The 144,179-nt window shown below is 43.1% G+C and overlaps 4 protein-coding genes across 14 annotated transcripts in view; all 4 read right to left on the bottom strand.

The window, feature by feature from the left end:
- LOC106584972 (ras-like protein family member 10B) overlaps positions 1-7,398 on the bottom strand; it is a 25,496-nt gene extending 18,098 nt beyond the window's left edge. The window contains exon 1 of the mRNA XM_014170654.2: positions 6,646-7,398. Coding sequence (XP_014026129.1) covers positions 6,646-6,861 — 216 coding nt within the window. The 5' untranslated portion in view covers positions 6,862-7,398. The remainder of the gene's footprint in view (positions 1-6,645) is intronic.
- A 10,705-nt stretch (positions 7,399-18,103) lies between these two features.
- On the bottom strand, positions 18,104-70,059 carry LOC106584973 (AP-1 complex subunit beta-1). Of its 3 annotated transcripts, none has more exons than XM_045707192.1 (23): positions 69,836-70,059; positions 67,903-67,963; positions 67,424-67,529; positions 67,074-67,209; positions 66,671-66,916; positions 65,497-65,687; positions 65,106-65,327; positions 64,509-64,629; positions 64,244-64,339; positions 62,273-62,388; positions 60,479-60,644; positions 57,816-57,914; positions 55,308-55,567; positions 54,560-54,770; positions 54,390-54,407; positions 52,372-52,401; positions 52,133-52,270; positions 49,889-50,034; positions 49,654-49,783; positions 30,276-30,360; positions 29,682-29,768; positions 26,960-27,114; positions 18,104-20,005 (listed from the first exon to the last, which is right to left on the bottom strand). In XM_045707192.1, exons 2-23 carry the CDS (start codon positions 67,937-67,939, stop codon positions 19,931-19,933), a joined length of 2,871 nt encoding a protein of 956 aa, XP_045563148.1. In that variant the 5' UTR covers positions 67,940-67,963; positions 69,836-70,059; the 3' UTR covers positions 18,104-19,930. The 3 variants fall into 3 exon arrangements, with proteins under 3 accessions (XP_045563148.1, XP_014026134.1, XP_014026135.1); XM_014170659.2 differs by lacking the exon at positions 69,836-70,059 and adding an exon at positions 69,566-69,820; XM_014170660.2 differs by lacking the exons at positions 54,390-54,407; positions 69,836-70,059 and adding an exon at positions 69,566-69,819.
- A 2,260-nt stretch (positions 70,060-72,319) lies between these two features.
- On the bottom strand, positions 72,320-121,388 carry LOC106584974 (GAS2-like protein 2A). Of its 2 annotated transcripts, XM_014170661.2 has the most exons (6): positions 120,489-121,388; positions 118,787-119,760; positions 108,848-108,955; positions 91,443-91,539; positions 81,235-81,544; positions 72,320-79,224 (listed from the first exon to the last, which is right to left on the bottom strand). In XM_014170661.2, exons 2-6 carry the CDS (start codon positions 119,468-119,470, stop codon positions 77,088-77,090), a joined length of 3,336 nt encoding a protein of 1,111 aa, XP_014026136.2. In that variant the 5' UTR covers positions 119,471-119,760; positions 120,489-121,388; the 3' UTR covers positions 72,320-77,087. The 2 variants fall into 2 exon arrangements, with proteins under 2 accessions (XP_014026136.2, XP_014026137.2); XM_014170662.2 differs by lacking the exon at positions 120,489-121,388 and having other exon boundaries at positions 118,787-120,415.
- A 6,137-nt stretch (positions 121,389-127,525) lies between these two features.
- LOC106584976 (RNA-binding protein EWS) lies at positions 127,526-143,873 on the bottom strand. Of its 8 annotated transcripts, none has more exons than XM_014170664.2 (17): positions 143,858-143,873; positions 138,721-138,757; positions 138,529-138,580; positions 138,197-138,329; positions 137,967-137,981; positions 137,282-137,477; positions 136,803-137,065; positions 136,494-136,659; positions 133,359-133,396; positions 132,709-132,741; positions 132,347-132,462; positions 131,591-131,720; positions 131,272-131,391; positions 129,575-129,707; positions 129,378-129,463; positions 127,989-128,232; positions 127,526-127,897 (listed from the first exon to the last, which is right to left on the bottom strand). In XM_014170664.2, exons 1-17 carry the CDS (start codon positions 143,871-143,873, stop codon positions 127,861-127,863), a joined length of 1,815 nt encoding a protein of 604 aa, XP_014026139.1. In that variant the 3' UTR covers positions 127,526-127,860. The 8 variants fall into 8 exon arrangements, with proteins under 8 accessions (XP_014026139.1, XP_014026140.1, XP_014026141.1 ...); XM_014170665.2 differs by having other exon boundaries at positions 136,803-137,062; XM_014170666.2 differs by having other exon boundaries at positions 138,197-138,326.
- Positions 143,874-144,179: the final 306 nt, after the last annotated feature.

Raw genomic sequence — 144,179 nt, 5'->3', positions numbered from 1 at the left:
ATTAACCCCTCATTTCATGTGTCTCTCCTCAGGCCGGTGGTAGCTGGTCCACTGCAGGACGCTGAGGTACAGGAGGTCCCTCCGCACCCCCTGGACATCGGGGGGGCCCCGGCGTACACAGTCCGGTCCATCTTGGACTCCAGGCGCCTCGTAGGGGGCTTGCAGTACCTCGTGGACTGGGAGGGGTACGGTCCGGAGGAGAGGTGCTGGGTACCGGTGGAGGACATCTTGGACCTATCACTGATGCGGGAGTTCCACAGCCTCCATCCGGATCGCCCTGCGCCTCGCCCTCCGGGTCATCCTCGAGGCTGGCGTCTGCACGCTGCGGGAGCCGCGCGTCAGGTGGGGGGGGTACTGTCACAATGTCAACTGAAGGTGTCGCCTCTCCTCGTTCAGGCGGCGCTCGGCGGTCGTCGTCACCGGCCTACTAGCTGCCACCGATCCTCTGTTCATTTTCTTTTGGTTAGGTCTTGTTTAGGTTTACACCTGTATTGTGTTAGTTCATTAGTGGGAGGGTTATTTAGTCTTTCTGTTTAGGTTTGGGTTTGTGCGTGATTGTTTTCGTCATGTTTGTTAGGCTAGGGTTAGGTGTTTTTTCCTCTGCCTTTGTGTTTGTAAGGCTCCGAGTTTTGGGCTGCGCCCCTACTCTGTTTTCAGGCTTGTTCCGTTATTTGTATTGTTGCCCTGCCTTACCTGTTTTTGGCAGTTGTGGATTGTTGTCACGTTCTGACCAGTAAAGGGGTTATTTGTTATTGTAGTTTGGTCAGGACATGGCAGGGGGTGTTTGTTTAGAGTGTTTCGGGGTTTGTTGGGCTATGTTCTATGTTAGTATATTTCTATGTTTATCTAGTATGTCTAGTTCTATGTTTAGTTAATGGGGTTGACCTTCAATTGGAAGCAGCTGCTCGTAGTTGCTTCTAATTGAAGGTCTTATTTAAGAGGGGTGTTTTTTCTATGGGATTGGTGGGTAATTGTTTAGTGTCTGAGCACCTGACAGGACTGTTAGTGTCGTTTATTGTTTTTTTGTATATGTGATTTGTTTGTTTTCCTTCTTCAACATTAAAAAGAAGATGAGTATACACGTTCCCGCTGCGTTTTGGTCTGATCATTACGACACCTGTTACAATTGTGCCTATTAAATGTGTGTTCAGGGACATTAGTCTCCTGTGCCTGACTTCACCCCTCCTGCTTCCTTGAGTACCCTTGACAGGAGGCTTGCAAGCCGAAGAACATCATCCCAACCGTGAAGCACGGGAGTGGCAGCATCATGTTGTGGGGGTACTTTGCTGCAGGAGGGACTGGTGCACTTCACCGAATAGACGACATCATGAGGAAGGAATATTATGTGGATATATTGAAACAACATCTCAAGACATCAGTCAGGAAGTTAAAGCTTGGTCGTAAATGGGTCTTGGACAATGCCCCCAAGCATACTTCCAAAATTGTGGCAAAATGGCTTAAGGACAAAAAAGTTAAGGTATTGGAGTGGCCATCACAAAGCCCTGACCTCAATCCTATAGAAACTTTGTGGGCAGAACTGAAAAAGCTTGTACGAGCAAGGAGGCCTCCAAACCTGACTCAGTTACACCAGCTCTGTCAGGAGGAATGGACCAAAATTCACCCAACTTATTGTGGGAAGCTTGTGGAAGGCTACCCGAAACGTTTGACCCAAGTTGAACAATTTATAGGCAATGCTACCAAATACTAATTGAGTGTATGTAAACTTCTGACCCACTGGGAATGTGAAGAAATAAATAAAAGCTGAAATAAATAATTCTCTCGACTATTATTCTGGCTGTTCACATTCTTAAAATAAAGTGGTAATCCAAACTGACCTAAGAAAGGACATTTCTACCAGGATTAAATGTCAGGAATTGTGAAAAACTGAGTTTAAATGTATTTGGCTAAGGTGTATGTAAACTTCTGACTTCAACTGTATATGTTACGAATTCCAATTCGTACAATATGTTACGAATTTGTAAGTGCTCTAGATCCCGTTCAATCTCTTTAATAGATAATAAATATGCTTCATTATACTTTATCATACATTCAGTCACACATATTATACTGTATATACCTATGTTTATCTACTGCTAATTATGTATTAGTTTAAAGCCCATGCTGATATCTGTGTTCCTCTCCTGCTTCTTCTTACATAATTCTTAACTGAACGACTTAGTCATCCTAAACGCAAGATTTGACCATAGTAGTAGTAGAAGTACCACATAGACAATATGCAGTATAATGCTACATGATCACATCCCTCCCTATCTAGGTGCTTTAAATGCACCCCCATATTCACTAGGCTAAAAATAGTAGGATAACACTAGAGAGAGCGACAGAAAAGAGGCAGTGGAAAGGAGCTTCAAGACTGGAGTGATATAAAGTAAATACACGAAAACTGTGTGTGTGTGTGTGTGTGTGTGTGTGTGTGTGTGTGTGTGTGTGTGTGTGTGTGTGTGTGTGTGTGTGTGTGTGTGTGTGTGTGTGTGTGTGTGTAGTGCAACACGCCTGATTGTAATAATTAGCTGGTTGAAAAGCTGAATCAGGTTAGTTACAACTGGGGTTGTAGCGAAAACCTACAGGAGGGTAGCTCTCCAGGAACGGGGTTGGAGAGCTCTGGTATACTGCTTTCTCCAGTTGGTCCTTTAAAACCTCTGCAAAAAGACAGCAGCTCAGCCCGTTCCCTTCAAGTGCCTGACAACCCAAGTCCTTGGTCACTTTTTACCAGGCCCCGATAGAGCTGACATCCCACTGCTCCCAATGATAGCAGGGTAATGGTGTCAGATGAATACTTTTACACCAGAGAGTAGAGAACATGGTCATGAATGCGAATGGATGATAACTGGAGACATACCTCAGACACTGTTGAAATGTTAATAAAACATCCTCTGTCCCTTTGGGATTGAGCTTCTCGTTACTTATTGATGTGCTGTACAGAAGGGAGAGCCACATTACACCTGTGAGTGTTTACAGGGTTTATTATTAACATTGGGGTTCCACTGGGCATTGATCTGTCGTTTCCTCCAGCTGCCTGATGATAGCGCCCGGCCTTTTTAACACACACACACACACACACATCTCTGACAGCTCTGCCAGTGTGTGTGACAGAGCCTTTCTGCAGAGGCTGACAAAGGGCCAAGAGAGCGTATGCAGAAAAAAGACTAAATGTTTGATTCATCTGATGCAATGAACAGTAAAAGTGATCCATTTTATTCCATATATGTAGGGGAGAGATAAACAAATGGAAACAGAGAGCAGACAAAGACAAAGACAGAGACACAGAGACACACAGAAAGAGAGAGAGAGAGAACATGTGTGGGAGGAAGTCATGGTGATATGATACACTATGAGAAGATGGAAAAAAAGAACGGGGAAAAATAGGTATTGGAACCACTGTCACTATCAGGCTTACGTTAAGTCCATCTTGTCATCAAATCCTATCGACAAACTGTGACAGATGCTCTGAGAATGCAAACAGCAACACATTAAGACAGACACCAGCCCCGCCTGCACATATTATTTTTTTTACCACCAGAGTCCCCCAAGGTAAATAATGTAGTGGCGTCTGCCCTTGCTGCCTAAAGAGACCTAAATAAGCACATCCTCAGTCTAAATGATGGACCAGAGCCAAAGTACAAGTACAGTAGTACATTCTTTACAACACGCAATTACCTAACAGAAACCTGGCCACGTTGCATAAGCATGGAGGAGTACTGACTTTATCATCTTCCTCCCCACCCAGGTACCATGTAGGGGAAGAGGAAACTCATTTAGTGAATCTGGCTTTCTATGGTGGCCATTAGACTCTACTGCAGCAGCTCCGCTCTTGTCTCTATTAGTCTCTTTACTCCCTCTAGTCCTTCAGCAGGGCACTGTGCTTTAATCCAATCAGCTCCAAATACAATAAGAGTACATCTCAATCAGGTCCTTGTGTCTGTTCTGTTCTGGCCCTGTTCCAGAGCACTCTGTCCTGTGACCCTGACCCAGCCAGCCTCCCCTCTGAAGCCCACCATGGGCCAGCTGCTGGCTCATTAAATATGGAAGGAAAAAAGGAGAGGAGAGCGGGAATGCCTCACCACCCCGTCACAGTCAGTAAAGAATGACTAGCCAGTGAGGGGCGGAGGCTGGAATATAGAACAGAACACAGAGGACAGAAGGGGAGATGGTAAGACTGCTGCTCTCAGAGCCATTCCTGAGGAAATTGACCATCAATCTGCTTGATAGCAGTGCTCTTGTTGCACTCAACGAATGATTTTCCCTGGCTATACCTAAGACAAAGTACTGGTAGAGCTGTCTCTGTCTGTGTTGGTTAAAAACTGTATACAGATGTCTTAAACTAGACTCTCTGAAGAAGTTGAAGCTGTAATGTAAGTATCTCAATTCCTACCATTTCAACTGAGATATTCTATATGTAAGTATAAAACTGTTGACTGATATGACTAATCTATAGGCAGACGTAATGAATCCTGTTGCTGTAATGTGTGAAATGGAGCAACAATGCTCATGCAGCATTACGTACACCATAGGAGTCAGAGAACAGATGTGGACGTTTCATGTTTTTATGTGACGAGGGCCTGGGGGGATTCATTATCTAACACGGGCACACACACACACACACACACACACACACACACACACACACACACACACACACACACACACACACACACACACGCAACCTCCCAGCCTCTATAATGTGATCCATCCTGTCTTCTCCCTGCTGTTTGCACTTGCCAGAATGTGTGCTCTAATAGGGGTTAAGCGCCATTTAGCTAAAGAAAGAGCAAACTAAATCAGATTGCTTGTGTTGCTGCGCTCCGTGGATTGGAGAAAATAAAGTGCACTGCAGACCTCTTAACACATACTAAGAGATCGTTGTCATAATCTCCTCTTTGCTTTCTCTCTCCTAGACACTGCAAGAATCCTGAATTCTCGCCTGCTCTCCTGCTGGCTCTGCCTGGCTGTGCCTGGCTGGGTTGAGGCTGTTTGCTCCTCAGTGTGTAGGATCTTAGACTATGTTTACAGGAAACACAGTGCATGCCCACTTCAGGGGGCTTTCTGGTCGGCTGCACCAGCTCCTCCATGGCCTGATCTCATTTTCTCAGTGGCAGCTCCCCTGTGTAGAAAAATACAGTTCTTGCTGTGGAGGCGATGGCCGCGATGCGTTCCCTCAGTAAATAACAAATAGCAACTATCAGTAAGATCAGTGCTTCACGCCACTCTCAGCCAGCTCCGTAGTAACCTTGGAGATCCCATTTAGAGCCCCAGCAGGCAGCACCAGGGAGGGAAAAACAGACAGGCTTCCTGAGGACCAGTGAGGAGGTCAAGAGAGCTATTTCATTAGACATTCAGCAACACCCTTAAGCATGCATACAATCATGTACATACACACACTCTTTTTTAGTATATGCATGTGTATGTCACTCATCTAGCGCTCTGGAACAGGGCCAGAACAGAACGGACACAAGGATCTGATTGAGATGTACTCTTATTGTATTTGGAGCTGATGTCACTCATCTAAGGTGAGGAGAGGACAAGGAGATACAGAGAGCAGGAAACTGGTGCATGTCATGTCTGAAAGCAGAACAGCTTTGAGAAAATATGTTGATCAAACCACTGGCAGTCAATGAAAAAAGTGCTTAATTTAAACTATGGTGTTTCATCTGACATTCCCTGCTATTGCCAGGAGCATATTTATGGAGGTATATAGCTTATAAGGTCACTAAGTGAAGCTCCAAGTCTGCTTTTTCTCACTTAATACATTGGTGATTATGTTGAAGCATGCTGTTTTTAGCAGCAGTAAGTTAAACCATTTGCCATCTATTCAGAGTTGATGATTCAATGTGGAATTGTAGCACTTATGGGCTGTGATGGGCTGTGAATCTGTCTGCCAGATCTAACAAAGTCAAAGCACTTGTGCTTCCAGTTCCATCCTCTGATAAGAGCACACATCACTCCCCTCAGGCCTGCCAGGAGCCAGGCAGACAGTCTCCATCATCCTGGCCAGGCTCACGTGCCCTGAGGCTGGGCAGCTGGGTGCACTCTGGTCAGGGGTCTAGGAGCAAATAGCCAATAAGGACGTACTTATGAAGTCATAGAAGCAGAACATATGGATACATGCAATATTACATAAATGTCCTTCCTTATGCCTGAGGGTGGTAAAGGCAATGTCATGTAGTGGAGAGTCTAGAGAGAGAGAGAGAGAGAGAGAGAGTGTGTGTGTGTGGTGTGTGTGTGTGTGTGTGTGTGTGTGTGTGTGTGTTTGTTTTAAAACACCAAATACATAATGTAGCCTATAGCCTAGGCTTGCCACTGAAGTCATAAATCAAGTTTCCATAGCAACTACTGCTCTAAGTGGCATCGGATTATGAAAAAAAATCAAAAGGATGTGTTTACTTTGAAGAACCGCGCGAGCTGTCAGTGCATTTATGGATGGTAACCTAATGTCTCTGCGCTCTAACTATTTTCGAGGGACTTGACGCCCACATTTAGTTTTAGTTTTGAGAACTGTTTGTGAAAACCTATAGGAATCGTTCTGACCAAGGGTAAATCAAAGACAATGACGCTAACCCTTAGAGAATGCTATTCCCTTTACTAAATAAAAAAATTGAAACCCAAATGGAAGGTTACTTTCTATCTTACCTGGCTCGAGCTGGAGGGGAACGATGAAATTGGCGGGACATCCAAAATCTTCAGGTCGTACATGTTACCGTTCAAAATGACAGAGGGTCTGTACACATACCTGTCTCTGGTTGGAGTGTAAACCTCTGAGAAGTCATTATAAATAAATTGACGGATTATGGAAGTTTTCCCGACTCCGGGAGCTCCGATAACGGCGATACTTAGCGTCTCCACCATTCCTGGAACATCAGCACCATGGACAGCGACAACAAACCAATTTGCAACTCCACAAAGATTGTCCTCGCAGCTGTTTTGTTTCCTGTGAATGTTGCTGCTGCTGTTCTGACACGGGTCAAAGTCCACAGTTCTTTTAACTCTAAGTAAACACTATTTTTTTTAAAGTATTTTTGAAGTATTAGTTAAACATTATTTGGGAAAAGAAAGGTCGAAACAGTCCTCCGTCTTCAATAGACAGCAGTACATTTGTTTTATTCAGAGTTTGCTCGTCAATAGCTCTCCGACAGGTCCTAGGATGATGAGAGTGATATATCTAGAATCAGATTATGGTAGCGAGCAAGGTACATCTTTTGTTTTTACCGGTAGTCGAAATCTTCCCTTACAGAGCCAAAAAGGAGGCAATATACTGTTTTCTTGCGCTCCGTGGTTTAGGGACCGTCACAAAAGTGCAATAATTGTGATTGTGTTTAAGCAACAACAAAAAAAGGGTTTGCGTTCCCATTCAGGAGGGTTAGACCTATATAAAGATTACACACACTGCATAGGGCCTCCAGTCGCTGAAGGCACCATTTAATTAGTTACCTCTCTTACTAAGGATTCTATATTTGAAGCTTCCTATCCATGTGAAGTCACTGACCCCCTCATCCATACTATATTAATAATATTTCCAGATCACCACTTCTCTCATTTTATAGGCATATTTCTTGTTACAGGTCTAAATTTCAATACCTTCCTATCCATATGAACTTACAGGTCTAAATTTCAAAACCTTCCTATCCATATGATCTACAGAACTACAGACAAGGGCATTGGGTTCCTTTGCCTCTTTTATGAAAGGTACACCTTTGATTTTTTTCTACATTCCTCCCCTTTGATTTTCTACAAATATTTATCCTATTACAGCTGTGGTTATTTGTTCAAGTACAGATCTAATTTTCAGTAGTTTATTATCCAGATTACATATATCTGTAAAACCACTTGATGTTTGGTCACAGACCTCCCTCATCCATAGTCCACCCATTAGAATTTCCATTTTCCATTGCACTGATTATATATATGTGTATTTCCAGTTATGGGTTTTATTTTCAATAACTCACTATCCATATGAGCTAAAGCTCTACAAAAAAGTGTGGTGGGTTCATTTAGCGCTCTTATGAAAAGGTACACCTTTCATTTTTTCCAACTTCCTACCGTTGTTTTTTTTCAAATATTTATGCTATTACAGTTGGGGTTATTTGTTCACATACAGATAATTTTTCTGTAGCTCTATATCCAGATGGTTTAAATTATTTTCAATATTGCGCATATTTAACATATATTCCACTAGGTGGAGCCATTGACCACCTCTTACCCTGTGGACCTACTTGTATTGACAGCCACACCTCTCATTGGCACTGCTGGTTGAATAGTTTCCTTGCTCATTGTCTTCCCTTATCCCAATGACCTATGTTTTTATGGCTCGAAATTAATGTTCATTGGTAGCACTGGTGCTCCTAACATAAACATTTTAGGAGCACCAGACAAATATATATTTTGAATTGATTGAGATATAGCCTACATTGGGCCTATATGAATCCTACTTGCTTTTGAAGCACATCTGAAGAATATATCATTTTTCCTTTCTTTCTGTGCCACCAAATGTTTGCATAATGGTAAAGTAACCAGGTTGTTAGGCAATATGGGCAAAAAAATGTAATTACGATTTTTCAACAATATATTGCAATTTGACTTGCGATATAGATCAAAACACTTGGGTGAACTGCTGGAATCATAGAAATATAATTATTATTCTAATTCTAAGGTTGGTTTTGTGTGGCATGACAACAAATGAACAGGTAGGAGTAATGACAGGGGAGGAATCAAAGTGCTGATCATTGTTTCTCAGGGGACCCTAATAGCATTTGAATAGATGCATAGATGTTACATTTAGACAAAGATTTTAGAATAAGCTATCTGATTCAGAACATGTCGTTGCACAAACAACATGCTGATATAGACCACCACTGGTAGCAACCTGTACAAGAGCTAACGTTTGCTTTGCCTTAGCTAGTGCATTTAGCTAAAGTGTATTTAGCTAGCCAGATAGATAGTTAGCGATTAGCATTAGCTTTAGGCACTTACCAGCTTCCTTAGACTAACTAACTTTCATTTTGCAAAGATCAAGATAAATAAACTAATATTATCATAGAGAAAACATGTGGATTCATATTTAGATGCAACATGGAAAGCAGTATCGTTGCTGTTTTGGAAGAATCTGTTGAGTGCATGCTGAGAGAAACAGGCACAGTGTGTAGAAACTGTCCTTGTGCTGCCGGCCTGTTGAGTGACGGGTGAGGTTTCAGCCTATCTTGTTTGAGCCGTTTAGAGAAGAGTGTTGCAGCAAAATATTGTTGTTACGCATGTCATTTTTTATTGGATTTTTTTTCGCACAGCACTCCCAAAATAAAACCCAAATTGGTCACACTTTGTACTTGTATGTACATGCCCATTCCATCTGTGTCATTGTTTTGATGAAAGCTATTGATGAAGCCCGAAATACATTTTTTTTTTGTGAGCAAGCGTTGCGCCTTTAGTTTTCTATGCTGATCTAAAAATTGTTTTGCACCTTTACTCACATTGGTTGAGCGCCTTTCACTTCTTTCCACATTTGAAAACTAACACTTCTAAATTCAAGATAACTTGATTACCACTCTGCAATATTAAATCCCTTCACCCCAAATGCTGGCTTGCCTCTGCATGAAATGAACTGTGTCGCCTATCCTATATGGTTAGAAATGTGGTATTACACACCAAATGTTCCTGTAAGTGGTATACAGCCCAATCCTAAATCCCATACACCCTATGCACTTGTGGAGATCTGAGTGGATTTGACAGGTGTAAGCAATATGGAAATAGCTCCAACTTGCCCTCTTATAGGCTAAGTGGATGTTTAAACATACTGCTTACAGATGTAGATCTTAATTTGATCACTCTTTTGTGGCTAACAATTTTCCTGCACTGCAGGAAATGCAAACGTGTAGTGTATTCAAAGTTTAAAAAGGCTTCTAAAATGTGTAATTTCCACTTTAAAATGTCAGGCTTGATTTGCCCTAATGAAAAATGTATCAACCCCTACAAAAAACATCTAGTAATTATAATACACATAATAATTCACATTACCTGTTGCTGCAAGATTATTTTCCTGCTGTAGTAAACTGGCTCAAATTCAGATCCTACATCTGTATATCAATCTTCACAAGCTTTAATCTCTACAAGTGCATAGGGCATGGGTTCTAGGGGTTGATTGGGTATTGTGCCTACGACATTGCCCTGTGGAGGATGCCGTCTTTCGGAAGGGGCATTAAAATGTGTCTTGACTCTCTGGTTATTGAATAGCTTAACATGGTAGGCCTACTTCTCGTAAGAGAATAGGTTCTTACCCCGGTGTCCTGGCTAAATTCCCAATTTAGGCACTCTACCATACTGTTCCAGAGTGCACCCAGTTGCCCAGCAGCATGAGCCTGGCCAGGGTGATGGAGACTGTCTGCCTGGCTCCTGGCAGTAATTATAGCTCATTAATCCACTCTCCGCCCTATGTAACTAACACTTTCCTTATGTGTTGGCGATTTTTATTTGAACAGCTAATAAATGATTGACGTCTTGTCCTTCATCAGTGGCCTTCATCACAACACTAACCAGGTTTCCATTCAACCTTTTTATGCAAAGTACATGTCAAATAAATAAAAGTCATGACAGGCCTGATGGAAACAGCTATTGTAATTTCTCGGTAAACTTTCCAAATGTTGACAAAACAAACTATGCTAGACAAAGTTGGACCTTTTTGTGTCTGAAAAATGAATTATGTGAGAAATGGCAGTGGAAATGCTTTTACCTGCAAATATTTCTATAATAACCATCATATCGAAATAAACTTGGAGTCATATGATGATATGTTGCGTGGTCCTCCCACTACGACTTGGGAAAGCATGCCATTTATTATGCTACAGATGAAATACAGTAAGTTATGATGAACTTCACAGGGTGGTGAAATTGCACGGTGATGAGCTTGATGCTCCTTTCTAATAACTATCAAGGGTCTTGTTCTGGTGACATGATGATTGATGCTTGGCTGCCGTTTGACAAATAAATATAATGTTGCTATTTTGTCCATAATAATCTCATCATGTAGCCTATACCCACACTGTGCCTGCGAGCTGTTGACTAAAGCGCCAGAGTGGACACATTCGCTATATAATGCAACATTTTGTAACAAAACCATCAGTAGAGTTGAAAATGCGATGGAAACCCATTTAACTTTTATTTTTTATTCGGTACACAGGAATTTAGCCGCAAAAGTTCTTATTATGTGCACTACGTCATCACACACAGCATTTTATCTGCAACAAGCCTTTCATACGAGAGGTATAGGAAACCACCACACTTGTTGGTAGGTCTGTAGCTCATATGGATAGGAACGTATTGAAAGTTAGACTTAACTTAATAAAACAATGACAAGTTACAACATATATATTTGTAACAGAGCGAGCAGTGGTTTGAATGAGAGCCATGAGCGTACAGCCACAGCTTGCTTCTCATCATCTCCCTACAGTGCAGTGGCTCACATCAGTTATATTTCAGATGGTGTCAACATAATTGAATATTGAAGTAGAATGTATTTTTGTAAGTCACCAGAAGTGACATTGTCATAGTCATTCTATTAAACCCCCACCCAAACTCCCCCAGTCAAGAACTCCCCCACCCCTACCCTTGCCACCACTGCAGAAAAAAAATCCTAGGGGAAACACTGAAGATCATAGGCCTATTCATGCTTTATAACTTTTTCAAAATGTAATTGTTTTGGGAAAAAACTGATCATTTAATTGAGACAAACATGAGGTTTTCCTGTAAACACTAGGTTCTGCTGATTGCACTTTTAAGACGGTCCCTTAGCCGTGAGTGTATAATATTTCCCCGTTGAAACCAATTTAGAGTAAAAACATAACAGTCACCTGAAACTAGTTATATTACGCATCTACTTATTCCATAGGGAGAGGAAAAAAACTGTTCGCAACTTTGGGGAACAACCTCCCGCAGCCTCTTCCACTACGAGGGGGCGCAAAATCCGTCCTCGTAATTTCCACAGGTACAAAACCCCACTCACTGTATGACTCGTCTCAATATTAACTAGGCCATTAATGCTTTTCTTGCGGTTCTTCAGTCTGTACAATCATTCTCTTCGCATCTCTCACTCTTCTCCAGCAGATGCACCAATACAACTGAATCCTTGCGCTCACCAAAGCCAATTGGAGAGGCACGCTATAATTCACCAGCCCCGTAGCTACGGATATATTCCCACGTGCTCTGGAATGAATGAGCATAATCTGTTCTTCACGATGACAGAAGACAGAGTTAATAATTTAGGGGAAAAACAATCCAAAAACAGAGACAGACGACCCGCTGCTGTATGGGCATGAAATAAATGCATTTCCCCTGCGCACTGGTGTGTCTGCTAGGTGGGCGCGTGCCTTGTGTGTATATGTGTGTGCGTGCGTAGGTGCGTGATTTAATGTGTACACTTTTTGTAATCTTTAACATGTATTTATGAGCGTGTTACCAATAACCATGACAGTCGCGCTTAGATCTTGTGTAACGAGCAAATCATTTAGAGGGCTAGTACTTCCAATTGAAGCACGAATGATGGACGGTGACGTGTCGACCAAATGTATATTTCAATGTTTTTCCTCAAAGGAGGTTCCAATGAAGAGGCAGCATGTTGCATTTACACTTCCATTGAGCGTAAGGCTGACGCACAATTGATTGATGGGGGGCCTAAAGCTAAGGGATGGATGAAACATGGGTACCTATCAATAGCAATACCTTGGGTGGCAATTAAAGTGTCACACATGATTTATTATACTACACCACTAATATGAGGTACATCCCGTATGCTTGCTCCTAAAGCAACAGTGGTCATAAAATGTATGATTCCCTTGCATTAATATTTAGCCTCAAATTAAACACTGCGTCATCACCATTTGTCTGTATGAATTCACAGAAACAAGCGGGGAGGGAGGTTGACAATAACGTGCTGCCATGTCAGTGATGGATGCAGAGAGAGACACTCAATAAACTGATCCAGGTGAGCACAGTGTGTTCTTGTCGCATCGACCAATTTTAAGTCACCTCATTCTTAAAAACGAAAAAATTCCATATTTTGGGCTGTTTAGGGGATTAAAATAGACTATATTTTACAATATAGATTCAGTGAGGTTAATGTAAAGCTCAATGATGTCAAAGTCAATTAAATCAGTAAAAGTATATCGACCAACCTACACAGAAAATGGTCATGCCAAAACAGTTCTTCACAATTATCAGTAGGAAATGTGTCCAACAGAATCAGCGAATCACTTGAAATACATGCTGCAAACACTTATTTCAAAGTTCATGGCATCAATGTCTTTATTTTTCTGTAAAATCATTAGATTTGCCAAAGTCCTAAAATAGTGACAGTTAACTGAATGTATTAATTTCATTTATTTCCATTAAAGCGTTCTAGGTACAGGCCTTTATGCAGCTAGCCTGGATGACGCGACTCATGTGGTACACAGTGAAGGAGTTTGGTGCCAGCCAGACAATTAAAGGCGCTGCATGGTCAATCTGCCATCTGCATTAGCCTTGCAGTATTTACGGTAATATGCAATTCATACTTCTTTGCATTGCAGAGCAGCACAGAGCTGTTGAGGGAGAAGTTGTTGTCCTGGCACCACACTGCCAGGTCTCTGACCTCCTCTATGTAGGTTGTCTCATCGTCATTGGTGATCAGGCCCACCACCTTCATGTCCCCTGCAAACTTAATGACGGTGTTGGAGTTGTGTGTGGCTACACAGTCTGGGTGAACAGGGAGTACAAGAGGGGAATAAGCATGCACCCCTGAGGGGCCCCATGTTGAAGGTTAACATGGCAGATGTGTTGTTGCCTACCCTCATCACCTGGGGGCGGCCCGACAGGAAGTCCAGGATCCAGATGCAGAGGGATGTGCTTAATCCCAGGGTCCTTAGTGATGAGCTTGGATGGCAAGATGGTGTTGAACGCTGAGCTGTAGTCAATGAACAGCATTCTCACGTACTGTAGGTGTTCCTTTTGTCCAGGTGGGAAAGGGCAGTGTGGAGTGCAATAGAGATTGCGTCATCTGTGGATCTGTTGGGGCGGTATGCGAATTGGAGTAGGTCCAGGGTGTCTGTGATAATGGTGTTGATGTGAACCATGACCAGCCTTTCAAAGCATTTCATGGCTACAGATGTGAGTGCTACAAGGCAGTAGTCATTTAGACAGGTTACCTTGGCATTCTTGGGCACAGGGTCTATGGTGCCCAGCTAGCACAGTGGATCTGGGCCGTTTCCGTCAGAGAGTCGGGGCACTCGGCTGAGAGTTAGACTCGGCCGACGTCATGTGGCCCGAGTCTGGGCCGCTTTCAGCAGTATTACTTATGGCTAGGATGTGGGGATTGAGCTCGGGCCGATTCCAGTGTCAGTTATCTGGCCCAAATTTATTATTTGGGGCTCGGGCCGATTGGGTCTACTCTCTGGCAGATGATTACACGGGCTGCTTTATATAATTAACATTTCATTATTCATTTTTCCATATTTTCTCATTGTTTGTGATAAAAAAATACAATTAACTTTTAAATAAAAAAATTTAAGAATCCTGCGTAGTATTTTAGTATTTTCATACTTGATAAGCATTAAAAACTTTTTGGCTGGAGCCTCCCCAGTGGTGCAGTGGTCTAAGACACCGTGTTGCAATGCAAACTGCGTTGCTACAAATGCTGGTTCGAGACCCATGAGGCGACGCACAATTGGCCCAGCGTCGTCCAAGTTAGGGGAGGGTTTGGCCGGCTGGGATGTCATTGTCCCATTGCGCTGTAGCGACTCCTGTGGCAGGCCAGGTGCATGCATGCTGACACGGTCACCAGGTGTATGTGGTTTCCTCCGACACAAAATGTTTTTTTTTTGTGGATGGGTATAATTTGTATGTATAATATAGTCATACTTAAAATGACTAATTCAGGTAATTCTTTATACATTTATTTAAATTTGGGATTCTGGTAAGATGCTGGCAAAGTCGGCTGAATTCCGGTATACGTTAACGGCCCGATGTACTTGGGCCGATTCTGGGAAGTCATTCATTTTAATTCCGGGCCGAGTCCGACATCCAATTCCGGGCCGATTCAATCAGTTCCGGCCCTCCAAAAGAGGGCCACTTCTGGGCCGATTCCTCATTGCTAGCTGGGTGGCCTGCTTGAAACATGTAGGTATTACATACTGGGTCAGGGAGAGGTTGAAAATGTCAGTGAAGATACTTGCCAGCTGATCAGTGCATGCTCTGGGTACTCATCCTGGTAATCCGTCTGGCCCTGCGGCCTTGTGAAGGTTAACCTGTTTAAAGGTATTACTCACATCGGTTACCGTGAACACACGGTCATCTGGAACAGCTGGTGCTCTTATGCATCATTCAGTGTTGCTAGCCTCAAAGTGAGCATAGAAAATATTTAGCTTGTCTGGTAGTCTCGCGTCACTGAACATCTTGCGGCTGGGTTTCCCTTTGTAGTCCGTAATAGTTTGCAAGCCCTGCCACATCCGACGTGCGTCAGAGCCGATGTAGTGGATTCGATCTTGGTCCTGTATTGACGGGATTTCTTATAAGTGTCTGGATTAGTGTCCCGCTCCTTAAAAGCGGCAGCGCTAGCCTTTATCTCAGTGCGGATGTTGCCTGTAGTCCATGGCTTCTGGTTGGGATATGTATGTACATACAGTCACTGTGGGGAGGACGTCGACGATGCACTTATTAATTAAGCCAGTGACTGATGTGGTAAATTCCTCAATGACAACGGATGAATTCCGGAACATATTCCAGTCTGTGCTAGAGAAACAGTCCTGTAGCTTAGTTCAGGCACTGAACAGCAACAGAATGTGTTTTATAAACCTTACTTCATACAACACCCCCACTCTCACTCTCACAGGTAAGAGACACCACAGTGAGGATGAAGTCAATATCAGTGATAATGTCCACAGCCAGCTGCAGTGTGGAGAGAAAGAATGAAACACTGATCAGCACTGACTCCGGATCCGCTGGTAATTATCACTCCAGCCCCAGCTGCACTGCTCTGATAACACAGCATCGCTGGCCAGCTCCTTGTGTGAGACATTCATTATTACAGCCTGATCAATATCATACACACTGGTAGTGGCAAAGTAAGTTTGCAAGGGTCCAATAATTATAATTATGGTAATAACATTTCAGTGTCAACAATATGAAGATAGTTCTTTATCACTCACAGAAATGAAACCTCAATACCAAATAACAAATCCTGAAGATTCTCAGAGAAGACATTATCATGCCTTCCTTCACCGGCTGCTCAATGTATTCGCCTATACTGTGTGCGTGGTATGAGGAATATGAATGTATCTACGTTTTTCAACCCAATGCTGGTAAGACTGAGCACAGCACTGCAAACAAGATTTGGGTTCCAGTCGACAAACCAACCATAGAATTAAGTGGTTTAGCTTATCCACCCTCCCCAGTCACTCTAGGCAGCTTATAGATTTAGTTGGTTCAGCTCAGAGATAATGTGTTGGTCCCACATTTCATGAGCTGAAATAAAAGATCCAAGAAATGTTCCATACGCACCAAAAGCTTTTTTCACTCAAATGTTGTGCACAAATTTGTTTACGTCCTTGTTAGTGAGTACTTTTACTTTGACAATATAATCCATCTACCAGACAGGTGTGGCATATCAAGAAGCATGACAGCATGATCATTACACAGGTGCACCTTGTGCTGGGGACAATAAAAGGCCACTCTAAAATGTGCAGTTGTGTCACACAACACAATGCCACAGATGCCTCAAGTTGAGGGAGCATGCGATTGGCATATTGACTGCAGAAATGTCCACCAGAGCATATAATGTTAATTTCCCTACCATAAGCCACCATCGTTTTAGAGATATAGGCAGTAGCTCCTACTGGCCTCACTACCGCAGACCACGTGAATGGCGTCATGTGGGCGAGCGATTTACTGATGTCAACATTGTGAACAGAGTGCCCCATGGTGGCTTTGGGGTTATGGAATGGGCACAGACAACAAACACAATTGAATTTTAAGCGATGGCAATTTGAATGCACAGAGATACAATGACGAGATCCTGCGGCTCATTGTCCTGCCATTCATCTGCCACCATCACCTCATGTTTCAGCATGATAATGCACGGCCCCACGTCGCAAGGATCTGTACACAATTCCTGGAAGCTGAAAATGTCCCAGTTCTTCCATGGCCTGCATACTGCCCAGACATGTCACCCATAGAGAATGTTTGGGATGCTCTTGATCGACGTGTACAACAGCGTGTTCCAGTTCCCGCCAATATCCAGCAACTTTGCACAGCCACTGAAGAGGAGTGGGACAACATTCCACAATCAACAGCCTGATCAACTTTATGCGAAGGAGATGTCACGCTGCATGAAGCAAGTGGTGGTCACAGACACTGGCTTTCTGATCCACGCTCCTACTTAAGGTATTTGTGACCAACAGATGCATATCTGTATTCCCAGACATGTGAAATCTATAGATTAGGGACTAATGAATTGACTTAAATTGACTGATTTCATTATATGACCTGTAACTCAGTAAAATCGTTGAAATTGTTGCATTTCACTTCAAAACCTCACCATCTTCTAGCTCCCAGTCCGTCATGGGGATAAATAATGCACTGAGCTCCAGATAAAGCGTCACTCTGGACTCATGGCCGCATGGATGAGAGTAGAAGGAGCATCGGATTAGTATGCAAAGCTGTTCCTTTGAAGGGTGACCAACGATGCTGTAAAAATAGAGAGAGCTTACTCAACCAAGTGTGGACAGTCCTGTACCTTTCGAAGGTCATGGTAAAATGCCTAGAATGCACATGAACCCAGTTATGCTGGAATCATGTACATAAAATACAATTTATAAACAACTTCTGTTTGTCTTCCCCTTTAAGACTTAAATCTGTCCTGTACTGCCAGTCCAAGCACTGTCTGCATAGGTGACAAAATGTGGAGAGTTGCTCATCATAGTGTAAATTCCACTAGTACAATACTAACCACTGTTGTGATCAGCTTAGTCCTTACTCTTACAATATAATACATCCTACATAACGGTTATTTAACAATGTGGTATACCACTCTTGATAGATGACTCAAGTGAATTCAGAAAAGATCGCAATTGAAGCATTTGTGAATATATCTGATTTTTAATAGTTCTGTTTCAAATGATGTACAGTCAATCAAAAAAACATTGATTTCTCAGCTATTTTACAGCTTATCACACACACGTCAGCTTTTTGCCACACACACACACACACACACACACACACACACACACACACACACACACACACACACACACGACAGACAGACAGACAGACACAGAGACAGACAGACACAGAGACAGAGAGACACAGAGACAGACACAGGACAGACAGACACAGACAGATGTAACTCCATGCAGTAAAATAGTGAGTTCCCTCTTTGGAGCTGGTCCAGAGGGTTCTGATTGAATTACTCAAAAGTTTAAATATCCAATTATTTCCCCAAAGAGATACTAGGTAAAAACAAGAAATGGTGAAGTTGAGTTGTTCTGATTTTCTTCATTCAAAAAAGACTTCATGATGTGTGCTACCTATACAGTTAGTTTCCTATACAGGTAAAGTACAGAACATACAGGTGGTTTGAAGCCACTTTATGACAGGTGGCAGAGGTACATGACCAGCTAAGAAGGGAGAAGGCAACAAAGTGGCAGAGCCCATAGAACACTGATTGACAGAGCACAACGCAGGAACATCCCCAAACCTCTGTGGCCCTCGCTAGCCTACCCAGAGTTAAACATCTAATTACACTACAAACAAAGCCAGGAATAGATCATGGAATAAGGAGAGACAGGTATTGTATATAGTAGTGATGATTATACATTGCTCCAACCCTCGGAAATAACAAATAGCACACAGGCACCCCAACACACAAATACATGCACACACACATGATAGTGAGAGAGCGAGAAACAGCAGAGGTTCTGTACAACAACAAAAAAAGCCAACCCCAGTGGGCACACCAACGGCATGAGCCAACAACAAACTAAACACACGTGGACCATTTAGTGTCTTTTACTAGCTGGGACATGAAATTCCCTTTAAAACAAAAAGGAGGAACGTGTCTGAGAGAGCATGTGTGTGGAGACATTGAGAGGAAGTTGTGAGGTGACAGAAAAGCAACCCAGCAGGTGTTTCACAGCGCCGAGATGTGGAAAAACAGTCTGTACTGTCACATTTTAATGTGAAGCACTGAGGTATGCTGACAGTGGAGATTGAACTGCTAATTACACACACACTAAATATAGGTACTAATTTGCAGAGATGCGAGGCGAGATAATCATGAGAAGAGGCATCGGGGGGAGATACGGAGAAACAGTCACAACGAGCAAGAATCGCATCACAGCCTCCTCCTCTAACAGCACGGTCTGAACACATCTCCCAGGTGTCCCTCAGACTAGAGGCTCATTGGAGGAGGGTGGACTGGATCAGAGCAGCAGGGGTTGAACTGGGGTTAAGCCATCATATAAGGGGAGATCTGACTGGGTGGTGATGTCTCATTGAAAACAGACTAGACTGGGTGGGATATGGGAAACACCCACCCATATACAACTACAGGTGAAGGTGAAGTCAAAGGCCAGTGCAAACTATTGACCTGAGTGAAAAAAAATGGGTCTATAGAAAGCTTTGGGATCATGTGGGCCAGAGACCTCAGCAGTTTTAAAAATGGACATAGTTTGAATCAGATAAGGACTTGTAGAGTGGAGGAGGGTAAATGCTTGGGTGACAGAGAGAACAAACAGAAACCAGGGTCCCCAGGGAGGGCACACAGCCAGCAGGGTTGGAGATTCTACAAAGAAAAGGGCCTTCTGACGGTCAGGAGGAGAGGGTCGGGGGGGGTCCAGGAGCTCCCTCCAGTCAGGGCCAGTCCCCATGCCTCAGGATTCCCCCCTACTTCAGCCCTGTCAGGGGTTCAGTTCTTCAGCACTGCCTCGTAGCACTGGAACACACACTGGGAAACCTCTGGGGCTCTGCACTTCAGAGAGATCTGAGGAGAGAAGAGACAGTTACCACATGGTCTGGCTGGACAAGGAAATGCCAGTCTGTTTCTGTTAGCCAGGGGTTGAGAGGACCTCTAGTCAATAAGACTAGTTCAGATATTCATCCAAAGCAAACACTTTGACATGCCAGAGAACAAACGATTCATTTTCTTTTAGAAAGACAGAAAAGCTAGGCACACAGTAAACAATATACATTTTCTATCTAATAACAAAACCAACAAAACCAGCTAATCATCATCATCATCATCATCCTCCTCCTCCTCCTGGTGGAGCAACTGCTGCCCTCGTCTTGCTCAGGAGTCAAGTGCTTTGAGAGACAAACTATAGTCGAGTGAAATAAAACAGAATCACACTTTTCCTGGTGATTACGCGACCAAACATCCTTTTAACAGCGAGAGCCGTTTCAGGGATGATGAAAGCTGTATAGACGGGATAAAGGCTAATGCGCCTGGCCACTCTTTCATACCTTCAAGAAAAGCTCCTTTTGATATGCTCGTCTAGTCAGCTAGTCCCTTGCAACTGTAATGGCTGGAGTTTAAGCACTGCCTGTTTAACAAGCGCTGTAATTATTTCAGCAGCTTCACCTACTCATGTGTGAAGGGGAGAAAAAAAGGGTGAATAACTTACTCCCCCGATTTTAGCAGAGGCATTTCATTTTATTTGCAGGGGAGAATTCATTAGCATTATAAATGCTGCCTTTTATTACATCTTATCAGCTTGGAGCGGAAAAAGAGAAGAAAAATAAATAACTCCCTCATTCCCTCTCAACCCCCCCCCCCCCCCCCCTTCCCCTCTTTTCTCTCACCCCTTCGGCTTGTGATGTTTAGTGAGTCTGTTGCTGCAGGATCTGATACGGCTGTAGGAGGCGGTTTCCTTTTCATCAGAGCTCACACAGGAAAACTAATATTCCCAGCGCAGTGTTTTGAAAGGGAGCACATGCTGGCAGTACTGTAGTCATGTGTTTGATGCAGTACTACTGCAGCTGTGTGTTTGAGGTGCCAGGGATTGTGTGGTGATCTAGAGAGTTCCGGTTGGCTCGTACTTACCAGTTCTATTAACAGTCATCATTAAAAAACTGGCCAGAGGCATTTGAAGTCCCATCGGACAGGGGCTCGGACCTGGTCCTTCTCTGACCAATATGACAGGTGATCACACTGATGCGCCATAGGCAATGGCAGTTCCCCCAGCACTGTGTTGGTACATTCCACAGCTCTGCTCTAGACCCCCCCCTCCGGGACTGGCTCTGCACTAATGCATAGCGCTGCTGGTGTGATTAGTCAGAATCTCTCTCTAAACAAGGCTATGCTGGCAGGTGTTTGGATCAGCATATTAAGACAGTTTGTAGAAAAGCTCTGATCAGCAAGGTTACATGGTGGGCATTCTGCTTAAGGCTTTGTAAATGCTGCTGAGTCAATATGAGAATCAGCGTTGGAGAATAGGGATTGGTAGAAACATGACAAGTGGGTAGTGGATGGGGAACAGTTGGAGGTGTGCAGGAGACATAGGAAAACGTAAAGATGCTCAGATTGCTGCACCATAAGGGGACCAGAGAGAAGAGGGAGAAGAAAGGAGCGATGAAAGATGGCACGGTCATGATGGTGGCTGTGCCAGAGAAGCATTCAGCATTCTCCCACACCACTGCAATTGGTCATGCCATTGCCACGGGGACAGGAGGCGAGGGTCTTCCGCTCCACTTCAAAAGGTAGAGCTAAGTACCTGGGTATCAGGGGACAACTGGGACCAATTAGGTAGGGTGCTGGAGGAACCTTGGGCTGAGCAACATTAGGTTAGAGTAGACCAAGTTAGTATAGAGTTAGGGTCATCATCACCATAATGATCCCTGGCATAGCTCTTAGCTTTACTGCCTTTCTAAAGGAAGCTGTGGAATCTTCCCACAGGCTGAGTAAAATCCAAAAAGTGTTATTTTCACAGGCTAAAAATAGCCGCTCAACACAAGGGTGCGTCAGGTTGATATTCACACGTCGTACGGAGAGTGCATCAGATCCATGCAGCAGCACAGGGAGGAGAGAGAGCATGCATGCTGCACACAGGCAGATGTAGCATCTTTGGTGTTGGATACAGAGCTTCTGATGGTGACCATCTGTAGGGAGGAAGAGAGTCTTATGGGCCCCAGGCCAGCGGACCGACAGACCAGAGGAAAGACAGACAGATGGAAGAAGGCAACTGACAGAAAGAGGGTGAATCCAGATAGTTCAGGCTGAGTGTGACACGAAAGAAACTAAACCAATCACCATCAGAGACAGAAAAACAAAAACAGACTAAATCAAAAACGTACAACAAAAATGACAACAGACCAAGACAAACAGTCAGGGATTGATCAAACACCTCACTCGAGTCATTTCATGTCTGACTGAAAAGCCTTGTATCTCCTGAATGAAAATAAAATACCAAAATAGCCAAATCCAGAGGCTTAAACCACTGACGGATGAGTCAAGCCGAATCCCCAATAACGAACGGTGGAGGATTTCAATTTAAAACAGAGAGACTAAGACAGATTGAATGACATAAATGGAGTCATCTGGACTGGGGGAAACAAAAAGGACAGTAAACGCTTTCTCCTCATGAATAAAAACATGAGACTGAGGGGTCACATCAAGGTCACTGTTATGGACTAGTCAGGCACAATAATCTGGGCTACAGCTATTAAAACCAGTGAGCAGACAACGTTATACTGACACACACACACACACGCATCACCACAGAAACATACACACACAGAAAGAGACTCCTCAGGAGAAACAGACCTAGCATAGAGACGTAATGAAGAACAGAGATGGTAATGATGATGAATCACCAACCAGAAACACACTCATACGTGCCCCTGTCACTCTGCTGTCAATCATTATCTCCTCATCACACTTCACCCTTCTCATTAGTTCATGTCTTAACCCCCTTAACTCAAGTTCAACTCACATGTTCCCGTATCTTTCATTCTACTCTACCTTTTTCCCATTCATTGAAGTTATTCTTATTCACTCCCAGTGTTCAGGAGTAGTGAGCTACATATATGCCCCATGGGAGACCAGTATGGAAAAGTAGGAAAATGTATGCTCTGGATAGAAGCCTCTGCTAAATTACTCAAATGTAAATGTAACTATGTCCATTTTGCAGCAGCTTGGTAGTAGTTGAACTAAATTCTAATCTAGGTCGTGTTTTCAGTAGTTCATTACTTTTCTGCCATGTAGCGGTGTAGCTAACTACTAGAACTACACACTACTTTATTTGCACAGACAAAAAGAAAATATGAGTGATGTATGAAATAATTCCTTTCTTGTTTGGCATCAGACCTGCCTGATTCTCACTTGAAACATAACAGAATGTGTAATTTACACAGAAACTAACATCTGACACCTGAGTGATCTGTTCTTGCAATTTGTAGTCTGACATTTCAGATTAAGATATGATAAATTATCATGTACACTACCGTTCAAAAGTTTGGGGGTCACTTAGAATTTTCTTTGAAAGAAAAGCACATTTTTGTCCATTAAAATAACATCAAATTGATCAGAAATATAGGGTAGACATTGTTAATGTTGTAAATGACCAACCGTAGCTGGAAACGGCTACAAAGATGATTTTTAATGGAATATCTACATAGGCATACAGAGGCCCATTATCAGCAACCATCACTCCTGTGTTCCAATGGCACGTTGTGTTAGCTAATCCAGGTTTATCATTATCAATGGCTAATTGATCATTAGAAAAATCCTTTATCAATTATGTTAGCACAGCTGAAAACTGTTGTCCTGGTTAAAGAAGCAATAAAACTGGCCTTTAGACTAGTTAAGTATCTGGAGCATCAGCTTTTGTGGGTTCGATTATAGACTCAAAATGGCCAGAAACAAAGACCTTCCTTCTGAAACCAATCAGTCTATTCTTGTTCTGGGAAATGAAGGCTATTCCATGAGAGAAATTGCCAAGAAACTGAAGATATCGTACAACGCTGTGAACTACTCCCTTCACAGAACAGCGCAAACTGTCTCTAACCAGAATAGAAAGAGGAGTGGTGCACAACTGAGCAAGAGGACAAGTACATTAGAGTGTCTAGTTTGAGAAACCGACGCCTCACAAGTCCTCAACTGGCAGCTTCATTAAATAGTACCCGCAAAACACCAGTCTCAACGTCAACAGTGAAGAGGCGACTCGGGGATGCTGGCCTTCTAGGAAGAGTTGCAAAGAAAAAGCCATAACCCAGACTGGCCAATAAAAATTAAATATTAAGATGGGCAAAATAACACATTCTAAGCAATGTTGTGCTGCTATTTTTATTGACTTAGGCAAAGATTTTGATACGGTAGACCATTTCGGCCAGTCCACCTGGCCGTGCTGCTGCTCCAGTTTCAACTGTTCTGCCTGCGGCTATGGAACCCTGACCTGTTCACCGGACGTGCTTGTTGCACCCTCGACAACTACTATGATTATTATTATTTGACCATGCTGGTCATTTATGAACATTTTAACATTTTAACATTTTGACCATGTTCTGTTATAATATCCACCCTGCACAGCCAGAAGAGGACTGGCCACCCCTCATAGCCTGGTTCCTCTCTAGGTTTCTTCCTAGGTTTTTGGCCTTTCTAGGGAGTTTTTCCTAGGGAGTTTTTCCTAGCCACCGTGCTTCTTTCACATGCTTTGCTTGCTGTTTGGGGTTTTAGGCTGGGTTTCTGTACAGCACTTTGAGAATATCAGCTGATGTACGAAGGGCTATATAAAAATAAATTTGATTTGATTTGATTTCATTCTTGCGGGCCGACTAAGGAGTATTGGTGTCTCTGAGGGGTCTTTGGCCTGGTTTGCTAACTACCTCTCTCAAAGAGTGCAGTGTATAAAGTCAGAAAATCTGCTGTCTCAGCCACTGCCTGTCACCAAGGGAGTACCCTAAAGATCAATCCTAGGCCCCACACTCTTCTCAATTTACATCAACAACATAGCTCAGGCTGTAAGAAGCTCTCTCATCCATTTATATGCAGATAATAGTCTTATACTCAGCTGCCCCCTCCCCGGAGTTTGTGTTAAACACTCTACAACAAAACTTTCTTAGTGTCCAACAAGCTTTCCCTGCCCTTAACCTTGTTCTGAACACCTCCAAAACAAAGGTCATGTGGTTTGGTAAGAAGAATGCACCTCTCCCAAACAGTGTGATTACTACCTATCAGGGTTTAGAGCTTGAGGTAGTCACCTCATACAAGTACTTGGGAGTATGGCTAGATGGTACACTGCCCTTCGAGAAAACATATCAAAGCTGCAGGCTAAAGTTAAATCTAGACTTGGTTTCCTCTATCGTAGTAGCGCTTCTTTCACTGTATACCCGTCGCAAGACCCACTGGTTGATGCTTATTTATAAAACCTTCTTAGGCCTCACTCCCCCCTATCTGAGATATCTACTGCAGCCCTCATCCTCCACATACAACACCCGTTCCGCCAGACACATTCTGTTAAAGGTCCCGAAAGCACACAGAGATGGGATGGCGTATCGCTGCAGAATGCTGTGGTAACCATTCTGGTTAAGTGTGCCTTGAATTCTAAATAAATCACAGACAGTGTCACCAGCAAAGCACCCCGCACCATAACACCTCCCCCTCCATGCTTTACGGTGGGAAATACATATGTGGAGATTGTCCGTTCACCCACACCGTGTCTCACAAAGACACGGCGGTTGGAACCAAAAATGTCCAATTTGGACTCCAGACCAAAGGACAAATTTCCACCAGTCTAATGTCCATTGCACGTGTTTCTTGGCCCAAGCAATTCTCTTCTTCTTATTGGGTGTCCTTTAGTAGTGGTTTCTTTGCAGCAACTCGACCATGAAGGCCTAATTCCCACAGTCTCCTCTGAACAGTTGATGTTGAGATGTGTCTGTTACTTGAACTCTGAAGCAATTATTTAGGCTGCAATTTCTGAGGCTGGTAACTCTACTGAACTTGTCCTCTGCAGCAGAGGTAACTCTGGCTCTTCCATTCCTGTGGCGGTCCTCATGAGAGCCAGTTTCATCATAGCGCTTGATGGTTTTCCGGATTGACTGACCTTCATGTCTTAAAGTAATGATGGACTGTCATTTCTCTTTGCTTATTTGAGCTGTTCGTACCATAATGTGGACTTGGTCTTCTACCAAATAGGGCTATCTTCTGTATACCCACCCCTACTACCTTGTCACAACACAACTGATTGGCTCAAACGCATTAAGGAAAGAAATTCCACAAATTAACAAGACACACCTGTTAATTGAAATGCATTCCAGGTGACTACGAAGCTGGTTGAGAGAATGTCAAGAGTGTGCAAAGTTGTGATCAAGGCAAAGGGTGGCTATTGGAAGAATCTCAAATATGAAATATATTTTGATTTGTTTAACACTTTTTTGGTTACTACATGATTCCATGCGTGTTATTTCATAGTTTTGATGTCTTCACTATTATTCTACAATGTAGAAATAGTAAAAAATAAAGAAAAACCCTTGAATGAGTAGGTGCTCTAAAACCTTTGACCGGTAGTGTATGTTTTCATGGAAAACATGGAGATTTCTAAGCAACCACAAACTTTTGAATGGTGGTGTAGTTAACATCAATCAATCAAATTTATTTATAAAGCCCTTCTTACATCAGCTGATATCTCAAAGTGCTGTACAGAAACCCAGCCTAAAACACCAAACAGCAAGCAATGTAGGTATAGAAGCACAGTGGCTAGGAACAACTCTAGAAAGGCCAGAACCTAGGAAGAAACCCAGAGAGGAACCAGGCTATGAGGGGTGGCCAGTCCTCTTCTGGCTGTGCCGTTACTTTGAGAAAGTAGTTAAGTAAACTATACTATTCTTAAGGGTAGCTTTAGTAGCTTGGGAAACTACAACACTGCCCACTCCTCTCTTTCGTAGATTTCTCTTTCCATTAGTAATGTTGTTATCCGTCCCTCCTTGTCCCTGAACTCACCGTGTAGTTGGGGTTTCCAGCCTGCACCTTCAGCTCAGCCAGCACCCAGATGCCGTTGGACAGTTTGATGGACATGTAAAGCATATCCTGGCCCTCCACCGTGCGCTTGGCTATGGTGAAGATGTTACTGCCCTGCAGCTTGTTGCTGGCCGCATCTGTTTAGGGGGACAAGAGAATAGCCCTTAAATCACAATGGTCACTTCTTCTCAAACTTGAAATACCCCGTTAACATTTTAAAACTCCCAGGCAAACAACGGTTCATCTCCATCTGCAGATGATGTGGAAACAGTGTTCTACAAGTGATGATAATTAGCCTCGGAGTGTTCGGTAGGCTTGTGTTACAAGCTGTCAACTGTACCTGAGGGGATCAGACCGGTGCAATATGATGGCACCATGTAGAGAGCTGAACCTGGACCTTCAGCCATACTACTGTTCAGCTTTAATGGGAAGGGGCTTGGGGACTGCATTGCAATCAGGACCATAATGAAAACCAGGCTGCGGTCATTAATCATCGGCTCTGGGAAGGCAGGTAGTAGACTAAAGTCTGGGTCCTTTCGCAGTTCATACTCTAGAAACTGTCCTAGCTCTATTTCTCTCAGAATTCACTCTGTCTTTCTGAAACACAATTCTCTTTTCATGGGCTGTGACTTTACTCATCTGCAGAGAGCACTGATGAAACACTGCCATAGCCTAAGCCCTTGAATTCAAAATGGTAACTATATTTTCAGTAACGGTGACTGTTTCAAACTACCTGCATGGCAAAGATATACTCCTTAATTAACTTGCCCACGGTGCGTCTCACTGTCACGCTACGGTAACGTCTCAATCATACATTTTCACCTTAAAAAGGAAATTCTATCTATTCGGGGTAATATACTATGAGCCGTCATTAGTCATTTAGCTTAGACATAGCGGTTTTCATGGTTGTGTAAAACCAGATTATCACATGTAAATAAGGCCAGCAGGCTAAAAGTTAACTAAATATATGCATTAGATACAGTGCTGTCAGAAAGTATTCACATCCCTAGACCTTTACACATTTTGTGGTTACAGCCTCAATTTAAAGTGTATTAAAATTGAGATGTTTGTCAGTGGCCAACACACACACACACACACACACACACAATACCCCAAGATGTCAAAGTGGAATTATGTTTAGAACTTCTTACAAATTCATTAAAAATGAAAATCGAAAATGTCTTGAGTCATTAAATATCCAACCCCTTTGTTATGGCAAGCCTAAATAAATTCAGGAGTAAAACTGTGCTAAACAAGTCACATAATAAGCTGCATGGACTCACTCTGTGTACAATAATGGTGTTTAACATATTTTTGAATGACTACCTCATCTCTGCACCCCACACATACAGATAATTGTAAGGTCCCTCAGTCGAGCAGTGAATTTCAAACACAGATTCAACCACAAGGACCAGGGAGGTTTTCTAATGCCTCGCAATGAAGGGCACCTATTGATAGATGGGTAAAAAATAAATCCGCATACATTGAATATTCCTTTGAGCATGGTTAAGTTATTAATTACACTTTGGATGGTGTATCAATACACCCAGTCACTACGAAAATACAGGTGTCATTCAACACAGGGACTCAGGGATTTCACCATGAGGCAATGGTGACTTTAAAACAGTTATGGAGTTTAATGGCTGTGATAGGAGAAAACTGAAGCTAGATCAACAACATTGTCATTTAGGTTAGTATTGTGGAGTAACTATAGTGAAAAGTAGGAAGCCTGTATAGAATAAGAAAATATTCCAAAACATGCATCCTGTTTGCAATAAGGCACTAAAGTAAAACTGCAAGAAATGTGGCAAATAAATTAACTTCATGTCCTGAACACAAAGCATTTGGGGAAAATCCAACACATCACATCAGAGTACCACTTAATATTTTCAAGTATGGTGGAGGCTGCATCATGTTATGGGTATGCTGGTCATCAGCAAGTACTAGGGAGTTTTTATTTTAGGATAAAAGAAACGGAATAGAGCTAAGCACAGGCAACATCCTAGAGGAAAACCTGGTTCAGTCTGCTTTCCAACAGACACGAAGACAAATCCACCTTTTAGCAAAACAAGAACCTAAAATACAAAACCAAATACACTGGAATTGCTTATCTAGACAACGTTGAAATGTTCCTGAGTGGCCTAGTTAGTGTGGACTTAAATTGGCTTGAAAATCTAGGTCAAGACTTGAAAATGGCTGTCAAGAAATGATCAGCAACCAACATGACATTTCTTGAATGTATTCTTTTTTCTTAAACGGGCAAATATTGTACAATCCAGGTGTGCACAGCTCTTAAGAGACTTACAGCTGTAATCATTGCCAAAGATGATTCGAACATGTATTGACTCAGGGGTGTGAATTCTTATGTACATTGCTATTTTTGTAGTTCATTTTCAATACATTTGCAAAAATATCTAAAACATGTCTTCCCTTTGTCATTATGGGGTATTGTGAATAGATGGGGGAGAAAGTTTTGAAGTCAGGCTGTAACGTAACACAATGTGGAATAAGTCAAGGGGTATGAATACTTTCTGAAGGCACTGTAGATAGAAACAAGCACTGTCAGAGCTCCAGTCTGTTTCCACAGTGCAACATTTTAGGTTACATGCCAAGCTGTCTCAACACAAAGCAGGTGGTGCACATTCTCCTCCTCTCTCCTCTCCTTTTATCCCTCCAATCCCTTCTTTGTCTCGGTCTGTCTCACCTGAGTTGAGATGACAGTCTTGGATCTGGAACTGAGACTCGTTGTCGTTAGGAATGTCTTTCCATGTGGCCAGGAACACCTGTCGCTCTGGGGAGAGATACAAAGAAGAATTAAGACGGTGGGAAGGAATGAGAAACAGAGGAAAAAAGAAAGAAAGAAAGGAGGGAGAGCGCAGAATGAGAACGGAAATAAGAAACTAATGAACGGTAAACAGTTTGTTGTTGTGCTGAACAATGCCGGTCCTGCTGTGCTTTTAGGATCCGGAGCATTAGCTCCCAGCCTCCAGCAGCGTTCCTACTGCTCGCCCCATCTGGAGCCTCCACAGGGGGACAAACACCACCACATTCCCCCAGACTGAATCAACCAGAGTAGGAACACAACAGGGGAAATTGGAACCAATGTCACAGATGTGTGATCTGAGAGCAAATGCATGACTAGATAGTTCCATGTGCAGAAAACACACATACACACACAAAAAAAGGCTTTCCTGAGATTGACGTAATAGTCACGGGCTGGCGTCGGCCTGGTTTGAAGCTATGGAAAAGGAGACCGCAAAACCATGATTCACTGAGTAGTCTATTCAGGTACACTCACCCATCTTTCCATCTTCCACAAACAGCATGCTGATGGGGTATTGGCAGCTGAAGTAGAAGACATCAATGTTGTTCTTCACAGCCACCTGTTAGAGTGATTACATAGAGGGGAGGGGGGGATGGAGAGATGAAGGGGCAATCAATGACTCATTGTTTTCAAGTAGTCTGAAAGGATAGACACTGCAGGGCATGTGTGGGGTTATTGAACAAGAGATGTTATTGTCCTGTGGATATGACACACACGATAGCATACGCTGCACTCCACATTCTACTACACAAGGAGATGCTCTCTCCCTCCCTTTCTCGATCTGTCAGGCCTGTTTAAGGCAACATCTCTTATTCTTCCCTCAGTTCCATCCCTTCTGTTTTCTCTGGTAACTAGAGAATAAAGATACCATGCTACAAATGATTTTATTTGTCCTTAGACCAGATGATGCCTAAAAAGGCAATTTGACTACATCGTCATTGAAACCTAACATAGAATGCATCCCAAATGGCACCCTATTCCCTTTATAGTGCAATACCTTTGACCAGGGCCCATAGGGGCACTATATAGGGAATAGGGTGCGATTTGGGACGCAGACACAGTATACTCTAAGAACTTTGTGGAGCGGTCACCGTACCGATCTGACTGCTCTATAGAAGAGTGATGAGGACAATGAGGTTGAGTTAAGCCTGTGGGGTGGAGGGGATGACAAGAGAAATTCTCTGAATAATTTATGAGGGAATATTGGTGCTCTGTTGACGCAGCGCCTGCCTGCCTGCCAGGCTGTCTGTACTGCAGTGGGGGTACACTGTATAGCTGGGCCTCCCTACGTCTCTCTCTAACCTTCACACAACTTCTGGATCATAAAAGTACATTGCCTAATAGAAACACATCACTGCTGCTAAACTATGTGTTTGTAGCCTACAGTACCATCATACAGGTCTTGGGCCTGTATGGAACAAATAGTTAAGCAGTGATGAGTACAACATTTCCATCAGGTAAAGTGAGAAAGTGACTGTTGGCTAAATAACAGTCAGCAGTGGTGTAAAGTACTACTTTAGTAGTTTTTAAAGGGTATCTGTACTTTACGATTGATATTTTTGACAACTTTTACTTTACATTTCCCCTGACCCCCAAAGTACTCATTACCTTTTGAATGCTTAGCAGGACAGGAAAATGGTCCAATTCACACACTTATCAAGAGAACATCCCTGGTCATCCCTACTGCCTCTGATCTGGCGAACTCACTAAACACGAATGCTTTGTCTGTAAATTATGAGTGAGTGTTCTGGCTATCCGCAAATAAAATAAAAACAAGACAATTGTGCCGTCTGGTTTGCTAAATATAAGGAATTTGAAATATATTATTTTACTTGAGTATACATTGTTTCATTTCACCTTATTTAACAAGGTAGGCCAGTTGAGAACAAGTTCTCATTTACCACTACGACCTGGCCAAGATAAAGCAAAGCAGTGCGACAAAAACAAGAGTTAAACAAATGTACAGTCAATAACACAATAGAAAAAAATCTATGTACAGTGTGTGCAAATGTAGAAGAGTAGGAAGGTAGGCAAAATATAGGCCAGAGGCGAAATAATTACAATTTAGCATTAACACTGGAGTGATATGGATGTGCAAGTAGAGATACTGGGTGCAAAAGAGCAAGAGGGTAAGCAATAATATGGGGATGAGGTAGTTGGTGTGCTATTTACAGATTGACTATACCTGTACACAGCCATCGGTAAGCTGCTCTGACAACTGATGCTTAAAGTTAGAGGGAGATATAAGACTCCAGCTTCAGTGATTTTTGCAATTCGTTCCAGTCATCGGCAGCAGAAAACTGGAAGGAAAGGCGGTCAAAGGAAGTGTTGGCTTTGGAGATGACCAGTGAAATACACCTGCTGGAGTGCGTGCTATGGGTGGGTGTTGCTATGGTGACCAGTGAACTGAGACGAATATGTAGTGAGGGCCAGCCAACGAGAGCATACAGGTCGCAGTGGTGGGTAGTATATGGGGCTTTGGTGACAGACAACATCCAGTTTGCTGAGTAGAGTGTTGGAGGCTATTTTGTAAATGACATCACCGAAGTAAAGGATCGTCAGTTTTACGAGAGTATGTTTGGCAGCATGATTGAAGGAGGTGGTGTCGTCTGCGTAGAGGTGGATCAGAGGGTCACCAACAGCAAGAGCGACATCATTGATATATACAGAGAAAAGAGTCAGCCCAAGAATTGAACCCTGTGGCACACCCATAGAGACTGCCAGAGGCCCGGACAACAGGCCCTCCAATTTGACACATTGAACTCTATCAGAGAAGTAGTTGGTGAACCAGGCGAGGCAGTCATTTGAGATGCCAAGGTTATGGAGTCTGCCGATAAGAATGCGGTGATTGACAGAGTCGAAAGCCTTGGCCAGGTCGATGAAGATGGCTGCACAGTACTGTCTTTTATCGATGGCGGTTATGATATCGTTTAGGACCTTGAGCGTGGCTGAGGTGCACCCATGACCAGCTCGGAAACCAGATTGTATAGTGGAGAAGGTACGGTGGGATTCAAAATAGTCGGTGATCTGTTAACTTGGCTTTCGAAGATTTTAGAAAAGGCAGGGCAGGATGGATATAGATCTATAACGGTTAGGGTCTAGAGTGTCACCCTCTTTGAAGAGGGGGATGACCGCGGCAGCGTTCCAATCTTTGGGGATTTCAGACGATACGAGAGAGAGGTTGGATAGGCTAGTAATAGAGGTTGCAACAATTTCGGCAGATAATTTTAGAAAGAGGGTCCAGATTGTCTAGCCCAGCTGATTTGTAGGGATCCAGATTTTGCAGCTCTTTCAGAATGTCAGCTGTCTGGATTTGGGTGAAGGAGAGGCGAGGGGGGGGGGCCTTAGGTAAGTTGCTGCAGGGGGTGCTGAGATGTTGGCCGGGGTATGGGGTAGCCAGGTGGTAAGCATGGCCAGCCGTAGAAAAATGCTTATTGAAATGATCGATTATCGTAGAATTATCGGTGGCGAGTGTTTCCTATCCTCAGTGCAGTGGGCAGCTGCTCTTATTCTCCATGAACTTTACAGTGTCCCAAAACTTTTTGTAATTAGTGCTACAGGAAGCACATTTCTGTTTGAAAAAGCTAGCCTTACTGAGTATATTGGTTCCTGACTTCCCTGAAAAGTTGCATATTGCGGGGCTATTCGATGCTAATGCAGAACGCCATTGGATGTTTTTGTGCTGGTCAAGGGCAGTCAAGTCTGGGGTGAATCAAGGGCTGTATCTGTTCTTAGTTCTACATTTTTTGAACGGGGCATGCTTATTTAAGAGGAAAGCACTTTTGAAGAGCAACCAGGCATCCTCTACTGATGGGATGAGGTCAACATCCTTCCAGGATACCCGGGCCAGGTCGATTAGAAAGGCCTGCTTGCTGAAGTGTTTTAGGGAGTGTTTGACAGTGATGAGGGGTAGTCGTTTGACCGCGGACGCACGCAGGCAATGAGGCAGTGATCGCTGAGATCCTGGTTGAAGACAGCAGAGGTATTTAGAGGGCAAGTTGGTCAGGATGATATCTAAGAGGGTGCCCATGGTTACAGATTTATGGTTGTATCTGGTAGGTTCCCTTGATAATTTGTGTGATATTGAGGGCATCTAGCTTAGATTGTAGGACGGCTGGGGTGGTAAGCATGTCCCAGTTAGGTCACCTAACAGTACGAACTCTGAAGATAAATGGGGGGCAATCATTTCACATATGGTGTCCAGGGCACAGCTGGGGGCTGAAGGTGGTCTATAACAAGCGGCAACGGTGACAGACTTGTTTCTGGAAAGGTGGATTTTTAAATGTAGAAGCTAGAATTGTTTGGGCACAGACCTGGATAGTATGACAGAACTCTGCAGGCTTACTCCGCTCCCTTTGGCAGTTCTTTCTTGTCGGAAAATGTTATAGTTAGGGATGGAAATGTATGGATTTTTGGTGGCCTTCCTAAGCCAGGATTCAGACACGGCTAGGACATCCGGGTTGGCGAAGTGTGCTAAAGCAGTGAATAAAACAAGCTTAGGGAGGAGGCTTCTAATGTTAACATGCATGAAACCAAGGCTTTTACAGAAGTCAACAAATGAGAGCGCCTGGGGAATGGGAGTGATGCTGGGGGCTGCAGGGCCTGGGTTAACCTCTACATCACCAGAGGAGGAGTAGGATAAGGGTATGGCTAAAGGCTATAAGAACTGGTCTAGTGCGTTCGGAACAGAGAGTAAAAGGAGCAGATTTCTGGGCGCGGAAGAATAGATTCAAGGCATAATGTATAGACAAGGGTATGGTAGGATGCGAGTACAGTGGAGGTAAACCTAGGCATTGAGTGACGATGAGAGGTTTTGTCTCTAGAGGCACCATTTAAGCCAGGGGAGGTCACCGCATGTGTGGGGGGTGGAACAAAAGGGCTAGCTAAGGCATATTTTGCAGGGCTGGAGGCTCCACAGTAAAATAAGACAATAATCACTAACCAAAACAGCAATAGACAAGGCATATTGACATTAGGGAGAGGCATGTGTAGCCGAGTGATCATAGGGTCCAGTGAGTAGCTAGGCGAGCTGGAGACATGGCGATTCAGACCGCTAGCAGGCCGGGGCTAGCAGGCTAGCAAATGGGCCTCAGGGGGACGTCGTGACGGAAGAGCCTGTTGAAACCCCCTCGGACGGTTACGTCGGCAGACCAGTCATGATGGATCGGCGGGGCTCCGTGTCGGCAGCAAAGGGTCCAGGCCAATTGGCAAAAGAGGTATTGAAGCCCAGGAATTGTCTGATGGATCTCTTCGTCTAGCTGGGAGATGGGCCTAGCTCGAGGCTAGCTCCAGGCTAACTGGAGACGTTAGCCAGGAGTAGCCACTCGGATAGCAGCTAGCTAGCTGCGATGATCCAGTGTAAAGGTCCAGAGCTTGCGGTAGGAATCTGGAGATGTGGTAGAGAAAAAGCAGTCTGCTATGCTCTGGGTTGATATCGCGCTGTGCAGACTGGCAGGAATTGACCGGGCTGAGGCTGGCTGATGTCCGAGTTAACGGTGATGACCGCTTACAGTGGCTAACTGACTACTAGCTAGTTAGCTGGCTAGCTTCTGATGGGGGTTCCGTTACTGTTGTTTGTTATTTGAGCAATAACAATAAAGCAATAAAGGTTACTTAAAACCAAATACTTTTACTCAAGTAGTATTTTGCTGGGTGACTCACTTTTACTAGAGTCATTTTCTTTGAACGTATCTTTACTTTTACTCAAGTATGAAAATTGGGTACTTTTTCCACCACTGACTCCTCCTCCTGTAGGAATACAGCTGGCTGGGAGGAGGAGTGCTGGGGTCAGGGGAAACAGAACAGAGCTGTGGCGTAGACTAGAGCAGCACAGTGTGAGGTGACCGCTAATAACCATCCCCACCTCTCATCTCTCCTGGAACCCCTTATTTTCTCTTACCAGCTGCACAATGTTCCATCCCCCCAAGTCATCAGAGGGCTGCTCTGATCTAGAGGCCCCGTCTCTCTCAGTTCTGTTTCTCAACTAATAACTAAAGTTCCAGAGGCTCTGTCATGTCATATTTCATCCTGTTTCTATAGCTCAGGAATTTAAATAATAACCTGGCAGTACTTGAACATGATTTGAGGTGAAGCCAAGACATGGCTAAGACAATGAGGCTGAACAAATTCAACTGGGGGCTGTGTTTTATAATTAACAAAGCATATGTAAAGGCCAAAGCTGCCATCCCATGTGGTAACAATTGTCAACCTGACAGTTAAAACAAGCATGTGTCTGCAGTAGGGTTGAATATTTTCCCTGTATTTTACAAATGTTCCATCCCGAGAATAAAATCACCTTTCTCCTGGGTAAACAGGTATTTCCCACCAAAACCGGAAGTGTCATTCTAAAGCATATAAATGTCTGGATTTGATTACAGCTTCGATCAGCATGAAAATTCAAGTCTGATTCTAACTGAGCCTGATGAGACATACATTAAAGATATTTTATAAGCCCAAGCCCAAAAAAGCCCAAATGATTGTGCCGTTATCCAATACGTAGCCTATCACACAGCCTAAGCAGGACAGAAAAACATAAAAGCCCATAGATGTAGCCGCTCGCTCTTGGATAAATAAGTTAAACAAGTTCCAGTAGTCTAATCTTTGACTGTGGACTGCATTACTGTACTGTATGATATGGACTGGAATTACTCACCTCGTTCAAATCATGAAGCTGGGGGAGAACATGTGATGCTGGTGCAGGACATGCGGCCTACAAAGTTACAATTATAGGCTAGTGAATGTGATTTTAAATTTGACATTTTATCATTCGTAGGCTGACGCATATATAGGCCTACCTTTCATAAATATTTCCTCTACTGTTGTGCGACGTGCGTATTATAGCCAACCTCCTCTTTCTCTCTTGCTTCCTTCATCTCTTTCAACAATTAAATGTATATAAGTTCCATTGTCCTTATAGTCATCATTGTAATGACATGCTTGAATAATATAGGAGTAGAATAAGATGCAGCGGGGGCATCACTTCTCTTCATGAACATTGAATGGTTATATGAGTCTGAATTAGGGCTGACCCCATTTAGTCGACTGGTTGATAGGCTGTTGGTCGACAGATTCCAGTCGAGCAGTAGCAAAAATGTTTTCAATAAAGGTGTAGAAGACACCTGTATGATTCGCGTCTGTCCGAGTGGACTGATCCATTGTGGAGGTGGAGGAGACGGCACAGTCCATCAGAGTGACAATTGCTACTGAAATGATATATGGTTATATTATGTAAGAACAATGGTGCAACACAAATAAAAATCATTATTTTGCATTGGATAGTGGTCACTGTGCGCGGTTCTGTAACAGCAGTGCGCTGCTGAATTGATGCATTTTCCTAGACCAGTGGTTCCCAAAGTTTTTAGGAGTCCCGTACTCCTTCAAAACATTCAACCTCCAGCTGCGTACCCCCTCTAGCACCAGGGTCAGTGCACTCTCAAATGTAGTTTTTTTGCCATCCTTGTAAGCCTGCGCCCCCCCCCACACAATACATTTATTAAACATAAGAGTGTGAGTTGTCACAACCCAGCCCGTGGGAAGTGACAAAGAGCTCTTATAGGACCAGGGCACAAATAAGAATTAATAATTTTGCTCTTTATTTAGCCATCTTACATATAAAACCTTATTTGTTCATCAGAAATTGTGAATAACTCACCACAGGTTAATGAGAAGGGTGTGCTTGAAAGGATGCACATACGCCGCAATGTTGGGTTGTATTGGAGAGAGTCTCAGTCTTTAATCATTTTTCCACACACAGAAAATACATAAATTCAACAGTGCACTGATGTTCCTCTATTTAGTTTTCATGCCATCGAGGGCTGAGAATCCACTCTCACATAGGTACGTGGTTGCAAAGGTCATCAGTGTCTTAACAGCGCGATTTGCCAAGGGAAGAAACTGAGCGCAGCCCTATCCAGAAATCTGGCAGTGGCTTCTGATGAAATGTTATTTTCCCAGAACCGCTTGTTGCAATTTCAATGAGGCTCTCTTGTTCAGATATTGGTAAGAGGACTGGAGGCAGGGCATGAAAGGGATAACAAATCCAGTTTGTGTCGTCCGTTTCCGGAAAGTACCTGTGTACCCAGCTACTTCAGGTGCTTTGCTATATCACATTTGACATTGTCCGTAAGCTTGAGTTCTTTGCACACACAAAATCATACAACGATGGAAAGACATGTGTTGTCCTTGTTAGTGCAGACAGAAAAGAGCTCCAACTTCTTAATCATAGCCTCAATTTTGTCCCTGTAATCCTAGATTCAGATCATTCAGGAGAAAAAAACATCACCCAAATAGGCCAGTCATGTGAGAAATTCGTCAGACCGCTTGCATGATGACAAGTTAAAATTATGGTCAGTAAAGAAAGCTAAGCTCGTCTCACAATTTTAAAGAAACGTGTCAATACTTCACCCCTTGATAACCAGCGCACTTCTGTGTTGTAAAAGCGTTAAATGGCGCTGCCCATATCATTGCATAGTGCAGAAAATACACGAGAGTTCAGGGGCATTGCTTTAACAAAGTTAACCATTTTCACTGTAGTGTCCAAAACGTCTTTCAAGCTGACAGGCATTCCCTTGGCAACAAGAGCCTCTCGGTGGATGCTGCAGCGTACCCAAGTGGCGTCAGAAGCAACTGCTTCCATCAGTACAGATACCAACACATCTTGACCACCAGGCTACCCGAAACGTTTGACCCAAGTTAAATAATTTAAAGGCAATGCTACCAAATACTAGTTTAGTGTATGTAAACTTATGACCCATTGGGAATGTGAAGAAATAAATAAAAGCTGAAACAAATCTCTACTACTATTCTGACATTTCACATTCTTAAAATAAAGTGGTGATCCTAACTGACCTAAGACAGGGAATTTTTACTAGGATTAAATGTCAGAAATTGTGAAAAACTGAGTTGAAATGTATTTGGCTAAGGTGTATGTAAACTTCCAACTTCAACTGTTTAGCCCCGTTGGAAAATATAAATGTACTGTTGAAAATTAGAAGAGAAAATAAAGTAATTACAATTTTTTTTAAATGCGAATTACATTTTTAATTGGTGTACCCCCAAAGGCATTGTCCTAGACCATGTTGCTATGTGCATAATTGCAAAGTTAACCAGCATATAGGTGTTTAGAACAATGCGGCGGATGCAGTGGCGGAGTTAGGAGACAAGAAAACAGCTCTTGCCTTAATTGTCTAAGAAAAGTGAGGAGAGTGGAAACCCCAACATAAAATCTGTCTATAACCAACAGCCTAACTGTTAAATGTGCCTGGCTTTAGAAATCACAATATCTACAGAAATAAGACAGATCTTGCTTCTGTTGCCTGTTTGAATGTTTGTTTAATAGCCTACTGATTCTGTGAGCACGAAGCCTCAGGCAACCACATGTCAAATAAACAATCAAAAATGTGTATTTTTAATCTTTGCTATGCTGTAATAAAGGCTTTACACTTTATTTTCATTACACCTCTGGTATTATTTATAATTTAGTGCTGTTTACACTGTTCCAAATTGTCATTTTTTTTTCATTTATTATAATCATCCTACTTTTTCCTTGATCTTCTTATTGTTATTATGACCATCATTATAATACACTGAACAAAAATATAAACTCAACATGTAAAGTGCTGTTCCCATGTTTAATGAGCTGAAAAAAACATCCCAGAAAAAAAGGTACCATACGCACAAAAATATTATCGCTCTCAAATTGAGCACAAATTTGTTTACATCCATGTTAGTGAGCATTTTATCCTTTGTCAAGATAATTCATCCACCTGACGTGTGTGGCATATCAAGAAGCATGATCATTACACAGGTGCAGCTTGTGCTGGGGAAAATAAAAGGCCACTAAAACGTGCAGTTGTCACAAAACACAATGCCACAGATGTCTCAAGTTGAGGGAGCGTGCAATTGGCATGCGGACTGCAGGAATGTTCACCAGAGCTGTTGCCAGATAATTTAATATTAATTTCTCTACCATAAGCCACCTCCAACGTCCTTTTAGAGAATTTGGCAGTACATACAACTGGCCTCACAACCTAAGACCACATTTAACCACACCAGCCCAGGACCTCCACATACAGCTTCTTCACCTGTGGAATAATCTGAGACCAGCCACCCGGACAGTTGATGAAACTGAGGAGTATTTTGGTCTGTAATAAAGCCCTTTTGTGAGGAAAAACTCATTCTGATTGGCTGGGCCTGGCTCCCCAGTGGGTCAGCCAGTATCCACCCATGGCTGTACCCCTGCCCAGTCATATGAAATCCATAGATTAGGACCTAATGAATTTGTTTCAATTGACTGATTTACTTACATGAACTGTAACTCAACAAAACCTTTGAAATTGTTGCATTTATATTTTTGTTCAGTATAATAAGTAACGTCATTATCATTAGTAGGCATAGTATAGCAGCCTTGTATAACCACCATCGAGCTGTAGGTCTAAGAGATCATACTGTTTAGACTTAATACAGTAACTTACTTAGGTCTATATTTCAATAGTTATGTAGGCTACTGTATCAATCATTTATTTGTTAATGTCATCACACAGCATAGGAGTCATTCATGATTTCAAATGCAATCAAGCATTTTAGTTTTAAAATGTAATAAAGCAACCACTGCATAATTAGCGAAAACAATAAATAGGCCTATATAAACAGTTCCATTTCTGAAATTGCAATCACAAATGAAGGCGACTGGTTTTTAGTCTTTGCTGTAATAAAGGCTTTAGGAAAAAAAAACATTACAACAGACTCTGGTACGCTTATAATTGTTGTTTACATTGTTCCAAATGGTCAGAAAACCAGAAGTTTAGGGTCACTTAGAAATGTCCTTGTTTTTGAAAGAAAAGCTAATTTTTCATCCATTAAAATAACATCAAATTGATCAGAAATACAGCGTAGACATTGTTAATGTTGTAAATTACTATTGTAGCTGGAAACGGCTGAATTTGTATGGAATATCTACATAGGCCCATTATCAGCACCCATCACTCCTGTTTTCCAATGGCACGTTGTGTTAGCTAATTCAAGTTTATCATTTTAAAAAAGGCTAATTGATCATTAGAAAACCCTTTTGCAATTATGTTAGCACAGCTGAAAACTGTTGTTCTGATTAAAGAAGCAATAAAACTGGCCTTCTTTAGACTAGTTGAGTATCTGGAGTATCAGCATTTGTGGGTTCGATTACAGGCTCAAAATGGCCAGAAACAAAGCACTTTCTTCTGAAACCCATCAGTCTATTCTTGTTCTGAGAAATGAAGGCTATTCCATGTGAGAAATTGGCTAGAAACTGAAGATCTCGTACAACACTGTGTCCTACTCCCTTCATAGAACAGCGCAAACTGGCGCTAACCAGAATAGAAAGAGTGGGATGCCCCGGTGCACAACTGAGCAAGAGGACAAGTACATTAGTGTCTAGTTTGAGAAACAGACGCCTCGCAAGTCCTCAACTGGCAGGTTCATTAAATAGTACCCGCAAAACACCAGTCTCAATGTCAACAGTGAAGAGGCGACTCCAGGATGCAGGCCTTCTAGGCAGAGTTGCAAAGAAAAAGCCATATCATTAGTAGAGTGTTGACGTTGAGACTGGTGTTTTGCGGGTACTATTTAATGAAGATGGCAGTTGAGGACTTGCGAGGTGTCCTTCTCTTTCCCTCGGAGGACCTGAGCCCTAGGACCATGCCTCAGGATTACCTGGCCTGATGACTCCTTGCGGTCCCCAGTCCACCTGGTCATGCTGCTGCTCCAGTTTCAACTGTTCTGCCTGCAGCTATGAACACTGACCTGTTCACCGGATGTGCTACCTTGTCCCGGACCTGCTGTGTACTCACTCACTAACTCTCACTCTAACTCACTCAATGATCGGCTATGAAAAGCCAACTGACATTTACTCCTGAGGTGCTGACCTGTTGCACCCTCTACAACCACTGATTATTATTATTTGACCCTGCTGGTCATCTATGAACATCTTGGCCATGTGCTGTTATAATCTCCACCCGGCACAGCCAGAAGAGGACTGGCCACCCCTCAGAACCTGGTTCCTCTCTAGGTTCCTGCCTTTCTAAGGAGTTTTTCCTAGCCACCGTGCTTCTACATCTGCATTGCTTGCCGTTTGTGGATTTAGGCTGGGTTTCTATATAGCACTTTGTGACATCGGCTGATGTAAAAATGGCTTTATAAATACAGTTGATTGATATTTCAGACTGGCCAATGAAAATAAAAAATTAAGAAGGGCAAAAGAACAGACACTGGACAGAAGATCGGAAAAATGTGTTATGGACAGACAAATCTAAGTTTGAGGTGTTTGGATCACAAACAACATTCGTGAGACGCAGAAAAAAATGAAGATGCTGGAGGAGTGCTTGATGCCATCTGACAAGCATGGTGGAGGCAATGTGATGGTCTAGGGGTGCATTGGTGGTGGTAAAGTGGGAGACTTGTACAGGGTAAAAGGGATCTTGAAGGAGGAAGGCTATCACTCCATTTTGCAACGCCATACCCTGTGGACGGCGCTTAATTGGAGCCAATTTCCTCCTACAACAGGACAATGACCCAAAGCACAGCTCCAAACTATGCAATAACTATTTAGGGAAGAAGCAGTCAGCTGGTATTCTGTCTATAATGGAGTGGCCAGCACAGTCTCCGGATCTCAACTCTATTGAGCTGTTGTGGGAGCAGCTTGACCGTACGGTACGTAAGAAGTGCCCATCAAGTCAATCCAACTTGTGGGAGGTGCTTCAGGAAGCATGGGGTGAAATCTCTTCGGACTACCTCAACAAATTGACAACTAGAATGCCAAAGGTCAGCAAGGCTGTAATTGCTGCAAATGGAGGATTCTTTGACAAAAGCAAAAGTTTGAAGTCTACAATTATTTAAATTTAAAAAATATATATCTTTATTTATAACCTTGTCAACATCTTGACTATATTTCCTATTCATTTGGCATCTCATTTCATGTATGTTTTCATGGAAAACAAGGACATTTCTAAGTTGCCCCAAACTTTTGAACGGTAGTGTATATTGTAATGTAACAGCACCTGTTTGGCACACATATGCACGTAGCGCTTGCTCCTTACATTCTTTTTCTTGATCTCCAGTATTTTCCACTAGTCAAATTTATTCCACACATCCAACTTCCCCTTTACCTCCTGAGGAACCAGTAAACATTCCCCTGTTTCGAGTTTGTCACATCCTCTGCATACATTTTGCTGTCACGTGTTCAGAGTTTGTTATAACCTATTTAATAGATGCAATTATGATATACTACAGGTCAGGCCCTATTGGTCACATGCATGCGATGCATATGTGTCACGTAAAAACAGTAAGGGTTGAGGTAATTCCTAAACAAATGAGGGATTTCAGTAACATTACTTTTCAGTCAGAAATGGCTGTTATTATGTTGCAGCTTCAGAAACACAGACAGGATAATACTGGCTGTTAGAACTGTTAAGGCTCCATGGATTGATGAGGAATTGAAAAACTGTATGGTTGAAAGAGATGAGGCAAAAGGAGTGGCTAATAAGTCTGGCTGCACATCTGACTGGCTTACTTACTGCAAATTGAGAAATTATGTGACTAAACTACAAAAAGAAGAAGAAACTTTATTATGAAGCCAAGATCAATGATATAAAGAATGATGGAAGAAAAAAAACTTTGGAGTACTTTAAATGAAATTATGGGCAGAAAGACAAATTGAACTCCATCTTCCATCGAATCAGATGGCTTATTCATCACAAAACCATTTGATGTTGCAAATTATTTTAATGGCTGCCAATTAAATAAAGTGGACAAACTTAGGCAGGATATGCCAACAATGAACAGTGAGCAATTGTATTCATGCATAAAAATACAAATAATGAAAGAAAAGCATTGCAAGTTTGAATTTTGTAAAGTCAGTGTAGGAGAGATGGAAAATTATTGTTATCGATCAATAACGACAAACCTCCTGGCATTGAAAGCTACTGATGATGGTAGCTGACTAACAATATGACGGATAGGAGTGGCTATAATCTGAGCCTAGAGGAAAGTCTTTGTCAACAGGCCTGGAGGGAAGTCAAAGTAATTCCGCCAGTGGTAAAGCAGCATTTTCTGGTTCTAACAGCAGACCTTTAAGCTTCCTGCCAGTTCTTAGCAAACTGTTGGAAAAAATTGTGTTTCACCAAATAGCATTGTATTTCCCTGTCAACAAATTAACCTGTTAGGGCTAGGGGGCAGTATTGACACAGCCGGATAAAAAACGTACCCGATTTAATCTGGTTACTACTCCTGCCCAGTAACTAGAATATGCATATAATTATTGGCTTTGGATAGAAAACACCCTAAAGTTTCTAAAACTGTTTGAATGGTGTCTGTGAGTATAACAGAACTCATATGGCAGGCCAAAACCTGAGAAGATTCCATGCAGGAAGTGGCCTGTCTGACAAGATGTGTTTAATCTAGGCTGTTTTTATTGAAGATTTAGGATCTTTGCTCTAACGTGACACTTCTTACGGCTCCCATAGGCTCTCAGAGCCCGGGAAAAAGCTGAACGATATCGAGGCAGGCTCTGGCTGAAACACTTTATCGCGTTTGGCAAGTGGCCGCTCAGAGTACTGTGGGCTTACGCGTGTGCCCGAGTCGACCGAATGCTTTATTTTTTTTCGTCTGTTTACCTAAATGCAGATTCCCGGTCGGAATATTATCGCTTTTTTACGAGAAAAATGGCATGAAAATGGATTTTAAACAGCGGTTGACATGCTTCGAAGTACGGTAATGGAATATTTAGAATTTTTTTGTCACGAATTGCGCCATGCTCGTAACCCTTATTTACCCTTTCGGATGGTGTCTTGAACGCACGAACAAAACGCCGCTGTTTGGATATAACGATGGATTATTTTGGACCAAACCAACATTTGTTATTGAAGTAGAAGTCCTGGGAGTGCATTCTGACGAAGACAGCAAAGGTAATAACATTATTCTTATAGTAAATCTGACTTTGATGAGTGCTAAACTTGCTGGGTGTCTAAATAGCTAGCCCTGTGATGCCAGGCTATCTACTGAGAATATTGCAAAATGTGCTTTCACCGAAAAGCTATTTTAAAATCGGACATATCGAGTGCATAGAGGAGTTCTGTATCTATAATTCTTAAAATAATTGTTATGCTTTTTGTGAACGTTTATCGTGAGTAATTTAGTAAATTCACCGGCAGTGTTCGGTTGGAATGCTAGTCACATGCTAATGTAAAAAGCTGGTTTTTGATATAAATATGAACTTGATTGAACAAAACATGCATGTATTGTATAACATAATGTCCTAGGGTTGTCATCTGATGACGATCATCAAAGGTTAGTGCTACATTTAGCTGTGGTTTGGGTTTATGTGACATTATATGCTAGCTTGAAAAATGGGTGTCTGATTATTTCTGGCTGGGTACTCTGCTGACATAATCTAATGTTTTGCTTTCGTTGTAAAGCCTTTTTGAAATCGGACAGTGTGGTTAGATTAACGAGAGTCTTATCTTTAAAATGGTGTAAAATAGTCATATGTTTGAAAAATTGAAGGTTTTGCATTTCTAAGGTTTTTGAATAACGCGCCACGGGATTGCACTGGCTGTTACGTAGGTGGGACGATTTGGTGCCACCTAGCCCAGAGAGGTTAACAACAGACTTTCAGCATGCTTATAGAGAAGGGCTCTCAACATGTACTGCACTGACACAAATGACTGATGATGCCTTTGATATTATTGACCATTACCTGTTGAAAAAAAATAATTATGTGCTATGGCTTTTCAACCTCTGCCATAATGTGGATTCAGAGCCATCTATCTAATAGAACTCAAAGGGTTTTCTTTAATGGAATCTTCTCTGATGTCAAACACGTAAAGTGTGGTGTACCGCAGGGTAGCTCTCTAGGCCCTCTACTCTTTTCTATTTTTACCAATAACCTGCCACTGGCATTAAACAAAGCATGTGTGTCCATGTATGCTGATGATTCAAACATATACGCATCAGCAACCACAGCTAATGAAGTCACTGAAACCCTTAAAGAGCTGCAGTCTGTTTTGGAATGGGTGGCCAGTAATAAACTGGTCCTGAACATCTCTAAAACTAACAGCATTGTATTTGGTACAAATCATTCCTTAAGTGCTAGACCTCAGCTAAATCTTGTAATGAATGGTGTGGCTGTAGAGGAGACTAAATTACTTGGCATTACCTTAGATTGTAAACGGTCATGGTCAAAACATATAGATTCAATGGTTGTAAAGATGGGGAGAGGTCTAGCCGTAATTAAGAGTTGCTCTGCTTTTTTGACACCACACTCCAAAAAGCAAGTTCTACAGGCTCTAGTTTGGTCCAATCTTGATTATCGTCCAGCCGTAGGGCTGGGCGATATGACGATATATATCGTGTGACGATAGACGTTTTTCTATCGTTTCATATTACGTTCTATCGTTTATTTCGTTGTGTCGCAAATCACACTCGTTACAGCAATATTTTTTGTCAATTGGACGACGCTTTGCGTTCTTCCACACGGCTGCAACACAAACAAATATGGAGGAGAGTGAACGTGACACAGAGCACGGAGACATGGAGGTCGTACCTAAGAGAGAGGGGCTACTTCGGTCGCATGGACGTGGTTTGGGTATGAAAAGTCTGACACGGACCAGAAAACCGTCCTCTGCAAAATATGCCACAGGCCGGTCCCGACAACAGGCTCAAACACCACTAACCTCTTTTACCACCTACGCAAGAATCATGTGAAACAGTACGGAGAGAGTCTACGGATGAGACCCAAAAAAGTACAGTCAAGTGCTCAAAACAAACCCTGACTCAGACGTTGCAAGAGGCTTTTGCCCGCGGCACACCATATGGCAAAGAATCACGAAGATGGAAGGAGATAACAGCTGCCGTTACAACTTATATCTGCAAAGACGTGGCCCCAATTTACACAGTCGAGAAACAGGGGTTTCGTGAGTTGGTGCCAACACTCGACCCAAGGTACCAAATGCAAACTGATATGTGACACGTATTAATGCCAAAATAACATGCAAAACAGGCAAGCCCCCAAAAATATATTTTAGGCCTATATTTATTTTGTTTTCAACTATAGTTGAAGTGTTTTCTATTATCCTTTTTAGAGATATTAATATGTTGTTACATGCTTAATTGAACATTTTCACAAAGGTTCTAAATAAAAGGAGAAATAATCAAATATGAGGAAGTACCTTTTATTTGTTGAGTAGAATTCAAAATGTAATAAGAAATAGGCCTTTTCATGGTCATTTTATATAAACTATTTATTCATTGAATTTACAGAAAATGTGCCATTTCGTGATGCATTGTTATCGGCATATGAGATTTTGACTTTTGCAACAGCTAATGGGGATCCTAATAAAATACCAAAAATCACACTGTTGATGTTCTGTGGTGGTCGCTGCAGTAGGGAGGAGAGACAACGTGTGCTAATCACACAGTTGTTAGCTGTTTTTTTTAACACAGCAAGTCTGAGCCAGGACAAGCACAATCAAATCAATTGTGGCTGGACTCCCTCTAGTCATTTGTGCGTCTTAATTATTTCAACAAACAGTTCACTTAAAGCATCAGACAAGCTCAGTGCATATAGTTGATTTGATTAAAACACATAGGATGTGTCTATATGGAAAAATACATGTTTAAAAACGTCGACCAATCGAAAGAACAGATGACTCTTGGTCGACCAAGATTTTGTTTTGTCGGGGACAGCTCTATTCTGAGTAAATAACTGCCATTGCGTGTTCTCTTTAAAGTTCTAATGGCTGCTGTATTTAACATTCAGCAAACAAGAGCTTGAATTTCTCTTCGAACAGTCCATTAGTATAGAAATGCTAAAAGAAAAAATATCCAGCAAGCTATTCTAGTCTAGCTTTTCCTGGGACTCTAAGAGCTAAGTAGCATTTTTTTAAGTAGACACGGCAACAGAGCAGAGGTGCGTATTGTGCAAGAGACAGAGGCTATCATTTAGAAGCTTATGCATAACCCATCATTCATTAGCTAAATATAAGGCTAATACTGCATTGAATGTATTACCTGAAAGAGGTAGGCTAGGACAACACATACATACATACATACATACATACATAGTACAAAACATTAGTAACACCTTCCTAATATTAAGTTGTACCCCCTTTTTCCCTCAGAACAGCCTCAATTCATCAGGGCATGGCCTCTACAAGTGTTCCACAGGGATGATGGCCCATGTTGACTCCAATGCTTCCCACAGTTATGTCAAGTTGGCTGGATGCCCTTTGGGTGGTAGACCATTCTTGATACACAAGGGTAACTGTTGAGTGTGGAAAAACCCAGCAGCGTTGCAGTTCTTTACACACTCACACTGGTTCATCTGGCACCTACTGCCATACCCCGTTCAAAGGCACTTAAATATTTTGTCTTGCCCATTCACCCTCTGAATGTCACACATACACAACCCATGTCTCAAGGCTTAAAAATCCTTCTTTAACCGATCTACACTGATTTGAAGTGGATTTAACAAGTGACATCAATAAGAGATCATAGCTTTCATCTGGATTCACCTGGTCAGTCTATTCGGACGGGATAGGTTTTACTGGGGGAGCTCAGGTAATGTAATTATGTGCACGAGCACAAATCACCACATCCATAATTTTAGTCCCGTCCGAATCTGCCATGTAAGTCATTTTTACTTGGCAGGAAGGTTATTATCCCATCCTTAAAAACCTACAGTTTTTCGGGCAAACTCTCACGTCCTCTGATAACACTTATCCCATGCGAATCTTCATCCCTGTATATTGAAGGATATTACTGAGTTTAACAGGTGCTGCACCCAGTTTGGGTAAGAACATGGGAACAAATGAATGCCTAAAACCAAAGTGCTATGCATGTAGTCTACAAATGGATCGGTTTTGTCACATATCAACTTTTCAAGTGCCTATTCCTCTTTCACCAAATATGTCAGTTAATTCAATTTGTGCATAGGTTACAGTTCATGGTTGTTATTGATATGTCTTACCATTTTGACTTTCTTCGAACTGAAGGCCAATATTTGGCCATCCCTAGATATTTAAAACATCTTCCCAACTAGAAAAGCCGCCAGGCTTCCGTCATAATTATCCATTTTGAATGAGGAAAACAATTATTACGGGGCAGTTGGGTAAAGCTAATCCCATCCGAATCGTCCACCGGAAAAACAGACATGCTGGGGTAGTAATTACATCACCTACATTCTACAGTAATACTAGTCCCGTGTGAATAGGGCTTTAGTCATGGAAAGAGCAGGATGTTTTGTACACTCAGTGCATCTCAATCTTGACCAGGATTAGGCCGATCTATTTTGGATGCAATTTGAATGGAATTGATCGAGAGAGAGAGAGACTGCGGAAACGATATTTGAGTGACAGGCTGTTTTAAAACTCTACAATGAAAGAATAAGGTGAAAGCAAGATGGAGAAGCGTAAATTAGACATGTATTGTCATTATATTACTGTAGCTGCAGCAAATGTAGTCTTTCCTTTCACAAGACAAAAAGTTACCATGATGAGATGATAAACACATTGTGAACTACACTCCGTAGTGAGAAGCAGTGTCCCCACCATGAGCGTCGATGATTGGTCATGCAGATAGCAGAGAGTAGGCCGTTGAGAAGCCAGATTTAGACATCACATATAATTTAACAGTGCCATTTCACATCATGCTGTTCAAATAAATTATTTATTATAAATATACCAGTTTCTTGCAGTTATTTATCCTGGGAAAAGGGAGTAGGTTTGGGCTGGATATCTCGATAACCCGGTTCCCACTATTCAACCCTAGTCTGAAGCAGCCTAGTCTCCTGAAACATCCTGTACAACTAACGTTGTGGGAAAGTTACCTGCAGGTTGTTGAGAGGGTCCATCTTCATGACTGGCCCAACAGTGCTGAGGGGGAGGCTGACTTCAATGGTCTGGTTTGGGCCGAGAGGGGTGAGGACCTGGAGTGGGCCGGCAGGGGCCAGTCCAAAACTAGAGAGAAAAGAGTCCCAAGTCAGAAAAAAATTAAAATCACATTCACAGCAGAGATGGTTTCCTTATGACAGTCATATAGACTGTGACGGATGTTCCTCTCACCTGTTCCTGTTGAATTGGATGGCGAAGTCAGTCATGACGCTCATGGCCTTGTTGGTGAGGACCAGCTCCATCTGGATGACTCCAGCACGCCGGGCGAAGGTCCCAGAGATCTCCAGACCTTTAGCCTTCATGGCTGGGAGCCACACCTGAGGATAGAAGATACCATAAGAGAAACGTCTCCACAGCTTGTAATAAAAAATAATTCAATTTATTTGGCGGACACCTTTCAGGGCATTCAAAGAAATCTCACATTAACAGTAGAATCCATACATCAGAAAATCAAGAGCATCAAAGTGCAATTTAAAATCAAAAGGACAACACGAAACAGGACAGGTAAAAAGAGGGAAGGGTTGGGTAGAGGATCAAAACATGGTTTAGGGTAAGGTTTATGTTGGGGGGGGGGGACACACATAGGGATACTGGGAGAGCACCTAAGGGGGGTAGGACAGAGTCAATCATAGACCATAGGCATCCTTAGAGAGGTGTGTTTTCAGAAGGTTTTTTAATGAGATGGCTATCTGCATGTTGTATGTATGGGGGGGGGGAGAGCATTCCAGAGCCTGGGTGCCGAGCAACTGAATGCTCGGGCATCCATGTTGGAGATGCGGAATGGGGGGCCGGTGACAAGGAGACCACCAGAGGAGGAGCGGAAGGGGGCATAGACTGGGAGAACATCAGAGAGGTAGGTGGGTACCAGGTTGTGGAGAGCGAGGAGGAGTGTCTTCAGCATGATCATCTAGGAACATATAGGCCTAGTAGTTACAGTGCATTTGGAAAGTATTCAGACCCCTTGACTTTTTCCACATTGTTATGTTACAGCTTTATTCTAAAATGCATTCAATTGTTTTTTCTGCTCAATCTACACACAATAACAAAGCAAAAACTGTTTAGGCATTTTTGTAAATGTATATATAAAAAAAAAAATGAAATATTACATTTACATAAGTATTCAGACTCTTTACTGAGTACTTTGTTGAAGCATCTTAGACAACGATTACAGCCTTGAGTCTTCTTGGATATGACACTACAAGCTTGGCACACCTGTATTTGGGGAGTTTCGCCCCATTCCTCTCTGCAGATCCTCTCAAGCTCTGTCAGGTTGGATGGGGAGCGTCGCTGCACAGCTATTTTCAGGTCTCTCCAGAGATGTTCAATCGGTTTCATGTCCAGGCTCTGGCTGGGACACTCAAGGACATTCAGAGACTTGTCCCGAAGCCACTCCTGCGTTGTCTTAGCTGTGTGCTTAGGGTTGTTGTCCTGTTGGAAAGTGAACCTTCACCCCAGTCTGAGGTCCTGAGCAGGTTTTCATCAAGGATCTCGCTGTACTTTACTCTGTTCATCTTTCCCTCGATCCTGACTCGTCTCCCAGTCCCCGCTGCTGAAAAACATCCCCACAGCATGATGCTGCCACCACCATGCTTCATCGCAGGGATGGAGCCAGGTTTCCTCCAGATGCGACACTTGGCATTCAGGCCAAATAGTTCAATCTTGGTTTCATCAGACCAGAGAATCTTGTTTCTCATGGTCAGAGTCCTTTAGGTGCCTTTTGGCAAACTTCAAGCAGGCTGTCGCATACCTTTTACTGAAGAGTGGCTTCCGTCTGGCCACTCTACCATAAAAGGCCTAATTGGTGGAGTGCTGCAGATCTGTCAGAGTGACCATTGGGTTCTTGGTCACCTTCCTTACCAAGTCCCTTCTCCCCCGATTGCTCTGTTTGCCCAGGCAGCCAGCTCTAGGTAGAATCTTGGTGGTTCCAAACTTCTTCCATTTAAGAATGAAGGAGGCCACTGTCTTCTTGGGGACCTTCAATACTGACATTTTTGGTACCCTTTCCCAGATCTGTGCCTCGACACAATCCTGTCTCTGAGCTCTACGGACAATTATTCTGACATGCATTATCAACTGTGAGCCCTTATACAGACAGGTGTGTGCCTTTCCAAATCATGTCCAATAAATTGAATTTACCACAGGTGGATTCCAATCAAGTTGTAGAAACATCAAGGATGATCAATGGAAACAGGATGCCCCTGAGCTCAATTTCAAGTATCATAGCAAAAGGGTCTGAATACTTACATTTTTAATACAATTTATAAAACCTGTTTTCACTTTGCCATTATGGAGTACTGTGGGTAGATTGATGAGGACATTTCTTTATTTAATCCATTTTAGAATAAGGCTGTAACGTAACAAAATAGTATCAATACTATCATATTAAGAGTACTACCATCATCTATAGACACTCACTGTCTTGGGCGGAATGTATGCTCCCATCGGCATGCCAACCCCCCCTCCAAAGTCAAAGAGGTCTCCAAGGCCGCCTCCCACAGGAGCGTTTAGAGAGGCTGGCATCACAGCGGGAGCCGCGCCAAAACCAGACCCCATCTTTGGATGAAAGACCATGTTAAAGAGCTGAACATCAAAAAACTGCACCTAAATATACTTTTTTTAAATTAATGTTTAAACAACCAGGCAAGCAGGCTTACCGCAGGACTCCCACCAATATCTCCTCCAAGCTGAGGGAAGAGAGAGAGAGGAGTTCAGTTTATACATTATTAGAATGTTACACCTTATTTCCAGCAGGTTGCGGGAGATGCTAGAGGAAGACTGAGGGAGGGAGGTGGGTGTGTGATGAGGGGATGCTAAGATAAACATGACACATGAAAAGCATGGTTTAGACTGGGGAAGGTGAGATGAGAGCATACAGAACAGTGTTCTATATCTATGATGAGAGCTACTGGAGGGTCATACGGAGGTCGAAGAGCGCAGGACGAACATAATGTGTTCAGGTTTTCATTCAGATACTTCTGAAACTGTAAATGCCAACTGTTTGCCAGCACAGTGGTCAGTCAGTTGGTTACAAAGAGAATTCAGTAATGAAATACATCACACTCAAAAAATTTTAAAATGATGAAGAGATCAGTGTGAATGGAAACCAGAAATGAATAGGGCCTAAACATCTAGAGTAGCGTGTTAAAATCATAACAAATACAGCTAGCTACAGTAGGTAAGGGCTTTTGGAACAACAAACACAACAACAAGACCTACAAAAGGTCTCAGAGGCCTAAAATAAACTTAAAAAGCAATTAAAGAAACATATTGAGACGATAGGAAACATCTCTGATCTACAACAGACAGTGACACTGCAGCTAGAGGTGGTGAGAGGTCACAGTACAGCACAGGGTACCATAGGGGGACTCCAGTCTAGTCTGTTCAGGAGCCTCTACTGATGCCCCTCAACCAACCTCAGCAGGGGGGCTGTGCTCAGTAGAGCTGTGGTCAGGGGGGCTGTCAGTGTGACTGTAGTCAGTGTAGGTGTAGTCAGTGTGGGTGTACACTGGCGACGGGGGCTGAGGTGACGGAGACTGTGGAGGGTCCGTCCGCGGGGGAACGTGTGGCTGATGGCAGGATGAATACAGTAGGGTTGTCAAGTTAGATGAATTCATTGACATGGAACAATCAGGATGCATCAAGCACAGAGAAAGAATATTGAAGAGGTGAATACAGCACACAGTGTATATATACACACACACACTTGTAGATACAGCAATGATAATGCCCTACTACTAGGCTTGGGCAGTATAGCAGGGTATTTGGAAAAACCACAGGATGGTTTTTCCAATAAATAAATACAAAAATAATGTATTTGTCGTTTTTCCAATAAATGTATATATTTGCAGCTACGTTTTATGCGATTACCTGCAGTCAACTTGTGCAATACCATAAGAAATTGCATTCTTCATTTCTCCCGTCACATTATTTTAAATGATGAAACTTACCGTAGTTCCCCAGAACATTTGAGCCAGTCATGTGTTTGTAAACAGCACAACGGGAGAAAGCGAGCTGGGGAGTACATAGCATTTTATAGCTATCAGCGAGTCTCTGTTGTGCAGCGCACATGAAGTGATGACGTTACACTTGTATGCAATTCACTACTAAATGTTTGCCATCAGATATCTTATGAGGGCTTTCTGCCAGAAGTCAAAGTACTCTGGATGAGTTCTGTACAGCTGCCATTTATTCCCAGTGCTTCCTACGATCGTTCCCCCCCCCCTGCCATTCTTCTCCCATCTGCTCCGTGTATACATGCTGCTCTTCCTTCAGAAAAACATTCATCACAATTTTGCAAATGTAAATGTCCACTCACCGAAAATGACGTTCTGTAGCTACTAGCTATGCGTGTATCATTTTGTGCTGAATTTGCAATTAGTTTGTTTGTTTTCGCTCAGTAGCATTTAGCTAACAACGTCTATGTGATTTCACTATTAGTTTGTGCAAATTTTGTTAGCATTCTGTAATAGAGACCCAATGGTCTTTCCTTGCGTTTTTAGCGCTCCCTTGTGTGCTATGCCGGTATTACCGTAAATCCAGGTATGAGAGAAGGACAGTATGACAATATAAAAGTCTGGATACCGCCCAAGCCTAGCTACTACATCTAACTAATGATGATGTAATGTGAGGTGTGACTATAGCTATGTCCTCTCCCTCCATGTACTTTAGTTACCGGTTCAGACTCATCCATCTGCAGGTGTGGCATAAAAATAAAAAAAGAAGAAAAAAAAAGAAGAGGAAAACACTCAGTCAAAAAGAAAGAGAAGCAAAAAAAATGTTAAATGACTATGTTCACTGGCTGCCCAGGGGTAGCAGCACAGCGGTCTACAGTGAGGTACCTACCAGGCTGTCCAGACCTCCACCAAGGAGATCCATGCCCCCCATCTGCATGCCGGAGGTGGGGGGTGGGGGGCCAGTGGTGGTGGGGGGTGCCAGGTCCAGGTTGAGAAGGTCCCCCAGGAGGTCTCCCTGGGAGGGGATGATAGAGGGGGCAGCTTCAGCGGCAGAGCCCCCAGCAGCATTGCCCACGTCTGGGCTCTCCGTACCCTCTCCTCTGGGGGATGGAGAGACCAGGACAGAGGGAGTTAGAGACAACTGCAAACATTCGCCACAATAAAAGGGGGTATTTAAGAACTTCACTTGTTTAAGCTGGTTTGAATTCCTAAACGCAATGTTTTGAGCTAAAAATGTAAAAGCCTAGTCTCAGCCAAGCTAAATTATCTGGAACTCTTATTTCAATAAACCAACCCTGCTTAAAATTGGTCCTAAGGTTATTTAAGGGAACACCATTGGCTCATCTTAAATGCAATGAAAATAACAATTAAACGGCATTAAGATTGAATTTAAGATCAGCCCTGTGCTGTACTTCATGTCTGCTGGGAACACAACCTCATGTGAGATCTTTTGGACTTCTCTGACTCATCGAACGTGGCTTAAGCCAGTATAAAGTAAGGTATGCTTTACACAAAGTAAAGACTGGGTTTACTTTAGGGGTAAATAACACTATTTAGAGGAATTACTCGGGTGCAAATAAGGTGTTTAGTCAGGGAAACTCAAGCGGGCCCTAAAAGAGTGTGTGAGAGAGACTCACGATCCAGTGCGGGCGGGGAGCCTTTTGTGCATCACACCGCGGCTGCCCTCCACGAAGGCGCTGGGAGGCTTGTGGTAGACGGACGCCAGCGTGCCGATGTGGCAGATGAGCTCCTCCAGCAGGGTGGGCTCAATCAGGTCCGTCTCCTCCGAGATCAGAGGCTTCTCGGCCAGCACCACCTCCTTGGCAGCCACAGGGTCAGTGGAGAGCAGACGCCAGTAGATGTAGCCACGGTCTCGCAGGTCCGGGTTGTCAGAGTCCTGCAGACAACAGATAGACAGGATGACTGATGTGGTGCATAATAAATAGTAACAGCTTCACAGACTCCGCTCTCTGGCTGTTCTTCTCACTTATGTCATGTCAGGTACTAAGCAAATAATCTAAGAGTATGTTAGGTTCGATTCCCTGCGGGGTATAGCTAGAATAATCTACTCAGTCAATAATAAGAAAATCCAAGGGAAGATTTGAACAGCATCAGCAAGGCTTAGAAGTAAGACACGCGGTACAAGGACATAAAAACTAGAACGTCGGGAATATATTTTTGGTCCTGGCAGCTTCCTGGCAGTGTTGAAACTCCCCTGGCACTAACCTCCAAAGTTAATGACAACTCCCACAGTCTGAGGAGTGAGATTAACTACTCATAAAAACACACTAATAACACCCAACACAAAAAAAGATTTTCATCTAATGCAACACTCAAACTCAAGGACACACTGTCTCATCAGAAATAGTAGGGTAGCGTTTATGGTGACGTCTTCACACTGGCTGTCAACTTGACACATTTCAATGAGTATCCCACTTTTCATGTTGCTTCAGCAGTGCTGGAATATCTAGGCCCCATCGTCAGGCAGACGCCACACGTGAATGCGTCATTCCATTTGTGGGAGGGGGAGAATCACGAATAAAAGCAGCCATTTCAATAGCTTCCCAGCAAGCTAGTTATTTATGGAGTGAAGGACGTTAGTGACAGCCTCAGGAAGAACAGTAAATAAAATTGTGCCCTTGTTGTCAGGTTAGTCAAGGACATCCCATAGTAATTAGACCAATAAAAGAGCTACAAGCATTTAGACTACCCCACCAAGATCACAGCCCAGTTTTAAACTGGGTTGTTCCCATCTTTTAACCTCACTAGGGTAGGGGGCAGCATTTGGAATTTTGGATGAAAAGCGTGCCCAAAGTAAACTGCCTGCTACTCAGGCCCAGAAGCTAGGATATGCATATAATTGGTAGATTTGGATAGAAAACACTCTAAAGTTTCCAAAACTGTTAAAATAATATCTGTGAGTATAACAAAACTGATATGGCAGGTGAAAACCTGAGGAAAATCCATCCAGGAAGTGCTATTATTTTGAAATAGCTGTTTTTCCATTGAAAGCCTATCCGACATACAAAAGACTTAAGACCCAGTTCACGATCCCTATGGCTTCCACTACATGTGGCCAGTCTTTAGGCATTGTTTCAGGCTTTTACTCTGAAAAATTAGGGAGAAACACCACTTTCAATGAGAGGACAGTGGAAATTTCCAGACATGAGTCCTGCGCGTGACCGGAAGCGTGCCTCTCTTGTTTTTCCTTTTCTATTGACGAAGCTATTGTCCGGTTGAAATATGATCGATTATTTATGACAAAAACAACCTGAGGATTGATTATAAACATCGTTTGACATGTTTCTACGAACTTTTATGGTACTTTTTTGATCTTTGGTCTGCCTGCTGTGACCGCGCTTTGTTCCAATAGATTACTGAACAAAACGCACCAACAAATGAATCTTGGGTCTTGGGAGTGAAACCATATGAAGATCAAAGGTAAGTGATACATTTTATCGCTATTTCTGACTTTTGTTACTCCTCTACTTGGCTGGTTACTGTTTGTAATGATTTGTCTGCTGGGCGCTGTTCTCAGATAATCGAATGGTTTGCTTTCGCCGTAAAGTCTTTTTGAAATCTGACACAGCGGATGGATTAACAAGAAGTTAATCTTTAAACCGATGTATAACACTTGTATGTTTAATTAATTTTTATAATGAGTATTTCTGTTTTTAAATTTGGCGATCTGCAATTTCACTGGATGTTGGCCAGGTGGGATGGTAGCGTCCCACACCCCCTAGAGAGGTTAAACTGGGTTGTTCCCATCTTTTAAACTGGGTTGTTCCCATCAGCATTTGAGCAGAACACAATCAATCATTATGTCCTTATGTTTGACCTTCCCTTTTTCCTGGTGTGTTGCTTGACTGATTGGCATATTTAGGATAACACTTGAAGGTGTTCCAGACTTTCTGGAGAAAAGGGATGCCTAGTTGTTGAAAGACAGGACTATACATCTCCCATCTTTCCAATTTACTTTTGGGAATTCAAAGTCAAGACATTCTGGTTTCTGTTCTTCTATTGGGCAATTTGAGTAACAACTGACACGGCCTGAAGGCCCTGGCATAAGAAGTGTTGGTGTGAGACTGTGGCTGATTAGATCCCTGCTGTTGACCGTGTGTGTGTACACACCCCGGGACACTCACCTGTGTGGCCAGGCTCAGCACCTGCTGCACCAGCTCCTGGGTCTCAGTGGGTTTCTTCAGGAACAGCTTCACTATGGCTGTCAGCAGCTGCAGTTGCACCTGGGAAGCCAGAGCAGACGAGACCAGCTATAACTCACTCATACATACTACTCACACCAACTCAGCTTATAGCTACAGTTGAAGTCAGAAGTTTACATACACCTTAGCCAAATACATTTAAAAACGCAGTTCCACAATTCCTGACATTTAATCCTAGTAAAAATTCCCTGTCTTAGGTCAGTTAGGATCACCACTTCATTTTAAGAATGTGAAATGTCAGAATTATAGTAGAGAGAAAGATTTATTTCAGGATTTATTTCTTTCAACACATTCCCAGGTCGGTCAGAAGTTTACATACACTCAATTAGTATTTGGTAGCATTGCCTTTACATTGTTTAACTTGGGTCAAACGTTTTGGGTAGCCTTCCACACACTTCCCACAATAAGTTGGGTGAATTTTGGCCCATTCCTCCTGACAGAGCAGGTGTAACTGAGTCAGGTTTGTAGGCCTCCTTGCTCGCACACGCTTTTACAGTTCTGCCAACAAATTTTCTATAGGACTGAGGTCAGGGCTTTGTGATGGCCATTCCAATACCTTTAAATTTTTAGTCCTTAAGCGATTCTGCCACAATTTTGGAAGTATGTTTGGGGTCATTGTCCATTTGGAAGACCCATTTGCGACCAAGCTTTAACTTCCTGACTGATGTCTTGAGATGTTGCTTCAATATATCCACAGAATTTTCCTTCCTCATGACACCATTTATTTTGTGAAGTGCACCAGTCCCTCCTGCAGCAAAGCACCCCACATAACATGATGCTGCCACACCCGTTCTTCACGGTTGGGATGGTGTTCTTTGGCTTGCAAGCCTCTCCCTTTTCCTCCAAAACATAACGATGGTCATTATGGCCAAACACTTCTATTTTATCAGACCAGAGGACATTTCTCCAAAACGTACAATATTTGTCCCATGTACAGTTGCAAACCGTAGTCTGGCTTTTTTATGGTGGTTTTGGAGCAGTGGCTTCTTCCTTGGTGAGCGGCCATTCAGGTTATGTCGATATAGGACTCGTTTTACTGTGGATAGAGATACTTTTGTACCCGTTTCCTCCAGCATCTTCACAAGGTCCTTTGCTGTTGTTCTGGGATTGATTTGCATTTCTCGCACCAAAGTACATTGATCTCTAGGAGACAGAGCTTCCTGAGCGGTGTGACGGCTGCGTGGTCCCATGGTGTTTATACCTGCGTACTATTGTTTGTACAGATGAACGTGGTACGTTCAGGCGTTTGGAAATTTCTCCCAAGGATGAACCAGACTTGTGGAGGTCTACATTTTATTTTCTGAGGTCTTGGCTGATTTCTTTTGATTTAACCATGATGTCAAGCAAAGAGGCACCGAGTTTGAAGGTAGGCCTTAAAATACATCCACAAGTACACCTCCAATTGACTAAAATTATGGAGGAGGAGGAGGAGGAGAGGAGATGCACAGCAGTACTTAATGCAGCTGGTAGCCACACCAGATACTGACTGTTACTTTTGATTTGTTAAGGGACACATTATTCAATTTCTGTTAGTCACATGTCTGTGGAACTTGTTCAGTTTATGTCTCAGTTGTTGAATCTTATTTTTATTCAAATATTTACGCATGTTAAGTTTGCTGAAAATAAACGCAGTTGACAGTGAGAGGACGTTTCTTTTTTTTGCTGAGTATACATACATACATACATACATACATACATACATACATACATACATACAGTACAAAAAAGCAGTATGTGCTAAACAACATTTGCACAACACTTCCAACTAAACACGTACTCTACAAAGAGTTCGGCATGTAGTGTTTTATACTGAAAAAATTACAACTCAATAGCCTTAACAAAAATCTCTCTCCAATGCAGCAATACTATGTCTAAATCTTTACTACTGAAATGGAGCAGAATTAATTAATCTATGGCTTAGCCTGTGGTTTCCAAACAAGCAGAGCTAATCCCGAAACAAAACATCCGCAGAATACTCTAGACTACTCTGTATACATGGATCCACAGAGGATATAATACCAACCGCTTCAAGGATGAAACACTACAGACTTCAATTTCTACTGAAGTGTTCCCATTAAAATGTCATGTTTTTCCATTATTATCATCGAGAGACTGGTTAGAAGATGACGTTTATAGGAAACAAAGACTAGGTACTTAAAATGTCTCTCCACGAGTCTACAGTTTTTCCTATTTATTCTTAAAGTAAATCAATGCTCTTTCACAAGCAGTGCCTTTAAGCGTGCCATAACCAACCAGTCAGCATCTTCATAGAGCTGCTGTTGTTGCCTCTTGAGAGCTAAAACAGCAGTTATCCTGTGAGTCTACAGCAGCCAGTCAAGTATAGGCCTACTCTCTCTTGCTATAGGCTACTAAATGCAGTCCCCCCCCACCCCCAATATCTCCCAGTATGCACAGAATGGTTCCATTGAAGCCTGTTTAGAGTGAGCAGTAAACGGCATATTGTCAGCGTCCCAAATGACACCCTATTTCCTATGTAGTGCACTACTTTGGACCAGGGCTAATAGTGCACTATATAGGGAATAAGGTGCCATTTGGGACGGGACCCATGTGTGAGTGAGTCAGACCTGGGTGCTCTCGTCGTGGAAGCCCTCCAGGAAGCTCTCCAGCAGTTCGTCAGCGTTGTCGATCCTCTCAGCATACTCTCCTACGATCCAGATCATGGCTGCCCGCGCCTCCGGCTCATCCAGGGAGTCCAGGTTCTCACACAGCGTGGCGATCACACTCTCATACCTGGGAACAGACCATGGTTAGGAACTAATGACTCAATACAAAGTCATTGTCCACACACAGAAAAATCGGTTTGCAGTCATTTTGTATATTTTTTCTCGTTTTAATATATTTATCAACTGTTATCGACTCTGCAGCATTCCTTGAGAATGGTATTAGCATAAATGCCAACAGAGCATCTGAACAGGATGTGCTGGAGCAGTAATGCGAGCCAAGGGCAAGGCAATAGAATCTGTTCATGCTGTTGCATAGACAAAGAAACATTTCACAGCCTCTGAACCTTCACTTCACTAAATTATAGGACTTTTTGGGGGTTTTACTCTGTGCCCCTGTATTTACATGACTGCACATAATAAAATATTTTGTGGGCTTTCTTGCGAGCACAATTACTAAACTTCATGCTGGATAAACTGTTACTTTCTGCATCACTTTTTGCTGAAAACTAAGAAAGATGGAACAACATGTCTTTACAATAATTCACCACCCAACACCTAAAAAGACCAAGAAAAGAGTTAAACAGTACACAATCATCAATTTCCTGGCATAAATAAAATGTAGGAATATACAGCAACAGCTAACAGACTTAATTACAGAGTAATGCAGGTTCAATGAGTGACTCGTGGTTGTGAGGTCATGTTCAGTAAACAGCAGTCCAGTAAGTTAAGTAGGTGCAGGGCGACATGGACTGCGTTTCAAGTGGGTAGGAGGTTTCTGTCTGTCTATGTGGCATATGGATCCAGCCTACTGAGCCTTGATAGAGTAGAGGTCAGGCTCTCGCCGCCTCTGACTGGGGCCTGGGCGTTGTCAGGGGCAGGGATTCAGCGCCACGCACTGCGGACTGACACCTTGCAGATCTATGAGTGAGAGAGGTTAGAGGAGTCTTCACTCGGCACAAAAGCTCATTTTCATGCCTTTCACGTCGAAAGCCGAGCAGAAAACCCACTGTCAGAGTAATGAGCTTCTCCCTACCTCTCAGGCCAAGATGTAATCTGGGCGGCAGTGAGCCGGAACAGACAGGGCTCCAGTGTGTGTGGGTGCGGATATGTGCGAGTATAAATGCATTTGCTAGCACTAGTACGCTATGCTTGTCTTAAGTGACAACAGGAGAGACCATAGAGCATTTTAAGAAGCATGGCAATCTCTGCTGAGGTGTAACACAACCTCTGTATGACTCATTGAATATCAATCTCCCTCAAAATTGTCCATGGCTGGTTTAGTCCATCGCTATACTTCTGGTTGCCTTAAACACTAATGAGATTGCCTGTCAGATCTCAACAGCCTATCTATCTTGATGATTGGAATGGTTTCCCAGTAAACATCTTGCACACAGAAAAATAACACTACCCTACTTACATCTGTAAGTGCTTCCTGGTTAGGCTCCTTCACTGATTAACTCAGTTGTGATTTACGCAGTGCCTCTTCCATCAAAGTCATTCATTTCGCCTTATAATTGTGAAACGATTTGAGGATCCATTCGTAGGAAAACCAAACACTAACTGGGTTATAAGGATTGCGAGCCCTATGGGCCCGGGTCAAAAGTAGCATACTATATAGTGAATTAGGTGCCATTTGGGATGCAACACTGTAATAACCAGGCCTGGACCTGACAGAACCATCAACAGGTGACCTACTTGTTGGGGTACTTGCGGAAGATGTCCTTGATGACCACGATGGCCTCCTGCACCACATAGTTGACCTTGGTCTGGATGAGGTCCAGCAGGGTGCTCACACAGCGCTCCGCTGATTGCTGACAGACAGACAGATGCTGTCAGCCAAACACAGAGCAGGCCAGAGAGACCCTACCAAATCAGCATTATTCAGGCTTTCAATATTTATGGTGACAGTCACCTGGCTTGGTCATCACAAGCATGAAAAAGCCCCAACATTTCACAGACATATATACTGCACATGCTGCACAGTAGACTCACGACACACATTCATTAGGCTAGCAGTAAAACAGTACAGTTAACGTGAGGGTTTGCTGTATAGGACTTTAAAACACTATGTATATGACCTGGGTACAGTCGTGGCCAAAAGATTTGAGAATGACACAAATATTCATTTCCACAAAGATGGCTGCTTCAGTGTCTTTAGATATTTTTGTCAGATGTTACTATGGAATACTGAAGTATAATTACAAGCATTTCATAAGTGTCAAAGGCTTTTATTGACAATTACATGAAGTTGATGCAGAGTCAATATTTGCAGTGTTGACCCTTTTTCAATACCTCTGCAATCCGCCCTGGCATGCTGTCAATTAACTTCTGGGCCACATCCTGACTGATGGCAGCCCATTATTACATAATCTATGCTTGGAGTTTGTCAGAATTTGTGGGTTTTTGTTTGTCCACCCGCCTCTTGAGGATTGACCACAAGTTCTCAATGGGATTAAGGTCTGGGGAGTTTCCTGGCCATGGACCCAAAATATCAATGTTTTGTTCCTAGCCACTTAGTTATCACTTTTGCCTTATGGCAAGGTGCTCCATCATGCTGGAAAAGGCATTGTTTGTCACCAAACTGTTCCTGGATGGTTGGGAGAAGTTGCTCTCGGAGGATGTGTTGGTACCATTCTTAATTCATGGCTGTGTTCTTAGGCAAAATTGTGAGTGAGCCCACTCCCTTGGCTGAGAAGCAACCCCACACATGAATGGTCTCAGGATGCTTTACTGTTGGCATGACACAGGACTGATGGTAGCGCTCACCTTGTCTTCTCCGGACAAGCTTTTTTCCGGATGCTCCAAACAATCGGAAAGGGGATTCATCAGAGAAAATGACTTTACCCCAGTCCTCAGCAGTCCAATCCCTGTACCTTTTGCAGAATATCAGTCTGTCCCTGATGTTTTTCCTGGAGAGAAGTGGCTTCTCAGCTGCCCTTGTTGACACCAGGCCATCCTCCAAAAGTCTTCGCCTCACTGTGCGTGCAGATGCACTCACACCTGCCTGCTGCCATTCCTGAGCAAGCGCTGTACTGGTGGTGCCCCGATCCCGCAGCTGAATCAACTTTAGGAGACGGTCCTGGCGCTTGCTGGACTTTCTTGGGCGCCCTTAAGCCTTCTTCACAACAATTGAACCGCTCTCCTTGAAGTTCTTGATGACCCAATAAATGGTTGATTTAGGTGCAATCTTGCTGGCAGCAATATCCTTGCCTGTGAAGCCTTTTTTGTGCAAAGCAATAATGACGGCATGTGTTTCCTTGCAGGTAACCATGTTTGACAGAGGAAGAACAATGATTTCAAGCACCACGCTTCTTTTGAAGCTTATTCGAACTCAATCAGCATGACAGAGTGATCTCCAGCCTTGTCCTCGTCAACACTCACACCTGTGTTAACGAGAGAATCACTGACATGCTGTCAGCTGGTCCTTTTGTGGCAAGGCTGAAAAGCAGTGGAAATGTTTTTGGGGGGGATTCAGTTCATTTGCATGGCAAAGAGGGACTTTGCAATTAATTGCAATTCATCTGATCACTCTTCATAACATTCTGGAGTATATGCAAATTGCCATCATACAAACTGAGGCAGCAGACTTTGTCAAAATTAATATTTGTGAAATTCTCAAAACTTTTGGCCATGACTGTACAGCTACATCTCCTTTCCCTCTCTCACCTCCACTTTGATGGCACAGCGGCCGATGGCTCGGACTGCCTTCCGCACAAAGTCCACATCCACCTCAGTGGCATACTCCTTCAGCTCCGCCAGCACCTAAAATAAACACCAGCATGGGGACACTGATACTGGCTTTCATCTTGTCTAGGAATCACATTACTGCTTGTCCATGTTACTTCCCAAATTATTACTTATTTTACAAAAAAAAATCATGGCTTCTAAAGGTTCTAACTGTAACAGTAGTGTGTGTGTGTGTGTGTGTCACCTGGGCGATGTTAGCTTGAGATGCCAGGCGGATCATTATGTCCAGTTTCTCCAGCTTGACGTAGATGGGGTCGTTGTACTTCACAAAGAACACCTTCATCTCATGCTTCAGAATCTCTGGGCTGCACAGAGAAAAAAGGTATGATTGCCATCAATAGAACATTTATTTGTCATTTCAATAACGGTGGAATTCGCAGAATACAGCCAACACATCCAAACCATTTAATGTGCAGAGGAATCACTGGTAGCGTCCCAAATGGCACCCTATTCCATATATAGTGCACTACTTTGGACCAGGGCCCAGGTCAAAATATGTGCACTATATAGGGCAGGGTTCTCTAACCCTGTTCCTGGAGAGCTACCGTCCTGTAGGTTCACTCCAACCCTTATTTAGCACACCTGATTCTAATAGCTGGTTGATAAGCAGAATCAGGTTAGTTACAACTGAGGTTGGAGTGAAAACCTACAGGAGGGTAGCTCTCCAGGAACAGGGTTGGAGAGCCCTGATATAGGGACGAAAGCGCTATTAGGACAGCACACACACTGAATATTAAGCTGCGACACTCATTTCTGTTGGTAGTCCCGCTGTCCCTCCTACCGTTTCTGTACGATGAGGTTGATATTCCTCAGGGCCACGTACTGCAGCTCAGGCTCTGCAGACAGCAGGGTGACCAGGGGCGGGGCCAGCTTCTTCAGCAGGGTGCCATAGTAGTCCAGGTCCTTAGGAAGCATCTCCATGAACTTCATCAGCACCTTGACCGCCGACAGCACCACCGCAGAGTTGGCATGGGACAGACGGGGGGTCACCCGCTCACAGATACTACAGAATGAGAGAGGGAGGGGAGGACAGAGATGAGACGAGGACAGATAGAGGGGAGGAGAGAGTGGGGAAATGTACTTCATATACAGCAGATGGACATGGACACAGACAGGGAGAATCAGTGTGTCAGATAAAGCAATAAACTAGGAGGCATCCTGTGCTTTCTGACCTCTGGGACTCGCGGTCGTCGCGAGGGGTGTAGTTGGCCAGGCAGTCCAGAATGAAGATCTGACCCCACTCGGTGCACTCGTTGAGGGCCGTCAGCAGCTTGTTGATGGACTGGGGGTTCAGGTCCAGCAGGTTGCTGTTGGGGTGGGACTCTGCAATCTCAGACAGGGCTGCCACAGCATTCGCAACCACCTGAAAGAGAAGGAGAGGGCCAGAAAGTGGGCAAGTTAGACTGCAAGAGCACATACCCTAGTGGGCTGCAATGAGATAACAGAAGTCATTCATTGCCAAACAGCGAATGGCGGCCATGACACTTTCCCCACATCTGACCATTGTTTACGTCACAGAGAGCATTACAGAATCCTTCCAGCGCAGTCTCTGGTGATCTACCCCAGGCCCCTGTGATCCACACTAGGCCCCTCTTGTATGCACCCCAGGCTTCTGTCCTTGCACCAGTGAGGACAAAGATCAGCAGAAGAGGGCAATGTCCTTCCTGCCCCCAAGACCGGCCTCAAAGTTCTGAGCTGCTGATTCCAGAGAACTGGCGTGCAACTCAGGAAGCAGCTGCGGATTGACCAGACGCTGTTTACGGAGCTCATAATTCATTACAATCCTTGCCCTGGTGGGGCGAAGACCAGAAGAGGGTGAGGTCCTTCTTGCCTGTGAGGCCTGCCACAGAAAGTGCTGAGAGAGCTTGCGGGCAACTCTCAACAAGGAACAGCAGCGGTGGATTGGGGAGATCAAAGACTTGCTTGAGAGACACCAGACTAACGTCGGTCCAGTTTGAGCTGGCGGACAGCAGATTGGCCGAACGCTGTGTACTATCGCTCGACCCCTTTTTTGCATGTCCACCGTGTTACATTTGTAACCAATCTGTATTTCACTCGAATATGTGGCATGAATATATGCAATGCTTACAATTTTCTACTACAAAGGGGCAGTTATACAGACACTCCTTTAATTTTTATGGTCCCCTCTAACTTCACAATGTTAATTGTGAACCGAAATGAACCGTGTTTTAAGTGCTACTGAAAGTCGTTCTGAATAAGAGCGTATGCTGAATGACTTAATGTAACCTCTCATTCTTGAAAAGTAGGACTTTAGCCCTAGAGCCAGTAGTGTAACCCCAGGTCAGGTAGTCTAGCAGGCTGGTCACCCTGCCATGGGAGCCTCACCATAGGGTTGGAGTCAGAGATAAGGTCCTTGAGGGTGTCCAGGAAGCCCTGGTCCTCCACCAGCTGGGCGTTGATGTCATGGAGTTTGGCCACACACACAGCTGCAGTCTTCCTCACGTAGGGGTCCTCGTCCTTCAGACACTTCCTCAGAGGCTCACACAGGTACTCAGTGATCTTGTCCACACGGATGCAGCCCATAGTGCGCACAGCCAGGGCCCGGATCAGGGGGTTAGGGTCCTCACAGTCCTGAAGGGGGAGGAGAGCCTCTATGTTAGTTTACACACACTGAGGAGTATTGAGATGTCGCTACCAGTCCTCTAACTTAACAGACAGACCTTTAACAGACCTTTTAGAGCAATAGGTCAGTAATGTTTGTCAGACCTGCCCTGGTTTTGTGCTTTACCTTGACGAAGGTATTGACAGCCATGATGGCCATGTCGGGCTGGCTCTTGGCATAGTTCATCAGGTACAGGTAGACTAGCTTCTTCAGCTCCAGGTTGTCAGTCTGCATGCAGTTCACCACATCTGGAAACAGGGCACTGGGGGAGGGGGAGCCATAGATCATGAGGGTCTATGAAATCAGCTACTAGTGAATTATAGGATCTCTATGTGGGAGCAGAGTCAGAATGGGCCATAACTATTGACCGCATTCTCACATGTTCAGAGATGACACGGTGCCATCTGAGGGTGACAATGGACAATGTTATAGTGCATCTTTTCACCATGAGTTTCTGACAGTTTAACAGGATTCACCTGACATCTTTCCCAACGGTCATGGAGGCAATGACCTTCTTCACAGCCTCCTTCTTCTTCTCCTTCTTATCGCTGTTCAGCTCTGCTTTCAGCTCAAAGATCTCTCCTGCGCACACATGAAAACAGAACAAAACAGATAGCAGAAGTGTGTGTACGTGGAGTAGTCATGCATAATGCGGCAGATCAAGACTGGTGTATATAACCAGTCACTGTAGGGTGCCCTGCATATAACCAGTCACGACATGAACACATTTATTATTATAGAGATCCGGTTGACATAAAACTGTTTAAACAGTTTGTGGTTGGGAGCCATTTTTTTCAATAATATTTTCTAGGTCTCCCTGACTGATTACACAACATTTGGATTAGTGCCTAAAAACAAGTCATGATTCATGACAAGAGTAGCCTAAAGCTGAGCTCTGAATAAAGGTTAACAATAAATAGTCCAAATTGAAATTCACTTTGGAAAGTAATAAGACCTTTCTTTGTAGTGGTGAAATACTTGGAGTCCGTCATCTTGGATCCAAATTGTCGGTTCTCCTGCAAGGGAACGAGAGAGAAAGAAAATGAACAAGAGAAAAACAAGCACTGAAGTATTTTTTTTTCTAAAAAGGAGAGGGATCCACAAAGGAGACAGGAAACTGTAAAAGTGCAAGTGTAGGCAAAATAGGAGGACGTTCTTTCTTCCATCACTTGGACACTTGGCTGTGATGTTTTTCTATGAGATAACTCAATGGACAAGGTGTAAAAACACATTGGTTGACTAAAAAAACAGCACATACTCAATCAGCCAGCCTGACTGGTAGTGTCCTCTGGGGTCTACAGAATCTCAGTCTGCTGTCCTGCAGCGCACAGCACTATCCATTTCCTGTTGTTGAATTCCACTTGATCCTTTATGCGAAAGGTCTTCCCACAAAAACACTACTCTATACTAAAAAGCAACACTGAAAGTAGCAAGCTTTGAAAGTAACAACGCTGTGAAAACAAAAGCATTTGTCTCTTATTTCACTGAACCCCCCCAACTTTAGAACAATATGATGAGTATTGGCAATGTGTCTCACATGTTGATGCAATATGAATAATGCTGTAGCAGTCAGTGTGTTGACTCCATTGACCATTTCATCCATCATCATTAACGCCCAGTATTAATACTTTTTTTTCTGCACAAGGTAGCTCTATAGACGTCAATGTAAAGTTTGACTGCATGAACAATAAAAATGTTAAAAATGCCACTACTACCACCATGTTATCACACCCTGCTCCCACAGTGATAATGCAGAGAGCACAATGCCTGTTGAGCGGCCGTCTGGATGGGCCTCTCAACAGGCATTGTTAGCTAAAATGTTATAGTTTGAGGTGCATGAATAAAATGTGTTACCTACATTCAAATGTGTAGGAACTGTATTAGTACTGTATCATGACCACCAGATCTGTGGCCCTTCGGAAACAAATATATGAACTGAGTATGCTCACAGTTAGGCCTAATTGCTGTGTTATGGCAATAACTGGCAGTCAACAGCCAGCTGTCATAATGCAAATGTTGCCTCAACACAGACTGTCTTTGCATCTAACGTTAGCATTAAGTCAATTATTCACCAAAGATACAAGTTGCTGTAAATTAATCACTATTTCTTAACAACTAGTTTTCAAAGGTTTAGTAAAGGAGCTGAAACTGACAAACAATGCGTGGCATCTGACAGCGAACAGGAGCCATTCGACAGCTGTCAAAATCAAGCGTTTGACCGATTGTTATTACCTAACTGTTAACTAGCTAGGTTGCTAATAGTGTTAGCTAGATGGCACGCTAGCTGCTTAGCTACAACAGATGCTAGTTTAATTAACCTGGGGCCATAACAACATATTGAAATACCCTGTAAATTAGCTACTTATGTGGATAAGGCAATGTTAAAATCCCTGGCAACATTTGATCATCATCATAACTAACTAGTTACACATTTTCACACTTCCTCATTGTGATTACTAACTAACATTAGCCAACATTTAGCTAGCTAGCCAGAATGGTTAGCATTACCTCGGCTCTGCTCTCATTCACCTCGAAAGCTAACTTGTATCAAGACAAATGGAATGGCACAAATTAGATTTTAAACATAGTTATCTTTCTAACTTGGATTGATCACTCACGCATAATTGATTAGCCCACTCCATGTTTGTTTGCTGAATGAACCTGCTGCTCAACGACTGTACAATTTGCTAGCTAGCTGATGCTCTGCAGTCTGGCTAAAGAAATGACCTTCTAATGTAGGGGCTTAAGGAAGCATTTGCCGGGATAGTTAAGCTCTTAATCTATCGACCTATTTTCAAATCCAACTCCACAGAATTAACGTACCTACTGAAGTTAAAATTAGACACGACACAGAGTAAAACGGAACATAAAATCGACAGACAGCTTACCGTGGCGAAGTGTTTTTAATTTGTCCTGGCTTCGTTCGTTCCCTCCCACTTGAAAATCGCCATCATATGTTGTTTTTCTACTTCCGACTTCCGTAATAAGGTTATTACGCTTCAATGGGGCAAAAGTCCGTGTGTTTTGGGGATTCTGGATGACCAGACAGCTAGCAACAATTACAATAAGCTATCATGTGGGGAATCGTAGGTGGCTTGTTTCATCTTGTTCTTTTTTAACTAGGCAAGTCAATGCTTATTTAGAATGACACCTAGGAACAGTGGGTTAACTGCCTTGTTCAGGGGAAGAACAGATTTTTATCTTGTCAGCTCAGGGATTCAATCTAGCAACCTTCTGGTTACTGGGCCAACGCTCTAACCACTAGGCTACCTGCCACTCCAACACGATACCATGTCTTGTTTTGATTGATGTCATGTCTATTCTAATATGGCTAAAATTCACTAGCTAGCTAACCATGAGCTGTAACAATGTATTTGAGAGACAAGTGCTCATTGTGCACATGTATTCATGTTTTCAATAAACATTGGAGATAAATCGTTGACAACATGTAAACTATATTTTAAGCCAACGTGCCATCTTACACCCATAACAACCCCATAGTTGGGCATGCATTGGTTTTGTAGCCGAACTACCAACCCATCTATATGAACATTACTCATTTGGTGAGAATAATATATTTATTCAATTAACTAGGATATCAGATCACTATTTTCACATGATATACACTGAACAAATGGTCAATGGAAATTGGATGCACCTGAGCTCAATTTCGAAGGCCCATAGCAAAGCCTCTGAATACATATGTAAATAAGGTATTTCTGTTTTTTATTTGTAATACATTTGCAAAAATTTCTAAACAGTTTTTGCTCTGTCATTATGGGTGGGGTATTGTGTATAGATTGATTAAATGAAATGTTTTCTTAATCAATTTTAAAATAAGGCTGTAACGTAATAAAATGTGGAACATGTCAAGGGGTCTGAATACTTTCCGAATGCACTGTATAAACAACATATCACAGTCATAACAAGAACAAAAAACATTTCTGTAACCGTTACTGAGAATGTTATTGAAGTTGAAGTGGTGTTGGTTTATTTTATAGGCTGGACTACTTTGAACATCTTCGCTGCCAGTTTAAAAGCTTTGGGAAAAGCTTACATAAGTGCACTTGACAGATGGGAGCGATTGTACATTTTCTGTAGCAATCTTCAATTGGTACCATTACCATATTGCGTTCCTATATTAAATGGATAAAAAAAACATGATTTTGATATAATGCTTACTTCATTGACAATGCATGTGCAGTTGAATTTTGGCCATAGAATCAATGACAATAAAATATGTATTTTCATCTTCTGGAAGAAAAAATATATATTTTCAACGTCCAGGAAATAAGCATTTTCAACGTCCAAAATAATTTGACACGTCAGCAAGCCAAGCGCCACCACTACTATCAACAGCACCTTCAAAGATGTACAAAAAAGTCTGCAAACAAGCAGACACCGGCCATGAACGATGTATTTACATTACCGCGTTGGTAATAAAGCATTATTTGTTCGACGGCAACTTCTGTGTTAAGTTAGCTAGCACCAATACAACCAGACTGAAAACAATGACCAGTAGAAACTGCAGTCATTTTCATTATTCTTAGCAATGATTTAGGAATCATTGTGAGTAAGTATTAGATAGGTAGCCAATTGAACTTCAATTCATGAAAATAAATAGCTAGCCAGCTACTTAACCCTGTTACCCAAAGCTAACGTTATAATCAGCCAGCTAGCTTCATCTAGCTAGTGACGCTCGACAGGACCGGGTTATGTGAAGTGAAGCTAGCCACAATAAGGATTAGGCACAATCGTGGAATTTGCGGTTTGCCTTCAAAATAAAAGTAGCTATTTGAAAGTGATGCGTTAGGTTACAATTGGTGGAATCATGCCATATTTAGACTAGATAGTGTTTAAACAAGGTTGTGACATATGAAATACGAGTGATAGTGTAATCAATGTGTAATAACTACGTAAAAAATGTATGAACGCGTTAAATTATTGTGTGACGTGCAGTCATATTCAGGTCCTGATTGGTCAACAAGCTTATTTGACACGTCAAATAGTGTTATTTGATGTGTATATTTTTTTGACACGCAAAGACCCAAACGGCGTTCCATAATTTTCTGGCTAAATCGGAACCTAAAATGAACCTAACTTCAACGTCTGGAAAAAATGTATTTTAAACATAATTTTGCTTACTGGGGACACACATGCAGCACATGTATAAAACTAAAGACGTATGAAAACGTTTTACGGTGGTTTGCACGTAGGCTATATAGACTTTCTAGTTTCAAAAAATATGATTCTAACCTCAATCACTACTGGAATAATTAGAGGTCTTTTCACCACAATTTCACTACCCAGAAAGTTGTAATCAATCAACAACAAAACATGCAGTTAATAAAATACAAAATGTATAAACAAAATCAAAGGAACATATTTTATTACAAGAACAACTTGATAGCAATTCATTTTCAAGGAACAAATGAAGTCTTGGTATTGCAGTATTGCTATTTAATACAGACAAATTCCACAATGTCAAGCACTCTTCAGTACATTTATTAAGTCATTGTTTGATAGAAGATAACATCAGCAAATAATGCTTAAACACTGAAATAAATTCAAATGAACATTCAAAATGTATGTTATGATCAGTTTCATTTCATTACTTTGTGTTATGCCATTTAGACATAGATTTCAGAGAGATAAAAAGGTAGCTCAAAAGAGAGAGAGAGAAAGTTCTGGAATTTACAAAGCAGCATTTGACAAACAAAAACCAAGCACACCATGTAGAGTTGACATGCAACTTTGCACACTAAGATAATTTTTTTACAAAATAATAATTTTGCAATCATAGTTGAATCGACAAATTCAATCATTGGCCTATGGTTTTCTTAATGTCACAAACATGTAAAACTACTGGTAAAACCTGTTACCTGCTAACCCATCATGCATGTTTTAATATTTTAAACATATTACATAATTGAACAATTTAATTGAAAATAAAACACATATAGACATCTTTTTTTGAGACAGCTACACGTGAAAGCAATGAAATGAAAAGGTTGATCAACTTCTCATTGGTCAGAGAAGAGAGAAAATGTACATTGGCTAATAATGCAAACAGAGCCTTTATGGCAGTGGAGGTTTAAATATGTTTGAACTGTATCTTTGAGCAGTTAAAAGCCTAGGCTGTGTGTAGGTTGGCTCATTCCTGTGTAGTCATCAACAAAACCTTTGACCCTCTTGGATTGGCTATATTCTTTGCTGGAGTGTTCCCTTTATATGGCAAATAAATTCAGATTCTGGATCTTTTAAAAGCATAACAGCTTCTGCTGTATTGTCTATTTGGTTGATGTGTGGACATAAATTGGCAAGATAAAACATGTTAAAAGCAAATCTTTTAACAATCAAAATCCCCAAGTCAAAGACAAAAATACATGAAAACTTCCTCAGAAATGTCCCTGGAACCTTGTGCATTACTAAACTATGGGCTCTGGCAAAAACCATTAGGATAATCGAGAGCCACAATTCTAACACCATTTTTTCATGTATTTTTAATAACTTATTTGGGGCTCTCACTGGCTTTAGATTCTACATACAGTGTTGTTTTTCACTTAGAGCCCCACCCGTCACTCGAGACCAATTCATAAATAAACAAGACCAACAACATCCCTCCCTGCTTTTCTTCAACTCTACCTACATTCCCATTGACACCTGGTACATAATCCTATACAGAATGTACACTTCGATTCAGTTTACTGAAAGACGTATACACACAAACAAACTCTTTCCACTCGGCTTGTGCCATCCATTTACTGAAAACCCACTGCAGCACAGTCCCTGTCATTCCACTGTAAAACCCTTCATAGCAGTCTTACACGCTCTACAACCCTGTTAAAGTGCCAACACCACAGTCATATCCCTGCCCTGCTCTGTAATTGATAATACCAATAAGGCAAGAGTCTATAGCGGGACAGACATATCCATTACACTATCTATTACTCATGTTCATTCTCCAGATAAAAAAACATTCAAGAAAAACCTACACATATTCTTAAGTCATTTCAATAAACCACATAATACATCACGATCAACAATCATCTGCTCCAAACCAGTCTAGCAAACTCAATCTGTGAAGGAAATTCATTCAAATGAGACCATCTTTTTTTCAACCACTAGATGTCACTGAATATCCTTTGATGAGAGAGTGGTTTGTCTAGGTATCTATCATACAAATCCATAGAAAATAATATGGTGCTTTTTATTTAATGTTTTTGGACAATTCTACATTGAGAGAAAAACTGATGGTGATGGCAATGAATTCACACTCAAGAGTGAATGGGTGTTGTTGGGCACCAACGTTCTCAAACCACACTCACACACACATTAAGGCCAAGGGAATTGTCAAGGCATTTCCAACAGCAATATTGCATAGCTAAGGCAGCATAAAACCCCATACAGTGAATATTTACACATTTCATAATTCATTTTTGTTATATACACTATACCCACATCTTTATGCAAGTATACATATACATGTATAGTGGCAAGAGAAAGTATGTGAACCCTTTGGAATTACCTGGATTTCTGCATAAATTGGTCAAGAAATTTGATCTGATCTTCATCTAAGTCACAACAATAGACAAACACAGTCTGCTTAAACTAATAACACAAACAATTATACGTTTTCATGTCTTTATTGAACACACTGTGTAAACATTCACAGTGCAGGGTGGAAAAAATGTGAATCCTTGGATTTAATAACTGGTTGACCCTCCTTTGGTAGCAATAACCTCAACCAAACATTTTCTGTAGTTGCGGATCAGACCTGCACAACGGTCAGGAGGAATTTTGGACCCTTCCTCTTTACAAAACTGTTTCAGATCAGCAATATTCTTGGGATGTCTGGTGTGTACTGCTCTCTTGAGGTCATGCCACAGCATCTCAATCGGTTTGAGGTCAGGACTCCGACTGGGCCATTCCAGAAGGCATATTTTCTTCTGTTGAAGCCATTCTGTTGTTGATTTACTTCTGTGTTTTGGGTCGTTGTCCTGTTGCACCACCCAACTTCTGTTGAGCTTCAATTGGCGGACAGATAGCCTTACATTCTCCTGCAAAATGCCTTGATAAACATGGGAATTCATTTTTCTGTCAATGATACTGTAGCAAGCTGTCCAGGCCCTAAGGCCTGGTGTGCTATGCCTTTTTTCTCCACACTGTGTTGTGTGTTCCTTCCAAACAACTCAACTTTAGTTTCATCTGTCCACAGAACTACTGGAACATTCAGGTGATCTTTTGCGAACTTCAGATGTGCAGCAATGTTTTTTTTGGACAGCAGTGGCTTCTTCTGTGGGGTCCTCCCATGAACACCATTCTTGTTTAGTGTTTTACATATCGTAGACTCGTCAACAGAGATGTTAGCATGTTCCAGAAATTTCTGTAAGTCTTTAGCTGACACTCTAGGATTCTTCTGAACCTCATTGAGCATTCTGTGCTGTGCTCTTGCAGTCATCTTTGCAGGACGGCCACTCCTAGGGAGAGTAGCAACAGTGCTGAACTTTATCCATTCATAGACAATTTATCTTACCGTGGACTGATGAACATCAAGGCTTTAAGAGATACTTTTGTAACCCTTTCCAGCTTTATACAAGTCAACAATTCTTAATCTTAGGTCTTCTGAGATCTCTTTTGTTCGAGGCATGGTTCACATCAACGCTTCATGTGAATAGCAAACTCACTTTTTGTGAGTGTTTTTTATATTGCAGCTCTAACCAACATCTCCGATCTCATTGATTGGATTCCTGGTTATCGGAGTCCTGACTCCAATTAGCTTTTGGAGAAGTCAATAGCCTAGGGGTTCACATACTTTTCCCAACATACACTGTGAATGTTTAAATTATGTATTCAATATTGACAAGAAAAATACAATAATTTGTGTATTATTAGTTTAAGCACACTGTTTGTCTATTGTTGTGACTTAGAGGAAGATCAGATCACATTTGTTGACCAATTTATGTAGAAATCCAGGTAATTCCAAAGGGTTCACATACTTTTTCTTGCAACTGTATATACACATGTACACATTTATGCATATTCATCCACTTTTGTATAGATATTTTAGTGTTGATTTCCAAGTTCAGATAACTCTTGATCATTGGAAGTATTCAACATTGCTGTTTCAGTGACAATGACACATAATCATCTTACTCTTACCCCAGACTGCAGTTAACACATAGAAAATGCTTTGTATATTTTCACTCTAAAAGCTCAAAAAACAGACATCACTCAATCATGGCCATATGGATTGGCAGTGAGAAAGTGACATCATACATGTATGGCAATGAACAACTCAGGATGCAGGGGGTTGATGGCGGAAGGTGAGTAGCAGTGCACATATGGAATATGTAGTGTGTATAAAGTCCAAAAGACTGTTATTTGTGAACATTGTACAGTAAAGTATCGTAGAGTATTGTTTTTATATATGAGTCCAATACAGAGTAGATCTGTAAAGATGTCCACAGAAGGGGGGTAACTAGCAGAAGGTGAGTGGCAGTATGGAGAATGAGAGCAAGAAAGTATCTTTTACAGCGCGGCTCGCCTCGCCAGTATTTTAACAATCAAAGCGGACAGAGATGCTGTGGCATACACTGTCCACTAGAGGGAGCCAGTCCAGTTGACTTGATGACGCTTGTGATTCACTGCTCCTGCCTGCGGTTCTTTCCTCTTCCTCAGCCCTGGCACTTCTTCATGCCCCTCAGCGATGCATATGACAACACATATGTTTTCTCTCTCTCTCTCTCTCTCTCTCTGTCTCTCTCTGTCTCTCTGTATGGCAGCAAATCATGGGGCTTTCAAGACAGCTGCCTGCCTTGTATTAGACACTTTATGATTCATCAAAACATGCCCATAATTACAAAGAAACCATTCAACTTAAACAATAGCCTTAGATTCTGGATCGTTCCTTTGGAAATAAATAATTCGGTTTTGAGTGCAAAGAACAGAATGGGATAGTGAAACCCTGACCATTATAGACAGGAAAGGGCCTAAGTGACAAAAAGAGTGAGTGTGCGACTGTGACATGTTCTATAAAAATAGTCTGCAGCCCTGTCTCCAGTCTTTTAGACAGTAGTCAGTTTTAATTTGACAACAAACTGTTCTGTATCAGCATCATCGTGATGAGTAAGTTGTGTGTTACATCCAGGCCTCAGTGTCCAGGCCGCTCCCTGACTCTACGGAGTAGGTGCAGTCCCTGCTGCCCATGGCGGTGGAGCATGACTGGGAGTGGATTAGGTCGCCAAAGGCCTGGTGCAGGGCCTTGCGTGAGGCTGGGTGGCCGTTGGAATGTGAGCTCTGAGGGGACTGTGGAGGAGTAGGGGTATGGAGAGGGGTGAGGTTGCCCATGGCCTGCAGGTCTCTGTAGCTGACTGGGGTGGGGATACGTGATGGGCTGTTCTCTGGCCGGTTGTCTGTACGAGGCCTGACCCTGGGCCTCAGCTTGAGCTTGTAGATGGAGGGCATCCTGTCAGCCTTCTTACCTACCCTCTTCGGCCGGAGGACCACATCCCCATCAACAGCATCCCTATTGGCTAGGAGAGGAGGTGGAGGAGAGGACTCTGAGTGTGATTCACTCAGGCTGAAGCACATGGAGGAGCTTTCACTGGAGGAGTCTTCCTGGAAGGAGCAGTCCTCAGAAGGGGAAAGGGGGATGGGTGAGGGACAAGACTCTGGGGGAGGGAGGTCATCTTTGGGGTCTTCATCCTCCAGGTCATAGGGGAAACTTGGTTGTTGATCCTCCAGAGGGACATCTCCCTCAGGCCCTGAGCCCCAGCCCAACTGACCCTGCTGGCTCTCCATCAGCATCTCTGCTGGAGCACCACTGACATGGCCCACATTCATGCTCCTGGGGTTGAAAGGAAGTTGTGAGGGGGTATGGCTGAGAGCTATGCCCAGCTCTGAGTCTCTCTGGCCAGGGAAGGAGGACAGGAGCTCCCCTTCCTCCATGGAACTGGAGATGGCAGGGAGCTTCCTGAGACCTCCACCTCGCCCGCTCCAGCGCACTGGTTCTGTGTGCCCACCGTTAGATAATCCGCCCGGGCTATGGTCATGCAGTGGGGCCAGGGTATTCTCTAGTCTTCCACAGGAATGTGGGTTAGTTCTCTTGGACTCCCGGAGGTCAGGCAGAGCACCTACCTTCCCCCCCACGTTGATTGAGGAGGTGGAGGAGTTGGAGGAGGAGTAGGCAGAGTCAGTAACGTTAGGGTCAGCAGAGGCAGGTGTGGGGAGGTTTTGGGTCCCAACACCCTGCTGTGGATATGAGGAGGCGGGACGCTGAAAGCTGCCCCCCCCTTTTGGTCTACTGGGCCCCACTTTGCCCTGCCCTGTGTTAGCCAGGAACTCAGCCTCGAAGCTGCGGTACAGGTCCTGCTCCTTCTGGGGGTCCAGGTTGGGCAGCATCTGGAACTTATAGCCTAGCCCCTCCTCCTCGGGTTCCTGTCGCTCAGAGCCGGCCAACCCCCTGTGGCCATGCCCATTGGATCGAGGGCCGTGGGAGGTTCGAGGGGAGCGGGGTCCATGCCCATGGTAGTGAGAGGAGCGGGGGGAAGTGGAGTGTGGAGAGCGTCGGCCTGCCTGGGAGACTGGGGGCAGCAGCCTACTCTTCCCTACTGAGGGGGAGCGTGGAGCGGGGGGCCTGGGAGCCACCATAGTCTTCTTACTGGGGCTGCTGCTCTGAAGTCCTTTGATAGGCGAATTAGAGCAGGAGGACGATTGTCTCCTGGAGAAACCTCCACTGATTCTGGGGGAGGCAGGGGGTAGTTGTTTGGCTCTCAGCTCCTCTCGTCTGTCAGAGGATGGGGGCTGAGAGGCCCCGTGACGGGGACAGGATCCAGGGCTGGCATCGTTGGTTCGACTCCGGCTGGGCATCTTCCCCTGGCTGTGGGAACGCGGGGCCTGGAGCCTGCGGGGGCCTTCGGGCCCCAGAGAGCGGCCCCTGTCCCCACGACTGGTCCTGAGCCCGTCAGAGGGGCCCTGTGGGGGGCTGGGTTTGAGGATGGTGGCAGGGGCAGGGCGTTCCCGGGAGTGGCTGCGTGCGCGGGGCATTGGGGGGCACAGGGCTGGGATCTGACCTTCTCCTCCTCCAGGCCTTTCTATCAAATGCTTCCCCTCCTTCCTGTTGACCAACAGGACCACCTCCTCTCCGGCGCGACGGGTGCCTCCCAGAGAGAAGCGGCCTCCCCCTGCCCCTCCTCCTCCCTTAGAGGAGGCTGTAGAGGAGTCGCTGTCCCCTGATAGACGGCGGGTCACTGGCATCAATGACGAGTCCTTAGACCTGCAGAACACAGAGGGAGGAAGACAGACAATGAGTTATTTATAGTTATCTTTGATTTATTTCTGGCCTTAGTACATTTTATCATTGGAATAAAATAAATATCACATTATCCTGTCCAACACAACTTTTTGAACATTCATAACAGTTTGAGAAAAACAACATGCTCAGATCCCATTGTCCATCCGAGCACCACAGTGTCTGTGCGTCTGCCTCCCCCCACTCCCCTGGCCCTGACAGGTTTACAGTAAACACCATCCACCTCCAGTCCATGATGGGACCTGTGACCTGTGTGTGACCTCCAGGGATCATGAGGATCATGCTGCCTACCTTGACTGACACACGTAGGGCTTGGTGCTTCTCGGAAACACTGGGCTGGATCAGGCTCAGAGATTACAGGGAAGATGAGAGCAAGTGGGGGCAGGATTAGAGGCCCTGTGGACTTACTGACCCCACACACACCCTCAGAGAGCGCTGCCTGCACTCCCAGAGCTCACCACACCACTCCACTGTCACACACCAGTGGGCCCCTCAGGACAACTTACCGTCTGAGACAGGATACCATTGACTTACAGTAAGATAGGAACACAATCAGTAGAGCTCTGTAGCAGTGGCCACAACAACAACATGATAGACGTGTGATCTCTGGCAATATCCTGTATTAAACATGAACTTTCTCCGCTTTCTTTATTGACATTCTTTATGTAACCACTTCTATAATGCTCTGTGAAACCATAGCAAACAACCAAGAAATTAGTATTGCACATTATATAAACAGGGCTCAATAAATATGAGTGACCAGATTTGACATTTTTATATTGACTTTGCCATTTAAAATAATGACTTAGTCAAACAAATATTGACTTTGGAATGACAGCATCCTGAAGGCTTGAAATAACGAAGCACATGGGGTTTTCCCTCCAGATTAGCCCACCTGAGATCTACTTCCTGGGGGGAGCAACAGGGTCTGGGGGGGTCGTCATTCAGATTAAACCTTATCTAGTCTGGTGCATTTGGAGGTGCTGACCCTGAAGGGGTTAACCTGTACCAGGGCCTGTTGCCATGACGCCATCACTCACTCCGGATACTCAGCCACTCATTGGCCGTGAGCCAAATTAAACAAGCCCATAGGCTTTCATCATCTTGATCAATGGCCTCTCCACACACTGACGTATGAGGGAGGTATGTAACACCAACAAGACTCAATGGACCTTATGTGGAGAGCTGAAGGATTTCACTCTCTTTACTAACCACAAAAGTTTTATAGGACATAAAATACCAACACTCTGACTGTCGTCATTTCCGTGAGAGACATCAGCAGAAAAAGGGAGAGATGTGTTTTTCCTCCAGTACAGTCGACAAGCACCCTAATTCTATCCATCAGCCCTGGGCCTTGGAAAGAGAGAACAGAAACATCAACAACCGCAACACTGTTGGATGTTGAATCCCATCTAAATTCAGGCAGTCAGTAGTGTAATTAATGGAGCCATAGGAAAGGAGGGAGAAGAGGGGTCGAGAGGGAGGGAGAGGGGGAGGGAGGTGACAGCAGCAATCAAGGTGTGTGCCAGTCTGGCCACCAGGAGGCAGAGTGGTATGGCTGGTAGGGCAGGACTGTGTCTGCACAATGTCACATTAGATTAGGAAAATCTGCTTTGTGTAATCTGTCGCTTCCTAGTTTTGTGTGCTGTGTTTGTGTGTGTGGGTGGGTGTGTGGACGGGTGTGTGTGTGTTGGTGGGCGGGTGTGTGGGCAGGTGGGTGGGTGGGCGGGTGGGTGGTGTGGGTGGGTGTGTGTGGGCGGGTGGGTGTGTGTGTGTGGGCGGGTGGGTGTGTGTGGATGGGTGTGTGTGGTTGGGCGGGTGTGTGTGTGTGGGTGGGCGGGTGGGTGGGTGTGGGCGGGCGGCTGGGTGGGTGTGTGTGGGCGGGTGTGTGTGTGTGGGTGGGTGGTGAAAAGTGGAGCAGTGCTGGTGATACAGACAAAGATGATGAAGTGTCATTAGCACAACACAACTCACCTGAGAGGGTTGAAGTGTCGAGGTTCTGAGCGGTCCCGTGGTGGTCGTGGTAGCAGAGGGGTGCGTCCTGCGTTGGAGTCGAGCTCCGTGGGGAGGGAGGGGTGGTGGGAGCGGCCAGGCCGGGTGGACGAGGGGGCACAAGGGGCACACGGAGGCTCCAGGCCCTGGGAACGTCTGTCAGGCGGCTTATAGGGGGCAATGCCCTCATTACGCCAGTGTGGGCCTGGGCTGGTGGAGCGGGAGGAGTGGGCGCTGGAGGACTTGCTGTGGGCACCCTGCCCGCTGGCTTTGGCCTGGTGATACCGGTGAGCTGCAAGGAACAAGAACAGACACAATACCACAATATTAGTAAGGCTTAGGTTCCATACCATGGATAATAAGAACAACTGTGCAGATTACTCCAGCATCAGACAGACAACAGTCAGTATAGAAATAGGATAGAATAGATTGAGGTTTAAGGGTTGATCCAGGGATCAACATAGCATGGGCCCCTCACAACTGGTGGCAGTCTCAGAGCATATGCACTAATTATGATTTATGACTGCAGGAGATGAAGCAACTGAGGAATCAGATTCATCATTTAAGGCATGATGATATTGACTTTGGAGTGGACCTACAGTTCATAACCTGAAGACCTGTAAATACATGTCATATCTATGAAGTTGAGGAGATCATGGGTTTGAAATGCAACACCAAGCATTACTACAGCCTCAGTCAGCTGTCCAGACACAAGGCCACTGACATCATCAGTCTGGCAGTGTGGACTCATGGAGAAGGAAGAGCTCTTGTACCCACAGGGTTTAAAGCCCTGACACCAGGCATTATTCCACTACTGCCTGCCTACCACGCAAGGGTAAACATTAAGTGATATGAATGGTTATGGCAGCCGTCAGGTCATGTTTATGAGGGTGTGATAAGGGCTTTATGAGAGTGGAGGCTGCTGAGGAGAGGACGGCTCATAATAATGGCTGGAACAGAGCAATTGGAATGGCATCAAACCATGTGTTTGATGTATTTGATACCATTCCACTAATACCGCTCCAGCCATTACCACAAACCCGTCCTCCCTAATTAAGGTGACACCAACCTCATGTACTTTATGATTAAGGTGTAATGTTGTATGCAAGGCCTTTTTTCCCACCTTTATTTAACCAGGTAGGCTAGTTGAGAACAAGTTCTCATTTACAACTGCGACCTGGCCGTGATAAAGCAAAGCAGTTCAACACATACAACAACACAGAGTTACACATGGAATAAACAAACATACAGTCAATAATACAGTAGAACAAAAATAAGAAAAAAATCTATATACATTGTGTGCAAATGAGGTAAAATAAGGGAGGTAAGGCAATAAATAGGCCATGGTGGCGAAGTAATTACAATATAGCAATTAAACACTGGAATGGTAGATGTGCAGAAGATGAATGTGCAAGTAGAGATACTGGGGTGCAAAGGAGCAAGATAAATAAATAAATACCGTATGGGGATGCGGTAGTTGGATGGGCTATTTACAGATGGGCTATGTGCAGTGATCTGTGAGCTGCTATGACAGCTGGTGCTTAAAGCTAGTGAGGGAGATATGTGTCTCCAGCTTCAGTGATTTTTGCAGTTCGTTCCAGTCATTGGCAGCAGAGAACTGGAAGGAAAGGCGGCCAAAGGAGGAATTGGCTTTGGGGGTGACCAGTGAGATATACCTGCTGGAGCGTGTGCTACGGGTGGTTGCTGCTATGGTGACCAGTGAGCTGAGATAAGGCGGGGCTTTACCTAGCAAAGACTTGTAGATGACCTGGAGCCAGTGGGTTTGGCAACGAGTATGAAGCGAGGGCCAGCCAACGAGCGTGTACAGATTGCAGTGGTGGGTAGTATATGGGGCTTTGGTGACAAAACGGATGGCACTGTGATAGACTGCATCCAATTTGTTGAGTAGAGTGTTGGAGGCTATTTTGTAAATGACATCGCCGAAGTCGAGGATCGGTAGGATGGTCAGTTTTACGAGGGTATGTTTGGCAGCATGAGTGAAGGATGCTTTGTTGCCGATTCTAGATTTCATTTTGTATTGGAGATGTTTAATGTGAGTCTGGAAGGAGAGTTTACAGTCTAACCAGACACCTAGGTATTTGTAGTTGTCCACATATTCTAAGTCAGAACCGTCCAGAGTAGTGATTCTGGATGGGCAGGCAGGTGCGGGCAGCGATCGGTTGAAGAGCATGCATTTAGTTTTACTTGCATTTAAGAGCAGTTGGAGGCCACGGAAGGAGAGTTGTATGGCATTGAAGCTCGTCTGGAGGTTAGTTAACACAGTGTCCAAAGAAGGGCCAGAAGTATACAGAATAGTGTCGTCTGCGTAGAGGTGGATCAGATAATCGCCAGCAGCAAGAGCAACATCATTGATATATACAGAGAAGAGAGTCGGCCCGAGAATTGAACCCTGTGGCACACCCATAGAGACTGCCAGAGGTCAGAGGACAACAGGCCCTCCGATTTGGCACACTGAACTCTATCAGAGAAGTAGTTGGTGAACCAGGCGAGGCAATCATTTGAGAAACCAAGGCTGTTGAGTCTGCCGATAAGAATGTGGTGATTGACAGAGTCGAAAGCCTTGGCCAGGTCGATGAATACGGCTGCACAGTATTCTCTCTTATCGATGGCGGTTATGATATCGTTTAGGATCTTGAGCGTGGCTGAGGTGCACCCATGACCAGCTCTGAAACTCGATTGCATAGCGGAGAAGGTACGGTGGGATTCGAAATGGTCGGTAATCTGTTTGTTAACTTGGCTTTCGAAGAACTTAGAAAGGCAGGGTAGGATAGATATAGGTCTGTAGCAGTTTGGGTCTAGAGTGTCTCCCCCTTTGAAGAGGGGGATGACCGCGGCTGCTTTCCAATCTTTGGGAATCTCAGACGATATGAAAGAGAGGTTGAACAGGCCATTGACATGATCCTGAATAAGGTAGCACTATGGTGAAACTATGGTAACACTAGGGTAAAACAATGTTAGCACTATGGTAACCCTAGGGTAGCACTATGGTAACACTATACTTCACCTGTACACAGCCCATCTGTAAATAGCCCACCCAACTACCTCATCCACATGTTGTTATTTATTTTTGTATTATTATTTTATTGCTCTTTTGCACCCCAGTATCTCTGCTTGCACATCATCATCTGCACATCTATCACTCCAGTGTTAATGCTAAATTGTAATTATTTCGCCACTATGGCCAATTTATTGCCTTATCGCCCTAATCTTACTACATTTGCACACATTGTATATAGATTTTTCTATTTTGTTATTGACTGTATGTTTGTTTATCCCATGTGTAACTCTGTGTCGTTGTTTTTGTCGCACTGCTTTGTTTGGCCAGGTCGCAGTTGTTAATGAGAACTTGTTCTAAACTGTCCTACCTGGTGGTGAAAATGATTTAAAAAATAGTAGCACTATGGTAACACTATGGTAACTAGCACTATGGTAAAACCATGTTAGCACTATGGTAACACTATGGTAGCACTATAGTAACACTATAGTAGCACTATTGTAACACTATAGTAGCACAAAAGGTAACTCTATGGTAGCACTATATTAACATTATAGTAACACTATGGTAACACTATAGTAGCACTATGGTAACAATATAGTAGCACTATGGTAAAACCATGTTAGCACTATGGTAGCACTATAGTAAAACTATAGTAACACTTTGGTAACAATATGGTAGCACTATGGTAACACCAGGCTAAGTAGCACTATGGTAACACTATGGTAAAACCATGTTAGCACTATGGTTACACTATGGCAGCACTATATTAACACTATGGTAACACTATGGTAAGTAGCACTATGGCAACACTATAGTAGCACTGCAGTAACACTATGGTAGCACCATGGTAACACTATGGTAGTACTATGGTAACACTATAGTAGCACTATGGTGACAATATAGTAGCACTATGGTAACAATATAGTAGCACTATGATAATACTATAGTAGCACTATGGTAGTAGCACTATGGTAACACTATGGTAAGTAGCACTATGGTAGCACTATAGTAGGACTATGGTAACACTATAGTAGCACTATGCTAAAACCATGTTAGCACTATGGTAGCACTATAGTAACCATATTAGCACTATGGTAGCACTATAGTAACCATGTTAGGACTATGGTAACACTATAGTAGCACTATGGTAATACTATAGTAGCACTATGGTAGTAGCACTATGGTAACACTATGGTAAGTAGCACTATGGTAGCACTGTAGTAGGACTATGGTAACACTATAGTAGCACTATGCTAAAACCATGCTAGCACTATGGTAGCACTATGGTAACACTATAGTAGCACTATGGTAACACTATAGTAGCACTATGCTAAAACCATGTTAGCACTATGGTAACAATATAGTAGCACTATGGTAACACTATGGTAGAGGTCAACCGATTATGATTTTTCAACGCCGATACCGATTATTATTCTTTTATTTTTATATTTATTTGTAATAATGACAATTACAACAATACTGAATGAACACTTATTTTAACTTAATATAATACATCAATAAAATCAAATAAATAATGAAACATGTTCAATTTGGTTTAAATAATGCAAAAACAAAGTGTTGGAGAAGAAAGTAAAAGTGCAATATGTGCCATGTAAAAAAGTTTACGTTTAAGTTCCTTGCTCAGAACATGAGAACATATGAAAGCTGGTGGTTCCTTTTAACATGAGTCTTCAATATTCCCAGGTAAGAAGTTTTAGGTTGTAGTTATTATAGGAATTATAGGACTATTTCTCTCTATACGATTTGTATTTCATATACCTTTGACTACTGGATGTTCTTATAGCCACTTTAGTATTGCCAGTGTAACAGTATAGCTTCCCTCGCTCCTACCTGGGCTCGAACCAGGAACACATCGACAACAGCCACCCTCGAAGCAGCGTTACCCATGCAGAGCAAGGGGAACAACTACTCCAAGTCTCAGAGCGAGTGACATTTGAAACTCTATTAGCGCGCACCCCGCTAACTAGCTAGGCATTTCACATCGGTTACACCAGCCTAATCTCGGGAGTTGATAGGCTTGAAGTCATAAACAACACAATACTTGAAGCATTGCGAAGAGCTGCTGGCAAACGCATGAAAGTGCTGTTTGAATGAATGCTTACGAGCCTGCTGGTGCCTATCATCGCTCAGTCAGACTGCTCTATCAAATCATAGACTTAATTATAACATAATAACACACAGAAATACGAGCCTTTGGTCATTAAAATGGTCGAATCCGGAAACTATCATTTCGAAATACGTTCCGTATTTTATCTTACGGATGGCATCCCTAAGTCTAAATATTGCTATTACATTATACAACCTTCAATGTTATGTCATAATTAATTATGGCCTTTGTTGGGAATAAATGGACTTCACACAGTTCGCAATGAGCCAGGCGGCCCAAACTGCTGCATATACCCTAACTGCTTGCACGGAACGCAAGAGAAGTGACACAATTTCCCTAGTTATAAGAAATTCATGTTAGCAGGCAATATTAACTAAATATGCAGGTTTAAAAATATATACTTGTGTATTGATTTTAAAGAAAGGCATTGATGTTTATGGTTAGGTACATTGGTGCAACGGCAGTGCTTTTTTCGCAAATGCACTTGTTTAATCATCACCCGTTTGTCGAAGTAGGCTGTGATTCGATGAGAAATTAACAGGCACCGCATCGATTATATGCAACGCAGGACACGTTAGATAAACTAGTAATATCCTCAACCATGTGTAGTTAACTAGTGATGCAGGTGGTTAGAGCGTTGGACTAGTAACCGGAAGGTTGCAAAAACGAATCCCCGAGCTGACAAAGTAAAAATCTGTCGTTCTGCCCCTGAAAAAGGCAGTTAACCCACCGTTCCTAGGCCGTCATTGAAAATAAGAATGTGTTCTTAACTGACTTGCCTAGTTAAATAAAGGTGTATAATTTTTTTTTTTATTCGGCAAATAGGTGTCCAAAAATATTGTTATGAAAACTTGAAATCGGCCCTAATTAATCGGCCATTCCGATTAATCGGTCGAACCTCTACACCATGGTAAAACCATGTTAGCACTATAGTAGCACTATGGTAACACTATAGTAGCACTATAGTAACACTATGCTAACACTATAGTAACACTATAGTAGCACTATGGTAACACTATGGTAACTACCACTATGGTAAAACCATATTAGCACTATGGTAACACTATGGTAAGTAGCACTATGGTAGCACTATGGTAAAACCATGTTAGCACTATGGTAGCACTATAGTAACACTATGATAACACTATGGTAGCACTATAGTAGCACTATAGTAGCACTATGGTAACACTATGGTAACTAGCACTGTGGTAAAACCATGTTAGCATTATGGTAGCACTATGGTAAAACCATGTTAGCACTATGGTAACACTATAGTAGCACTATGGTAAGTAGCACTACGGTAACAAGAGCTGCTGGCAAACGCATGAAAGTGCTGTTTGAATGAATGCTTACGAGCCTGCTGGTGCCTATCATCGCTCAGTCAGACTGCTCTATCAAATCATAGACTTAATTATAACATAATAACACACAGAAATACGAGCCTTTGGTCATTAAAATGGTCGAATCCGGAAACTATCATTTCGAAATACGTTCCGTATTTTATCTTACGGATGGCATCCCTAAGTCTAAATATTGCTATTACATTATACAACCTTCAATGTTATGTCATAATTAATTATGGCCTTTGTTGGGAATAAATGGACTTCACACAGTTCGCAATGAGCCAGGCGGCCCAAACTGCTGCATATACCCTAACTGCTTGCACGGAACGCAAGAGAAGTGACACAATTTCCCTAGTTATAAGAAATTCATGTTAGCAGGCAATATTAACTAAATATGCAGGTTTAAAAATATATACTTGTGTATTGATTTTAAAGAAAGGCATTGATGTTTATGGTTAGGTACATTGGTGCAACGGCAGTGCTTTTTTCGCAAATGCACTTGTTTAATCATCACCCGTTTGTCGAAGTAGGCTGTGATTCGATGAGAAATTAACAGGCACCGCATCGATTATATGCAACGCAGGACACGTTAGATAAACTAGTAATATCCTCAACCATGTGTAGTTAACTAGTGATGCAGGTGGTTAGAGCGTTGGACTAGTAACCGGAAGGTTGCAAAAACGAATCCCCGAGCTGACAAAGTAAAAATCTGTCGTTCTGCCCCTGAAAAAGGCAGTTAACCCACCGTTCCTAGGCCGTCATTGAAAATAAGAATGTGTTCTTAACTGACTTGCCTAGTTAAATAAAGGTGTATAATTTTTTTTTTAATTCGGCAAATAGGTGTCCAAAAATATTGTTATGAAAACTTGAAATCGGCCCTAATTAATCGGCCATTCCGATTAATCGGTCGACCTCTACACCATGGTAAAACCATGTTAGCACTATAGTAGCACTATGGTAACACTATAGTAGCACTATAGTAACACTATGCTAACACTATAGTAACACTATAGTAGCACTATGGTAACACTATGGTAACTACCACTATGGTAAAACCATATTAGCACTATGGTAACACTATGGTAAGTAGCACTATGGTAGCACTATGGTAAAACCATGTTAGCACTATGGTAGCACTATAGTAACACTATGATAACACTATGGTAGCACTATAGTAGCACTATAGTAGCACTATGGTAACACTATGGTAACTAGCACTGTGGTAAAACCATGTTAGCATTATGGTAGCACTATGGTAAAACCATGTTAGCACTATGGTAACACTATAGTAGCACTATGGTAAGTAGCACTACGGTAACAAGAGCTGCTGGCAAACGCATGAAAGTGCTGTTTGAATGAATGCTTACGAGCCTGCTGGTGCCTATCATCGCTCAGTCAGACTGCTCTATCAAATCATAGACTTAATTATAACATAATAACACACAGAAATACGAGCCTTTGGTCATTAAAATGGTCGAATCCGGAAACTATCATTTCGAAATACGTTCCGTATTTTATCTTACGGATGGCATCCCTAAGTCTAAATATTGCTATTACATTATACAACCTTCAATGTTATGTCATAATTAATTATGGCCTTTGTTGGGAATAAATGGACTTCACACAGTTCGCAATGAGCCAGGCGGCCCAAACTGCTGCATATACCCTAACTGCTTGCACGGAACGCAAGAGAAGTGACACAATTTCCCTAGTTATAAGAAATTCATGTTAGCAGGCAATATTAACTAAATATGCAGGTTTAAAAATATATACTTGTGTATTGATTTTAAAGAAAGGCATTGATGTTTATGGTTAGGTACATTGGTGCAACGGCAGTGCTTTTTTCGCAAATGCACTTGTTTAATCATCACCCGTTTGTCGAAGTAGGCTGTGATTCGATGAGAAATTAACAGGCACCGCATCGATTATATGCAACGCAGGACACGTTAGATAAACTAGTAATATCCTCAACCATGTGTAGTTAACTAGTGATGCAGGTGGTTAGAGCGTTGGACTAGTAACCGGAAGGTTGCAAAAACGAATCCCCGAGCTGACAAAGTAAAAATCTGTCGTTCTGCCCCTGAAAAAGGCAGTTAACCCACCGTTCCTAGGCCGTCATTGAAAATAAGAATGTGTTCTTAACTGACTTGCCTAGTTAAATAAAGGTGTATAATTTTTTTTTTTATTCGGCAAATCGGTGTCCAAAAAAATTGTTATGAAAACTTGAAATCGGCCCTAAATAATCGGCCATTCCGATTAATCGGTCGACCTCTACACCATGGTAAAACCATGTTAGCACTATAGTAGCACTATGGTAACACTATAGTAGCACTATAGTAACACTATGCTAACACTATAGTAACACTATAGTAGCACTATGGTAACACTATGGTAACTACCACTATGGTAAAACCATATTAGCACTATGGTAACACTATGGTAAGTAGCACTATGGTAGCACTATGGTAAAACCATGTTAGCACTATGGTAGCACTATAGTAACACTATGATAACACTATGGTAGCACTATAGTAGCACTATAGTAGCACTATGGTAACACTATGGTAACTAGCACTGTGGTAAAACCATGTTAGCATTATGGTAGCACTATGGTAAAACCATGTTAGCACTATGGTAACACTATAGTAGCACTATGGTAAGTAGCACTACGGTAACACTATGGTAACACTATGATAGCACTATAGTAGCACTATGGTAAAACCATATTAGCACTATGGTAGCACTATGGTAGCACTGTAGTAGCACTATGTAAGTAGCACTATGGTAGCACTATGGTAAAACCATGTTAACAATATGGTAGCACTATGGTAACACTATGGTAAGTAGCACTATGGTAGCACTATGGTAAAACCATGTTAGCACTATGGTAACACTATAGTAACACTATAGTAGCACTATGGTAACACTATAGTAGCACTATGGTAAGTAGCACTATGGTAGCACTATGGTAAAACCATGTTAACAATATGGTAGCACTATGGTAACACTATGGTAAGTAGCACTATGGTAACACTATGGTACAACCATGTTAGCACTATGGTAACACGAAAGTAACACTATGGTAGCACTATGGTAACACTATGATAGCGCTATAGTAACACTATAGTAGCACTATGGTAAGTAGCACTATGGTAAAACCATGTTAGCACTATAGTAACATATGGTAACACTATAGTAGCACTATGGTAACACTATAGTAGCACTATGGTAACACTATGATAGCACTATAGTAACACTATGGTAACTACCACTATGGTAAGACCATATTAGCACTATGGTAGCACTATAGTAGCACTATGGTAACACTATGGTAACACTATGGTAAGTAGATCTATGGTAGCAATATGGTAAAACCATGTTCGCACTATGGTAACACTATAGTACCACTATGGTAGAACTATAGTAGCACAATGGTAACACTATAGTAGCACTATGTACTGTAGTTATGTCAAAGGAACCTATCACATAATCCCAGGTTTGCATAAACCTTACAGTGTAAACTTGTGTACCACTCCTGACCTGAGTTATATCACATAACCTGCTCAAATGGATACTATGTAAACCAATTGTGAGCCCCATACAGACTGAGAATGAGATGCAATATTGTACAATATAATACAATAGAACTCAGTGACTATAGAGTGTAACAGGCTGGTTGTTTGGGAAGAGGTGACCTCACCGAAGGCGGCACAGCGGCAGGGGTCATGCTTGTCCAGATAGTGTTCTAACGTGTCCCATCCCCCACCCACACGCACCATCACATGAGTACGTAGGACCTGAGGAGAGAGAGAGAGACAAGGTTACAACAATGACAAACATAGCATCCATTCACACATGCACTCTCATAATGAAGACTAGAGAGAGAGAGTTGATACTATGAAGCTTAGTGCACACACACATACAAACACACAACCAAGTGCACATACACAACCACTCGGGCACACACATACACACAAAAGCACACACACTGTTTAAAAAACTGAAGTGATGTTTAAACCCAGTGACATGGTGCGATACCACACAGACCGTAGATCAAGTCAATAGATAGGTAAATCCTACATGTGGGGCAGCATGCTGAGCGCTTGGCCCTGAGTCCCTGCCCCCAAAGTTAGGTAACACTCCCATCAGATGCACTCCTGCTAGTGCCAATGCCCCCTCCCGCCTCCCACATGACCCCCAGCTGCTGCCATTATGACCACTGTTCATCGCCATGCCAACACAATTAAAAGGAGAGAGGAAAACAATAAGAGGCACACTGCTATGAAAGACACTCTCCTTTTCTCTCCTCTCTTCCCCTCCTGTCAGCTGGCTTCCCCATGCTTTCAGAGTGGGGGGGTGACATCTCATCCTTCCCCTCCTCTCTGCTACGATTTCAGCTATAGAGACGAGAGGAGGGTGAGAGAGAGAAGAATGGGGGATAGGAAAAGAGAGGAGAGCTCTGCACATTGAGGCACAGAAAGAAGCCCAGAGTATGAAGAGATAGTGTCTCTATCTCTCTCTCCCCTGCAGGCAGACGTGTTCCTCACAGCAGAGAGGGAGGCTGTATATTTAGCCTGATGTGATGGTCCCGTGGATAAAGCCACGCTGGCCTGCCTCCTCTCTGGGTTGTGTAACTACTGCTGCCAGCCACATGTTTCATTTAGGGGCTGTGCCCGTGTCTCTGCGGCCAGGCCAGGACACGAGGGTGCATCGGTGTGTGAGCTGGAGCTGGCAGTGAGCCAGGCTGCACCAAATCACATGGCCACACATGGCTTCCCAAACTCAGGACAGGACACTACCCACAGGACAGCTGCTCCTGCTCCACCACGTCCTCGGCTGCTCTTCAACGTGCCCACCACCGCCAACACAATGTCTGTCTGCAAAACAGCTGTCCTCCTCTGCCTTACTTCTTCTTTTCTATCTCTGGTTCTGCTGCTACTCTACTACTACTTACTATACTGTCTGTCCTGAGATGGTTAGTCTTATTCATAGCCGTTCCCACGTGATGGTAAACAGCTAATTCTCTATTTCTGGCCTGTTGTCTATAGCTGGTCCACTGCCTGACCTAGACCAACTGTGAGGACCATGATAAGGATGAGTTTATTCCCTGGACCAGTGATGCTCCAGTTGTCTGCCTCAGCAGCCATCTTTGAACCAATCCATCAGTGATGGGGGGGATATCCCACTCTCCACAACTCTAGAGAACCAACTCCTGTTTCTATGGCAATGGGGAACAGAGATGACTTGTAATTGCAATGGGGGCGGAGTAAAACAAATCCCTCCCAATTCAAGATTGAAGTTTTAAGTTCATGGCTCGTCTGACGCTGTACCACAACTCAAAGCACCCCTCACTTGTACAGGGGTGACCTCCCTGGGCGGGTCCACCCCATTCGCTCTCCTTCATTTATTTATCCCCCTTTTTTCCCCTCACTTCCTCCCTCTCTCCTCTAGCCTGAGCTTATTGTGAGGCTTTGGCAGCTGAATGGGGCCTGTTGGCTTGATGGTGGCTGCCAGCAGGCTAGCTTCCTCCCTGCAGATGAATAGTGAAGCGTGTTGGCTAGGCTGAACTAGTGGCTGCTGGGGGATATGCATAATCACTGTCCTCCTCAGTAAGAGAGGGCGGAGACGGTGCTGAGGGGGGTTAATCTGACAGAGAAACTGCTCCCCTACACACAATCTAAAGGCACGCTTCAAACACACTGCCAATACTACACTTGAGTGTAACACTTTACCTGCTATAAATCCACTACACTTTGAATTTGAACACTTTAATGATTCCAATGCAGCCGCTGCACTCGAGATAACACTTTAACATTACCTGCTTCCAAAACAGCCATTACACTTAGGTTTAACATACTGCACAAGTAAGATATTTCTAAAAACAAAGTCAGTCATACAAGCTTTAAGAAACTTAACACGAAACGTCTCACTGAGGTGTAACCAATGATTTATATACTGAACAAAAATATAAATGCAACAATTTCAATTTAGTCATTTAGCAGATGCTCTTATCCAGAGTGACTTACAGTAGTGAATGCATACATTTCATAAATTTTTTTCTCCGTACTGGTCCCCCGTGGGAATCGAACCCACAACCCTGGCATTGCAAACACCATGCTCTGCCAACTGAGCCACACGTACTTCACCTATTAGACAAACCTGATAGAAGTGTGTCTTAATATGTACCATTTGGATATAAGGCCAGGAATGAATCTAAAGGTCACTATGTTCATGTATCATACAAAATACTAAAACTATACAAATGGGATTAATCTCATATGAAGTATGAGTTTGCAGTATGAACAAACCTCTATCTAAAATGGTCTGATTGCTAATACTGTAATATTAACATAGTGGGAGATGTGTGTTAAAGCAGACTGATAATAAAGCAGATCAGTATCAGGGGTATTTGGCCCCTCAGGAGAGTCTAGGAGTCCCTTGTTATAAAAACATCATGTCTCAGCTGTCTTTGCCGAGTGTATTCTATCACGCGGTGTCGTTGTCGTGAATGCCAGTGTTACTTCTGAACAGCGCGGCCAGCTGCTCGTCGTAGTTGACGACGTTCCTCTTCATGATGTCCATGCAGGGGCCCAGCAGACGCTCAAACGTCTGCACGTCCATCACTAGACACTTGACGTTTCCTACAGCGTACGCTGAAGCAGCCCGGGGCTTGTTGGTGACCAGAGCCAGCTCTCCAAAGTACTGTCCCCTGGTGCACATGGCAATCTCTACCTCCTCTTCCACCCCTTCTCCCTCCTCCTTTTTCAACTTGCTCGTATTCATTGTTATTTGTACCTGACCAGATTCTACTATGTAGAAACAGTTAGCTGTGGCCCCCTGCGCTATAATCTGTTCTCCATCAGTGTAGGTCTTGGAGGATAGAACAACCACCACACACATCCTCTCAGAGACCTGTAGCGATGAAAGCCTCGAAACCAGTCAATTGAAATAAATTCATTAGGCCTTAATCTATGGAGGGCATAGGCCCACCCACTTGGCAGCCAAGCCCACCCACTGGGGAGCCAGGCCCACCCAATCAGAATGAGTTTTTCGCCACAAAAGGGCTTTATTATTATAGACAGAAATACTCATCAGCAATCCCACAGGTGAAGAATCCAGATGTGGAGGTCCTGGGCTGGCGTGGTTACACATGGTCTGCGGTTGTGAGGGCGGCTGGATGTACTTCCAAATTCTCAAAAACGACGTTCGAGGCAGCTTATGGTAAGGAAATTAACATTTAATTCTCTGGCAACAGTTCTGGTTGACATTCTTGCAGTCAGCATGCCAAAACTTAAGACATCTACTGTGTTGTGTGACAAAACTGCACATTTTAGTGGCCTTTAATTGTCCCCAGCACAAGATGCACCCGTGTAATGATCATGCTGTTTAACCTGTCTGGGCTAGGGGGCAGTATTTTCACGGCCGGATGAAAAACGTACCCAATTTAAACAGGTTACTACTCTGGCTCAGAAACTAGAATATGCATATTATTAGTAGATTTGGATAGAAAACACTCTGAAGTTTCTAAAACTATTTGAATGGTGTCTGTGAATATAACAGAACTCATATGGCAGGCAAAAACCTGAGAAAAAATCCAACCAGGAAGTGGATTGTAGTTTTTCAAGACTGGGCCTATTCAGTATACAGTGACTTAGGGTTAAATGTGCACTTCCTAAGGCTTCCACTAGATGTCAACAGTCTTTAGAACGTGTTTCAGGCTTTTGCAGTCAACAGAGAGCGAACAAGACCTCCTGGAGTCTGATGACCGAGAGAATGACAGGCCACAATTACGCGCGTTCACGTGAGGAGGTAGCTGTGTTCCATAACGTTTTTCAAGACCATGGAATCGTCCGGTTGGAATATTACTGAAGTTTTACGTTAAAAAGGCCCAAAAATTGATGTTTTACAACGTTTGACATGTTTCAACGTAAATAAAACTTTTTGTCGTGAAATTTTCGGCGCGCTTCCTACATTTGGAGTAGCTTACTGAATGCGCAAACAACAAGGAGTTATTTGGACATAAATTATGGACTTTATCGAACAAAAAAACATTTATTGTGGACCTGGGATTCCTGGAAGTGCCTTCTGATGAAGATCATCAAAGGTAAGTGAATATTTGTAATGCTATTTATGATTTTAGATGACTCCAAAATGGCGGGTATCTGTATTGCCTGGTGTATTTTTCTGAGCACAGTACTCAGATTATTGCAAAGTGTGCTTTCCCCGTGAAGCTTTTTTGAAATCTGTTACAGCGGTTGCATAAAGGAGATGTTCATTTATAATTCTTTGAATAACAGTTTAATATTTTATCAACGTTTATGATGAGTATTTTTGTAAATTGTTGTGCTGATTCACCGGCAGTATTGGAGGCAAAATATTTTCTGAACATCACGCGCCAATGTAAAATGCTGTTTTTGGATATAAATATGAACTTTATCGAACAAAACATACATGTATTGTGTAACATAATGTCCTAAGAGTGTCATCTGATGAAGATCGTCAAAGGTTAGTGCTTCATTTCGCTGTGTTTTGGGTTTTATTGACACATGTCCTTGCTTGGAAAATGGCTGTGTGATTATTTTCGTCTATGTACTCTCCTAACATAATCTAATGTTTTGCTTTCGCGGTAAAGCCTTTTTGAAATCGGACAATGGGGTTACATCAAGGAGACGTGTATCTTTAAAATGGTGTAAAATAGTCGTATGTTTGAGAAAGTTGAATTATGACATTTTGTTGTTTTTGAATTTGCCGCCCTGATATTTCACTGGCTGTGGTGGTCCCACCTAGCCCATAGAAGTTAATCAGCTTCTTGGTATGCCATACCTTTCAGGTGGATGGATTATTTTGGCAAAGGAGAAATGCTCACTAACAGGGATGTAAACAAATTTGTGCACATTTGAGAGAAATAAGCTTTTTGTGCATGTTACGTTCCCCAGTTTCTGTGTTGTTTTGGGTTTGTATGTGTTTGAATGTGTGTATTTCAGGAAATGGCTTCCTGAAGTCCAAAGCAGCTGATTGGTCGGCCCCATTGCAGATTGGAGCTCTGACCCCGCCTTCTCGTCAGGGGATACAGCTGTCTGCAATTACAAACTCCTTCTGCAGCTTGAACAGCCGGGGTTCCTTTGAGGTAGGGAGAGCTTCTTTGTATGTTGCGTGTCTGTATAATTTGTTGTAAAGTAGTTTGTAGCCGGTCCTGCAGAGGTATGTTTATGTCAAAAAGACTGTTTTTGATTATTGAAATTGTTCTTAGTAATTATTCTGTTTTTGTTCCCAGGGGGGGAAGGAGGCACCTTGGGAGTGTTTAGGCAAGCGGCCTGCGGGCATACATATACCCGTAGTATGTACTCTGTCTTTGCACACTAGGTAAGACTTGGGTGGACCACCCCCTGTATTTTGGTTAGTGCGCCAGGTGGCATTAAGAATAAGTAAGTAGTGGGTAGGTAGGTAGGTAGGAGAGGGGGCTCTTAACTTTTACTTCCTTTGTTTTGGTTCTGTCCAGCCTCTTTTCCCCAAATTACCGTGTGAAGGAAGAATAAATTCCCTATAAATGGTCATTTTCTCTACCGCTATCATCCTTACCCGCACACCTCTTTCACTCCACGGGAAATTGAGTGTAGCAGGGTGTTACGTACACCTCTTGGAGGAGGGAATGCAACATTGCATACGGATTATTATATTTTTTTCATAAACATGTGACCAATACTTTCCATGCTGTATTTATTTTTGACTGACAGGGGGTGTTTTGAAGCCACCACACCTCCATCTTGGCATTCCCCCAGTCATGTCACCTGTGATACAGGTCAGTATTCAATGTCCTATGTCTAAGGACATCGGGGACATGGTGCGTAAACCGGCATCTAGGGGCAACAGAAAGCGCTGTTACATTCAAGGCAGTTAACCTACTGTTCCTAGGCTGTCATTGTAAATAATTTGTCCTTAACTGACTTGCCTAGTTAAATAAAGGTTACATTTTAAAAACTAGGTTTCGGTTTAGCTAGAGCAACAGGGATGGATGTAAGCATCTGCCTCTGGTGCCAAAGGTTGCATGTTCAAATTAGGCAAAAAAACTATTTTTGTTTTCAGTTAATTCCTAACCTTAAGATTTCGGTGTTATTGCCTAAACTTAACCCTAACAATTCTGAGATGATGCCTAAACTTAACCTTAAACACTTAGAAAATGTGATGTTTGGAACAACTTCATAATTTGATGTTTGAGAATGAATGTCTAATTCTGACATGACTGTGAGAGCATGTTGCTCCTCCACCCTTTAAAACTTGTTATGGCTTGGGGGCAGTATGTTGACATCTGGATGAGAAGCGTGCCCAAAGTAAACTGCCTGTTACTCAGGCCCAGAAGCTAGGATATGCATATTTTGGATAGAAAACACTCCTAAAGTTTCCAAAACTGTTAAAATAATGTGAGTATACCAGAACTGATATGGTAGGTGAAAACCTGAGGAAAATCCATCTAGGAAGTGGGATATGTTTTATGTGTGTAGTTTTCAATTGAATGCATATACAGTATGTATTGGGTTAGGACCAAGATTGCAGTTCCTATGGCTTCCACTAGATGTCAACAGTCTTTAGTCATTGTTTCAGGCTTGTTTTCTGAAAAATGAGGAAGAATGAGACCATTTTCTAAGTGGACTGTAGAATGAAGCAGAGCTTGTTGCGCGCGTGACCGATTGCGCTCCCTTCATTCTTTTTCCTTTCTATTGAATTGTCCGGTTGCAATATTATCAATTATTTAGACAACCTGAGGATTAATTATAAACATCGTTTGACACGTTTTTCGATGAACTTTACCGGTACTATTAGGATGTATTTGTCTGCATGTTTTGACTGCCATTGAGCCAGTGGATTACTGCACAAAACGCGCCAACAAAACAGTTTTTGGGACATAAAGAGGAAATTTATCAAACAAAACAAACATTTATTGTGTAACAGGGACTCTTGTGACTGCAACCATATGAAGATCAAAGGTAAGTGATTAATTTTATCGCTATTTCTGACTTGTGTGACTCCTACTTGGCTTAAATGTTTGTATGCTTTTGTAAGCGGGGCGCTGTCCTCAGATAATCGCATGGTATGCTTTCGCCGTAAAGCCTCTTTGAAATCTGACACAGTGGCTGGATTAACAAGAAGTTAATCTTTAAGCCGATGTATAACACGTATCTTTTATGAATGTTTATTGAGTATTTCTGTATTTGAATTTGGCGCTCTGCAATTTCACCGGATGTTGTCGAGGTGGGTCGCTAGCGGAACGCCTGCGCCAGAAAGGTTAGAAAATATATTTTGGAAGCCTTAGAAATTAATTTATTAATGTCTACATTTTGTCTTTGCCAAGTTTTATTCTATTATAGACACCTTTTAATGCATACTTTTGCGTTGTCTTATGTGAACTAAACATACAAACAAAACATTTAAATAAATGTAAATACATGTAATTTTGTCCTTGAAACATTTGAATGAAATACTATAAAACTCCATTCATTTCCATGGAGGACTGTTTTTCTGAGCAGTGCCAATATGGCCGACCGGTGGCTTCAAAGCCTCTCATTGCCCAAAACACAGCAATCGGCAATTTAGGGTTTATATACATCATTGGGTGTAATGGCATGCTGTTAAACCCAAACATACACACTGTGCTTTTAAAGGACCTACATGATTCTCCATTTTAATCTATGGGCAAGTCTAAGCTTCCTAATACAGTGACAATATTGACAGCCTTAGGCATTAAGGCAGACATCTTGGAAACACATACGATTTGGAATGGCATCCGTTGAGTCCATAAATTGGGCGGAGGTACATGGGAGGTAAGTGAAACTGAATCGATCAGGCAGACTGCCTTTTTGATGGCAGGGGGCGAGAGAGTTGCAGTGGTGATACCAGGCAGGGCCCAGAGCCCCAGACTGAGGCACACAGCCCTGCAGAAACAAGCAGCCGAGCAGGCCAGATAAGGGCCTGCACAGGAAATGACCCAAAGCTCTATTTGTGTCTTGCTGGACCAGCTTGTTTGGGAGAAGGGAGGTCTGGGTCAGCCTATAGGGAGGTACTAAGAGGCAGAGAGACCATTGGGAATAGGTCAGATCAGTGGAGATTGTAAACAATATGCAGAGTGGACTGTGGAGAGTTAAATCGCTGTAGTTTGGGGGACTTTAATCATCAACCAGATGTTTTGTTTGTTTGACCCCGTTTTGGTTTTCCTTGTAGGAACATGTTTTGCTACATGCCCCCATTGTAATACAGTGTAAGCAGCCATGAAAACAGCATATGAACATTTGACAGTCAAAAGGAAATTGCTCCAGGGCATTTTTGCATCTATGCAAAAATATTAACTGTTCCATTTTAAACCCTAACCCAATCTAAGTGATCATTTTAGAGCAATCCAAAACCATATCCATGAGCTGTGAAAAACACACCAAACCTATGAACTTTGGACTGTGTAAAGGTGTAACTTCAATACTATGGTTGACCAGTTCAATCCATAGTTTACTAATGCATCCATGCACTCCTAGGGGAAAAAATGTGCTATCTAGAGCAGTGGAGGCTGGTGGGAGGAGCTATAGGAGGATGGTCTCATTGTAATGGCTGGAAAGCATTTATGGAAAGGAGTCAAACGTGGTTTCCATATGTTTGATACCGTTCCATTTATTCCATTGTAGACAGTACAATGAGTCCGTCATCCTATAGCTCTCCAACCGCCACTGATCTAGAACCAAAAGGGTTCTGCTGCTGTCACCATGGAGAACCCTTTTGGGTTCCAGGTAGAACCCTTTCCAAAGAGGGTCCTACATGGAACCCAAAGAGTTACACTTGGAACCAAAAAGGGTTCTCCTATGGGGTCAGACAAATAACAAATTTTTCTAAGAGTGCAGGTTTAAGACATACTCATGCCTACATATACATTAACATCCACACACACACAGGCCTGTAGGGAAGCAAAATTCATTTCAATACTCAAGAATAACAAAGCACCCTTTACTGTCTCAAACAATCAGCCTGGTGCCAACCCTTAGTAAACTTTTGGAAAAAAATGTTTGGCCAGATTTCGCAGTAAACACATTGACAACTGCACGCTTATAGGGAAGGGCACTCAACATGTACGGTACTTATAAAAATGACTGATTGGCTGAAAGAAATGTATTAGATTGTGGGCGCTGTTTTGTTAGACTTCCATGCAGCTTTTGACATTATCGATCATAGTTTGCTGCTGATAAAAACGTGTTATGGCTTTATATCCTCTGCTATGTCGTGGATCGAGAGTTACCTGTCTAACAGATCACAGATGGTGTTCTTTAATGGAAGCCTCTCCAACATAATCCAGCTAGTCAGGCATACCCCAGGGCAGCTGTGGTGAATTCCCTGGTTTTCCTGAAATCCCGGTTGGCGGTTTCCAGAATCAGATTTCTGGAAAACCATTGAATTTATTGAAAGTTCCCAGAATTTTGCAAGCCTAACTGGAACTGAGTGATATGCTATTGATGTCTTTGCACAGGGCTTTCAGAAAGTATTCATACCCCTCGACTTGAGTTACAGCCTGAATTTAAAATTGATTAAATTGTTTGATTTTCTTTTTTGGTCACTGGCCTACACATGACTCAACATAATCACGTCAGTTATCACAGCAAGTCACTGAAAGACTTAACAATGAGCTGCAGTCAGTTTTAGAATCAGTGGCATGTTATAAGCTCATCCTAAATATTTCAGAAACTAAATGCATTGCATTTGGGACAAATCATTCACTAAACTGTCAAATTGTCATTAAATGTGGAAATTGAGCAAGTTGAGCACACTAAACTGCTTGGTGTAACCATAGATTGTAAACTGTCATGGTACAGAACATATTGATAAAACGGTAGCTAGATGGGAAGAGGTCTGTCTGTAATAAAGTGCTGCTCTGCTTCCTTGACATCGCTATAAACAAAAGTCCTACAGGCTCTAGTTTTGTCACATCTGTACTACTGCCCAGTCATGTGTTCAAGCGCCACAGAGAGGGACATAGGCAAATGACAGTTGTCCCAGAACAAAGCAGAACGGCTGGCCCTTAAATGTACATGGAGAGCTAGCATCAACAACATGCATGTCAATCTCCCCAACCTTAAAGTAGAGAGATTGACTGATTGCATCACTACTTGTGTTTTGTGAGGTATTGACATGTTAAAATCAATATCAAATCCAATCCAATGCTATTTGTCACATGCTGCGTAAACAACAGGTGTAGACTAACAGTGAAATGCTTACTTACTTCCCAACAATGCAGAGAAAATTTTTAAATAGTAGAACAAATGACTTGAGGAATAAATACACAATGAGTAACAATAATTTGGCTATATGCATGGTGTACCACAGAGTCGATGTGCAGGGGTACGAGGTAGATGAGTACATATAGGTAGGGATAAAGTGACTAGGCAACCGGATAGGTAATAAACAGTAGCAGCAGCGTATGTGATGAGTCAAAGGGTCAATGCAGATACTTATGTGTATGTCGACACCCCTTTCAGATTAGTGGATTCAGCTATTTCAGCTATACCCGTTGCTGACGGGTGCATAAAATCAAGCACACTGCCATGAAATCTCCATAGACAGTCAGTAGAATGGCCTGACAGAAGAGCTCTGACTTTCATCGTGGCACATCATAGGATGCCACCTTTCCAAGGCAGTTCATCACATTTCTGCCCTGCTAGAGCAGCCCCGGTCAACTGTAAGTGCTGTTATTGGGAAGTGGAAACGTCTAGGAGCAACAACGTCTCAGGCACGAAGTGGTAGGCCACACAAGTTTACAGAATGGGACCGCTGAAGTGCGTAGCGCATAAAAATTGTCAGTCCTCGGCAACACTCCCTACCCAGTTCCAAACTGCCTCTGGAAGCAACATCAATTTGTTGGGAGCTTCATTAAATGACTTTCCATGGCCGAGCAGCCGCACACAAGCCTAGGATCACCATCCGCAATGCCAAGTGTCGGCTGGAGTGGTGTGAAGCTTGCCGCCATTGGATTCTGGAGCAGTGGAAACTAATTCTCTGGAGTGATGAATCATGCTTCACCATTTGGCAGTCCGACAGACGAATCTGGGTTTGGCTGATGACAGGAGAACCCTACCTGCTCCAATGCATAGTGCCAACAGTAAAGTTTGGAGGAGGAATAATTATCTGGGCCTGTTTTTCATGGTTTGGGCTAGGCCCCTTAGTTCCAGAGAAGGTACATCTTAACACTACAGCATACAATGAGATTGTAGATGATTCTGTGCTTCCAACTTTGTAGCAACAGTTTGGGGAAGGCCCTTTCCTGTTTCAGCATGACAATGTTCCCGTGCACAAAGCGAGGTCCATACAGAAATGGTTTGTTGAGATCGGCGTGGAATAACTTGACTGACCTGCACAGAGCCCTGACCTCAACCCCATTGAACACCTTTGGGATGAATTGTGGCTGTGGTAGATTGTTCTCTCTGCTATCACTTGGGTGGCTAGAGTCTTTGACAATTATAGGGCCTTCCTCTGGCACCGCCTGGTATAGAGGTCCTGGATGGCAGGGAGCTCGGCCTCAGAGATGTACTGGGCCGTACGCACTACCCGCTGTAGCACCTTGTGGTTGGATGCAAAGCAATTGTCATACCAAGCAGTGATACACCCAGTCAAGATGCTCTCAATGGTGCAGCTGTAAAACTTTTCAGCCTCTTGAGGGGGAAGAGGCATTGTCGTGCCTTCTTCACGATTGTGTTGTTGTGTGGACCACGATAATTCCTTAGTGGTGTGGACACCGAGGAAGCTCTCCACACGCTCCACTACAGATCTGTTGATGTGGATGGGGGCATGCTCGGCACTCCGTTTCCTGTAGTCTACGAACACCTTTGTCATGCTGACATGGAGGGAGAGGTTTGTCCTGGTACCACACTGCCATGTCACTGACCTCTTCCCTATAGTCTCATCATTGTCTGTGATCAGGCCAAACACTGACGTGTCGTCAGCGAACTTGGAGTTGTGCACAGCCACGCAGTCGTGGGTGAACCGGGAGCATAGGAGGGGACGACGCACGCACCCCTGAGGGGCCCCAGTGTTGAGGTTCAGCGTGGCGGATGTGTCATCTACCCTCACCACCTGGGGGTGGCCTGTCAGGAAGCCCAGGATTCAGTTGCAGAGGGAGCTGTTCAGTGTCAGGGTCCTTAGCTTAGTGATGAGCTTTTGGGGCACTATGGTGTTGAACGCTGGGCTATAGTCAATGAATAGCATTCTCACATAGGTGATTCTCTTGTCCAGTTGGGAGAGGGCAGTGTGGAAGAGATTGCGTCATCGGTGCATCTGTTGGGACGGTATGCAAATTGAGTGGGTCCAGAGTATCTGTGATGTTGATGTGAGCCATGACCAAGGGTGTAGTGATGCCGGAGCCCGGAGGAGCGGTGCTCCCTCACCTTTTTCAATTTGACAATGCACGGAGCTGGTAACAATATTTCTGGAAAAAATACATTCTGCTAAATTCTGAATAAATGATTTAATTACCACAATTTCATGAAAAACAATAGAATTTAACTATTTAGGTTACAGCAGCCTAGAGGGAGGTAAATGGTGGGTTATTTTCTGTCTTCTCTTTAGCGGTGACGAGAATGATGAACTATAGGCTACGTGTGTGTGTGCACTGCAGAGGCTTGTCGGAGGCTTGACCACTCTGGCATATCAGAATGTAAGGGAAAAAAATCAATACTGAAAACCTATATGAAACGCAACATGTAAAGTGTTGGTCCCATGTTTCAGGAGCTGAAATAAAAGATCCCTGAAATGTCCCATATGCACAAAAAGCTTATTTATGTAAAATGTTTTACTCATTTGTTTATATCCCTATTAGTGAGCATCTCTCCTTTGCCAAGATAATCCATCCATCTGACAGGTGTGGCATATCAAGAAGCTTTTTAAACAGCATGATCATTACACAGGTGCACCTTGTGCTGGGGGCAATAAAAAGCCACTCTAAAAAGTGCAGTTTTGTCACACAACACAATGCCACAGACATCACGTTTTGAAGGAGTGTGCAATTGGCATGCTGACTGCAGGAATGTCCACCAGAGCTGTTGCCAGAGAATTTAATGTTCATTTCTCTACCATAAGACACCTCCTACTTCATTTTAGAGAATTTGGCAGTATGCCCAACCGGCCTCACAACCGCAGACCACGTGTAACCACACCAGCCCAGGACCTCTACATCCGGCTTCTTCACCTGCGGGATCATCTGAGACCAGCCACCTGGACAGCTGATGAAACTGAGGAGTGTTTCTGTCTGTATTAAAGCCCTTTTGTGGGGAAAAACTCATTCTGATTGGCTGGGCCTGGCTCTGTAGTGGGTGGGGCTGGCTCCCAAGTCATGTCAAAACCATAGATTAGGGCCTAATGAATGTATTTCAATTGACTGATTTCCTTATATGAACTGTAACTCAGTAAAATTGTTGAAATTGTTGCATGTTGGGTTATTTTTGTTCAGTATACATTCACTGTGCCTTGATGTTCATAAAACTCCACGGACCCCCTCTCTACTCTTGCGCAGTGGAACCCAGAACGATATGTGACCACTTGGTTTTACGGCTAGGGTTGGAATGGGTCAGAAACTTTCCGGGAAGTTATGCCTGGGAATTTGGGGAATTTTGCTTAAATTCATCAAAAAAGTTAGCTTTTAACAGTGAACCTTTTTTTGGGATACACAAGGCAATTCTAGGTCTTGTGGCATATTTTGGTTAAACTATCTCCAATTCAATGGAATTGCAACCCTCTGCATACGCAGTGCATTCTTCCATCACATGAACAGCTGATTCTCAAGATCTTGCACACTAATGAGACGCTATTGAGCCCACACTACTACACTGTCTGAGCACTACATGCTTTCTGGTAAGTTTTAATTACAATACTGGGTTGGGTAAATATATTTTATATGACATACATGATTTTTTGTTAACTAGAAAATGGTAGCCTACAGCAAAGTGTGTTTAAATCATTTCTAACTTAACAATTTCTGCTAGTTAGTTTTGCTACCATGTGAGTTTTAGCTTGCTTGAGCCTGCTAACTGAGAAGTGCTAATTCACCTGTTTCCATACATGTTTCATTTTAAAACATGTATCTTACAAAGGAGTTGTTTAATCTAACTGCTTAACTATTTATCTGTACATGGAATTATTTTTTTAAACTTATTTCTAATCTTTACAGGAAAGATGTGTAGAGACATTTCACTGCAGCTAATGTAGAAGGAAAAGCTGGGTACATTTGCAAATACTGTGCCAAATCATATTTTAAGAATGCAACTTTGATGCAGAATCATCTGGCCAAGTGCATAAAGTTCCCTCAGCGCTCACAACAAACAACCTCTGACAAAAGTCCCTCTACTTCTATTAGAGGTGAAAATTATGAATCAGACACCTTATCGATAGCAACAGCTCATGGTCCTCCTGGAATCAGAAGTGTTTGTTGACTCAATGGAGGAACGTAGTCAAAGAAATGCTGATGAATGTCTTGCTCGAGCAGTGTATGCAACTGGTTCACGTCTGGTGCTCGCAGGCAATGTGTATTGGAAGAGATTTCTGAATGTTCTTCACCCAGCATACACCCCTCCAACCAGACATGCTTTATCTACTCATTTGCTGGATGCAGAGTTCAACAAAGTTCAAGTGAAGGTCAAGCAAATCATAGAGAAAGCAGACTGTATTGCAATCATCTCTGATGGGTGTTGAATGTTCGTGGCCAAGGAATAATTAACTCCATCTCCACCCCTCAACCAGTATTCTGCAAAGACACAAGGGACAACAGACACACCGGTCTCTACATTGCAGATGAGCTGAAGGCAGTTATCAATGACCTTGGACCACATAAGGTATTTGCACTGGTGACAGACAATTCTGTGAACATGAAGGCTGCTTGGTCTAAAGTGGAGGAGTCCTACCCTCACATCACATCCATTGGCTGTGCTGCTAATGCATTGAATCTGCTCCTCAAGGACATCATGGCACTGAAAACAATGGATATCCTCTACAAGAGAGCCAAGGAAATGGTTAGGTATGTGAAGGGTCATCAAGTTATAGCAGCAATCTACACCAAGCAAAGTGAGAAGAATAAGAGCACCGCATTGAAGCTTCCCAGCAACACCCATTGATGTTGTCATGTTTGACAGTCTCCTGGAGGGGAAGGAGTCTCTCCAAGAAATGGCCATATCACAGTTTGCCGACAAGGACAGCCCTATCAAGAGGATCCTCCTGGATGATGTATGTTGGGATAGAGTGGTAAGCAGCCTGAAACTCCTGAAACCTATAGCAGTAGCCATTATACGGATTGAGGGAGACAATGCCATCCTGTCAGATGTTAAGACTCTGCTTGCAGATGTAAGAGAAGAAATCCGTACTGCCCTGCCCACTTCACTGTTGCTCCAAGCAGAAGAAACTGCAGTTCTGAAATACATCAAATAGCATGAAGACTTCTGCCTGAAGCCCATACACGCCGCAGCATACATGTTGGACACCAAGTATGCTGGCAAGAGCATCCTGTCTGGTGCAGAGATCAACAAGGCCTTTGGTGTTATTACTACCGTGTCTCGCCAACTTGGCCTGCATGAGGGCAAGGTTCTTGGCAGTCTGACGAAGTACACTTCCAAGCAAGGGCTTTGGGATGGAAATGCAACATGGCAGTCGTGGCAACATATCTTATCATATCCTATCAACCTGTGGTAAATTAAATTGATTGGACATGATTTGGAAAGGCACACGCCTGTCTATATAAGGTCCCACAGTTGACAGTGCATGTCAGAGCAAAAACCAAGAAATGAGGTCGAAGGAATTGTCCGTAGAGCTCCAATACAGGATTGTGTCGAGGCACAGATCTGGGGAAGGGTACCAACACCTTTCTGCAGCATTGAAGGTCCCCAAGAACATAGTGGCGTCCATCATTCTTAAATGGAAGAAGTTTGGAACCACAAAGACTCTTCTTAGAACTGGCCGCCCAACCAAACTGAGCAATCGGGGGAGAAGGGCCTTGGTCAGGGAGGTGACCAAGAACCGATGGTCACTCTGACAGAGCTCCAGAGTTCCTCTGTGGAGATGGGACAACCTTCCAAAAGGGCAACCATCTCTGCAGCACTCCACCAATCAGGCCTTGATGGTACAGGGGCCAGACGGAAGCCAATCCTCAGTAAAAGGCACGACAGCCCACTTGGAATTTGCTAAAAGGCACCTAAAGGACTCTCAGACCATGAGAAACAAGATTCTCTCGTATGATGACCTGAATGCCAAGCATCACACCTGGAGGAAACCTGGCGTCATCCCGACAATGAAGTATGGTGGTGGCAGCATCATGCTGTGGGGATGTTTTTCAGTGGCAGGGAGACTAGTCAGGAGCAAAGTACAGAGAGATCATTGATGAAAATCTGCTCCAGAGCACTCAGGACCTCAGACTGGGGCGAGGGTTCGCCTTCCAACAGGACAATGACCTTAAGCACATAGCCAAGACACCGCAAGAGTGGCTTTGGGACAAGTCTCTGAATGTACTTGAGTGTCCCAGCCAGAGCCCGAACCCCATCGAACATCTCTGGAGAGACCTGAAAATAGCTGTGCAGCAACGCTTCCCATCCAACCTGACAGAGCTTGAGAGGTTCTGCAGAGAAGAATGGGAGAAACTCCCCAAATACAGGTGTGCCAAGCTTGTAGCATCATACCCAAGAAGACTCAAGGCTGTAATCGCTGCCAAAGGGGCTTCAACAAAGTACTGAGTAAAGGGTCTGAATACTTATGTAAATGTGATATTTCAAAAGAAAATTATACATTTGCAAACATTTCTAAAAACCTGTTTTTGCTTTGTCATTTTGGGGTATTGTATGTAGATTGAGGATTTATTTATTTGTAATCAATTTTAGAATGAGGCTGTAACAGAACAAAATGTGGAAAAACTCAAGGGGTCTGCATACTTTCCGAATACACTATTTTAATTGTTTTGTGATGTAATTCCCTTAATCTTGCCTTGGCAGCAGCTAATGGGGATCACTCATAAATATATATATATATATACACACACACGACTTAAGGATGGTTGTTGACTCTTATAGTCTGGATAAGTAGATGGGGTAAAGGTTAATGGTCAGTTCATACCCGTATGAAGATCAGCGCGCTGGAGTCTCCCACTTTGTACTTCCCCTCAGACACCTTGGTCATTGGGAACTGGGCGGGGCAGGAGCAGCGGCCCAGGATCTCCCGCACCTGGAGAAGAAGACATAACACAGGCCTGTTTAACACCCACAGCCAATGAAACATGACACTCCATATTCACACAGCTACAGAAAGGAACAACAAGAAGCACAAACTGTTCAGTCTCTGTTCAACCTTCCTTATTCTTTATTTCAACTCTTCCTATGAGATCATGCTTACTCATATCCATGATCATGACCAAATCCCCTCTGGTCCTGAGCTGTGTGTGTGTGTCAACAGCATAGTGACTTTATTACATTAGGGTGAGACATGGCTAGCACTGTTTGTCTGTGTGTCTCAGCTTTCAGCAGAGCAGAGGTCCCTCTGAGTACCTGAGTAATGGAGGGCCCCTCCCCTCCCTCGCCAATTATTGCCTCAGCTGCCTGGAACACTTAGTCCAGCTCATTGCTGCAGTATAAAATGTCATCAAGGAATACACATAAAGCTAAATGAAAAGAGTTCGCATTACAACACACACACACACTGCTGTAGGGACCTCCTGACCGCAGAGCAGTACTTTGATGGGCAATAAGGTGAGGCTATAACTAAAGTCAAAGGGATGACGTAAATGATCCTGTGGTTCCAGTGGTGTTTTGGGTTGACAGAGAGAGACGGCTCTGGTACTGTGCTGTATGTGGTTGGGGTGCTTATTAAGCAGAGTGGAGTCAGACAGAACTCTAGGGTGGGGGCGAGAGAGGCCTGCCCTTGCGAGGGCTCTCTCTCTCGACCGGGATTGGCCAACTTTGATGTTATTCTTGGCAGATCTCTCAGACAAAGGCGTGTGCACACTTGTGGAGCGAGAGACGGTGAGGAGAGAGAGAGACCGACAACATCACAGAGGACAAAGAGAGGCAAGCTGAGCAAGGACAGACAAACAGGGACTGCTGTACTCCATATGTACTGTATAGACAGGAGCACATGTCCAGTCTAAACACATTAGAGAAACAAGGGAAAGGCTCTCAGTAGTCGCTCAAGGAATTAATCACACTAAGAAAATAAATAAGATGAAGAGAGATTGAATAAGATCAACATAAATGAAACCTAGCCAGGTATCATTGAAGAAGACAGTATACCATCCATATATAGTATATTAGCTAGATGCAGCATCAGTGTTGCAGGTTATGACTGGCCTCCAGTGTGGCTGCTCACTGTGGTGAATGGCTCATTTTCCAGATTATGGCTTATTCAGGAGATTAGGGAGGGACCTTGTTATTTTCCTAAAATAGTGGTCTTTATTCCCCCTACTAATTAAAGTGAGGGTGGAATCAGTGTTAAGTCTCTCTACATCTCACCTGTCTCCCCAGGACTACATACTAAATCATTAGCCTCCCACTGCCTTCTCTCTCTACTGAATTCTGTTTCCTGTTTTCTTTCTCCCACTCTCTCCTTCTCCATCTGCTAGTCTATCAGTCCCTCTTCATCTCTTTCTATCATCCCTCCTCAGTTTCTCACAGAGTCTTTCTCTGTCTGTCATGTATTTCTTTCACTGCCCTTTTCTGCTCTGCTTGCTCTCCAAGCCTCCTTTTAGTCTCTCAGTTGTTCTTTCACTATGTGGACAAACCCTGTTTGGAAAAACCCCAGCCAGTGAGTTAATGGAAATATCCTCCTGGTTACAGACACACACAGCCTTATCCTTCCTTTTTTTAACAGACCGTTTGTTTTCTTTTTTCTTTCTTTAGTACAGCCTTTCAGCTGTTTCTCCTTCCAGCCCCAGAAGACACCTCCCACAAACCCTTTGGGCTGACTGAGGTCATCAGTTTTCCTCCAGAGGAGGTCATAGAGTTGAGGGTTGTAAATATACAGTGAAAATATCAACCCTGTTTCAAAAAGATCCCTCATAGAAACATGGTCTGAGACATTCCCATCAATGACACCATTGAACTTTGTTTAAATATCAGTTAACTATTTCATATAAACTTTGTGGAATCTAATTGCATCATTCCAAATCAGATTCTGGTGACTGCTGTGTCTTAGCTAAAACAACAACTGACCTTGTACAACACAACAAGCTCAGAGAATCACTCAAACACACACAAGAGCATGAGACTAAAACACTGACGTGGAACCGTGCTAGGGGAGAGAAAACGTGAGGTCACGCAGGAAGCATGTGGAACTGGAGCGCTGTGAGAGAGCTGGGGGATGAATTATGGATGGGTGTCGGTCACATGGGGAACGTGCCGAAGAGCTGTGACGTGTGTGAGAGAGAGAGAGACAGAGAAAGAACCAAGGCCCGACATCTGCAGTTAGATTCAGACAGTCTCACAGTACACCCCTATGTATACTAGGAAGGAATTTACTGTAATCATCTCAAGATCAGCTGGAGAATGTTCACATGTATCTGTAGGGACGGTATGAAAACACAACACTGCTGTGATCAATGAACAACGAGAGACAGTGTTGTGAAACTCAGATTAATTAGTGTTCCTGGGTTTGCCTTGAAGCAGGGTGTATTTGCAGGATATGTGTTTTGTTTTTCCCTTTGATAATTGAGTCCACACACCATATTGGTGGTCTCTGATTCTCTGCCTCCAACAGAGATTGAGGTAATCAACTCTTTATTACCTTCCTTCCTGTCCTACATAGGGACGGAGGAGAGCGGAGGGTAGGCCATGGAGGAGATAAGATGAGGGGTGAGGCTTTTCCAACCCCCGGGAGCACACCATACACACTGTACTTCATTGGGACACAGAGGAAATGGGATTGGTGGTGAGTGAGTGATTTGTGTATGGCAACGATCCCTCTTCATGTAATTTCTTTGGAATGTAGCCGTTATTGGCATGACGGTTGTGAAATGCCAGTTAATGACGGTCTAGCTGAGTTTTGAATCAGTTTAGTTGTGTTCCCTTAGCCACAATGTGCTAAGTTGCTTTTACAATAAAGGGATGACTGTGTCCCAGCCTTGGCTTCATGGTGGGGATCTCTAGAAATGACAGGACACGTCCCAACACAAACCATACAATCAGATGAGCGATGGAAGCTTCTTGAAATTGAATCTAGGCCACAGGGAGTAGATTGGAATGGAGGAGCATATCTGGAACTTCAGGGGGGATTACTGCTTTAGCCTCTCATTTACGCCACATCCTAAAAACACTGGACGCAGACACCACTAAATCTTATTCAATCACCTTGTCTCAAAAGACAAACAGTCGTGGGTCAAAACAAAGAAAATGTAATTGGCCTACTCAGCCAGCATTTTTTCTCCTAGCACCGAAATTTGGCGGGACTCAGGACGGGTTTACGGTGATGAAAGGGTGCTGTTGAACCAACACCCGCGGGGGAGCAGCATTGTTGGATGGATCATGCGGGTGCTTGTAAGAACACACCCTACTGCATCCTACACCAACAGGCTAGACCAGCTGAGGATGGTGAGAACAGGGACCAACCCCCTGGGTTATCCTGATAAATGAGAACGTCAACTAAAACTAAGAACATTTACTTTGGGACTATGGATAGAATGGCAACACTGTTACTTAGAAATGAAAAGTACAGTTATCATTGTATTTATTTAGCTTCTTTGTTGATGCTACAGCCTTCGCAAAAGTGAGCTATCTTTTTGAAACAATAAACCACTGTATTTTAGTAAGGCGAATCATAAGTAACCTTGCTCAAGGGGAAAAATGTGGGACATCCCACCTATAATTTAAAGAAAGTGTTGTTTTTCTGGAAACCTATTTTTTGACCACATGATCACTCTTCTGCTTAGTGCTGTGTGACTAAATGAAAAACACGTGTCTACTCAGAGATTTGACAAGGGTTGGGGGAGGAGGGGTTTGAGGTAAACCAGCCGTGATAACATTGGACTGCCTCCATTCTAACACATCACATTGCCATGCAGAGGACATATCTGACTTTAGGAGAAACTGATGATTTCAGAAACAGGGTTCGGGTCATTTCCAGTTCAAAATGAAAGGAAGGATTTTTGAGCTGGTGAGCTGTTCGGATCACCATGACGAGACACCAGACAATCCTCATCTCCGTCCATATCACATGATGGAAGAGTGCTTTATTGTCCCCCACGATGATATCGAGGCGGGGACTGTGGACCGGTCTCTGTCTATCCGTCCTTCTGTTAGTCACACATGATATCTCAGACAGCACCGGACGTAACCTGGGTGAATGATGCGTCTTGCCATAGAGATCCGGATTTTACAAAACGACACTGATTGGCCCAAGGCGGGAGATATAGTAATGAACTGAAATGTGTGTGTATCATTAGTGGGGGACGACATGTTTACTGTTGCCTTGTTGTTTTATCATCAGTCTGTAGTCTAATTGTGGTCTGCCAATGTTATGAGTGACTGGCTATAGACAGTGATTGCTGATTCCGCCAGTCCACCTGAGACTCCAGGCGGGGCTCAGCTGGGGGTGGGAGGGATGGGGGGGCGCACAAAACAAGACTACTCACCCAAACAAAAACACACATGACATTAAGCATGTGCACAAGCACAGTTTCCACTGTAAACCTAGCTAGACATTGCAATAATGAAATAGAACTGACAACAATCTGTGAAGTCAGCCCATTGGTCTGTTTCCTGCCACATGATGGAGAGCGGAGGTGAGAGAGAGAGAGGGGTCTGTTCTGTATTAGTCAGCTGGACTAATAAATAATCATAAAATGCTAAAACATTTAAGGGCCCAGGTAGTCCGTGCACTGACCTCATGTAGAAAACTCTCCCGAGAAGTGTGTGTGTGAGACGCTGCAAACAGAAACACTGAGATATGCTCCCCTAGCAAAGCCCATGAGCCTGACACTGCCAGCCATGATGACCTACTTTTCCTCTCTCTCTCACACACACTCTCCATCTATCCCTGTGTGTAAAATCCATTACAGTCGGCTGTAGCAGAGTGTACAGTAAAGACACTCCAGGCATATTATCTGTTATTGTGTTTCTCTCTGTTTTCTGAATACATGAATTGGACCATAAGGTTAATGGGGCAAAGTGTTCACAGAAGACATATAGCCTCCCACTCACCCTCCTGGTGCCTGCTCCTCTTCCTGTGTCCACACCCACACCATCAGGGCCAATCATTCCATCTCAATGTGAGATGACAGCCATAGTTTACAGTGTTGGCAACACTGGCAGTCTCTTCCTTCTCATCTCCTCTGCCACCAATAAAGCATTGCCTTATCGTCCCCAAGGGAAGTATGTGGGGGATGTGATGGGGGCTGTGGGGGTTGTTGAGTGTTTATTAAATGAATGACTGAGTCTTGGAGTCTGAGGGTGAAGACATATGAAACATTTTGTCTGAAAGAATGAGATAGATGGAGGGAGAGCGCAGCATACAAAGCATCCTTTTAGACCTGAGGCAGAGCTCCTAGGGTTTGCTGTTATTGTCTTTGAGGCTGCATGCTGGCTGGCAAAGGTGTATGTGCCTATATGTGTGTGTGAAGCCTGCCTGTAGTATGTGTATGTGCATAGGCATTAAAAGCTGTGCATGTGCATTCGTGGCCGAGTATGTTTTATGTATTCTTTGTTGTTCATGAGCCTGTATCATTGTTGTATGTAGGCCACTAACCTCGAGGCCTGAATGCTCTCCAAGCCCACAGCTGAGAGAACAGCACACTGCAGGGCCAAGAAAACACACAGAAAAGGGCGTTTGTGTAGTTAGTTTGGCATGTCTTATTGCCATTGGATTCTGAAGGGATCTAGACAGTTTTGGGACTTATCATTATCATAGTCTCTGGAGGAGGTAGGTAAATATGGGATGGTTCATAGTTGAGAAAATCCTCTAATGTCAAAGGATAAAAGTTGTTTGGACAGTATACACAAGCCAGCAGCTGCCTGTCTCATTGTATCAAGGCACACCTGCAGGAATAGGGTAAAATGGAACATTCAGGGAGTTGAGATTATGAACGGCTGCTTATCTGTAGGCCCCACTAGAGGTAGGAACTGAGGGTTGGTGGGTGGGGGAATTTTCAGGATAGCATGACACTGGTTCCTCAAACTTCAGTGGAAAGTCGTGTCTCTGTATGTGTGTGTGTATGTGTGTGTGTGCGCGATGAGTAAGAGCTGAGTGACAGGGCAGTGGGAATCAACCTGGGGTATTTACATCAGGGCTTAGTGGTAAAGAGCAAAACAAACAGAGGAACTGAGTCGCCCTCAGACAACAGATACACTTCAGCTTTTCCCTGAGATATGACACCTATCTGGGGTTTCATCACACATCCTGGAGACGCTAGCCGACCTGCAGTCAGGGCAGGAAGAGGTTGACTGCTCACTGTCTAAAAACTACATTTGCCTATTTTAAAATGGGACCCTGAATCATATTTCTCACCTATTCATAAACCCATACCTAATGACTAAGTGTAGTATAGAGTAATAACACAAGGGATATAGAAAACAAATAAGTAAAGAGCAGCAGTAAATAACAATAGCGGGGCTATATACAGGGGGTACCAGTACAGAGTCAATGTGCGGGGGTACCGGTGTTGTGGTAGTATGTACATGTAGGTAGAGTTATTAAAGTGACTATGCATAGATAATAACAGAGAGTAGCAGCAGCATAGAGGGGGGGGGACAGGCAATGCAAATAGTCTGGGTAGCCATTTGATTAGATGTTTAGGAGTCTTACGGCTTGGGGTAGAAGCTGTTTAGAAGTCTCTTGGACCTAGACTTGGCACTCCGGTACCACTTGCCATGCGGTAGCAGAGAGAACAGTCTATGACTAGGGTGGCTGGAGTCTGACATTTTTTAGGTCCTTCCTCTGACACCGCCTGGTATAGAGGTCCTGGATGGCAGGAAGCTTGGCCCCTGTGATGTACTGGGCCGTACGCACTACCCTCTGTAGTGCCTTGCGATCGGAGGCCGAGCAATTGTCATACCAGGCAGTGATGCAACCCGTCAGGATGCTCTCGATGGTGTAGCTGTAAAACTTTTTGAGGAACCCATGCCAAATCTTTTCAGTCTCCTAACGGGGAATAGGTTTTGTCGTGCCCTCTTCACGACTGTCTTGGTGTGCTTGGACCATGTTAGTTTGTTGGTGATGTGGACACCAAGGAACTTGAAACTCTCAACCTGCTCCTCTACAGCCCCGTCGATGAGAATGGGGGGGGTGCTCGGTCCTCCTTTTCCTGTAGTCCACAATCATCTTCTTTGTCTTGATCACGTTGAGGGAGAGGTTGTTGTCCTTGCACCACACGGTCAGGTCTCTGACCTCCCTATAGGCTGTCTCATCGTTGTCGGTGATCAGGCCACTGTTGTGTCATGGGCAAACTTAATGATGGTGTTGGAGTCATGCCTGGTCGTGCCATCATGAGTGATCCATTACAATAAATGACATTACATGCTGTCATGTAACCGAATGGCATCCTAAGAGAGATCAGGAAACTATCCCTGAGCCAGACTCCTGCCGGCATTTAAATTGTTTATGTCAGTTAACCCACAGACCAAAGCTGATCACCAGGGTTAAAGAACTCCTGTCCTCAGCTTTCTTCCTAAACACCTCCTTTAAACAGCCTTCAATATTGAATGTGCTGGGTGCCAGGACTCTGGTCGTTAATTAATAGAAGTGGAGTGTCAGTGATTGATAATTGCACGAATGATAACCCTTTGAGCCACTGTCGTCAAGACAAACAATTTGTCAAAAACGTTAGAGTGTAAAGGAGGGTTCAAGGAGAGTTTTGATGGATACGCCAAGAGACAGGAATGAGAGAGAGAAAAGGGAAAAATAAAGAAAAAGAGGGCGAGAAAAACCCCTGACACACCACAAGGCAAGCATGACTGCCCTGCACACTGCTGGTGTCACAGCTGTGGACCAATGAAAATATCACTAAGCCCTTCATCTTTATTTCTCTCCCTCTATCTCTCATGACTAGAGACAATGAGGTTTCCAGTAATTTCACAGAGACTAATCCCATGGGAAGCTACTTTATCGAAAAGAGAAGAGGGGAATGCCAGGCCGAGTGCAATGCAGAGAATACTCGTGACTAAGGTTATGGATGACCCATGATGCATTGCGGCATCGTTGTGATTCAGTGGCTGGCTTTGTTGATCGTTATTGAATCTAAAGCCCTCCAGTCATACAAAAGTTGGATTTCTGTTAATTTACTGGTCTATATAGTCTGGATATGGGCCGACATTGACTGGCCTGCCTCAGTATCACTATGATCCAGACAAGGTCAGTTCCAAAATAGATATTAAATACTGTATGAGGAGATCTATCGACCAAAATGTATTTCAACGAGCTGCAATAATTTGAACAGGATGCTGTAGCACATTTACAGGAACACGGTGCAGTACTGTAATGCTATACTCTTTAATACCATGCAGGACTGTGGGTAATAATGCTGCTGTGCTGTGTTTCTCCCCCTTTCTGTTCCCTCCTGATTTCTTACTGAGAGAACTGCCTCATGTTGCTGATGCAGGCAGTTTTCCTCCAGCACCCAGGCACTTTATTCAGGTAGACAGAAAGAGGCTTTCGGGGTAGCAGAAACGTATGTAGTTCACTCAGCGTGCACGGTGAGTCATACTGCCCCTTAGAAAATGGGACACAGCAAGTGCATGTCCCTGACCATCTCTTAGTGGTGTGGGTGGATGGGTGTGTACACTGTACACCATAATGATAAGGTAAGACGGCAGGTCTCACCCCCTTGCCGTCGCATTCTCATAGGAACATCAGCAGTTAGCCTTGATTAAAGAGGTCTGAAATAGTAATAATAGCGTATAAAACCGGTTATGGCAGTAAGTGTATGTAGGTGCTGGTACTAGGTCAGAGGTTGGGTACATAGTACCGCTGTATGCCCTCAGAAGCTAGTGTTCATGGTTGTGATCCAGCAATTAGTGCTCGGCCATCTGAGGTCTATAGAGGGCCAAGTGGGCATGAGTATGTCTGCTGACTGTCTCTCCCCTGCTCTCATCTGTGGTGTGAAAGGATACCATTGTCCTCACTCCGCTCATCCGCACCAAAATATTAACTCCTCTCCCCCTCATAACCCAAGCACATGTTCCACCAGCTAACCCCCGTCTGCCTGTTAGTCTCTCTGTCTCTAACGATGTCTCTCTCGTGCTCACACACACACGTCTGTCTGGCAGCCAGGCCGCAATGTGGACCAGCCAGTGGGACTGGACGTTGAGGGGTAGAACACTGCTTTGCAGCCCAGGGGGAAACACTACACCCCACCTGAATGCAAATGGAAGCATCAAGTTATACATGGATAATAGATTGTGTATAAAAGTGTAACGTCAGCATATATCTATTATGATAATACTAATCAAACAGCTGCGCTCTTCCACATGAACAAATAACAAGGAGCAGTAGCTCCCCTGGCTGCCAACCACCTCGTAGAGGCAGGAGCTGAACTGACATTTCACCCTGGAGGAGTCCTTGAGAAATGTCACGAGATACCCACATAACATTTTAGAGCCTGTGAGGGAGATAATTAGTGGAGTTAGGAGGCAAACACGCCGACACAGATCAGTAAGGCAGCGTCCACCTTGAACACACACAGGAGAGCAGGGTGTAGTGACGTCAACATGTCAGGGAGATGTGTTTTTCAAAGAGGGCCCTTCACTTCTGGCACAGTAACGTTTTTAACTCTGGGCGAGCACTTCTGTAGGTTAGGCCTACTTTCAACTGCTCCATGTGTTGCTTTGGCATCATGGGACACAACATGAATTGTTTATCTTGCACAAGGGCAGGGGAGGTCTTGTTTTAGGACATTTGATTTCTCTCATAACTTGTTTTGGTCAATATGAGTGAATGTATTGAAGATGAAAACTTGCTGCATCCTAGGCCTACTGCACACTTATGGAAATGTAATGTTATGAGGGGATTGTGTGCAGTCCTTTCCCAAACAATATTTTAGGTATATCAGAAAATCAATACACCTGAGATGTTACTTACCAACTCATCTAAGTTTCTCATGTCACAGAGCACCCTCTGTTTCTGTTGCCAATGTGCATAAGGGGCAGGCTCGGGTTCATCAACCACACTCTCCTTGCGAACGAAAGCCCTGCTTATTGGAAGTAGGCTTGGACTGGGCTCCCCCTGGTTCTCCTGGTCCCGGATCTCCTCCTCGATCTCCTCCTCCAGCTGGATCAGCATCGGGGCAAGCATGCCGAACTTGGCCCCGCGCCGCGCCACCTCCAGCAGGCACAGCACAAAGTTCTTCTCGTTGCATTTCTCCACTATGTCGTTGGTTTCGAACATCAGAACATCCTTGATCCAGAGCTCCTGACGACACCAGCCGATGAAATTGGACACGTTATCCCGAGCCAAAAACGACCCAGGGACCACGTTGCGCGACTGAAAAACCACATCCTTGGTTGGCATCCTCAATGACTGTGCAACCTCCGGGTACTCCATCTGGAATTCCAGCGCTGCGCGATTCACGTTGTTGGCATGCCGACAGAGGGCACAGCCAGTCTCCAGCCCTTCCATAAAGGTGTCCGCCGTTATATCCAGGTCATACAGCGTGTTAAACCACTCGGCCAGGTCCTCCTTCATGGCATACAGGTATTCCTCGCTGGACTTGAATGGCCGGATGCTTTTGGAAGCAGCAGACTGGATGTTACTCTGATCAGCCATATTGTCGTGATATGTATCAATGCTGGCTAGTCCTACTTAATAATTCCCGGTTGTCTCATTGCATAAGCGCTCCAAAACCATATGGAGCAGAGCAAAATAACCGCGTCGACGCACCCATGACAAGCGCGCATATGCGGTATCTCAATCGAGGTCCTTGAAGGAATCCTTTGTATTGTTAAAACATATTGACATCGTGCGAGGCAGCCGTGGCGCGTGGATGCGTTTTCCGGATGTCTGTGTGATACCCATTTCCTTTAATGAGCGCATCTCTATTTCTCACGGAGTTCCAACTGCGGGCGAGAAAGAAAAAGGTATGGTTAGCTACAGATTGATACACACCCAACGCATAAATCCTCCAGGTATCCTTGACCTCCTATGTCTGTGAATAGACAATGCGTCGCGATAATCATGTTGCTGGTTTGCATGGATGGTCCAAATCACGTCTTCGCAGTATCCCTCAATAGAATGACCCTCAGCACTGACCAGTGGCAGGTTTCACAGTTCACTTGCCGTGTAACAGTCTCCCTAGCTCCCATTTTGCACCGCCTCCTGTTCTGAACATGCTGAACTGCTCTAGTTTAGACAGGTTGAGCGAGTCAGTGGCATATCCCATTATGAGGGACAAACGCCTGTAGATGGAAGAAAAAAAGCATAACCCTGTACTTACCGCCAGATCATTTAATATAGGGTTTATACTAGAGTGAAAAACTGGTATCTATTCGTAATTATAGTAATTGCTAGAGAACAAACAGCTGACCCGCACACCACTAGTTCACGTGCCGAGAAAAAACATGAGAGCGCTAGAATAAATTAAAATGTGATAAACAGGTGGCTGGATTAGCCAAGCAGACAGGGTCTTAAAATGCACATCATACAACGCCAAGAAAAGACCATCATTCATCGATAGGATTTCAAATCGTGGTAATGACCGCACCGGGTGTGTGGATATGACCGAGATTTCCTATATAACTAACAACTTTTCATAAAGCAATAATTAGCACATTTAATTCTTACCTACCTTTGAAAAGTGAATGTTTTGTCAAGAACGGACCGTTTTGTCGAGCAGACTCATTCGGTAAAACAAATCGAAACCAGCCCCACGAACAAAAGCTGTAATAGACTACAATTTGAATGAGTTCAAAAGTGTAAGACACAAATCGTTTTAATCCAACCCTCGCATGTAGGCTATTTTTTTCATTGTCGTCTTCAACACCAAGTTACTTTCCTCCCAGGACACTGGGAAATAAAAAAAAATGGGAGGCGAGTCCATTTCCTCGGGATTGAAAAGGCAGACAAAAACGTCAGGGAAACATTATTAGCATGTCAACAGGCAGCCCGCATGTTCGAAGTGCGTCAAATTCAACCATAACCATTTTAACATTGGAAAAATATGTCCAATTACTAATAGCTTATTGAAATCACTCCAAAGGAATCAACTTAATATTATAATGTAACGATGCAGCCTTGAGAGATAGCAACAGTTACACTACTTGAATTTGCAACAATGATATATATGGATGGCGGGAGCCATTAGGCGAAAACAATGATATGTATGATTTTTTCTGTGTGCACTGTGTCAAATTGAAAACCGAATGTTAAACCGGGTGAGGAGAACGACGTGTTGGGGATAACTGGGCACAAAATCTGTCTTCTCCAGGAGGTGGCGTGTTTTTGGTCACCAAACGAGGAGTTTTTGTATGGAGGTCAATGAGTGTCGATTTTGGTTCACAAACAAATATTGCTTATTTGATCGAATAGATGTTTCGGAATGATTAGGTTGTTACGAGTTTACTGACATAAGTAGGACACGTGACATGCCGGCAACTTTGAGAAAAAACACTTTAGGCCTATATCGGTTGTGCCAGTTGTCACTAGTTACCATAGCCACAAAGTCATAAACCCCGCCTATTTCTACAATTCATCTTCTTAAAATTTGATTTTAAACCTAACCTTACTACTAACCTTATGCCTAACCCTAAATTAAAACCAGAACGCAAATGTTTGTTTTCATGAATGTTTACGATTTTGACTTTGTGGCTTCGGTCACTAGTGGAAACAGTTGAGCCACACTCTCATTGGCTACAATGGTCCCGACCTGATCTTGCCTCCTACCGACTGCCTTACATTTTTCAATAAACGTATTTTAATTGTTAGAGTGGCCACCAGAGTAGGCCCGGTTTCCCAAAAGCATTTTAAGGCTACGTTCGTCGTTTGAACATTCGTAGGAGCATCGTTAAATATCCGAGCTATTTCCCAAAACCATCGTTACTAAACTTGCTATTCAAAACGCTCGTTATTTAACGATTGCATCAGACCACTGGTAGAACAGCTAAGTAGCCTACGTCGTAAATGCTTGTTCGCCCTTCCGCGTCACTCTATACACGGAATATCTCCACTAAACACACAATTAAGGTGTGTGTCTTTCTGTGACCATTTCTTTGCATGACAAGCGAAGGATACTTTTTTAATTAACCTAACAAGCGAAGGATATTTTTATTTAACTAGGCAAGTCGGTTAAGAACAAATTCTTATTTACAATGACGGCCTACCAGAAGTCAAAATGCTTCCTGCGGGAACGGGGGCTGGGATTAAAAATAAAATATAGGACTAAACACACATCACGACAAGAGAGACACCACTACATAAAGAGACCTAAAACAACAACACAGCATGGCAGCAACACAACATGGAAGCAGCACAAAACCTGGTACAGACATTATTGGGCACAAACAACAGCACAAAACGCAAGAAGGTAGAGACAACAATAAATCATTCAACTGTCTGTATGTGTCCATAATGAAGAGATGGGGATAAAACGGTCCAATTTGAGTGTATTTTTTTGCAGCTCGTTCCAGTCACTAATATAATAGGCTAAATAATAAGATGAATACAGTATAGGCTACATAGACCTAAATATTTGAACGATATTGAACTCAATTTAATGGTAATAAAATTGTTTTACTTAGCCATTTGTCTCCTGTCGTCAGAAATGTTTGCCTCGATATAGCATATTTCATGATGTGTAACATGTGCGCAATGATGTGCCTATTCTTGATTTAGTACATTATTATAGGGTAAGCATTAGCCGCCTCAATATTTGTAGCCATAGGTGAAACAATACATGATCAAAAGTATGTGGACACCGGCACATCTCATTCCAAAATCCTGGGCATTCATTTGCTGTTATAACAGTCTCCACTCTTCTGGGAAGGATTTTCACTAGATGTTGGAATATTGTTGACTGGACTTACTTCCATTCAGCCACAAAGGCATTAGTGAGGTTGGGCACGGATGTTGGGCAATTAAGCTGGGTCCGCAGTCGGCATTCCAATTCATCCCGATGGGGTTGAGGTCAGAGCTCTGTGCAGGCCAGTCAAGTTCTTCCACACCGATCTCAACAAACCATTTCTGTATGGACCTCGGTTTGCGCACAGGGGCATTGCCATGCTGAAACAAGAAAGGGCCTTCCCCAAACTGTTGCCACAAAGTTGCAAGCACAGAATAATCTATAATGTCATTGTATGTGTAACCGATGTGAAATGGCTAGTTAGTTAGCGGTGGTGTGCGCTAATAGCATTTCAATCAGTGACGTCACTCGCTCTGAGACTTGAAGTAGGGTTTCCCCTTGCGTTGCAAGGGCCGTGGCTTTTGTGGCACGATGGGTAACGATGCTTCGTGGGGTGTCAGTTGTTGATGTGTGCAAGGGTCCCTGGTTCGAGCCCAGGTAGGGGCGAAGAGAGGGACAGAACCTACACTGTTACATTGATGCTGTTGACCCGGATCATTGGTTGCTGCGGAAAAGGAGGAGGTCAAAGGGGGGGTGAGTGTAACCGATGTGAAATGGCTAGTTAGTTAGCGGTGGTGCGCGCTAATAACATTTCAATCAGTGATGTCACTCGCTCTGAGACTTGAAGTAGGGTTTCCCCTTGCGTTGCAAGGGCCGCGGCTTTTGTGGCGCGATGGGTAATGATGCTTCGTGGGTGTCAATTGTTGATGTGTGCAAGGGTCCCTGGTTCGAGCCCAGGTTGGGGCGAAGAGAGGGACGGAACCTACACTGTTACATATGCTGTAGCGTTAAGATGTACCTTCTCTGGAACTAAGGGGCCTAGCCCAAACCATGAAAAACAGCCCCAGACCATTATTCCTCCTCCACCAAACTTTACAGTTGGCACTGTGCATTGGGACAGGTAGCGTTCTCCTGGCATCCAGATTAGTCCGTCGGGCTGCCAGATATGGTGAAGCGTGATTCATCACTCCAGAGAACGCGTTTCCACTGCTCCAGAGTCTAATGGCGGTGAGCTTTACATTACTCCAACCGATGCGTACGGCTGCTCGGCCAATGAAACCCATTTCATGAAGCTCCCGACGAACAGTTATTGTGCTGACGTTGCTTCCAGAGGCAGTTTGGAACTCAGTAGTGAGTGTTGCAACCGAAGACAGACGATTTTTACACGCTACGTGCTTCAGCACTCGGCGGTCCCGTTCTGCGAGTTTGTGTGGCCTACCACTTTGTGGCTGAGCCGTTGTTGCTCCTAAACGTTTCCACTTCCCAATAACAACACTTACAGTTGAATGTGGCAACACTAGCAGGGCAGAAATTTGACTAACTGACTTGTTGGAAAGGTGGCATCCAATGACAGTGCCAAGTTGAAAGTCACTGAGCTCTTCAGTAAGGCCATTTTACTGCCAATGTTTTTCTATGGAGATTTCACGGCTGTGTGCTCGATTTTATACACTTGTCAGCAACGGGTGTGGCTAAAATAGCCGAATCCACAAATTTGAAGGGGTGTCCACATACTTTTGTATATATAGTGTATCTCTCTAGGAGCTGATCTTCTGTTATTATTTTTATTTTTAAAGGTACAATTGGAAAGGGAGAAGGCTGATCCAAGAGCAGTGCTGCTTCTTTCGATCCTATCAGCGAAAAAAAATCTTTGAAACTTCTCTGTTTTTTCAATGACATTCAAATTTTAAAAAGGCAAAAGTTTAAATGTGTTCCACCTGAGCGAGTCTGACCACAAATCAGAGACCACCACTATGATTGCACACCAATGTGTTTGATGGATCGCGGGAAAAGATCAGGAATTTTTATTTATTTTAATTTTATTTAACCAGGTAGGCTAGTTGAGAACAAGTTTTCATTTGCAACTGCGACCTGGCCAAGATAAAGCAAAGCAGTTCGACACATACAACAACACAGAGTTACACATGGAATAAACAAACGTACAATCAATAATACAGTAGAAAAATCTATATACAGCATGTGCAAATGAGGTAGGATAAGAGAGGTAAGGCAATAAATAGGCCATGGTGGCAAAGTAATTACAATATAGCAATTAAACACTGGAATGGTTGGATGTGCAGAAGATGAATGTGCAAATTGAGATATTGGGGTGCAAAGGAGCAAGATAAATAAAAACATCACAGTATGGGGATGAGGTAGGTAGATAGATGGGCTGTTTACAGATGGGCTATGTACAGGTGCAGTGATCTGTGAGCTAGGAATAAGCTTTTGTTGGCTACAGTCCAAGCTATGTCTTCCAATGGTGCAACTGCTGTCGGCATCCAAATATTATGCAATTTGAATTAAGGCTTGGAGGTAAGGATGACAGTAGTGGTGTAGTCTACGGTGATACGGATATCACTTATTATTGATATCTACATTGCGCGTTGATGTGAATCACACCGCTGCTCTCTCATTTAGCTATTTGCGCTTTACGGATTGTGGATGGCTGTTCACAAATCTAAATGTGTATTTGAACCCAATAATAGTTGAATTCAAGAAGCTTAAGCTGCCTATCAGTCATTGTTTTTGAAACCAGTGGACAGCCAGTGAAAAATGCTCTCTTGCAACAGCTGCGTAGTTCGGATCCAAGCCTATGGAATAAGTGTGGCTTTTATTACTCAATCTAATTCATGCTGATTAAAAAATATATCCATAGGCCTAATGGACACATGCTCAAACTTGCACGCTTCGATAGACTTAAAAGGGCAATCTGTAGTTGCTACATTTCTTTTGGCATTTATAAATTATATATACAGTACCAGTCAAAAGTTTGGACACCTACTCATTCAAGGGTTTTTCTTTATTTTTACTATTTTCTACATTGTAGAATAATTGTGAAGACATCAACACTATGAAATAACACATAAGGAATCATGTAGTAACTAAAAAAGTGTTAAACAAATCAAAATATTTTTTATATTCTTCAAGGTAGCCACCCTTTTCCATGAGCACAGCATTTCTTTTTGAATTTGAATCAATGAGCCCAATCAATCCTCCATGACAACAAAATCATAAACAAGAGTAGGGCGGGCTAATAAATCCTTTGTTTTGGGGTCATGCTCAGGTGAAACAATTTTGCTAATCTATACTTCCATATTTCCAAGTCCTGTTCTTGAAGATCAAGGGGTATAACATTCACTGGAATTCTGATAGACTTTGGTTTTTAATGTAAAGATATAATTTAATCTTATTATATGTAGTAGAAAGCAATGGGTTAGAAGAAGCCTACATAACCAACCCATAAAGTAACATTTAACATCCATATATGGCCAGCTATGTAAACTTTAACATTGATTTATCCTGCAATAGATGTAGTTCAATTAGTAACGTTGTCTTCTAATGCCTCTCAAGGGGAAAGTAATCTAAAAGTAACAATGTAATCAGATTACATTGCTGATTACAATTTGACAGGTAACGTGTAACTAACAGATTACATTTAGAAAGTAACACATCCCGTTAAGTATGCTGGGGAAATTAGTGAGATTATCCTTTTTATGGGTCAGACCCAAGTGTCAGGGCAGGACGAAGTTGCTTCCCAACAAGAAGTGACACTTCAATATAAGATTATAGGTCGCTCTTTGTCAATATGAAATAGATAAGCCTAGTAGTTACCTCTAGTCTTGAATACAAACAAACTTGATTTTTGATTCTCTGCTAACTCCAGTTTTTACAGGCAGGGCCAGACAAGCACTGTTTGTGAAACAACAGCTGCCCCATGCTTAGCTCAGCACATGCTCTGCGTGTGATTTCAATTTCAGTATGGAAAAAGGAGGGCCTTGTTTTGATTGGAAAAATACTTGAGATAGAGACGTGTAGGTTGAGAATTTTTTTGGACCGGGATAAATCAGTTTTTGTGTGTCAGATAACTCGCACAGTGATCTGTTCCCCAGCATGAGCAACTGGATACCAGTCCTCAAGGAACTCGGAAGTGTGAGCTGTGACCAGACTTCACCCACACACAGAACATTGGGCTTTGGTCTTTAAAAGGAAGTTCGAAGTTTAGGCTGGAGCATTTACTTTTCTCTGGATGACAACTTTACCACAGCACAATAAATGCACCCTGGCTGTGCTGTCAGTGATTACAGGCAGACAAACATAAAACTGGATTATAAATAACTGACCCAACTGGTATATTTAAACAAAGCCAATCAAATCATTTTCATTGGGAAGAGAAGGGTGATTATCAAAGGGCTCAGATCACTGTGGACATATGCTGAACAGATGCAAATGTGGTATCAGTCAGACAGGGGTGGCCAACATCTGTGGTTAATAACATCCATTGTTTCTTGATTGGATTGGGAGGTTTCTCAAAAGACATCAAGGCAATTCTGTAAAGTAAAGCCTGAAAGCAGTTGATCTTCATTCTTACTGGTAAATGTGCAGTTTAGTTGTCAAACTCGTTCCACAAAGCAGTATGGAAAGTGTGTTCATTAACTATATGATTGCAATGTAACATGAAGATAAATGTCACAAACCAGTTATATATATTATTCTTTGTGGCTTAGATAAGTCCTCGATGACAGCTGCTGTATCTTCAACAGTTGTTGGTCAAACAGATATCATGCCCGCATTCTTTCAAAGCGGCATATTACAGTGCCTCCTCGTTGACAATTCTGAAAGAGAACACTGCTGTAGGTGTAGAGCTGTGAAATGCTGTACAATTCCTACTTTTCCCACCATTTGAGAACCAAGATGAAGACAATTGCAAAAAGTCAACCATTCATGATGCCTCATAACAGCAATGGATCCGAATTTCTTTTAGCATCAAATCAGGGTGGACATTTTATTTTCAAAATTGTTTATCATTACACAGCTATGGGAAGGAGAAGCAATTACAATTAAAAAAGAAGTGTCATGTTTTACAATAAACTGTCAAAATCAGTCTGTACATCTAAGAAATGCAAAAAATAAAGTTGCACAAGTCAAAATAACTGAACCAAGGGTAAACAAAACTATAAAAAAACTAAACGTTTAACTACGAGTTGAATGAAACTGCAGAGTATTTCAAAAGCAGTTCTATAACCATTAATAAAAACGGAATCATAAATTAATTTCATTTTAAAAATCAAATCCTGCACTAAATGGAAAATTCAAATTGCTGTCTTCAGTAGGGTCGGTCTCTGCGTTCCTGGCGATGGTCCCTATGAGAGAGGCAAAGCCGTAATTTAGTGTCCAACAAACATAGTAAGTAATACACGAGCATGATGAAAGCAGTCCAACATGTTCCTTTACCTCATATCCATCTTGCCTGGGGGCCCCCCCATTCCTCCTCTCCCCATTCCTCTTCCTCGGTCCATAGGCGGTCCTCCCCTGCTAGACCCTCGGAATCCCCCTCGGTCCATTCCACCACGTCCCCTGAATCCACCGCCACGGTCACCTCCCCATCCTCCACGGAAGCCTCCAGGCCCTCCTGGCCCGCCACGGTCCATCCCTCTGCCCCCACGCATCCCCATGCCACCCCTGCCTCGCTCACCACCTGAACAAAATCACACAAGACCCAGTTAAGCTTGCCACCAGACTATCGTAGACATGCACATGTTAACAGGAAGGGGAACACAAGATTATTAAACATAGTAAAAAGTAGTATTCCCAGTGCACAAAGAGCAAGCCGCTCCAACACCAAAGCTTTCAATTATAGTAAACAGACTGCTAAACATGGATGGTTTCATGTTTCCCCAGAGTTGACACTAATCTATACTGAACAAAAATAAACATGCAACAATTTAAGATTTTACTGAGTTACATTTCATAAGGAAATCAGTAAATTGAAATAAATTCAATGGGCCCTAATCTATGGACTTCACATGACTGGGCAGGGGTGCAGCCATGGGTGGGCATAGGCCCACCCACTGGGCAAAATTGATTTATTACAGACAAATAGTCCTCAGCACCCCCCCGCAGTTGATCCCACAGGTGAAAAAGCTGGAGGTGGAGGTCCTGGGCTGGTTACACGTGGTCTGCGGTTTTGAGGCCGGTTAGACGTACTGCCAAAGTCTCTAAAACAACGTTGGAGGCAGCGTATGCTACTGAAATGAACATTTAAATTCTCAAGCAACAGCTCTGGTGGACATTCCTGCAGTCAACATGCCAATTGCAAGCTTCCTCAAAACTTGAGACATCTGTGGCATTGTGTTGTGTGACAAAACAGCACATTTTAAAGTGGCCTTTTATTGTCCACAGCACAAGGTGCACCTGTGTCCTGATCATGCTGTTTAATCAGCTTCTTGACATGTCACACCTGTCAGATGGATGGATTATCTTGGCAAAGGAGAAATGCAAACTAACAGGTATAAAAACATTTGAGAGAAATAAGCATTTTGTGCATATGGAAGGAACATTTCTGGGATTTTTTATTTTAGCTCATGAAACATGGGAACAACACTTTACATGTTGCGTTTATTTTTGTTCAATTTAGTACAACCGCTAAGCATGGACCCTGAAGTCTAGGTGTTAAACCTGTTTGTTTTATTTGGCTGTGTTACATTGCAAACAGTAAGATATGTGAAACAAGGAAGGTAATTCAGCCCTTGTTGCTCAAATAACACAAATTGTTATAATGGTTCCTGTCTACAGTTGAACCAGGCCCTAACAAGAGTGCTGCTGTGCCAGTGACCGCTGTACCTGAAGGGGGCCCAAAGCCCTCTGGTTTGGGAGCTTTGCACTGGTTACACTCCATCCTCCAGGAAAAGTTCTGGTTGCCACAGCCCCTGAGAAGGACAACCATTCAGTGATATACACAAAAACCACTAACTGTACTGTAAAGTTCATTTTGTTTTTTTAAATGGGAAAAGGAAAACTCTTTCTTGAGAGGTCCTTACTGGTTGGGGCACTCCCAGTCTCCAGCTCTCTGCTGCATGTTGCCACCTGGGCCACCTGGCCCACCTCTGCCCATACCATGTGGTCCTCCTCGTGGGACAAAACCTCCACGCTCTCCTCCACGGCCCATCATGCCTGATAACACACACCAGGGGTTGTTTCAATAGTTCATTATATTGCCATGGCAAATGTGGGGCAGCTATATATACTGAACAAAAATATAAAAACGCAACATGTAAAGTGTTGGTCCCATGTTTCATGAGCTGAAATAAAATATCCTAGAAAAGTTCCATACGCACAAAAAGTTTCGCGAAAATTTGTTTGCATCCATGTTAGTGAGCATTTCTCCTTTGCCAAGACAATCCATCCAACTGAAAGGTGTGTCCTACCAATAGGCTGATTAAACAACATGATCATTACACAGGTGCACCTTGCACTGGGGAAAATAAAAGGTCACTAAAATGTGCAGTTGTGTCACACAACAAAATGCCACAGATGTCTCAAGTTGAGGGAGCGAGCAATTGGCATGCTGACTGCAGGAATATTCACCAGAGCTGTTACCAGATAATTAATTGAATGTTCATTTCTCTACCATATGCCACCAACGTCATTGGAGAATTTGGCAGTACGTCCAACCGGCATCACAACCGCAGACACCGTGTAACCATGCCAGCCAAGGACTTCCACATCTGGCTTCTTCATCGGAGACCAGGCACCCGGACAGCTGATGATCCTTTGGGTTTGCACAACCGAAGAATTTCTGCACAAACTGTCAGAAACCGTCTCAGGGATGCTCATCTGCGTGCTCATTGTCCTCACCAGGGTCTTGACCTGACTGCAGTTCGGCATCTTAACCGACTTCAGTGGGGAAATGCTCACCGGCACGCTGGAGAAGTGTGCTCTTCAAAGATGAATCATGGTTTCAACTGTACAGATGGCAGACAGCGTGTATGGCGTTGTGTGGGCTAGCGGTTTGCTGATGTCAACATTGTGAACAGAGTGCCCCATGGTGGCGGTGGGGTTACGGTCTAGGCAGGCATAAGCTACGGACAATGAACAAAAATGCATTTTATCGATGGCAATTTGACTGCACAGACATACCATGATGAGACCCTGAGGCCCATTGTCGTGACATTCATCCTCCACCATCACCTTATGTTCCAGCATGATAATGCACAACCCCATGTCGTAAGGATCTGTACACAATTCCTGGAAGTTGAAAATGTACCAGTTCTTCCATGGCCTGCATACTCACCAGACATGTCACCCATTGAGCATGTTTGGGACGCTCTGGATCGACGCATACGACAGCGTGTTCCAGTTCCCACCAATATCCAGCAACTTCACACAGCCATTGAAGAGGAGTGAGACAACATTCAACTCAATGCAAAGGAGATGTGTTTTGCGCTGCATGAGGCAAATGGTGGTCACACCAGATGCTGACTGGTTTTCTGACCCATGCCCCTACCTTTTTTTATAAAGACATCTGTGACCAACTACTGCATATCTGTATTCCCAGTCATGTGAAATCCATAGATTAGGGCCTAATGAATTTATTTCAATTGACCAATTTCCTTTATATGAACTGTACCTCAGTAACATCTTTGAAATTGTTGCATGTTGCATTTACATTTCTGTTCAGTGTACTTTCAGTTTTGAACAAGTGCCATTCTCAAAGAAACAGTTCACTTAAATATACCTCCAGGTCCTCCACGGCCCATCATGTCACCCCTCATGGACATGCCCCCTCTCATTCCACCCATCATGGGCTTACGGCGAGCCATGGACACCTTCAGCCTCCTGCCCTGGTACTCTTTGCCTGTTGAGGTCATAAACAGAACGTAACAGGAATAAAGAGAAATGGAGAGAGAAAAAGGCAAGAGTTAATGGTCATTACTAGTATTCTAAAGTACATTTCAGTGCACATCAACACAAGCCCTGATATGCATTCATCTGGATGGTTCAAGGGTAGAATCAGAGTAGGCTGATGCAGGTTAAAAAGGGCCAGTATGACCTACCATCAAATAACTCTACAGCAGCTTTGGCAAAGGAGGGCTCCTCGTAGGACAGTGTGGCATCTCCCTTGGGCTTCCCTGAATCATTGTCTGTGTAGATGTTGATGGCAGGCTTGCCCAACCTCCGGTTCATCTAAACAATAAAAGAGGAATTCGTCACTCAAAAGACAACCTACCCAACCATTAACAGTTATCTGCTGTTGCCATTCTATTTGAGAGCATTTTTTTCAGCATTCATTAACTGTTCAGTCCTCTAATTAAATGAGAACAAGACAACAAAAACATTGTGTACCTGTGTAAGCATCATGCTGTTTAATCAGAAGAAGCTGATTAAACAGCATGATGCTTACACAGGTACACCTTGCGCTGTGGACAATAAAAGTCCACTAAACTGTGCAGTTTTGTCACAACACAATGCCACAGAGGGAGCGTGCAATTGGCATGCTGACTGCAGGAATGTCCAACAGTTGTTGCCAGAGAATTTAATGTTCATTTCTCTACCATAAGCCACCTCCAATGTCTACAGTACGTTGGATGCATATCTGTATTCCCAGTCATGTGAAATCCATAGACTAGGGCCTAATGAATTTATTTTAATTGACATATTTCCTTATATGAACTGTAACTCAGTAAAATCTTTTAAAGTGTTGCATGTTGCACTTATATATATTTTTCAGTATACATAAGCATGTTTTGGAAGAGACAAATACAATTTAATGTGTGCCTAAGTTGAGGTCCTTAGATTAAGACTGTCCTCACCCTGATGGCTCCAGGGTCTTTGAAGAAGATAGCCATCTCCTCCAGAGTGGCGTTCTCTGTGAGTCCTGTGATGTAGATGGTGCTGTTCTCAGAGTCATCCTGCTCCTCAGGGCGCCCTGAACAGAGAGAACTACCATTAAAAGAATTGCCAGGAAATACTACAGCTACACTTCCACTACACTGTCCTTACTCATCTCAGATTCATAGCATAAGCCATTAAGCCAAGAAGTTGGACCAAGATCAATGCAACAAAGCCTTTCAGGCAGATACAAACCAGTAAGATAAACATTCAAAGGTTAGCAATTGATCTTTCAATGGTTCTGATCTATGATTTAAGTGTTGGTCATTTAGTATCTGCTTACCCATGTTACGCACTGCCCCGTTGTTCATGGGTCCTGTTTGCCATCAGGCGAGGGGGGAAAAAAACAAAAAACAAAGTCAGTTTGTGCCACTCAAGTCCTCTGCTAAACTGCTGAAGAGTATTTGAAGTGATAACAGACACAGTCCTCCAGAACACAGGCATCAGACGTTTTTTGAAAATATATTGATCATGATGTAAATAAAAACCTCAGACCCGTTTGTATAAAAATGTGTGCCATAAGAAAATGTCCTAAGAAACCACATAATAATCATCCCCAAAAATACCAGGGGTTTGGCTCCATGAAATTGTAAATGCAAAACAATTTTTCAAAACGGACTTTTCTTGGCAGCGGTCATTTGTTATTAATATGTCATTGTGCAATAAGAGTACCTTGCTCTTCAAGGTTACCTTAGGCAGTGAGTGATAAACCAGAGTAAAAAGTACCCCTTTCCAAACAGATGTCTCAGACATTTAAACTGGATCCCCTTCTATTTCCATCCATTCTAATAGCCACCTATATATTTGGCTACCCCCCCCTAAAAAAAACACTGCGCACACCAATGTAAGGGCTTAGGTAAATGCTCAGCGCGTACATGCTCTAGTAGGTAAAGGTCTGGAGTGGACAAGCCAGTGTAATACTCGTTAACTTACCACCGGGCTTATTGAAGCCACCTCTGTCTCCAGCGACGCTATGGGGGAATAAATGGAGATATGAAGGCGATTTCCCTTTTAACAGCCACTTCCATGCATGGAGCCCCAAGGCTCGTTTGGGGAGATTGAAGGAAACAGTTCTGACTAGTTCTTTTAACAACCCCCAACATGCCTACACAGTCTATGCAATCCAGTTAATGGGAATGAAGGAATTAACAGAAACTATGGCATCATTCCTTTACTAGAAATCTTCTTAACGACAGCATTTGATAGCAGATACAGGCTAGTTTGGAGCTAGCTGAGGGGTGTTAAATCTCTACCTATGGGGAAATATGGGACAGAATCCCAGGAATTTGTTACAAAGGAAACCTTTTTAGATGCATTCCATATGCAGTTTAATAATGACTAGCCTGGAGATACTATACTGACAAGAGATAACTTACAGATACAGTTAAATATGTGGAAAGCTAGTGCATTATGTCCAATTTACAGTTGAAGCAAATGGCTATAGGAGTTAAAACAAATGATTGACGTTGTCAAATGCAATGCATCTGAAATATTAAACAAAAAACAGGTGATTACAGTCACCTTTGAAATAAAACCAAAAACACACCATCCATGTACATTATTTTACAAAAACATGAATTGAAGTTAAACAATTCTAATAAATACAGAATTTAAACTTGACCATGTTACAATGTTCACCAAGGTAAAAGTAATAATTCAATTTGTATAGTAAAATCATCATTTTAAAGAGTTTCCCAGCATGCTTTAGACAGCACCATCCTCATCTCTTGGATTTAAGGCAGAACCCAAATCTCTGTGGTTTAACCCCTTCGGTTGTTTAAGCTGCCGGCTCTGTATTGAGTACAGGTACTTTATAGAATATAGATGGGTTTACATGGCTCTCACTGTTACCTGTAGCGTAAATGTGACAAAGCATGTTAAAAAGGTGTTCATTTGATTAAACAAAACATTTGTAATCCAAACCACATTTTAAAAACTAAAAACACATAAGGGGCTGGTTTCCCCAGACACAGATGAAGCGTAGTCCAAAGACTAAAAAGCATTCTGTGTATTGTTTTTAGTCCAGGACTAGGCTTACCCTGGGAAACCGGACCCAAAACATTTTGCCCTAAAAGCTATACTGTATGAAAAAGTAAAAACAGGAGTTACATATGAATGCCAAATTTTATTTTTTATTTTTATTCTTTACCCCTTTTTCGTGGTATCCAATTGGTCTTGTCTCATCGCTGCAACTCCCGTACGGACTCGGGAGAGGCTTAAGTCGAGAGCCGTGCGTCCTCCGAAACACAACCCAACCAAGCCGCACTGCTTCTTGACACAATGCCTGCTTAACCCAGAAGCCAGCCACACTAATGTGTCGGAGGAAACACCGTACACCTGGCGAACAGTGTCAGCCTGCACTGCGCCTGGCCCGTCACAGGAGTCGCTAGTGAGCGATGGGACAAGGACATCCCTGCCGGCCAAACCCTCCCCTAACCCGGACGACACTGGGCCAATTGTGCGCCGCCCCATGGGTCTCCCAGTCGCGGCCGGCTGCGACAGAGCCTGGACTCGAACCCAGAATCTCTAGTGGCACAGCTAGCACTGCGATGCAGTGCCTTAGACCACTGCACCACTCAGGAGGCCCACGCCACATTTCTTGACTACTTTAAGCAATATTAACAGAGAGAAAAAGCCTACTTTCAACTTGAAAACATGACAAAATCATCAATTGAGGTTAAGAAATGTGACAAATGTCATGTAATTAATAAAAGATTGTGCTGTAGACAAAGGTTGAATTATTCACTTTGATCCTCTCTTTAGGGAAAGCACATAGCCATGTACTGAATAATATTTTTTATATAATATAGGCCTAGAACAAAACATAACTGAACATATGAGTCTGGTGTGACCTAGTGAACATACGCCAATTTTTTTTTTTTTCTTGTTCCAGGGATATTACCTTCAGCTGTCTGATACTCAATGGAATCAACCTCACCTCAAACTCTACAATGAAAACATAGGTGCCATCATAATGCCCAGAAAGCTTGAACAAAACATGTAAGGCTCCAGGTTGCCAGTTTAGTACCAATAACCCACAAGGGGGATAACATTGGTTCTGCATGGATGTATCCCATAGAAATGTACTAGCGGTTTTCCAGGGAAAAACTCCAAACCCCAAATGTGCATTAACCTCAACTTAGTACGCAATTAAACTCCTTGGTATAGGCAATCAATGTGTCTTGCTTATTAAACAAACTTAAGTTATTTTAGAAGATCTGCCCCTGGGGGTCGTGAGCCAAAAAAAAGGCCCCGAAATGTTGTTCAAAAATGAGCTAATTGGACAGAAAGGGGCACACCACCTCCAAACACAAATGAGAAAAAGCGTGTCTTGTATTGCAAAGGTTTGTTAGCTTAAAGTTAAGGATTCTGTAGTTTTGAGATGTAAGTAATCGATTAATATGAAATATTGTTATATGTCAACACAAGCCAAAATTTGAGGTAAATCAGTTAGCAACTAAACTTCCATAGTGCATACTCCCAAATACCTTCAGGGTCAGCTTTTTAAAAAGAAAATCAGATTAAATAGATACGTTTTTATACCATCTTAAAATGTATTTAACCTCACAGCAATCATTTAAAAAGGTGCAGTGTGCCCACCAAATCATTGAAACCCGCAGCAGTAACCCTGAAGCCTTGTAAATAGATGGACCATAATCACTGATATAGATTATATACACCTGTAAAGCTGTGGTACAGCAAAAAGGGATATCTGATTGAATAGTTTACAACTCCAGCTTTCTGTTCACAAATGTCAGTCCCAGCTCTTTGATTCATGAAATCATATTCCTTCTTACCTTTGGCCACAGTATGGCAGGGCTAAGAGTTAGTACCCACTAAAGAGAGTCCCTTCATGATACTTTTTGTAGGCATTAGATATTTGATCCTACACAAAGTAAACAGTGACTTTCACCACTTATAAAAGAGATGTCTATTTTATCTTTGTAGGGTTACAACTTGACCCAATTAATGTTTAAGGGGAACTTCAAACTCAGCCCTGCTCAGCCTGGCCGCAGCACCTGCAAGAATGGATGGACGTTATGTTGAGCAATAAGGAGAGTGACTTACCCCATGCCTCCACGGCCCATGCCCCCACGTCCCCTGCCACCGTGCATCATGCCGCCCCTGTCATAGCCATCCCTGGGTGGCCCACGGCTCTCCCCTGCCCCTGGGAACCTAGCAGGGTCAGAGCCAGAGTAGCCAGAGCTGCCTCTGCCCTCCTGTCCATAGTTATCTACAGAATAACATGAGGATTAGCGGAAATGCCCTTGTGTGAAAATAAATGAACATCAACATGACTAAGACAATAACTAGCAGGTAGGCCTATTGCAATGCTTGTGTGTGTGTTAAAATAACAGAGGAGACCGCTACTCTTACTGTAATGGCTTGACTGGTTGTAACCACTTTGAGGCCCACTTTGTTGTCCATACTGGCTGCCTGCAGGCTGCCCATAGGAACCTGAGGCCTGAGGGGGGTAGGCCGCGGCAGGGGCCTGTTGCTGCTGAGGTGGGGGCTGCTGCTGCTGGTACCCACTCTGCTGCTGCCCATAGCTTCCCTGCTGGGCCTGGTACCCACTCTGCTGCGCGGCATATCCCCCGGGTTGGGAGTAGCTGCTCTGGCTATAGCCAGCTGGCTGGCTGCTGGTATTACAACTGAAGTGGTTAGGGGCGGGCAGGGATGGAATGGGTCATAAAGAGTGCTACACAACTATATGTTTCTTATGGGTTGACAGCTGCAACTTGTCCTCCACTGTGTACAAACTAAAATCAAGAAACATCAACAAAATATAGTTTAACATTTCACTGCATCACTACTTCCATTACACCCTGGTCCTAATGTGAGACTAGTTAGCCTACCTCTGAGGCGCAGTGGAAGCAGCCTGCTGGCTGTAGCCAGCATAGGCAGACTGGGCTGCATAGCCTGGCTGGGAGCCATAGGAGGGCTGAGAGGCTGCGGGAGCAGCAGCAGGAGCACTCTCATATCCACTGGCTCCATAGCCCGCGGCAGGCTGGGAGTAGCCATGGGCACTGGGCTGGGCAGCAGGGTACCCAGCTGTGGTCAAACAGTAAATGGTTAAATTGAAGAAGGTGTAGATAGATCATTCCAGGTACAACCTGGTTAGGATTTTAGTCCAGAACTGCCCAAATGAATGAAGCAATCTGTTCTATTTGGATCACACTATAACCACTTGGGAATTCTACAACCTGACAGAGAGCAGCACTGATGAAGAATATTAAATGGCACAGAAGAATACCATTGTGTTATTAGAAGTGTGTTAGAATTAGTGTTAGATATCAGTAGATGAATACCATTCTGAAGGGTCTATTGTCTTTTACAGTCATGATGCAGGAGGAGTAAATAGTGTCAAAGAAATCTATCATCTCCAGGGTTCAACTAGTCTACTCACAATACTATAGTTTACTAGACATGATGCTAAATATATTACATGGATCTATCCAGCCAGCCATTGAACACCTTGTATTGACTGAGCCTAAGTGGCATGAAATGGATAGAGATGCATGAAAAGTAATTGTGTCGAACCTGTTTTATTCCCAGCTGTAACATGAAAGCAAGAGGAGAAAAGGTTCACAGTTCAAAAATGGTGACTCGGGTTGAAAATGGTCCTTTAAGGTCCTCAAAGCACATTTGCAGTAATATAAATAAAGGATTGACATTACATGTGGTCAATGGTTAGAGGCATGATGGACAATTCTCATTCCCTTCCACCAAAATTACTTTTGGCCAATCATTTTGATCAGTTTGAAACTGACCTGGTGCTGGTTGCCCATAGGAGGAACCATACTGCTGTGCATAGCCGCCAGCAGAGGGTGCTGCCTGAGAGTATCCGGTCTCAGCTGCAGCAGGCTGGGCGTAGGACCCATATCCTTGCTGGCTATAACCCTGCTGAAATACAAAATATTATTTTATAGACCGATATATAATGACAAGTACCTTGGGAAAGATGGCAAGCTGTCCTGTGCTTCAGTTAAAACTGTATGCAAACATGGAATGAGATCAAGGCAGTATTGTGGATCTCTGACCATCATTCCAGTTTATGTAATTCATAAATGTCTAAAAATAATTGTCTAAATATAAAACTCACCTGGGCAGATTGTCCATAGCCCTGTGAGGGCTGAGCAGCATAGGAGCCATACCTGCAGGGACACAAGATCAATCATTCATCTCGTTTCTGTAGATCATAATTAATTGTACCAAATAACACAAACACCCATTCCTCTGGATTCATTAGAACACTTCTCTTAGTAGCACACAACCTGCATGTAGAAAGACTTACCCCTGCTGGGCACCGGCCTGGTTGTAGGAACTGTAATCTGTAAAAGAAAATGACAAAAGAAATGATTAGTCTAACATTCAACAACAGTCCTACAGGCTAGTACAGTATCAAAATCTACTTTGGACTCATGAGAAGAAACTACTCATGTTCACTGGGCAATAATCTTGTGTAGACCTTCGGCAGTGGCAACCAGGCCAGGCCACACAAAGGGAAAATCTTTCAAGTTCAACAGTCCTTGAAAAGAGAAAACATTCCTGCTATTCAACTCTAGCAAGGACTGACTAGTGATAGTTGTTTGCCGTTGTTATGTTGTGGGGGCCATCACGCCTTTGCTTGCATAACTAACGTTACGGTAGTTGGCTAAATTGGCCAACAAAGAAACAAAAATGTGGCTAGATTAGCAAGGCTGTACGGAAAGGTATACACTAGCACAAACAGAGATCTTATTAAATTACTAGAGGAGCTATATCATGAACCCTCAAAGTCCCAGAATGGGGAGAAAACGGCAGCAGATGAAAGGTTAAAACAACGGCATACTAGTATCCCATAACTCCTTGCAACAGTGGGACCAGCTATGCTGGTTAGCAATGGCGCTGATTCCAGATTTGTAACAATGCCGTCTTAACCTGTATTTTTGACCTAGACCCATGTTTAGGTTGAAGATGGAAAATTTTTGGAGAAAGGTGTCACAAAAATGCAGAGGTTATACCACTCTGAATCAACCACGGGACCAGCTCAAGCATTGTAGCTAACGCTGCCTAGGTAAAAGGCAAGCGGCCTGAAACAGATCATAAGGTTGGTGGGGGAAAAATTGCATTTTAAGCTAAAGCCAGAAAAAAGACAACTGCCTGCTAGCTAACGTTTGGGATGAAGATTACAAGGTTAAGACAACAGGATTGCAATATTCCATAACCCTTTGCAATTCAAGGGACCAGCATCGCTAGTGGTAATTTTTACACACAGTATCAGTCAAAAGTTCGGACACCTACACATTCTAGGGTTTTTCTTCATGAAAAATGACTTTCTACATTGCAGAATAATAGTGAAGACATCAAAACAATGAACACACATGGAAATCTAAATATATTTTAGATTCTTCAAATAGCCCCACTTTGCCTTGATGACAGCATTGCACACTCTTGGTATTCTTTCAATCAGCTTCATGAGGTAGTCTCCTGGAATGTATTTCAATTAAGAATGATGGAGACCACGGTGTTCTTGGGGACCTTCAATGCTGCAGACATTTTTTGGTACCCTTACCCAGATCTGTGCCTCGACACAATCCTGTCTCGGAGCTCTACGGACAATTCCTTCGACCTCATGGCTTGATTTTTGCTCTGATATGCGCGGTCAACTATGGGACCTTTCCAAATCATGTCCAATCATTTGAATTTACCACAGATGGACTCCAATCAAGTTGTAGAAACATCTCAAGGATGATCAATTGAAACAGGATGCACATGAGCTCATAGCAAAGGGTCTGAATACTTACGTAAGTAAGGTATTTAAATTAATATATACAGCTTTTTTTGAAAATGTGTTTGCTTTGTCATTATGAGGTTGTGTGTAGTTGAGGGAATTTTTTTATATATCCATTTTAGAATACCGCTGTAACGTAACAAAATGTGTAAAAGTTCAAAGGGTATGAATACTTTCCAAATGCAATGCATGTGTTTATATTTGGGATGCACAATATATCGGCCGATATTAGCTAAAAAAAAGCCAACATCGGTATCGGCCCGATATCTAGATTAACGATGACGTTAAAAACCAATGTCAAAGCTACCGTGCATACCTATATAACGTAGGTACAGGACGTAATGACGCCACGTATAATTGTGTGCTACACGTGCAACAGCATTCCTAACCTAGCCCACAATGTCTGCTGTGTGGAACGAGCGGTCAACAAGTCGAGCAGTCATTTGAAAGAGTAAGAAATTTCAGCGAAACAACTCAAAGGCGAAATCCATTAAAACCAAGATAATGGAATTCATTGTCCAAAGACAATCAACCGTTCTCTGTCGTGGATGTTGGCTTTTGCCGACTGGTCGAGCACCAGCGCACACTACCAAGTGCGCTATTTTTCAGATGTTGCCCTACCAGAGTTACACAGTAATAGCGTCACTGCTATTAGCTTCATGACCCATTTGGGTCTTTGCGTGTCAAAAAAGATACAGTAGCACTGTTTTTGCATTATTTAAACCAAATTGAACATGTTTCATTATTTATTTGAGGCTAAATTGATTTTATTGATGCATTATATTAAGTTAAAATAAGTGTCCATTCAGTATTGTTGTAATTGTCATTATTACAAATACATTAAAAAATACATATATTAAATAAAAAAATAAAACCGGCTGATTAATCGGCATCGGCTTTTTTGGCCCTCCAATAATCGGTATCGGTGTTGAAAAATCATAATCGGTCGACCTCTAAGTAGAAACTGCAGTCATTTTCATTATTCTTAGCAATTATTTAGAAATCCTTGTGAGTAAGTATTAGCTAGGTAGCCAATTGAACTTCAATTCATGAAAATAAATGGCTAGCCAGCTACTTAACCCTGTTGCCCAAAGCTAACGTTATAAGCAGCCAGCTAGCTTCATCTGGCTAGTGACGCTCGACCAGACCGGGTTATTTGTTGTGAAGCTGGCCACAATAAGGATTATGCACAATCGTGGAATTTGAGGAATGCCTTCAAAATAAAAGTATGTAATTGACAGTGATGCAAATTAATACAAATAGTAGAATTGTGCCATACTTTTATTTTAAAGGCTAAACCCAAAGTCCCCTATTGTAGCTAGCTTCACATAGATAGGTCCGACCACCATTAATCAAATAAGAACCGTCTTATAAATTAGGGTTATTTTAGACGACACGTCAAATAGTGTTATTTGGCATGCATCTTTTTTGATACGCAAAGACCGAAACGGCGTTCCATAGAAATCCTGGTTGAGAATGAAACTGAACAAATGAAGAACGAAACAGCACAGCAAGTAAGTGAAAGAAATAGGTTTTGATTATGTTTTACTGGTAATGGGGACATACGTAAATGCCAACAAAATAACCTTTTGGTCAGTGTGTGTGTACCCTTTATTTAACTAGGCAAGCCAGTTAAGAACAAATTCTTATTTACAATGACGGCCCGGACGACACTGGGCCAATTGTGCCCCGCCCTATGGGACTCCCAATCACGGCCGGATATGATACAGCCTGGATTCGAACCAGGGACTGTAGTGACGCCTCTTGCACTGAGATGCAGTGCATTAGACCGCTGTGTGTGTTAACTATTTAACTGTACTAGAATGCTTAAAAGGCTGCTAAAATGTTAAATATCAGCTAACGTTTTTTTTTTGGCGTGGAAAATATTGGATATCGGTCAAAAATGTCATATAGGTGCATCAGTAGTTTATATATAATATTTTCTTTACACTCCAGATCACAGGAGGCTGCTGAGGGGACAATGGAAAAAATAGAATGACGTCAAACACCTGGAAACCATGTGTTTGACACCATTATACTCAAGTCAATTAAGGTGCCACCAACCTCCTGTGCTCCAGATACAAACAATAACTACATCTCATCTGCCCAGACCCACATGCTCACAACCATTCTTAGTGCCTGCATTATTGTTTGCTACTTGGCCTTAAATTGTACCAATTTGTTTTTCCTTGGTTGCCAATGATATTTCAATAATAAAATAACTTGATTTTTTCATTGTGTCAATGATGGCAGATTGATTGACTTCCAAGTTTGTTTTTGTTAACACATTTTTTTTCAAGATGGGTGATGAGAAAATAATCATCCAGCCCATTAGCTACCTCACTACACCCCCCATATGCCATGTCTTGAAATATGCAGACAGGCAGATTAAAAGTCTACATTATAATACTTCTGACAGCCAACTTTCTAGCCCCGCCCACAACTTCATAGCATTCCCAGACAGCATGGATTCCCAGACAGCATACACTTAAGACATGACTGTAGAATTTCTGAATTTTGTCTCTTGTATTAAACATTCTAACATTAATTTATACTGGATTAAGCATACATTTTTGTTAACTAATTTTGTTAGTTATGCACCAACTTTCCCTCCATTTTGTGCAAACATCAGTTCTTTTTAATTATTGGTTGCAAAAAAATATTATTTTTCTAAGAGCGCTAACATTAGTAGTTATCAATGGCGCATGCCAGGAAGTAAAAGCAGGAAGTGTACCCTTCAATCGGTGCTGCGATTTTTAAGTCAACTCCCATCTGACAATACAAAAAATAAATTCCATTGCATGAGCCACATCTGTTAGCATCATTTGAATTTACATTCTACGTTACCAAGGCAATCCAGTCGATAGGACATTCCAAATTATTTTGGAAATTGCATTACAACTACCAGCCGCCATTGCGAGCGTACCCATTAATTGGCCAGTCAAATTTCCTGGGTTAGAGTTTCCAATCCTGTTTTATTCACTTTATTTCTATGGTCCTATCATCAACTGATTTCAGACAGTGTGTGGAGCGACTGCATCGTTTGAATAGAATTTTGGCCGTTCATTTGAAACATCTATGAATTAATTCATCTAAAACTGGCTAACTAACGTTAGCTAACAAAGATACAGTGCAGATAACATTACATTCTTAAAATACATGATTTTACACAATCACAGGTCTGAGAAACAATGGTTGATTAAGTTCCTGACCAAAATGGCTGACCTTTAGAGCATCATAAGAGTCATGTCGGTCCTAGAATTCAAATTCGGCAGATGCACGTGTGTGGTAAGAGTTTGTGTCCCTCGCCCCGGCATCGTGGCTAGATTGGGCCTACTGCCCTAGATTCTACATTAGCCAACGTCAACTAACGAAGTAAACTCGTTCATTCAACATTCTCCGGCTGGCCGATTAAACTCAACTCCATGATTTAAATCGAAGAGTTTCGTAAGCTAGGCCAACGTTGGCAAACGCAACGCGTTAGCTAGCTACCGGCTACTGTACATATTTAAACGTTCGCATTATACGTACATATTAGATTAAACCACATACATTTGATGTAACTATTGATAAATATGTACATTTCTTTACATGGTCTATAATATCTAAAGAATTCATGCAAAATGACACAATAAAATAGACCGAGAACGGAACCCACCAGGTGCTGACGCCATCTTCGTTTCGTCTGATGTTGGCGCATGCGCGTAAACGAATGGATGGATGAACTTGTGCTGCGTTGAAAAAAACGGGGAAGTCGGGGAAAAAAACAGCTCCGAATTGGAAAAATCGATTTGAACCGTCATCCAATTCAGAATTCCAACTCGGGAACTTCTAGAGCTCCGAATTTCCGACCTGAAGACCACTGACGTCGTGATTTGACGTATTTTTCCGAGTTCCCAGTTGTTTTGAACGCGGCATCTTTCTCGAGCACCGACTTTCCAAACAGAATATCACTGAAGGCATGGTTTTACCTCGTATTT

This window comes from Salmo salar, chromosome ssa24 (genome assembly GCF_905237065.1).
Source record: "Salmo salar chromosome ssa24, Ssal_v3.1, whole genome shotgun sequence".
Taxonomy (NCBI): domain Eukaryota; kingdom Metazoa; phylum Chordata; class Actinopteri; order Salmoniformes; family Salmonidae; genus Salmo; species Salmo salar.
This window is presented reverse-complemented; position numbering and strand designations above follow the sequence as displayed.

Excerpts from the sequence above, each read along its gene's own strand:
- LOC106584973 (XM_014170659.2), bottom strand. The coding sequence starts at position 69,589 with ATGGAGTGGGCTAATCAATTATGC. Across the intron at positions 65,328-65,496 it reads GACGACCGCGAGTCCCAGAG|TATCTGTGAGCGGGTGACCC; the intron begins GTCAGAAAGCAC and ends CTCATTCTGTAG. Across the intron at positions 30,361-49,653 it reads ACCCTCTCAACAACCTGCAG|GTGGCTGTGAAGAACAACAT; the intron begins GTAACTTTCCCA and ends TCACTCTAACAG.
- LOC106584974 (XM_014170661.2), bottom strand. The coding sequence starts at position 119,470 with ATGGCTGATCAGAGTAACATCCAGTCTGCTGCTTCCAAAAGCATCCGG. Across the intron at positions 108,956-118,786 it reads TGAGAAACTTAGATGAGTTG|GTGCGGGAGATCCTGGGCCG; the intron begins GTAAGTAACATC and ends CTTCTTCTCCAG. Across the intron at positions 79,225-81,234 it reads CGACACTTCAACCCTCTCAG|GTCTAAGGACTCGTCATTGA; the intron begins GTGAGTTGTGTT and ends TGTGTTCTGCAG.
- LOC106584976 (XM_014170664.2), bottom strand. Across the intron at positions 138,330-138,528 it reads GCTATGGACAATCTGCCCAG|CAGGGTTATAGCCAGCAAGG; the intron begins GTGAGTTTTATA and ends TTTGTATTTCAG. Across the intron at positions 128,233-129,377 it reads GGGCTTTGGGCCCCCTTCAG|GTGGTGAGCGAGGCAGGGGT; the intron begins GTACAGCGGTCA and ends GATTTTGTTCAG.